The sequence below is a fragment of the Myotis nattereri genome (genome assembly GCF_964212035.1).
Source record: "Myotis nattereri genome assembly, chromosome: 14".
Lineage (NCBI taxonomy): Eukaryota > Metazoa > Chordata > Mammalia > Chiroptera > Vespertilionidae > Myotis > Myotis nattereri.
The window spans coordinates 36,781,727-36,925,905 of NC_138089.1; the positions used below are offsets into that span (position 1 = coordinate 36,781,727).

Sequence of the window (144,179 nt, forward strand, 5' to 3'; positions counted from 1 at the left end):
GGAGAAATTTCAAATTGTATAAGAGAAACCAAGCCAAAAGACATATATGTGACTCTCATAGGTTTTAGCAAGAATTTTTTCTTCTTTATATGGCCACATCTTAATGATTCAGTTCATGCACTATCTCATCATTAAATATTTATTGAGCACACAATCTATGACAAGCATTATCCTGAAGGTAGGGGCAAGGGGCAATTTGAGGGAGGGAGGCAGTAGAAATATAAAGATATGAATACAAAAAGAAACAGCATTCCTTTGAATTCAGGAGACAAGAAAAGACATGTAAACAATTTATTGCTGCTTGTATGAGATAAAGAAGTGGATACAATGAGTTCTGTAGATGAAACCAAGTTCTGTCAAGCTTTCCATTGCTTTTTAATAGTCCTGTGGATCCAGGCTTGTCTGAATTTGAACCCTAGCTCTAACTAGCAGCATGATCTTGGATTTCACTTCCCAAGGCATTTCCCCACTGGAATAATAATCTCTCCCTAAAACGATTTAAAAAGATAGCATATATCTAGCAGTCAAACATAGGAGTCACCTAGTTCATGATCTTTTCAAAGGAGACAGAATACTGGAGGAGGGGAGGGGCGGAAATCCTGGGGCCATTTCATTCCTTGGTATCAAATCTAGCAAAAAGTAAAGAAGAAGTTGCAAACTAATGACTGGAATGAACTCTGAGGATGATTCCTTGATTTTAATTATCCAAGCTATTGCCTATCACTACAGATAATCAAGAAGCATGAGTCAGCACCTGGCATAGCCACATCCCGGATGAGGTGATGCAGGTTCATGTTTTTCTTCCTCATTAGATGATAAATAAAGCAACTTCTTTTCTTTATTTCAGTGACAAAATGTTCCCAGCCTTTGGATTTGGTGCCAGGATACCCCCAGAGTACACGGTGAGTGAGTAGAGATGCTTTGCTGTCACCAAAGGATAATTTGAGTTTCCTTCCCAGGAGTCTCTGTCCTTTGGCCCTTGATGTAATTATGTAACTAGGGCCCAAAGACTCAGAAATGGTCTTCAGAACCCATAAGATTAGGTCCTCAGACCCTGTCTTTTGATAAAACCCAATCTCCTGGTATTCTGATTGTTCTTCTCAGCGATCCAAGTAAAAGTATTTATTGCTTCGCTTCCTACAGATATGGAGAAAACACTCAGGACATTGATCTTCAGTGGCTCAAAACATATCTATTCAGCTATCCTCTAGGGCAGTGGTTCTCAACATTCCTAATGCCCCGACCCTTTAATGCAGTTCCTCATGTTGTGGTGACCCCCAAATTCATTGTTACAAATTGAACATAATTAAAGCATAGTGATTAATCACAAAAACAATATATAATTATATATGTGTTTTCTGATGGTCTTAGGCGACCCCTGTGAAAGGGTCGCGACCCACAGGTTGAGAACCGCTACTCGAGAGGAAGATCCTATTGATAATACCAACTGAGGCAGTCCATGACACTGAAGTCCACAGACCCCCTCATCCCAGCTCTCTGAGCACCAGTCTGTGTGAGAGACACAGAAAAGTCCTAAGATAGAACCACTCTGGCTTAGAAAATTGAGAAACTAAAAGCTTCCTATGAGGGCATTGGAATCCTATTTGGTTTTGTTGTTGTTTTTAGGATATGTTTTCTTTTGTTTTCCTCTTTATTTTATTTTTTCCCATCACCATTTATCCCCCCTATACCCTCTTCCACCCCCAACCCTAACCCCCACAATCATCAAACTGATTTGGTTTTAATACTTATTTCCATGACTCAGAGAAGGCAAAGATTGTGCAACGAGAGATGTGCACCCTACTGTGGTATACTAGATGCTCCTGTGGGACATTGCCAGAGAACTCACGCCCCAGGTGGGAGGGCCTTGGAGGGGCAGCAGGGTTCCTACCCCAGCCTCATCCAGGCCTCTGAGGTCCAAGTTAAGTGCAGGCAACACTGTCCAATCATCAACGTCTCTTTTACTGGCTGTATCTGAGTTGCATGGCAGGAGTCAGATGGCAACATTTACTCCCACACCAGAGCTGTCAGACCAAGGCCCTTCCCCTTCTGTGCCCTTTTTGAAAGAGAGAATCCCTCTCCCTGTGACTGCTGAGAGAACAATAGATGGAATGGCGTGTCCCCTGACCTGTCCTCCTTGTCTGCCTTGTATTCCCCCCTGGCCTCCCTGCTGGGCATGCCTACAGAATTCTAGAAGCATTTGTTGAAAATAGAGCACATGGGGAGGAAGAATACAGAATAGGAGTTGTCGACTGGTGGCCTGTAGACATTATTTGGGCCACAAATGTATGATAGTTGACAAACAAATTTTTTTTTTTAATTTTTAAATCTTTATTGTTGAAAGTATTACATATGTCCCCGTTTTTCCTCTATTGACTCCTTCTAGCCCACCTCTGCCCCCTACACCCAGCCCCAGGCCTTTACCACCCTATTTTTCGTGTTCATGGGTTATGCATATCTATCTATCTATCTATCTATCTATCTATCTATCTATCTATATAAAAGCCTAAGCGACCTTTACGACTGAATGACTAGAACGACCAGTCAACCAGTAACTATAACCCTCACTGACCACCAGGGGGCAGACACTCAATGCAGTAGCTGCCTCCTGGTGGTCAGTGCACTCCCACAGCCAACCTCCCGTGGCCGGCCGTGTCAGCATCCAGTGTCCGTTCCTTCCATGCCCAGCCGGTGACCATTGCCTCCTCTTCTGACCCCACCAGGGCCTTTGGGCTCCTGGCTGGGATGGGGAACTGGAAGTGGGTGGCAGTGGGTCCCAGGGGTCCAGGGCCAGCTCTCTCCTCAGGGTCTTGGCCAACCTCCTGCTCCCTGTTTCTTCCCCTGGCCAGCAGGCCCCAATTGGCCCAGCTCTGATTTGCCAGGCCTAGGGACCGCACCCATGCACGAATTCGTGCACCGGGCCTCTAGTATGTATATATGCATACAAGTTTTTGACACACAAATGTTTTTTAAGATTTAGGCAATTTCATATAAAATGTCAGAATTTCTGGTTTCTTTGGAAACATTAAAAGGCCTGGGAAGACTAAGATTAAGAGATTATACAACCACAATTGGGGGGGGGGGGAGGAGGGGAGGAAGGAGACTTATGTAATACTTTAAACAATAAAGAATTTAAATTTTAAAAAAGAGAGAGAGAGAGAGAGATTATACAACCAGAATTAGGCAGAGCTGAGGAGCTACAGTCCCCTTCAGGTCGGATATCAGCTCCGGAATGTAGTCAGGTGGGTGTTGAACTGTTGCACCTCGAGACTGGAATGCACGTCAACAACCACCAGTCCTACTACGAAGAGATGCTGGAGCATCCCCCACCGCATCCCACCTGGTAGTCTTCTGGTCTCAGGTGGCCCGTAGGGCTGAGAACACCTTGTTCCAGGCCTTCCTTTTCTCATCCATGACATCTGCCTGGTCCCGCTCCTGGTGTAACTTATCCTTTTTGATGTTTCTTGAAGTTCTTATGCTCACCATGCCTTCGGCCAACTTATTCCTCCTGCTGTCCTAACAGGCTTCCCTCACATCTCCTCACTCTGCTCCAGGCCTAATTTTCCCTCTGCCCCAGACAGGCACTGATGGCCTCAGCAGCTGGTTGCCCCCAGCAAGTTTATAAGGTCACTGAGATTTGCTTCTTTGGGAAAAACCTCAGAGCTTGCCTATACTCTCCCTAGAATAGACCTTGAGACAGGAGAATTTGGATGCAATTATTTGAGAGGTGGAGGAAACCTCAATAGAGAATGAAAAAATGGACATAGGGCATCCTAACAAGTCAGTTAGCTCTGTGGGCAGTGGAGCTGAATCTTGCTGGGGACCCTGAAGACACTGTGGAGCACACACAGACCCCAAGGATAAGTGGGCTGGGTACTGATACACCATGTCCTGTCAGCCGCTAAGGAAGGGCTGCTCATGAGCGACATTAATTCCCAACACCTTTAGTCTGCCAAAAGCAGGCTCTGGAGCCCAGCTGGTGTGGCTCAGTGGTTGAGTGTCTGTCTACCTATGAACCAGGAGGTTGCGGTTCAATTCCCGGTCAGAGCACATGCCTGGGTTTCAGGCTTGATCTCCAGTGGGAGGTGTGCAGGAGGCAGCCAATCAATGATTCTCTCTCATCATTGATGTTCCTAGCTCCCTCTTCCTCTCCCTTCCTCTCTGAAATCAATAAAAATATATTAAATTTTTAAAAAGCAGGCTCTGGAGACCCGAGAAAACTTAAGGTAAATAAAGCCAGTAAAATGGATGGGAGTCAGCTGACTTGCCTGGGAGAGCCAAGGACAGGGGAATGTGGGCCGGGCACCAACAGCATGGGCTCTGACCTCCCACAAAGAGAAGAGGGGTCTTTTAACACAATAACTAATGACCATTTTCTAGCCCCCAAGCGAGCCAGGGCTTGGAAATAACATTTGAAATGCGAGTCTCTGTAAAATCCCAAATGATCCCATAATGTCTAGGTGCCAGGACAGCCCTCCTGTTTTACCAGATTTTAGAAAGAAAGCAGTAAACATGTCACCTTGTGATAGGTCCTGGCAGGTAGAGGAATCTGTGTTGGAATATTACAAGATATCATGATTTTATCACTTTTCCAAAAGTAGAGTCTCTTTTACCTGCATATATGGGCAAATCCTCCTGTCCTATAGCTCTGCATAGTATGTTAGAATGAGTTTTAAATGTCAACAGCTTAGCGGGAGCTATTATAACCATCACCACTTTGAGCAAACGGGGTGACAAGTTACCTTTTTTTTAAATCACTGGGTCCAAGCAGAGCTCAGCCCAATCTAAGCCTCCAGTCTATGGCCAGTTGTTTCTGGGATTACATTTTTTTTCTGAACTCTTATCTTGGCATTTTTTATATACATTATTCTCCCCTCCTGCCAGCATTTATCTGATTCTAGAAAAATTTCCTGTCACCTCAGCTCCACGGGGAGCTTAGAATTCACCCTCCATCTCAGACTGACTCTGTGAAGCCTTAAAATGGTTCCTGCGGCTTGACACCTAATGAATGGAATGAGCATTTGTTTGCAGACTCTTCCTCCCAGTGCCTCCTTCCTGGATTAAAGTTGTAATTCTCCTTCCTTCCTTTTTATAATTTTAATTGGTGTCTAGGTCTCTCATGACTTCGCAATCAACTTTAATGAAGACAACCCAGAATGTGCAGGTAAGTTACCAGGTGAAAGAAAGCCAGTGTCTCACAGCCCTTTTGTTTGCACATTTCCCATGTTAGTTTCTCTCCTCCGATGCAGTCTGTCAGTGATCATTGGCCACAGCAGAGGAGTAGGCTTTCTGGATCCAAATAGAACACGCTACTCTAAAGGCAACAGAGTGCCATAATGAGAGCAGAAAACTAAGAGCTGGAAAAGACAGGATGAAGAAGCGGTCTTGAGTTTACAGTAACAATGTTGATCCCCATTCTGGATTCCTCTGGCCAAAAAACACGGGGGGAAATTCATTTGATGGGCAGTGATGATACTCCCTCTCTCTGCTCTCCAACTTTTCCTCAAGTATTTCTTTCCCACAACTTCCTCTCTGTGTGGGTCTAAGTAGAGGGTCAGGGGAGGACATGAAAATCATTTGACACCTTCAGCATGTTGGTAAAGGATATGGCCTCAGTGACTTCCAACAAGTAGCTTCATGGTTTTGTGCCAGAAATAGCCTTCTCAAAGGCTTTGGTCCATGTTCCAGCTAGAATTTCTCCAACACAATTCTTCAAAGTAATGATGATGAAATGATGGTGACAACTATTATGATAAATTTTATCCTAAAATTATTTTTCCTGCTTCCTAAATAACAAATAGAGATAAGTTCACCAGTTGCTATGAAACTTTAAGATATTTTTTATAGTGAAATGGGTAGAAATGTCCATATCTCTCTCCTTCTTGTCATGGAGGAAGGGGACTGAACCAGGGTTCATTCAGATCCAGTGAGGTGTGTGGAGCATCCAGCAATTTCTTTCACCAATTTGGCACTTCCTGTCCAAGAATATGACATCAATGTCATTGGGTGTGCACATAGTAACCCCTGAGACCCAGTCTCCATTCTGCCATTATTCCCTCTCGTGATCCTTCACCCTAAATTTATTATGGTTTAGAGTCCACTCATCCCTAACTGCCCCCATTCTTAAACTATAAGAATGGTTTTTCACCAAAGCGGAACAAAATACATGCCCAGCATTCGCCTGTTTCATACTCTCAGAATTTATCTGCCTGTTACTTTTTAAAGAGAAATCCAACGTGCTTATCTTGGGCAAAAACTCAAGAGTCAAAATAGATAAAGAGTGTCTGTTGAGTGTCACCTGACTTCACAGCCAAGCTGCAAAATGATATGACGTTTGTCTTTAGAAGGACAGGCTTTGGGGCAGGGCAGGAGGATGCAGCATTTTCAGTGGGTTGGAAGCATGGGTCTAAGGGCAGAACACAGAACTTGCTCACCCAGAACACCCCAGATCTGGTTTGCATGCATGGTGGATGTGGAACTCCATTTCAGGAGGGGCTTCTGTGGATCCCTCTGGCCAGAAACAGGGCCAGTGTGCTGTTTCAGGATAGAAAGGGATATGGGCAAGAGCTAAGACAGGCGCAGACACCAAGAAGAGCCATTTGAATACAATTCATTAGTAATGGGACTCTTGTGGGATTGTGGGCATAACATTAAATGTTCAGGCAAGTCTCCTAAAATGCTAGGAGAAGCTACACTATCAGGGCTGTTCCTTCCAGCAGAGTCTCACCCTTTACTATTTCCTTGGGTCACGTGGGCTCAGGATGGAAACCCCCTTTAAGTGAGAGGTTGGCCATAATGATGAATGTCACTCATCTGTACTACAGTCCCCAGCAGACAATTGTGTCAGCCGTTTTGCTCATTCATCACACACTTGCTCTGCTGACCTGCCTCAAGATCTTTGAGGGAGTGAGTCATAATACCTGCCCACAAGGACTTTAATATCTAGAATGATGGTCACATGTGACTCCTATAAATGGAATAGGATGATATACACTACGGCAGAGTCAAGAAGGTAGTGTAAAAACTAGAGAGGCCTTAAAGCTGACCTGCCCAATGGCCCTCAGAGCCAGGCAGACTTGGGTTTCAATCCTGAGTCTGTAATTCATTTGCTGTGTGACCTGGGATAGATCATCTAATCTCTCTAAGCCTCAGTTTCTTCACCTGTAAAATGGGCATAACATCTATTTCATTACACTATGAGAATCTAATAAAATGTTATGTGTAAAGTAGGATATTAGGGAAAGATTGATGGAAAGGATTGCTTTTTAATTAAGCTGTTAAAGAGAATTATTTCAGTGGGAATGGAGGCAACACTGTGGTATTTTTTTATCTTAAGAACATAAATGTGATGTTAGGAGGACATTTGGCGAATTTAATGCTTTATCTATGTGTGTGCTTGATTACAAATTTATTTGAGGAGAGTCCTGAACTATTGATCTTTGCCAACTTCACCTTAGGAATTCAAGGAGTTGTGGAAGCCTATCAGAGCTGCCTTCCGAAGCTCCAACTCTATGGTCCCACCAACATCGCCCCCATCATTCAGAAGGTCGCCAAGTCAGCATCAGAAGAGACGAACACCAAGGAGGCATCGGTAAGGAGAGAGGCAGTTTGCCTGCTAATGGGAGATTGCCCTTCCTCACCTGGATATTGACCATAGCACCCATCCCATTCTGACAATACATTACAGCAGCAGTTCTCAACCTGTGGGTCACGACCCCTTGGGGGGGTCAAACGACCCTTTCACAGGGGTCGCCTAAGACCATCAGAAAACACATATATAATTACATATTGTTTTTGTGATTAATCACTATGCTTTAATTATGTTCAATTTGTAACAATGAAAATACATCCTGCATATCAGATATTTACATGACGATTCATAACAGTAGCAAAATTACAGTTATGAAGTAGCCACGAAAATAATTTTATGGTTGGGGGTCACCACAACATGAGGAACTGTATTAAAGGGTCGCAGCATTAGGAAGGTTGAGAACCACTGCATTACAGCATGTGTGAGTTTGGGCAAGTGACTTCACCTTCTCCTATCCTCAGTCTCCTCATCTGAAAACTGGGGATAACCATACCCATCTCTGCTGGGTTATTGTAAGGCTTAGAGATGGCGCATCTCCCATGTCTGCAACATTAGCTGGACAGAGGGGACTCTCAAGAGTGGAATTTACTTTATTCACTGGAGTATCAGGCATACCCACATTGTGTTCTTAGGGAGATAACAAGAACTGTCCAAAATAAACTTGCTTCCCAGTGTACCCATAGTATAGATGAAACTGAAGCAAAATAATAGATACTTCTGTCCCCTGGTGGTTAAGTACAACACAAAACCTCATAGCAAAGATTTGTTTTGTATGCTATTTGTGGTTTTCTTAAGAAAAATGCAGACCAAAGGTTTTTCGCACTCAGAGCTATAAAGCCACTTTTTCCCAGCCCTGTATATTACCATAATAACTTTTCTATGTATCATTTTAATGACATCAATATATTTCTTTTTTAACTTTGTGACTTCTTTCAGATTTAGCAGAACATTGCTGATGTCTGACATTTTCTTTGTGATTTTATCCTGGATTCCAAGATATTGCATTTGCAAAAAGAAAGTGATATACTACTCTCTCAGCTTCTTACATCAACTCCGCTAACCTATTTGTGCTGCATCATGTTCTCAGCCTTCCCTTATGGTAGAATGGATGGAGGACCATGCTCATATCTAACCCAGCCTCTTCTTTTGCATACTGGAGCCATGTCCTCTGACTCATCCAAGGACATTGACCTACCAACTTTCACACCTGTCTCTCACCTATTTTTTCCCCTTTCTACTGAAGACTTATGTTCATTAGCAAATAACGCATCCTATAATATCTTTTGTTTAAGTTAAAATCTTTCCCTTGACACCACTTTAGCTACTACCCCTTATTTTACCTCCCTTTAGAGCAAAATTCATTTAAAAATTTGCCTATACTCACTGTCTTCATCTCCCCTCCACTTGGTTCCTCTACATTTATTAGTCAGACTTTCCTCCCCAGCATCCCTCTGAAACTACACTTGTCAATCAACAGTATCTCCATTTTTGCCAAACCCACTAAGGCCTTGGAGCAAATTTGAATCCTCATAGACACAAGATTTGGGGATAAGTGCTGGATAGCATCAGTATTTCATTTTATGTTTTAACATTTTTTTCCTCATCAGAACTTCAAATTCAAATTCTTCAAGTGATATGTTACTCAGAAACCCAACATATACCAGTAAAATAGATTTTTGGAAAACAGATTGTTCTTGGTAAATCTGGACTAAGAGATGGGGTGCAAACTTTTGTCCTTCTCCCCGTTAATCCCCAAGAGCATCCAAGGTGTCCCCAGGGCACCCCAGAGCCCATATTGAAAGCACAAATCATCTCGCCCCTCTGGGGTACCAGGAACTAGAAGAGAAAAAAGAGAACAGGGCTGACATAGGTCTGGACTTAGGCCGGGTATAAGCCAGCATGAGTTCTGCCCATCACTCACTCCCCCAGGGACAGGTAGTCTGCTCTGTGAGAACAGGTCAGGAAATGGTGCAAGAATGTCTAATCCACAGATCCCCAAACAACTGACCCTTATGGTCCAGGAACAATGGTTCTTTGCCCCAGCTGTTTCTCCTGTTCTTTAAACAATGTGTGGTCCTGCACCCCTTGTTATCACTGATAGCTAAGGGGCTTAAATTTGAACCTTATAGGCAAGTTGTGTCAGGGTCTGGATGTAGGATTTTCTCCTCGACTTTGTGGAACTCTTCCAGAAATTTTAAAAAACAAAAAATACCCTCCATATCTGAACAGGACCTCATATACATTCAAAGACGACTAGAGCATTTCCCTGGCCTGGCTTTGGAAGCAACTGGCACAGTAGCTTTATTGGAAATTTGCATCAGGCCTTTGATCCGACAGTCTGCAGCCTAGTACCTCTGGCTAGATTAACTCTGGATCAGATTCTAGAATCCTGATAATCCCTTCAGATCAAGTGTTCTTAACCTTTTCTGTTCCATGGGCCCCATTAGCAGCTGATGAAGCCCATGGGCCCCCTTCTCAGAAGTATTTTTAAATACACAAAATAATCGCATTTTAACATGCATATAAAAAATGATTAATAAAATATTTTACACTCTTTTTTTGCACTATGTCTTCAAAATCCAGGGTGTACTTTACACTTACAGCATCTTAATTTGGATGCTAAATTAGCATCACAAATACTTGATCTTTGTTAAAAGAAATTAAAATGTAAAATTCAGTTCCTCCATTGCTCTAGTCACATTTCAAGGGCTCAGCGGTCACATGGAGCTCATGGCTATTGTCTTGGGCAGTGCACCTTTAGACTTAAATATCTCCAAGCGGAAGAGGCAATTACAAGCAATCTAGTCCCAACCCTCATCTGAGAGATGAAGCTGAAACCCAGAGGAGTGAAGGGATTTTCCCAGGATCTCAGAAAATGAGGCTTTGACGCCCGTCCTCCTTGCTGCTCGGTCAACCACACTGCTTCATAACAGTCACTAAGGTGATTATTAGAATTAACCTACAACTACTGTGCCTGCCTTTCAGTCCCTTTCATCGTACCCTTAAGTTTTCAGGACTGTCTACACACAGGCACTCAAAAGAATCTGTTGTCGCTGTTGCTGTAGCCAGTATACACTGAAGGCACCTGATCTTGTCCTTGTCTCCCCACCTCTCGGTTCCCGTTGCCTGGCGTCTGATCCATCGCAGCAATACTTCATCCTGCTGATTCTGACCGACGGCGTCATCACAGACATGGCAGACACCCGGGAGGCCATCGTCCACGCCTCCCACCTCCCCATGTCGGTCATCATCGTGGGAGTGGGCAACGCTGACTTCAGTGACATGCAGATGCTGGACGGCGACGACGGGATCCTGAGGTCACCCAAGGGAGAGCCTGTCCTTCGAGACATCGTTCAGTTCGTGCCCTTCAGGAACTTCAAACACGTAGGCATATCTCGGGGCTTCCCATGGGAGGGCAGGACCAAAACAAACTCACTCCTTACGTGTTTCCACCAGTTGGTAGGGAAGCAACGCCACTATCCCTGCCTGTCTAGGCCAGGCCATCTCCCCCACAGGAGATGGAGAGCTTGGCTCTTTGGAGGTAAAAGTGTAACTTGAATTAGAGATGAGAAGTCTTGCCAGCTATAGCAGCCAACATTTCACCGGCACTTGTCCCATCCATATAGCTTAGGACCTCGGTCAGGGGTGCCATGTACAGGTGGGCAGTGTTCCCTGTGCAAGGGTCTGGCTAGAGAAGCAAGGGGCAGCTTCAGTTCGGCCTGAGTTCTGCCTGTCGAGCCCTGTGCCCTGGCAGAGGCCCGTGTTTGCCTTGGCAAAGCATATTTTAAAGTTGATAGAGACCTAAATCCTCTATAAGTATGGTAAGCAGCACCAAGGAATTTAGTTAACTCCTTAAGGATGGAGCCAGTGAGATGACAAAGATAGTTCAAAGGAGGATATAACATAGTTGACTATGGTCAGTGGGGAAAGGCTGGAGTCCGTTTGCTAGGGCAGGCCAAAACTAGGGAATGGCCAAAGGGGTTAAAAATAAATAAATAGATTTTGGATTACCTTCTCCACTGGACAGAAATCTTCCCAGTTTTCCACAAGTTGACATCGAGCTTTACAGTCTTGAGCTATAATCAATAATAAATAATGTCAAGCAGCATTACCTCCCCCTGATGACCCGAAACAGACGCAGTGGACAGTGCTCTAGTATGACATCGAAAAGGGCTTAATAACAATGTTTTGGCATTTCAACTGTTGGATCATTGTTAACTCAGTGGAAGGAGGGGCACCTTTAAAATTCCAATAGCAGCCTACACCTGTGGGGCTGAATTACCCAGGACGCTTCTAATTCAAGCAAAGGCTCCCTCCAGCCTGGGGGTGGCCCTGAAGAACCCTTCAGAGCCTCCCCAGCTGTGTCTGGGAGCCCTTGGGGGTCATGTGCGCTGTCACAGACAGTCCTCTGTGACCTTCTGTTCCTTGCCCCAGGGAAAGTCACTCAAGAGCAGAGCATCCCCGCCCCCATATCCCCTGTAGCTTTGCCCTCTCCCAGTGGGTGGCAACTGAACTTGAGCTGCCCCACAAGAGGGAATCTCCAGAATGCTCAGTGCCCTGAAGCAACTCCACAGTCCCCTTAGAAACTGTGGGAATCCCCTCCTGTCCCTGCTGCTGTGACCCCTCTGTCACCTGGGCCGTCACTGCAGTGAAGTCTGATCCCTACATCTCAAGGGTCCCTGCTGGAAACATCTGTAGCTTCCACTGCAGCTCCTCAATCCTCAGGGCTGAGGTCAGTAATCTAGGGACCCAGAGAGGAAGGGACAGGCTCCACGCCATCCACTCTAAGCTTTCCTTCCTAATGCTTTTTTGAAAAAGCCTTTCTACTCCAGCCAAAACCCCTCATTCAAAGGGGTTTATCAGATACGTCCAGGCACCTGTGAATCCCACTTGGAGCCCACGCTGCGACCCCAGCTACACTGGGCAAGGTAACTATAGGGGGTGAAGGATGGATGGACAGTTGTTTACGTAGACAAGTCCCAGTGCCAGCGTCAGAGCCTTTGGCCTGTGCTTTGCAGAAATTGCCTGGTGTTCTGCTGCCGTCTTGGGACAGGAGTTAAAGCCAGCGTCAGGTATATGACAAGCCCAGTGGCCTTCACTGAACCCCAGATCTCAGGAATTGCCAGCTCCATGTAGGGAGGTCACCGCTCACTCCAGGGCTCCTTGGACAATGAGGTATAGCTTAGACACTGAGCGCCACACAATTCTAATGCCCCTCTTAAGGAGGGCTACGGTGTAATTAGAATCATTAAAGGAGCAAAAGATCAATCCTTGACTACAGAGTTGAGTGCAGAGGGGGTTCCAAGTAACAGCCCCAACAGGCTCACAGGCAGGGAGCATGGTGAGGGGTGACCGTTCCACTGTAGCCCGTCTTCCTCCTGCCCGAGGAGGAGGTTTCCAAACGAAACCGCTCGTCAGATGAAGAGGCTCCCCGTGTCCTCGGTTGTCTGCACGTGGACAGCAAGAAGTGCTGTCCTTTTCTAGGAAGGATGTGCTGGGGCCGGCTGAATGCACTGCTGCTGTGTTCATCACGAAGCGACTTACAGTACCTGCCTGATGCCCATGGTGGGGAGAGGGCTGTTCTTCCAGGTTGGGATGTCCTGCTCCATCTGGTCAGCAGGACAGAGTAGCCATATCACTGACCACCACCTATAACTGCCTGAGTGAAGGGCCAAAGAACTTACTCCCTGGGAGAGTCATGCACTGCCCCAAACCACCTTCCCTCTGCCACACACACACACACACACACACACACACACACACACACGTGTGCCAAAACAATGCAGCTGAGCCAGGCTAGGTTCTAGCCTCTACCCCAAGCCTCCTCCCCTCATGGAGTGCCTACTGTGTGCAAGGCATGTGCTAGCACTGGGGCCACAGCAAGGTGAGAAAGTTGTGGGTCCAGGCTGCTAGGAATGAACTGGGGGGTTGAACATAGGGGCCAGCAGTAATATCTGTGGATGACTGAAAGGGGTTAAAATGTTGCTACGGGACTTCGGAGCAGAGAGAAGTCGCCGTGAGGAAATCCCTGCAGCTCGAGCTGGGTGTATGAGGAAGGACAGAGCCTTGGTAAGCCGGGAGTGGAGGGGCATCGGCCAAGGGACCTGCCCTGATTGGGCGAGGAAGTGGCACGCTCGCTGTGTGTGCCGCACAGTCTCCAGCTGCTCAGAATGCCAGGAGCATATCATCCACCTTATCTTCATGGATTTCAAATTAGATTTTGAAAACCATTTCATTACCCAGACGACACTGAATTCAATAAGCCATAAATAAAATGAACAGTGAGGAACTGATACACTTCATATTAGCCCGAAGCCCAGGAGCCGTCTCTCTTCTCCCGCTCTGCACGGTAACTCAGGGCTTTGAAGTGGACAGGGCACTGGCTCCGAGCTGTGTGATTCTGGGCAAGTCATTTACCCCCTCTGTGCCACAGATTTTCATCAGTACAATGGGCCAAATGACACGCACATTGGAGGATTAAAGGTGGAGTCTTCACAAAGCTTAGCACAGTGCCTGCTCTGAGTAGGTGATTAATAAATACAGCTGTTAATACCAGCTGCTTTCACATTTTTGGCCTTTTCCTAACCAACTAAAGCCCCCCAGCCCCTATTTGCTCACCAGACCCACCAGCACACGTGGGAGAATCACTTAATCTCTGTGCTGTCCCATGCAGTAGCAAATAGCCACATGTGGGCATTGACATTTAAATCATTACAATTAAATAACATTTTAAAATGACCTCTTCAGTTGCACGAGCCACGTTTCAAGGGTTTATTAATTGCGTGTATCTAGTGACTACCATATTGGACTTTCCAGCATGGTAACAAGTTCTATTTGACAGCACTATTTAGAAAAGTTTTTGTCTCCAAATAACAGCAAATCCATCTTACAGTGGATTACATGAATGGTTCTTAACCAAGGGTGACTCATTCCCCGGGGGACACTTGGCAATATCTGGAGACATTTTTAATGGTGACAGTGTGGAGTGCCTAATTCACATCTAGTGGGTAGAGGCCAGGGGTGATGGTAAACATCCTACGATGCATAGGACAGTGCCCCAAAGAATTATCTGGCCCAAAACAGCAGTAGAGCTAAAGCTGGGAACCCTGGATTAATTAAGTACAAACATATTTATCTCATGTAGCTCTAAGTTAGGGAGTGGGGGCTGCTGACATCTGTTTCTTTCAGTGATGCGATAGTGTCAGGGCCAGCACTTGGCAATTCCCTTGGTGATAAAAGGGTTGCCATAGCTCCAGGAATCACATTCCTGCTCAAGGCAAAGAGGAAGAGGAAAGGGACACAGAGCCAACCATGTCTGTCCCCTTTTACCAAGAAGAAAAGCTTTCCAGCATCCCCCAGGAAAGCAGTTTCTGTCTCAAAGATGAAGTTGGGTCACATGGACCTCCCTAGACGGAAGGGAGGCTAGGAAATCATGTATTTGGCTTTGTAGCTTTTCTACGAGAGGTGGCCAGAGAGAAGGGGTAGAAATGACTTTTTATAACCCCAGTATACACATGGATCATGAGCAACACACAACCCTGCGCAGTTATTTATAAAATAAAAGAGCATTCATGGATGTCAAATGTCCAACAGGCTATAACATCTCCAAGATGTAAAGAATCATCTTATTATTTTTAAATATGATTTTATTGATTTTAGAGAGAAAGGAAGAGTGAGAGAGAGAGAGAGACCGTAATGTGAGAGAGAAACATTGGCTGTCTCCTGCATGTACCCTACTGGAGATTTAGTGGGCAACAGGGCATGTGCCCTGACTGGGAATCGAACCCAGGAACTTCTGGTGCATGGGACAACACTCAACCAACTGAGCCACACAGCCAGGCATGAAGAATCCTTCTAGAAAAACTCCTCACAGTGTTTTCAGATTGTTGTTAAGATATGTCTCTTATTTCGAGCCTCCTAAAAACTCTGTGAGATAGAATCAATGCTTATTCTTTCCTATTTTGTCTCTGAGAACAACAGGGCTCAGCAAAGCTGAATGGCTGAGTGACAAGCCACATAGGAAGGAAAGAGCTAGCAACCAGGCCATCGGGCATTAGTTCACTCCGTTCCCTTCGGGATCTTTCCTGAGGCACCTCAAACACTTGTTAACTGGTCACTCTGCTTCACATTTTCAATCTCTTCAGTACTTATGATGGGGTTTGAGCAATTTTTCTTGCCCACAGGCTGAGTAGTTAGCACTGAATACCAAGAGCCCATGCAGAATATCAACCTCCACCTCCATCTGCCTCAAAACATACAGTGGAGCCATCATGCTGATAGAATAATGGCTACATTAATTAGCATGGGGGTACTCAATACGCTCCGTCACCAATACACTCCATCACCTGGCTTCAAGCTTATTTTCCAGCTGAATGCCCCACCCACCAATTCTGCATTTGCAACACACACACACACACACTTCAGTACCATCAGATGACTCACTGTCCCTAAAATAATTAAATGCCAATCCCTTCTCTATATTTTAAAACATACCCAACTTAAATGCCACCTCCTCTTGGAAGCCTGCTCTGATTTCCTCCAAGATGACTTAGTCTCTTTGTTTTCCGCGCTCTGCTCACACAGTGCTTGTGACTCTGGAGCAGTGCTTCTCACATTCCATATGCACAGGAATCATGGGCATCAAATTAAAATGCAGATTCTGATTCAGTAGCTCAGGAATGGGTCTAAGATTCTATGTTCCTAATAAGCGCCCATGTGATGTGATGTTGTTGGTTTGTAGCATGTGTCATCTTTTACCTTAAAGTAGGGTTAATTTTGGCTCCTCTCACATGATGTTAACTTCCCTAATAGTAAGAATAATAAACCCACCCTAACTGGTTTGGCTCAGTGGATAGAGCATTGGCCTGTGGACTGAAGGGTCCCAGGTTCGATTCCGGTCAAGGGCATGTACCTTGGTTGCAGGCACATCCCCAGTGGGCCGTGTGCAGGAGGCAGCTGATCGATGTCTCTCTCTCTCATCGATGTTTCTGACTCTTTATCCCTCTCCCTTCCTCTCTGTTAAAAAAAAATCAATAAATATATATATTTTTAAAAAAGAATAATAAACCCTAGCACAGTGCCTGGAACATAAGTGTCTAGAATTGAATATAAATAGAAACAAAAGTACAAGACAGTTCATTCTGCCACCTGATTTTCACCCATATTTCAGATGTGAATAGTTTGATATTTTGAGACAGGCATGCAAAAATAAAATTACGGAATTCATGGCTCAGGTTCCAACAATCTGACAACTCTTGCTTGGAGGCCCTTGTCAAATGCTGAATGAATGAATGAATGAATGAATGAGAGAGAGACTAGCTGCTCAGAACAGGACTCAAGCCTTTGAGGCTGATTCTCAGCTTCCTCTGGCCAGCTGCCAAAGTCATGGTGATTTCCTCTTCCCTGCAGGCATCTCCGGCTGCCCTGGCAAAGAGCGTGTTGGCTGAAGTCCCAAACCAAGTCGTGGACTATTACAACGGCAAAGGGATTAAGCCAAAATGTTCATCAGAAATGTATGAGTCTTCCAGGACACTAGCACCATGAACTCCACGCACTTTTACAGAGTTCCGAAATACTACTCCTGCTACTATTTACTACTTCTACTGCTCCTGTACTTTAAAAAGCCACACATTTAAAAAAAAAACTAGCACGTTTTGGTGATTTTTAACTAACTGGCCATTTTTTTTTTCTTTTTTGCATGTGTAGCCCTAAGGCCTGGATCTGGTAAGCCCTTGTATTGTTAAAGACTTTTTACAAAGACACACAAATTATTCCAACTTACTCTTTACATTACAGCATGTCGACTTGAAATAAAATGGTATCTGTATCTGTTTTTTATACAGGTTTGTTGAAATTTTGCTAAATTTCTTATTATCTTTACACTGTAAAGCATTTTGAAACAACTACTGAACGTTGATAGCCAAAACGTATTTGGTTTTATCTGCTACAGGATGAGAGACTTTTCAAAATGGTAGATGCATGGACTGTATTTTGCATGTTTAAAAAACAAAATAAAACAAAACACAACGCCCACACTGTTTTTGCAGTTGTTATCTATAATTCATCCCTGCTGAGAATGGTCTCTCTGCTGATGAAGAGGCGTAGTCACCTAGGAGTAGTCTTCTTGATGGGGGTCTGGGAACTTAGCCCAGCACCTCTCACACTTTGCTGGAGATCTTGCCAAAATTGGGACCATGATGCCATAGGTATGCATAGGCCCAAGATTCTGCCGCTCTGACAAGGTCCCAGGGCAAGCATGTCAAACTCAAAGGCTAACACGGGCTAAATAAACGAGGCATGCGGCCCACAGGCCGCGAGTTTGACATGCTTGTCTCAGGGCATGCCAGTGCAGTCCTCATATCGCACTGAGTGTACTGAGGTTCTAGACTTTAGGGTGTGATTGTAGAGACCATCTGAACCAGGGCGGACCCTAGTCTGCTTGAGAATGGCACCTCTTCCCCATCAGTAGCACAAAGGTTGCCTGTCTCTGAGGAGGGAGTAGAAAGTAGTGAGACTGATTCCAGAAGCTGCACACCCCACATCAGCCTCACTGCTTTGTAGTCCCACCTCGTCCTTAAACAGATGAGGGAGTATTCCCGCTGGCCGGCTCCTACCCTCTTAAAGGAGGCCTCTCTCTCCTTGCATGAATGATGCCATGTTTACATCAACCCCAAAGAATGACCTCGAAAAGTCTTCAGTAGAACCGTGACAATGGAGACTTGGCCATGGCCAAGGGCTGTGCGGTGTCGCTCCCCAGAAATGTGGGCCACCGAGTTGATTTTCAAGCTGAGAGTGGGGCTTCTTTTTGCCTCTTTTTAATCACTCCTGAGAGCAAACTTTATCAGCAGAAATGCCTAGGATGATTGTTTTAGGTGGTGGTGTTTTGTTTTGATATAAAATGGCCAGTTTTGAACCAGAAGAATGAATGTTTCACTTATATAATCTTCTCACAGGGAAATGAACAGATGTTTTGCAGCATAAAAGGCACAAGACGGTCAGCGAGATAGAGAAGTAAATCGCAAGGAGAAATAGATCTGTATGTTGTTTGTTGAGGGGGGGACATATTAACAAGCAAATCAAATAGACTTTGTATAATTTCCAGTGTTATAATTATAGATTCTAACCTTGCAAATACATGTCAGCCAAATGCACAACATTTTGGGAATGATGGGGAAAATGTATGACTGAAAAAAAATCATAAATATTTAAACTGTATTGTTTTATGAATAAATTGGGTACTTAACAGAATTTTTTTTAAGAGTTATGGTCTTGTTTCTCTTTTCAAGGCATTTTTTTTTTTACCAGTGATTTATTTCATGTAGGGGGCATGGATTAGGAAAAGCTCTTTCAAGGTCCATAAAAACATGGATCATTGTTCTTAATAGACAATATTTAGGTTCTGTCCTACAGAAATATCTGGCAGTTCTAGCCCCAAACCAGGACAGGAGTTTCTTTGTCTGTGTGCCTGGAACAAAGTAAGCACTCAATAGCTATTTAATGAATAAAGAGATGACTAATCAAATGAATGAATGCATGAATGAATGAATGAATGAATGAATGAACTTATTAATATGCCTCATGAGCAATCACAGTTTTAACAAGTAGATTGAGTGACTGTGGCTGTCAATCAAAATGATGTACCATGCCATCCTCAAATATCTGTTGAGATCTGTTACATTCATGTCAGGACTTTCTGGGATCTGTGAGATGGAGTGACAGAGACAGAGTTCAGTTTGCCTAGCAGAACCTTATGAGAGTTGACTACCTTTTTCATAGCCAGACTGAACCCCAGCTCAAAAGAATAATAAAAATAAGGACTTACTGTATGCCACCCACTGTTTTAAATGCTTGTCACATACTATCTCATTTAATCCTCCCAACAGCCTTAAAAGGTAAGTAGTAGTTGTAGCCTCATTTTGCAGATAAGGAAACTAAGACACAGAGAGGTTGGGTAACTAACCTTAGGTCACACAGCTATCAAAAGGGATAGACACTCTGGCTCCTGAGCTCAAACTCATTTTGTATATAGTTGATGGTACTATATCCATCCATTGCGGTATCAAGCAGCAGATTCTTAAGAGATTTGAGAGAATGTGACTTAAAATATGACCTTTGCCTTTATTTCAGAAATTTCTTCTCGTCTGGTGATATCAGCTTTTTGTTGTGGGTCTTGGCATCTTGTGATGTACAGCGTCCCCCTGGGAGTTGTAGAAGAGTCTCAGGATACAACTAGGTCTTCCCAACTTCTTGCCACCAAAGAGGGCATGTAGATCGGACATCCCCAATAGAGATGCTCCCAGGAGCTGAGCAAGCCATGTGAACAACCGAGGAGGAACAGGTTCGAACAAAGGGACACGAAGAGTAGAGTGTGGTGAGGAGGGAGGGAAACTGGAAAGCGTGTGCCCAGAAGAGGGCAGCTTCCACCCAGCTCCAGGGGTCATGCACGAATGTGGGCCCAATGCAGCCAGTTCATCCTATTTTTCAAGAGAATTGAATAATCTGATATTTGTCACAAAACCCACCAATTTGTAAATATGGAAAACTCATTCAAAATTAAATAATTTGTAGACACTACAAATGTTGTAGACACTGCAAATGTTGTAGACACTACAAAATGAAAAATATCTCTGGAGTACAAATTTGGAACCACTGACTTACTATATCCATGGCCTGCCCACCACTAGGCTTCATACCATAGACTAAATTCTTGAGGATAACACAGATTTTGTCTGTGGTATATGTCTATTGATACTTGTATTAGAAACTGAAACTGCAAATGTAATATATTACCAATTTATTTAAATAACAATGATAAACCCATAATCTGTTAACATAAATAAAATATTTTTTTATTTTAAAAAACTATATTTTTCCACCTGAAAACTATATGATCCTATTAACCCATGTCACCTCAATAAGTTTAATTAAAAAATAAAAATAGCTTTTTAAATCTATATGTTCAAAACCAAAAAAATACTGAGATCGAGAAGGTTAGTGTGTCTTGCTTAAGAAAAGACAGCTGGATTCTCATAGCTGCCTCTGCATTCAACCTATTGTGAAATGGTGTTTTGGTTGAAGTACAATGAAAACAATCTATCCTCACGTGGCACCATAGTTGATAAGAGGAGGAGTATTTTCAGCTTTCTTAGATAACTGTGCTTCTTCTTCTTTTTTACCACACCAAAAGTTAAGAAGGGGTAGTTTCTTAAAGCTTAGCTTTAGAAATAAGCAATCATATCAGTAAACCTTTCCTGGCATTTTCAATGGTTCTTTTGCCATGCATGACTCCATAATATTATGCACTGGTCATTTGGAAAATGTTGATCCACTCAGTTATTCAGATATTCTAAATGCTCACACACTTGTCTTAAATATAAGAAACATCTCATTCTTGCTGTTTAATATCACTGCCAACCTCACCACACAGTCTTGAAGTATTGAGAATCTGTCGCATGAAGGTGGCAGATTCAGGTTTTCCAAACTTCTCATGTTTGCTAGAAAGCTCAAGTGTTATCCTTGGCAACAAACACTATCAGTCACAGGCTTGACTTCATTTTCAAGAAAATATCTCCTAAATACACGTCTGAATAACTTGTATATCTGTCTTTTTGTCAAGTAGAAATGGGGTTGGGGCGGGGGGGGGGGGGAGAACCAGCTAGCTTGGGCACATGGACGTTTCCTGGAGGCCACCATCTCAGTTCCAGAGGCACTTTGTGGGTGCTTTGCACCTTGTCACCCAGCCTCTGAAAAAGGCATGAGAGCCAAGATTTAACAACATGTATAATTGTTCTGCTCTACCAAGAACACCCTTAGGTGACACTGGGTGTCCTTTCCTGCGAGGGTGTGACAGTGAGAAATAAATGACCACTGGTGCCACCTTCTGAAAGGCAGTGAAGACTCCAGCAGTCTGACCCACCACTGCTTTTGCACCATTAGTGCAAACGTCAGCCCAGTGACACAGGCAGGTGACAGCTTTGTGTTTTTACCTCATAGACTCCTTGAAAGTTTCAGGGACCTTTGGGAACCATGCTTAGAACTGCTTGCTCTAGACCACCCGGCAGAGGGTGCACGGGTTCACTGTCTCTGCGTCACAAATCCCCACAAGCTCCGTGGCTTCAGACCACACTTTATCATCACAGTTTTGCTGTCAGTCACAAGTCCAGGGAGACTCAGCTGGGTCCTTTCAGCCTCCTGAGGGTGGAATCGTGACATCAGCCGGACAGCCTTCCTTACCCGATGCCCCGCAAAGAATCTGCTTCCCGGCTCCCTCAGGCTGTTGGTTGAAACTAGAGCTGAGGTCCCATCTCCTCCCTGGCTGTCAGCTGGGAAGGTGGTGGGGGCAGTCTTTACTCTTAGAGACTTTGCACATTTCTTCTCGTGCTTTCCCTATGGCCCCCTTCAGCACTTGTGCGTCAAGTGCTCCTCAGATATTGAATCCCTCTGACTTCTCCCGCATCTCTGACTCTAGCCAGAAGTTCTCTGCTTGTGCGGGTTCATGTGGTTAGATGGGACCATCCAGATAACCCCGGATTCACTATCCTAAGTTGTATCACCTTAATTACATCTGCAAAGTCCCAGGTGTCATGTGACATAGCATGCTTATAGGTTCCAGGGATAAGGGCACGGACTTGTTGGAGGAGCGCTCTGTCTACCACGGTGGGAACGCAGGATATTGCCAGATGGTTCGAAAGGAAATGTGGGGTGTTCCAGTACTGTAAGAGGGCTGCCCATGGAGACAGAAGGGGGTCAAGGAGGGGTGCAGTGTAACAGACTAATTCAAGCGAGGGGGTGTCTGTTAAAGCCAAAAGTCTGTTATATAACAAAGTAGGTTTTCCAAATGCATGTGTTAAAAAATTGATAAATTAGTTTACCTGTAGACATGTCTGTGCAATTAAAATCAAGTATGTATGAAGTTTAATTTCACAGGAAAATTTTCTATATGTATTACCATGATTTTATACTGAATGGGTCTAGTAAATGCGTGAATTCATCAGTTACCTCCAGTAAACAACTGCACACGGCTGGGGCATGTTTAGCTTAGTGCACGTGTGAACATCGGCTGACCAGCACGTGTTAAGACTCCTGCAGAAAGTCAGCCACGTGACAAAAGAACCAATTACCAAGTGCACGCTGCGGTGTGATCACGTGCTAAACAGTTGCTGAACATTGTTTACCAGCGGTGACTCTTGGATTTAAATACTTAGAATAGTTGTGGCTATGTAATATTTATTTATGTTGGTGAAATTACTACAGTGTTTCCTCCAACATATGGCCTATTTGCTAAAATTTGTTTAAAATAACAGTGAATTAATAACAAAGAATAACCTGTTAATTTCGTTATAAGCAAATCTTGGTTAAAAGTATTTTTAAATTAACAGGATATTCACTTTCACAAATGACATATGGACCAGAAATTTTGCCTGTTAAATCTAAAGTCCATTAAATCGAGGTCCGCAAAGTCGAGGGTGTTACTGTAGTAAAAAGCCACCTGCTGATTTCAAACCGCTGCCCAGGAAAGCTTCACCTCAGGCTGTTTGGATATCTGCCTTTTTCGGTCTTCCCAGCACTTGGTAAGTACCAACCCTGCACCAGGCAGAGGGGTGGGGAGGGTGGTGTGGGCGTTAGGAATGAAGGAGGCAGAAGGGAAAATACATGGTCTCTGCTCTCAGAGGCGCTCACAGCCTAGAGCTGCCCTTTGATACTAGGACTCTGTAATCCTCTTAGACAGTGATTTTCAACCAGTGTGCTGTGAGAATTTTTAAAACATGCAATACCAAAAAACCAAAAACAAAAAAACATGCAATACCTGACTTTTTAGTCAGGGGCACTGACCCCTTTCCCTTAGATTGTCAAATTTAAAAAATAACAGTCTACACAACAGTAGCCGTTCAATGTCAATGAATCACAATTATACCTTTTGTTGTTGTTGTTGGATCAGCAAAAAATTTTTTTGGTGTGCTGCAGAATCTTAGCCATAGTTTATGTGTGCCGTGCGATGAAAACGGTTGAAAATCACTGTTCGACACATCTTCCATGCCTTAACGTTTAAGATATACGCGAAGAACTTCCTCATGCAAATGTTCTTAAATACTGGAAAGCAGAAGCGCGGTGGCCCTTCCCAGGACCCCAGGTCTCTTCCAGAAAGCAGAGCCCTGCCTCACCTCGGTACGCCGGGGCCCTGTTTTGGGCGCTCAGTACGTGATGAGAGCTTGCAGGAAAGGACGGGTACGAGGAGGTGCCCTTCTGCTGGGAAGGAGCCAGGGCTGTGATGGAACCTCCCTGAAGTCTTCTGAGAACTGCGTCTGCTCAGTGCAAATCAGATTCTGGTGCGTTAACCTCCATTGCACGGAAATTCTCAATTTAACACCATTAAGTACAACAAACTTTTCACACAAGAGAATGCGGCCAGTGTCTTAGGGTTTATATAATACAGTTACATAATCCAGATACCTCCCCAAATTCTCCAGCCTCTCATTAGAAACCCCAAGAGAATAGAGTTGATGCAATGTTTTGGAACGAGATAGAGATGGTGGTTCACCACGTTGTGCGTGTATGGACTGTCACTGAATTGTCCACTTTAAAGTGATGAATTGTATGTTATTTTGCATGAATTTCCCCGCAATTTTAAAAAACCCAAAATGTTCAGAGACCCAGTTTATGTGATTAGCAGGCAATCCAGCCGCTCACAGGGACCCCTCCCATCCTCACTTCTCACTTTGGACTTGGCTGCAGGTGCTTCTGCTAATCACCTCCTCCCTCTCCTCTCTTAGTAACACACTTCTGGACTGCTGCCTTTTTCTTTAAAATTTAAAGTTTAAATTATATGCCAGCCCCCAGTCCCTACAGGCACCATGGACACAGCTCCCATGCTTCATTCTCCAAAGTACAGACAGGAACAGACAATAGTGCTTAACAAAGATTTCCTGAACGTTTGAACTGACAAAGGAAATTTTAATGCGAGAGAACTACACTTAATATTAGATACCTTGTTTAACAAAATGTGAGTCCTATGGCAATGACTTATTTTCTATTTGTTGTTTTTCTTTCTCTCCTAATACACACAAACGTGGAAGGATCCAATGTAGGACTAGTGATTGCTCACAGCTCCTTAAATATTCTACAAAATTTAATTGACATAGAATCTAAGATGCCATTGATTTTAAGATGCACCATTGTTTTATGTACTCCTTATAAAGAAAGAAAAGAAACACGCAATTACACTATTACACAGTCAGTTGTGAGCTTCATCATGATTTAAACAATGCTAAAATGTAGAAAAATATGCATCTTAGAATCAATAAAATAGGATAATCTCTTTCTGTGTCAACACATCACACTTACACACACACATCTACGAACTCGCACAAGTGGGATTGCGAATGAGATCTGCTCTCCATTAGGCAGAAGCTGGAGGGTGCCATCGCTGGGGAAGGTGGTTGCTGTAGAGATGTTTTTAGCAGGTAGCAAGCTTAGCAGTTGGCTAGGTTCCAACTCTGCAAAATAGATTATTTTATGCTGAGCTTATACCGTTGGGGATCCTCCTGAAGCTACTTCTAGTCTCATGTTTTATTTACTTCATGGTGAGTTGGAAAACAAAAATAACAAAGAAATATTTTAAAATGCTTGAATGTTGAATAAAAAAACAAACACTAGATACCTTGCTTGCTCTAAGAAGTTCTGAGTTATAAGATATATCATTAATGTAAGAACTCCTAGGAGGAGGAAAAAAAAAAAACACGATTAAATGCTTACAAAAATTTCACGTTTGTCACCAATAGCACACATTTATCCCCACAATCCCATCCTCCTTTCTCATTCAGTGTCAAAACGCACCTTAGCCTTCCTCAGATGGTGACGTTATTATTTTACTAAAACAATTTTTAATGTTGGCATGATTGCAGGCAGATAAAGAAGGTGAAGGAAAGAGCTAACGAACATATGTGCTGACTGTGACTTTAAGATTCTTCTGCCATTGCAGTTAAGCAGAGCACAGCAGAGAAATATTGTGACTTGTACGTGTGCCTGGGACTCTGACCTTTTTGGGTGTTTAGAGTGGATAATATAATTCTGAAGTTTACCCAGGAACACTGAGATTTTCTATGCAGTTCCTGTCTGATTAAACTTGCAGTGGTTTCTAATTGTGAAAGCCCAGCGTGGCCCTAGCTGCTTTGGCTCAGTGGATAGAGCGTCGACCTTCGGACTGAAGAGTCCTGGGTTCAATTCTGATCAAGGCCATGTACCTCGGTTGCAGACTCAATCCCCAGCCCTGGTCAGGGCACGTGCAGGAGGCAACCAATCGATGTGTCTCTCTCACATCAATGCCTCTCTCTTTCTCTGTCTCTCTCCTTTCCTTCCACTCTCTCTAAAAATCAATGGAAAAATATCCTCAGGTGAGGGTTAACAACAATAACAAAAAGAAATTTTAAAAAAAAGGCCCATATGGATTCATGAAGGGACACACACAGGCTGCCGTTCCATTCCTGTCTGTGTTTCTGAGTCCTGAGAGCATCAGAGAATCCTGAAACTGCAGCCTTGTTAACAGGACAAAAAATGCTTTTCCCCAGAAAGTAAATACAGTGTCACGTTCTCTAGTCTTACCCAGGAATTTCTAGAAATGAAAGAAAAAAATGATTCATACATTGGTTTCTTCTGGTCTGTGGAAGCCCTTTTCTTTCGTGCACATATGTACCTACATGCACACATATACTTTCGTAAAATTGAAAACGGAACCCAAGTGTGGCAGGGGTCACTCTAAGATGGACAAACACCATTTCCCCTGTTAGGGCTCCCATCCTGATGGCCATGGTAAGATTTCTAAGGAAGGAGATTCTTTCACAGATCATCAAACCCGTAGAGTAGATTTCACAAGGAAGATCTCTCTTCCCTCTTGCATATTGAAGAATTTTTCCAAGTAACATACAAATGCTAAATAAGGCCCTCCTGAAGTCATTAACAGCCCAAAGGGAAGTCCTTGACAACCTGCTGGGGTCCCTAGGATTGCAATCCCTGCATTATGGAAAGCCATCAGAGAGCCAAATGTCAAACCCAGGGGGACTGGAGTGTGGGGTATTAAAAATACTTATACTCAGAGGGATGGATTAGGCTGGGAAGGTAATTTTCCAACCTAAACTAATTCATTTAGCGCTTAATATGAGTCAAATGAATTGAAAGTGACTAAAAATATCATCAAGTACAGCCACGGCTGGGAAATTACCATCACATCTGGCCATGTCTCCTTATTTCATATCCTCGGGATCAGAATGCGCTGAGCTGAGCTGCCGTTCTGCAGACCTCAGTTCATTTGGGAATGTGCATTGATCCATTCCAGCACAGATAGTTGGCCAGCTGGTCTGGCCCTCCCAAAGAAAGCAGGATCGTGATGGTGATGGGCAAGAATTTTGGCAGCAGGCAGAAATATGTTTCCCTAAAAAATATAAATTTAGTTACCTTCTCTGACCCTCAGATTCCTCACATATAAAGCGAAAACAATACCATCTACCTCTTTAAGTCCTCGTGTGGACTTAAGGAGATAATATCTTTAAAATGTTGAGCTCAATGTCTGGCATACTAAGGGGTCTCTATAAGTCATTGTTTTTAGCATGACGGGTAAGTTGTGTCATCTAGAAGACAACAGCATGACTAAACAAATAATGAGCCCAGCCAGGATGGCTCAGCAGTGAGTATGGACCCAGGAACCAAGAGGTCACTGGTTTGATTCCTGGTCAGGGCTCATGCCTGGGTTGTGGGCTCAATCCTCAGTAGGGGGTGTGCAGGAGACAATCGGTGATGTTTCTCTCTCATTGATGCTTTTGTCTCTCTATCCCTCTCATGACCTCTCTCTCTAAAAAATAAATGAAACACATAAAAATTAACTAAGATAAGCTGGAAAATGCAAAAACCTTTAGCATTTGATGGTGCTTGCCACAGACTGACTGTGGGATAAACAACTGACTCTGGGATAAGCAATGGTTTGGGCCAGGCCAAATAACCCAGACCCAGGACTTTTGTTGGCGCTCTCAGGAGAGTGTAACTTTCCTTTGATGTTGCTACGCTGTGAGGACATAAGTCTGTGTGAGCAGGAAGTCATCCTGCCACCTCACAGGAATGAAGACAAAACAGAGGAAAGACAACTAAGAGGTTAAAAAAAAAAAAAGGAAAATGAACGAGATAGCATGTTGATGACCTCAATCAGGCTCTGGATCCAGCCTTGCCTGAAGCTTGGTCTACTACTGGAATTTTCAGCTACCAACCCAGTTGACGTTTACCCAATGGAGTATCCAAATTAATATGATATGATTTATCTATTATTTTATTGTAAGTACTCTGCCTTAGGACCGTGGAAAACAGGTTTATTTTTAATTCCCCTGTAGGATTTAGCACATATAGAGCACATGGGATTTGAAATATAGAAGGTGCTTGGATATTTGTTGAATGAAACAAGCATGTTGCCCATTCACTGACCTCTACTTCACTTTCTAACATGAAATGGAAAAGAAATAGAGGAGATATAAACTGTTTCTAGACTGGATAAAGTCATGCGAGGAGCCACGGCAGGAAAAGAGCAGAAGGGCAGGCAATTGGAGTGCCCTCCTCTCCTCCACCTAAGAGCCCACTGTGTTCCTTCCTCACAGTCTGCATCCACCACTTCCATTGCCCTTCCTGCCCGTTAAATGATGTCCCTCTGCAGTTTTCATTTCAGGATTTGGAATCAGAATTCAGCTATCTATGCATGAAACAACGGAGAGATGAAGATCCAATCTCTTTCAGATTTTTGGAAGCAGGAGGGAAATCTTGATTAAGTTGTTCTTTACAGAAGATTGGGGTTGGGGGTACTGAGGAAAGTTTGAGGGAGAACAGTTCCTTAAACCACAGGCTGGCCTCTCTGTCCTCCTCAGAAAAAGCCATTGTGCTTGAGAGTCCACGAAAGCATCCATTATAACCAGCACCTTCTACTGCCTGAGGCCTCCCAGCTGCCCAGTGCTGGGACGGTCCCCTGCGCTCATGGGAGAAAGTGCTAAGTTCAGGTAACAAAGTCCATTTCCCTAAGAATCAATTTCTGATATATTTTATTTTGTCGAATGACCAACTCCCAACCTCCCTTTTGCAGAAGGACTTGCCCACTCAGCATGACATTTTACATTCAGACACTTCCAATCCAGTTGATATTTCACTTTAAAGATCATTGTTCCCCTTTCCTGCTGGCCATAGCTTAGGCAAGGAGACATTTTATATATAACTTCTGCTTTCAGTCATCCAAACCAGCAAACCTAAAGGCTCAGCATCATGTAGAGTGGAAAAAATAGGGGTGGGAATTAGGAGACCTGGGTTCTAACCCAGACTGTACCAGGCATATGGCTTTATTAGGGGTGTTTACTAGATAGGCAATTTACTCAACCCCCCTGGCCATTGTACATTCCTCATAGATTGTTTTGAGGATTAAATGAAATAATATTTGCAAAACAGTTAACATTGTAGCAGACACTATATAAATGGCTCACAAAGTAAATTTACTATGAGCATTCTCATTGCTCCAATGACTAATGTTATGGTCTAGCAACAATTTCTTTTCCAGAGAACGCATGCTCTCTTGAACAAATTACTGTTCCCATCATGACTGACTCACTCAGAGGTAACTGTTTTCCTTTAAGGCAAAGATTGCAGAACACACTAGGTACTGCCTTCAATGCTCCTGGGTTGAGGGTTGTGAATTTCAAGGAGAAATGAAGAGATGGAAGGAAGAGAGGGGAGTGGGCTTAGCTTACTACACCTTGTCTAGAAAATAGCCCTGGCTCTCTCTTGGGTATCCATGGTGTTGAAGATGATGATGGAGGTGATGTTTTTTAAACAATGAAAACACTACTCTTGTTTATGTTGTGCTTCTTTAGTATTAAAAGCAGATCAGCAAACGTGGACATAAAAGACACAAGAGGCCAACAGAAAGACAAAAAGATCTCCTAATAGTTCATTAGGAATCTTGCATGATTGCATCCAGAAGAAAAGTGTATATCAAGATTTTTCATAATTACTATAATATCTAACAGTAAGTCTATATAAATATTAATAATAGTAGCCAGCATGTTTTAGTTCTTACTATGTGCTAAGAACAGTGTAAAGCACTTTATATATCTACTAGAGGGCCGATGCATGAAATTCATGCAAAGGGCTCAGCCCCCGCCACCCTCAGTCCCCACCCACTGCAGCAGCCACCTCTGCCTCAGCCCTCACAGCCCCAGCTTCGTCTGGAAGGTCATCTGGAAGGACATCTGGTCTAATTGGCATATTACACTTTTATTATATAGGATTTCTATATCTATATAATTTCATTTAATCTGTGCTGTTGCCTTGTGAAGGAGGTTTTTAAAAAATCATATCTTACAGCCCTAACCAGTTTGGCTCAGTGGATAGAGTGTTGGCCCAGGGATTGAAGGGTCCTGAGTTTGATTCTGATCAAGGGCACATGCCTGGGTTGTGGGCTCGATCCCCAATAAGGGGCATGCAGAAGGCAGCCAATCAATGATTCTCTCTCATCATTGATATTTATATCTCCCTCTCCCTTCCTCTCTGAAATCAATAAAAATATATTTTAAAAAATAAAAATAATAAAATTATATCTTACAGATGAGGAAACTTAGAAAAATGAAGTGATACACCCAGGTGCATAGAAATAGGAGCAGAGACAGGATCTGAATCCAGACCTTCCCACTTCTAAAACAGACTCCTCCTAGCCAATCACATGGGAGTATGGAGTCCTCAGCTTCTCCTGATGTTGGTGGAGGAGGAGGCAGAAGGAGCCAGTCAGTGAGTAAGGCAAAACCCTTTCCTTCTGTTAGACATTTGGTAACGTAAATGCAGAAGCTTTCAGACAACTTTTGGTGCTGGGGTTGCCCATTCTGTTCGTGTGGTCATTCTGGCTACTCTCGGTATTTCACATCAGATTTCCATTTACCTTTGACACCATAAAATTTTTCTTTCAAAATGTCTACTTTAGTGATTTGTAGTATATTTAAAAGTTGTGCAACTATAACTGCTAAAATGTCCAAGTATTTCTGAAGTTCGTAGAAATGTAGGGCTTCCAGGAGGGCTGAAGGAATCTATTATACTGGATTGCCCCACCTTTAAAGAGTTTGCAGTCTTGTCCAGAAGGTATGGTTTATACACCTGAGGCTTCTCGCTACTTATAATAAACAAGAATAATACCCTGTGAGAACATATATTCATATGGTAAGTGCTAAGAAAGGAGAGGAATTAACAGCCAGGGCGATGATGAGGGATCCTCATAGAGGAGGCAGCCTTGGAGATGAGGGAAAATTGGCGAAGTGCTGTGAGCAGGGATGGTGTCAGATGCAAGGATCTCTCTGGCTCAATGGCCCAAGTGTTAAACTCTTTCCAAGCAAAACTATTTTCCCTACTGAGAGCCTGGCTGTGGGGGGAGGAGAGGGTGGAGGAGAGACTCAAGAGGAAATAGAAAAGAGATTAGATGAAGCCAAGTGATTTCAGCCAGAGATCGCCTGGTTTATTTGAAGGTAATTTATATAATAGTGACCAGCAGCTCCACTCAGTCATCTGTTTCAGCGGGATGTGTGCTTTGCCGAGCGAAGACAGCATTTGGCCCTTGGTTGGAAATTCCTGCTTTAAAAAACCATTTTGTTCCATTTTGAAATAAAGTGGGAGTGAAAGCCATGCCCCATGATGCTTCATGGTTAATAAAACTGCGAAGACATTTCTGCCTGGGCATAAAAGATTATTTTAAGCACCATCTCCCGGGCTCTTTGGTTACTAAGGGAATCCTGTGTCAGCTCGGCAGCGCAGACAGACGAGTTGCCATGACGATCCTGCTAAGCTGGCTGGAGTCTAAATGCCACAGATGGAGGAACCACTGTCAATACCTGACTGCTGAGCAGTCTGGCAGTGCCCTCCCTGCCCCTTGCAGTTTGCCCCTCACTCCTCCTTCTAAACCTACCTTGGCTGCCCACTCCTTTGCCACTAAGACTGCACAAGCCCAGCTGGAAGGGCACCCAAGGTCACTGGCTCATCTGGCTTGATGGTCAGTCTCCTGGCCCAGAATAGGTTGCTCATGCTGGAATGTATTCAAGTCTTTGGGGGCATGTAGAGTCCTTCATGTCTGGCCTTTGTCTCTTTAAATAAAAGAAATACTAGTTATTTACCAAGAAGCTGTTCTAGGAAGCAGAAAAAATCTGGAATATTTTCTTTCCTGTAAACCAACCAGACATAATCTGAAACAGTTTTACAGGGTAGGTTTGTCATGGTGGCCAGCAATTGGTCACCCCCTGCAGCTCCCTGGACGCAATTCCATTGTTTCACATGGACAGACACGTGGTGTTTCTGGCAAACTACATTGTCTAAAGATGGCTGAAACCATCCCAGGTGCTCATCTTTCAATGTGACTTTGCCATGTTCACCTTGAGAGGTAGGTTTATGTTCCTTCTCCTTGAATCTGGGCCAGCTTGTGTCTTAAGTGAAGTAATCCCATGTGATTTGTGAGCTAGGTCATAAAAGGTAACCTAGCTTTTCCCCGGTTCTCTTAAGGTGCGTTTTCTTAGAACCCAACCACCATGTTGTAGGGAAGCCCAAGCAGCCACATGGAGAGACTACATCCAGGTGCTCCAGCAAACAGTCTAGTTGAGGTCCTGGCTGGTAGCTATCATCATCCTCCGGGTATAGAGCCAATGAGCCTTCAAATGATTTCAGCACCCCCGGCTGACATCACCTGGTCTTTGAGTCATCCCAGGTGAGGCCCAAACAGAACCAAACCATCCCCTCTGTGCCCTTTCTAATTTCCTAACCAACAGAAGCCATACAAATAATAAAATAGTGGTTTTTCTAAGCCCCAAAGTTTGGGGTGGTCTGCTCGCCAGCAGTACCTACAGAATCCTCAGTTTATTAGAAATGTAAACTCTCAGGCCTCGCCTCGTATCTACCAAATCAGACTGCATTTTATTAAAATCCCCAGGTAATGTTTATGTGCACTTAAGTTTAAGAGGCTCTGACGTAGGACATCACAGAGCCTCCTGTTTCTTTATTGACAAGAAGGTCGTTCATGATTGAATGAGGGAATATCTTAAGCAGTTGGGCCTCCTTGCTCTCTCTTGAGCCCAACTGATTCTGATCCAGACCGATTAGATCTCTGAAGATGCAGACTTAGCACTACCCAGTCTTGGCTTACCTGGGGGAACGCCTGGAGGCCAAGCTGAGAGTTCCAATATGGTGTTATGCAGCTTCCTTTTCCTGGAAAAAGAGGCAGGACAATAGAGCACAGAAGCGCTTGGACTCCGGAGTCCGCCTGCTTGGGCTCAGCTCCTGGCTCCACCACTTAAGGTTTGTGAATTTGGATAAGTGGCTTATCTTCTCTATGCCTCAGTTTCCCATACATAAAGATGAGAACAATAGTGGCTACTTCATAGTTGAGGAGTGAATGCGTTAACATATGTAAACCACTTAAAATATGCCACTTAGCAAGAGCAATGTGTTAGTTTTTCCTCATTCTTCTGGGACCCCTTCCATGTATAATCAAAATCCTAAATCAAATTGGTTTCTAGGAATTTCTCAAGACTGTGTATATTCTGGGATCAGAGGGGACACCCTGACCATGGTTCCAAGTGACAAGCATATTCACTGGTCTAGTGTCATATTCCAGCATTCAGAACAGACTGGCATCAGAAGGGAGACCAGGGAGAAGGGGCTGTCCTTGGCTGAAAGCGTTGGATCCCCTGACATGTGATTCTTCATTGTCTGTCACTAACATTTTTGTTCAGTCATCACAGAACTTTAAAGAAATGCACATAAGTTTAAATACATCAAGGTTCAGAACCATTCTGAATACAACACAAGGGGCCGATGCCGAGAAACTCTAAACCCCATCACAACATAGCCACACTGCTTTTATTTTTTAAGGCTTTCTTCAAACCAAATGTGTTTCCATTCTGATCCTCCCTGGGAGCCCTAATGTCTGTGGGCTGACTTAGAAATTTATAAACAAATATTGTGCTTTTAAAATCCTTATATTGAAGTTGAAAATTGTAATTTGGTCTTGATGGGAGACATTGAAGCAGAATTCATCTTCTCACTGAATGAGCATCTGTGGAGTTTGCAATATGGCCTTTTACGTTTTCTATACTAGCCAGCAATTAAGTCTCAAAGTTCAAAATTTCTTAAAGTTCATTTTATTTATTCCCTCATCCAATTTTAAAATATGCTAAATTATCTTTAGAAAAGTGGAAGGAAGCCAAGGATAATTTGATGAAAAGCCTAAACTCACTTTAAAATGATTTTTAATTTCAAATATAATGCATGTTATGAACTAAGAGATGGCATAAATGAATATAAAATGCAAATTAACCAACAATGAAAAATGTATTATTCTGCAGTAAACCAACCATTCAAAACATGTCACAAACATTACAAAAACTAACCGAAGAGCCTAAAGGCAAGAACACATAGAAAAAATATTTCCAATAAACCCTTGGTTTGAAACATACTCCTTCAAAAATAAAACTATTCCTAATATTTTACTTTATAAGAAGAACATTTATTATATTACCTTTTGGTTTGAATTAGAGAAGCAAGAATCATGGAACTGCAGTACAGTAAGCCCTCACTTAATGTCAGCAATAGGTTCTGCGATTTTAAGGGAAATGACATATAACAAAACCAATTCTACAGTAAGCTAACTGATATAAACAAGAGTTACATTCCTACAGCATCTCATCAATGTTACAACAAATGAATGAAAGGACATTATTTGAGGACCTGCTGTAGTAGAAAAGTGACTATGGATGTTACCTTTCTTCCAATGAGAAACTGAAGTCCCACAGAGACAAAGTGATATCAGGGTCCCAGAGTCTAAGTCAGTCTCTGAAGGATGATATCAGAAATAATGGGAGACTCGAGGTCATACCTGAGGATATAAAAATAGCCTTGGCTGGGTCCCTCAAGAATTGGGCCTGGTCTTTGTCAATTAGCAGCACACTGCAGTGACAAAATTGACTATAATGATACTTCCCAATCCCATCTGGCATTCAGGAAACATGTGCTGTATAACAGATGATGCACATTTTGCTTTGATTCAGCTCAGCAGTGGTGCCTGATGAGGGTTTCATTGACTCAAGGTCCCCATTATGGACCAAGGGAGATTTAGCACTAGGGGCAAATGTTAGACTGAATGGTTGCTTCCTCCATCCTCATTGACCACTATGTGTCATATGTTTGCCAGTTTTCTTCTTTAACCATAAAGAAATTCTAATGCAAGGACAGTAACAGATTTTTCATAGAGAGCCAAAGAAACAAAATGGTTAACAGTGCAAGCTCTCTGCTCACATGGCTGAGATTTAAATCTCAGCTCTACCACTTACTAGCAGCGTGATCTTATTTAAGTTATGTAATATCTCTGTACTTATTTTCTCGATTGTAAAATTAAGATAAGTATAGTATATCACATGGGGTTATTTAGTGGAAAAGTATACTACAAGAGTAAACATTAATCCTGTTAGTAATCAGACTGCAGGGTAATTTATAATGGAGTGTCAACATACTATTTCTAACAGATCATACCCAACCCACACCACTGGTACAAAATGACGAACAGTTCCTTCTTCTGAATGATTTCTGCTTTCCTACCAACATCATCCCCAGTCTTATTTTGTCCTTCTTTCCTCTAGAACACAATTATCGAGATGCCCAATTGCTGAACTGTTCTTGCTTTTTGATAGCCTTTATTTCAAAACAAGTCCCTGCTTCACGTATGCCCACCTTAAAATCACCCAGAACAAGTCCAAATCTTATAACAAGTCCCTCCTTTAGATGTAGGCACGTCTTGCTGCAACAAGCTAATTAAACTTAACCTTGTTTGAGTTCAGGTGTGCTTCTGGCAGTCTTTCAGTGTTGAGCTGCCATAATACTGAGCACATACTATAGTGCACTATGTGCATAAGAAATGCTGACTATTGGCAATAGTAGGCAAGTACTTTTTTACCCCAGCTTCTTCATATAGCACACCTCAAGACATTTTTGTTCAATGAAGGGCAATTTTTATGTAACTGGGAAACCAGTTAGCATGGCTAGAATGAAGAGATATGATTTTTTTTTCTCCAAGTTTCAAAGTGTTATTTAAAAGTCCCTGGGGTGACTGCAACAGCAATAGGTGAAATGGAAGAGCAAGCAAGGCAAAGGTTTTGAGCCTACTGAAGTCCAAGTAGTAGCCCCGAATTAACCATATTCTGGACCTTTTAAGCCAGGCTAGCCAGATAGCTGTAAAAAAGGGGGGGGGTGTTAAAATAGCTAAAATTTTCAGTTCTTATTTCCAAATGTCTACAAATACCCATTTGACAAATTTGGAAACAGACTTTGGAGTGGAATGAATGCCTACGGCACACACAGGGTGATTAGGCTGGGTCTGGAAACAAAGACAGAACTTTGTACAGAAGGCCTATTAGCTACTTATTGTTGTTACAAATTACCCTACAACTTAGTGACTCAAACAAAATAAGAGTAATCACTTATTCTCTTTGGCAGCAACTTCTGTCAGGTACCCTTAAGTTCCTTGCCTGGGTAGTTCAGGCTCAAGCTCCTTCATGAGTTGCAGTCTAGGAGGGGTTGCTGGGGCTGGAGGATCCACTTGCTAGACAGCTCACTCCTGGCTAGAAAGTTGGTCGCTCGTCACATGGGCCTCTCTACAGGGCTGCTGGAGTGTCTGCAGGACGTAACCGCTGGCTTTCCCCATAGGTAACAATCCACTGGACAAAGACAGAAGTAGCAATACCTTTTATGACCCAGCCCTGGAAGTCACACACCATCACCTTGGCCATATTCTATTGCTAACACATGCCAGCCCTGTTTCAGGGCCGGCTCTATCCACCTGCCCGATGTGCTATCTGGGACCAGCACCAAATTCCGAGTCTGCATTCCTTCATGCATCATATAAAAATAACAACTTCGTTTTAGCCTGTTTTGAACATAAACCAGTATAAGAAAATCAAGCTCTGCTTAATACAATAATTACTAAGACGGCATTATTTAGAAGTGATTTCACTTTCTTAAGCATCCTGCACCTAATCCGCCTCCCTCATTCTTCTAAAGCTTAAACTCCGAACATACTTTCCCCCCAACCCCCTGGAGAGAAAATCAGTGCCTGGCCTCCCTACACCAACTCCTATCCAAAGTAGGACTATTCCGGAGGCAGAACTTTCGTTCCAGGGGCTGACCCTGGTGCCCGGAGCGTATTTCAGGACGGACCGGAAGGGGGCTCCTGCGGCAATTTCCGTCCCGGAGGGCAAAGGCAGGCAGCCGGCGCGGGACGGCTCCGGGAGGATTGCGGTGCACGCGCGAAAGCAGCGTGGGGACTCCCTGAAAGCAGAGCGGAGGGGCCCCCGAAAGTGTAGCGACCCGAGCCCTGTCCGGCTCCTCCATGCTTGGCTGGAGGCCGCTGGCTCTGGCCGGCTCCCAGGCGCTGCGCCTCGGCGCCGGGGGCCTGGATGCTGCCGGGCGCTTCGGGGACAGGTGAGTGCGGGCGAGAGACAGGGCGTGTGTGTGCGTGTGTGTGTGGGGGGGTGGGGGGGTAGGGGAGGGTGGTGGTGCGGGGGAGGCGAGGGGGTGATCCCTGCAAAACTACGACTTTGAACAATGACAAGGCCGGGCACAGAGGGTTCTGCCCTGGGAGGGAGAGGAAGGGGCTGTGTCCAGACCTGAAATACAGAAGAGTAAGGAGCGTTTCTCCAAGGAAGCCCGTGAAAGGACCCAAGGGGTGGTTTTGGTTTTTGTGCGTTTTTAATGCGTATGAGCGACTGGCCACGAGCATTACCAACAGCAGTAATAGATAATCTGCCAGTTGGTGGGCGTTTTCTGTGTCCGCGATGCTCTGTTAAGTGTATGAGGCGCCCAGGCCGCACGTGAGCTCCACCAGCCTCTTCTACAGAAGCTGTCATTCCGTTTTGCAGGTCAGACGGAGGCTTGCACAGGAGCAGGACCTTGTCCCTGGCCATTCAATTAATAAGTGCAAATTGGGATTCTAACCTGAATAATCTTACCAGGCTACAGGAGGAGGATAGACTACAGAGAGCTTTGCTTTTCTGACACTCCGTGCAGGACGTACACACCTGCTTACAGACCCAGTCCCGGAGGGCTTTCCTGGTGTGTGCAGCGGACCCGAGGCCATGTCTCCACACACCCAGCTTCAGGTTCTGAGCCTGGGCCATGTCCTTGCAGGGAAGAGAGGAGCTGATCAGAGAAAGGTCGGCGTCCCGTATTCTGCCACTTCCGCTGGGTGTGAAATACTAAGGTTCGCGTGCAGATGGCTTCTCCTGTGTCTAGGCAGCACCGCCTGGTTAGAAAGCTATTTACCCCAGGAGAGAAGACGGAGAACTTCTCCTCCAGGGTAACTCTTCACAGTTAAGATGGGAGCCCCATTGTTACCATCAGGAATGTCAGGAGAAAGAGGCGCCCAGAATCCAAGCCCTTCCCGAAGGCCCCGATGACACTCTCCAAGGCATGTAACCTCCCTTCGCTGTGTTAACTAGAGAAACTTCTGAGTTGTGGTTTGTTCTCTCAATTTTTGTTTTTACAGGACAGACCTCTGGCTTTTAGTTAGAAGTCTCCATGGCAAGAGTAGTACTTGGTGGGATGAGCACCTTTCTGAAGAAAACGTTTCGTTCGTTAAGCAGTTGGCCTCCGATGACAATAAAGCCCAGTTAGCGAGTAAACTGTGTCCTCTGAAAGATGAACCGTGGCCTATACATCCTTGGGAACCAGGTGGGTATTGTGTATACGATGAGTTCTCCTCATTCCTTGGTGGCTGGCACATTCAAAATTACAGTGACTGCTTGATAGACTTATCATCTCTTCAACTTATTGTTCATGTCTTAGGTGTGTCTGTTTCATTGTGGCTTGGTGTGCATGTTTATTACCAGCATCCTTTTCTGCTGTCAGTGAATGTCTGGTAATAATCAAGACTTACTAAAAAAAGCTGTTTTGTATGTGAAATGAGACTCATTCTGCATACATTTTCTTGTTTTCTTCAGATTTAAAAAAAAAAGACTATAAAGATAAATCAGGGGAGAAAAATCTGGAAGAGTATGATCTAAGTTGTGTTACACAGATGTCTCCAGTTGGGATGCTCCAGCATTCCAGGCTTGCCACGGGCAATGCCAGCGTCAGCTGTGTGAGCCTGGCAGCGTGCTAAACCCACCTGTGGACAGGTCAGGACGAATAAGGCCTTCCTGTTGAGACAGCGATCTCTGGGTGGGTTTATTATAAACAGTTGAATTGTACAGTGGAGCAACTTTATCAATTTATGCAACAAATCTAAGTGTTACGGGGAAGGCCAACGTATTTTAGCAATATGACCACTTGTGTCATCCTTATGAACCCTGCTAACTTTTTGGAATTAGATGTTTCCTAATTACTGAGGTTTGATGTTTATACTAGGAAAGCAAAGCATAATAAGGGATTTATCCTGCCCTCTATTAATACCACAATTTTAAAACCAGAATTAGCCCACCCGGTGTGTTCAGTGGTTGAGTGTTGACCAATGAACCAGGAAGTTGCCAGTTTGATTCCCAGTCAGGGCACATGCCTGGGTTTTGGGTTGTTCCCCAGTAGGGGGCATGCTGGAGGCAGCCCATAGATGTTTCCCTCTCTCCCTAAAACCAGTAAAAACTTACTTTAAAAAAAACCCCATCATATATCCATTTAACTGTTTTCTTTTTTGTGTGTCGTTTCTTATATTTGTTCAGTATATGGAAATTTATTGAGTACCAATGTCTTATGTTAGGCATGGTTGAAGACGCTTACATCTATAAGGAACATTTGTGTTTTATTCTGTGAATATGTTAGCATGCTTATTTTCCCGCTCCTTATTTTGAAACCATGATTTAGGAAATACTGTTGCATCACATTGGCAAAGTTGAAAAAGCTGTGTTAACCTTCATTTGTTTTGAATTGCCAGGTTCCTCTCGAGTAGGCCTTGTCGCGGTGAAGCTGGGCATGATGCCTTTCTGGACCAAAGATGGTCAAAAGCATGTGGCCACATTACTTCAGGTAAGAAACAGCAGTGACAGTAGATCTGTATGTGTGCCAGGATCTACTTGTGCCAACCTAAATGGGCAACATTTGTGTCCTGAACTATTTAACTGTGTGATGAAGAATAGGTTAATGTTTAGTATAAATAAATGCTATTAAAGAACTTTACATCTGATGGTTTTGGTGAATGTTCTCACTCTGGCCTGAGTGGTGGCCGCCTTAGTAATGGCATAGGGTAACTGGGACAGTGAACAAAATGAGATTGTAACCTCGCTTCTCACAGATCTAGTTTAATTTATAATCAGAAAAAGTCTCAGTTCCATCTTGTTTTCATTATGAAGTTCTTTCAGCTCCACAATAATTTTTATCTCTTTGCTAACTCAGAATGTTAAACACTTGTTAGGGGAAGCAGCGTTTTGTTCTCTGAGATAAAGTAAACCCCTCTACTGTTTAATAATGTGGGCCCTGGAACCAGAATATCTGAATTCAGGTCTTGGTTCTGCCACTTCTTAACCGTGTTCTTTGAAGCACTGTGTCTCATCAAAAAATATTATATACTACTTTTTAAATGAAATAATTATGACCTACCTGAAAAGGTTATTGTGAGGATTACACGAGATATTAATGTTAAGCACTTAAAATGTAAAACAGTATTAAATGTCCAGTAAATGTTGGCTGCTGTTGTCTTTCTCATTACAGTGGGGCCTTGACTTACGAGTTTAATTCGTTCCGAGACCGAGCTCGCTAAGGAGCTCGTTAACCTAAATTACTCTATCAACTCAATGCAGAAAATCGGCTGAGAGACAGCTGGTATCTCAAAAAACTGGTTAGTCGGGACCCTCGTAAGTCAAGGCCCCACTGTATTATTATAAAAAGATCACAGGAAGTTAGGAGACCATCCTCCCCAAATCACTTGGATAACTCAGTTTATCTTTGGGGCCCAGCCTTAGACAACTGATTAGGCAGATGGTGGTAATCAAATAAGAGCTCATTCACCTAAGTCAGTGGTTCTCAAGCTCGGCTGCACATTAACCCTAATTAAGTTAATAACAGTGTACCTACCTATAAAGTTTAAGTTTAAAAAATTTGGCTCTCAGAAGAAATTTCAATCGTTGCACTGTTGATATTTGGCTCTGTTGACTAATGAGTTTGCCGACCACTGTTCTAAACCATGTCGACAGGTGCAACTAGGGCAGTGGTCTCAACCTTGGCTGCACATTAGAATCACCTGGGAATCTTTTTAAAATCCTGATTTCTGGGCCTCATCCTCTGGAAATTGTTTTTTTGCTACTAATGTTGTGGCCCTACCCCATAACAAAGAAACAGAATTTCCGGAGGATGAGGCCCAGAAATCAGGATTTTAAAAAGATTCCCAGGTGATTCTAATGTGCAGCCAAGGTTGAGAACCACTGGACTAAATGATCAAGGATAAGATTATAGTTTCTAGAACTCTAAGGAACTTTGGGAGCTTTTAGTAATGACTGGTGGATTGTAAATCGGGATGACCACTTCAGAAAATAATTTAGCCTTATGTAGTAAAGCTGAGATAAGTAAACCTTGTAATCTGTTCCATTTGTGAGGGTTACTAGAAGATTTAAACAAGTATGCACCAAGAAAACTGTACAACAGCGTTAATAGCAGTATTGCTCTTAATACTCCAAAACTAGAAATAACCCAAATGTCCATCAGCAGTAGAATGGGTAAATCATGGTGTATTTACATGATGCAATGCTGGATAGCAGTGAGCTACATCCAACAACGTGGAGGAACCTTACAAATGTAATCTTGAGTGAAAGAAGCAAGACATGGGAGACTACATTCAGTCTGATTCCATTTATATAAAGTTTAAAGCAGACAGCACTGAGCAACAGCATTATTATGTAGTACTTTCAAAGGTAGTAATGGTAAAGAAAAGCCAGTAAAGGATTACCATAAATGCCAAGGGTAGTGGTTATTTCCTGGGCAGCGCATCTCAGTGTGACAGAATCGCCTGGACTGTAGGTCCTGGAGGGCTTTTAAATCGGCGGTTGGCGACCGCTGGTTTAAGGAAACCTTTGGAGCAGCGGTCACCGACTGGTGGTCCACAGGGTATGAAAGGCGGGCGACCGCTGTTCTGAATCACAGAGGTTCTGATTTAGCAGGTCTGTGCTGAGGCCTGAGCCTGCGTTTCCACTAGGTTCTCGGGGTGCTGATGCTGCTTGTCTGGACCACACGTTGAGAGCCACTGCTCTAGAAGTTTGGAAAAGAAAAAAAGGGTGGGAGTTGATTGGGAAGAGACACACAGGTTTTAGGGATTCTGCTTCTTGTCATTGGTAGTGGTTATGTTCAGGCACCTCTCACCAACACCAGAGAGGTGTTACCCGACAGCCCCCTGAGCCAGTGGGCGAGGGCTGTCCCCAGCCTCGATCCTTGTTTCCTCACATAAATGAATTTATACGAGACACCTTGACTGCTTTGTGAAAAGCCAATTCATTAAAGCATGCGCCGTTATTGAAAAAGCAAAGCAAACAAGCAAACCTCTACATCTGGCTTAGCGCAAATGAGCTCTCAGCTAATCTGAAGAGCAAATTGGGTGGGGATCCAAGGCTTTATATACCCTCCTGTCTGTGGGCTTCAAAATTCCTCTGCTGACTATTTTGGTATAGATTAATTCTCAAGGGCCCTTTTTTTACTTTATTGTGTCCTTCCCAGAATTTATGAAAGGCTTTTGGCAACTTTTATCTTGCCAAGCCTTGAGACTGCTGGCTTCTCTGTTAGAGAGTAAAACTGCCATTTTTTCCTTTCTGCATTCTCTCATTAGGGAGGTGTTTTTTGTTTTGTTTTGATTTGGTTTAATCATTTGCTCTTTGTTCTTGGCTGGGGAAAATAATGGTTTGTTAGTTACAAGCTGGCTGCAATTTGCCCACACTGTTTGGCCTTGTTTTAACTTTCCTGTCTCAGTTTCCCTATTCCTCCTGCCCTGGAATCCTATAACAGTTATGTGCATATTTTCTTTAAAAATACTTATTTTGTTATATATTTGTGTTTTATGCACTTTCTTAAGGGTGTTGTATTTGACACTTTTTTCAAAGGTTATCTGTATTTTAAGATTGTGATTGATGTTAGAGGAATAATGAAATAAGTAACTTTAATGACTGGTGTATAATGTTGAAATGTATCTTGGCACAGACTTAGCCTTTTTTTTTATGTTTGTGTTTTTAGGTACAAGACTGTCATGTCCTACGATATACTCCAAAGGAAAACAATGATGGAAAAATGGCAGCCCTCACTGTAGGAGGAAAAACCGTATCCCGTTTTTATGTAAGGATGTATTTTCATTCCTAGAATAGTACATTTTTTAGTTTTAGACCTGAATCTTTAAGTTTTGAGCATATTCCATTGCCACAAACTTGTTTTGTCCATGAGATAAATGGTGGGTGGGGGAGAGTCAGTCTAGTAGAGCCATTGAGCCCAGGAGTCTGAGATTGAGTTTGTTCCAGTATCTCTCCTCACTGTTTGGAACAAGTAACTACCCTGTAAGCTGCAGTATTTGCCCATCTGTAAAATGGGGATGATAATACTGCTGACATAAGAGGTTTGTTATCAGGATTACATGAGAATTTTCAAATGTGCCTGGCATGTAACAGACAATAATCCTTTTTTGTTATTTTGTTGTTGTTTTTTAATGGTTTTCTTTCTAAATTGTTTCACCAACAGCATGTAAAAGTTAGTTTTGTATATGTTATTATTTTTTTAATCCTGACCCGAGATATGTTTTTATTGATTTGAGAGAGAAAGAGTGTGAAAGAGAGAGGGGTAGAGAGAGAGAAACATTTATGTGAAAGAAATATCGATTGGTTGCCTCCTGTACACACCTGACCCACAACCTGGGTGTGTGCCATGACTAGGAATCGAACCCTGGAACTTTCAGTGTACAGGACAATGCTTCAACCAACTGAGCCACCCTGGCCAGGGCAATTTTCTATAGAATGAGCTTTCAATATTTGGGGAAAAGTTGTATACAAACCCACATCAGAATTTTTCAAGTGAAGCATCTTTTCCAAAAAGAATACTAATAGAATGCTGAGTATGTCGCTTAAATTTGAAAAGTCTGCACAATTAGTATCCTTAATTGGATGACTAAAAGCAGAGAATACCTTTCTAGAAATAGTGATGGTTTTTACTAGTGAATACTGAAACTCCTTTAGGTTTACTGAAACATTGCTTATCTTAAGATAAACATTTTTCCATTGTAAATTGTTTATGAAATGAACGTGGATGGAAATTAGGATACAACCTATACCATGCAACTATCAAAACCCGCAAGTGCTTGTTGTGTGCCTCCTGTTTCATTGTCATAGGTAACGTCTAATAAGCACTTACTACATGCCAGGTACATAAGCATTAAGCCTTTACACTTATTAAGGGATCTTTTCAGCTTCTGAGGCTAACGAGAGTTAGTAATTCATTCAGGGCTACCCACTGGTAAGAGGTAGAGTGACAAGCAAACTCCAGAGCCTTACTTTCTTAACTGGGACTTGATGTTCACCCTCTGGGAGCACATAAGTGAATGGGGAAGATGGACACATAAGTCTGCCATCTCAGTATAGTATTATAAATGCAACAAGCACAGAATGTGGATGGCCACTTCTGGTTGACAGATCCTCTGAGGTTTCACAACTAGGAGACCAGAAAGGAGGATGTGTTAAAGGCACACCAGAGGGAATGGCCTCTGTAGAATGTGGAAGTGTGTGTGTGCTTGGAAAGAGAAGTGTGGTGTGTCTCAATCTCAGTGTGTGGGTATGGGGCCAGTGGGTGCAGCTGTCAGGGTAGAAGGCTAAGGAGTTCAGACTTCATCCTGTAGACTTCAAGGAGCGCTCCTAATTCTTTAATCAGGGTAGATTCGTATCATTTATTTAACAAGATAACAATTTGATAAGAATCTTTATGGAGGGAGGACATTTAGGAGGTTGGTTTAAGCACTAGGGGAGAGTTGATAGAGGCTTTTGAAGCAGGGCAGTTGGAACTGGGATATGTGAAAGACTGGGTGAGTGAGAATGTGTGGTTAGAGGGCCAGGCACAGAGCAGTTTCTAACTGAGCAACTAGGTCAGTGCTTATGTTGTAACCTGGACCAGGGACAAAGAAAGGGAAACAAGAGGAGAGAGATGTTTGAAGTGTTGAGAGAAAACCTAAGTGGAGTTGTCTCATAAGGATTAGAGAAGTTGGCTATTTTTTGCATATTGTGGTAGTATTGTCTATTTTTCATTAAAGCTTTAGAACTATTAATTCTTGACAGTTTATTGACTAATAATGTCAGGGTTCAAATAATTCCACAGTAATTAAAAGCACAATGAGGTATTTATTGAAACTTCTTTTTAAATGTTTGAATTTTTAGCTGTGACATGTCAGCCTTCATGTCAATCATGTGATAATTATTGGGTTTAACAGATTCCACTGTTTTCTAATTGATTGTATTGCTGTAATGACTAGCACCATCATCTTTATTTTTAGTACCAATTATTGTAAATTCACATCTTTAAGAGCTTTATATTTGTAAATCAAGCTTCATGTTGGGATAATCCATTCTGCTTCAACAAATCTGTGGACATTACTTCCTCACAACTACAAAATAGTGGAAAAATGAGTGAACATAGGATCAGAAGAACCAGTTCTAATCCTGATCTCTGCCATTAGCTCTTTCTCTCCACCTTTTTTGAACATTCTTTTTCTTAACATCCATTTTCTTATCCATGAAAACAGGATATTAGCCTTGATGGTCTCTAAATTCTCTCCCAGTTCTAAAAGTCTCACAGTGGTTTTCTAATAGTTTAGTTTTCAAGAAAAAAACAAAAGTTCTAAAATAAGAAAAGTACTTGCCAGCTCAGTTTACTGTTTTACTTGGTGATGATGTCTTACAAATACAATTTTGTAATGTAATACTAATAACTAAAATATTACAGAAATTGCTTGTATTCCACAATACAAACTTTTAAAATAACTTACTTCTCTAGTATAGAGAGTGCTACAGAGGCCCTTCTTATTCTTCAAGATATAAATTTTCTAGATCTAGGGGACATGTATTAGTATATTAAGGAAAAAACTTTGTCTTTGAACAACCTTTCTTCAGAATGGTATGTGAAAGAAAAGTTTTAGAATTCTTGATAAGTAAAGCATTTTGATTCAGAAAGGGAAAAAAATTGTAAACTAAAAGTATATAAACTTCTTGAATATTATAACCCTTAGGGAAATTGCAAGTAGATTGATTATAGGTTTTTAAAGAGAGAGAAAGACCTATGAATATAAAGTATCTAATAGTTAAGCATTCTAAAATAAATTGATTGAATCAGTTTGTTTATAATACGGCTAAAGCTGTTGTTTTTTTTAAGCTGTAATAGATTTATGCCTCCAAGAACTTCGAGTCACTTTGCTTTTGTTATTTTTGTGTCTTAATATACATAAAAGCTGATGTGATCCGTAGTATTTTTGAATAAGGAAGTTAAGTAGCCTCAGAGTTGATTAAACCAATTCATCTCGGGAGCAGAGAAGCATTTTCATTGTGAGAGGATAATTGCAGAAAACTTTGAAGTGGGGGTGGAAATGCAGTTTCATAGATGGGATTATCCAAGTGTGACACTGCTGTCAGTCTTTTAAATTGCCTTTGAACTTATTTATTTGGAAGTTTAAAAAAAAATACACCTCTGTTCCACTGCTGCTGGTTTCAACTCAACTTGAGCATTTGGTTTTTCTCATGGCTGACACCTAACTAGTTTTATGATATTTTGATGTTTAAAAGAAAAAAATTGAAGTATTCAATTTTAGTGAATTAGGAAGATAATCAAGAAGAACATATTACATTTATTCTTTTTATGTTGGAGTCTACAGTTATTTAGATAAAAATGTTTATCTTGTCTATTTTGTATTACTGGAAAAAGGACAGAATTTTTCTCAGAAGCCACCTGGCATACTTAAAAACTGATATTGATAAAATAGTATGCTTTCTAAATTGCCAGGTGGAATATGTGAACATTAAAAATAAAACTAAAGTCTGTTTTAAAATTTGATATATCTGAATCTGATTCATCAGGAAAATAATTTCAAGGAGCCACATTTTTAAATGAAAGCCCTTGTGTTTGCTTTTGTTATGGAACAAGTGAATGTGATTAAGATGAAAAGCCAGGCCTTGGGAACAGTGTTGCCGCATATTACTCTTAGGTTTCCGTGAGTGGGAAGTGAAAGCATAAAGAATGACTGGATGAGTTTATGTTATCACTCTTTTGGAGAAAAGGGTGGCTTCTTAAGGAAACTGTGGGGCACAAAACAACCTTTCGTGGACATTGAAGCAGAGCTGCTCAGCATGTATTGCATGGTCCCACCTGAGGGCCCCAGGGAGATTCCCAGGAGTGTGGACTGATCCAAAAATTAAAGTTCTATGCTTACAGGCCAGTGCCACCCAATTGCATGTCCACGAAAGTCAACCCACTCAATAAGTTATAAAGGAGTACTAACAGTGCACATTTTAAATTGAAATAGTATGTACCTGAAGTTTGCTACATAATCAGGTAAGTCTGGCTATGCATATCTTCATTGCATTTGAGGGAAATGATGCTTTGTTTCAGTACATCGTCAGTGTCATCTTGCTGGATAGAGTTTGTCAATTGCTGCTATTCTTGGTTTGGTTTTTTGTTTGTTTTATTACAAATTACTGTTGATTTGGTTTTAAAGTAGCTAAGTTTCTGATAGATCCTCAGAGTAAGTCATGATGTTTATTTTAGACTTGTAAGTTTTTAGTAACTAGAAATGGAGATAGAAGCCACACACTGTCAGGCCACAAACACAGTAATGTTGTTTGCCAAGAATTAATGCAGCAGCAGGAAGAGGGAAAGGTAGGGTGTTTTGGAGAGACAAATCAGGATTTCACACCTAGACCAATGCTTGTCCTCTATCTTCTGAGTCTTTTTTTAAAAATATATTTTATTGATTTTTTACAGAGAGGAAGGGAGAGGGATAGAGAATTAGAAACATCGATAAGAAACATCGATCAGCTGCCTCCTGCACACCCCCTACTGGGGATGTGCCCACATCCAAGGTACATGCCCTTGACCGGAATCGAACCTGGGACCTTTCAGTCCGCAGGCCGACGCTCTATCCACTGAGCCAAACCGGTTAGGGCATGTCTTCTGAGTCTTTTCACCATTCATTTCGCTCACTTTGCAGTGTCTAGTAGACAGCTTCTGTCTAAAGTTACACACAAAAGTGAATAAAACAGCCCCTACCATCCAGGGACTCACAGACTAGCAGGCAGACAGATATGTAAGTTAAATAAATGGAGGGTCTAGAGATGGCAGAGATGAAAGAGCAGTCTGCTCTGACAAGGCTGCCAGGAAGGGATCCAGACAGGAAATGTCCCGCAGCTGGGACTAAACATATATGTAACAGGTTTTTAATGAGATTTGGAGGTACAAGGTGGGGAGGAAATTATAGAACCAGAGACTGGCATAGGCAGACACAGGTAAGCATACATAGAATATTGTGGCCCATTGAGGGCCTGCTGGTGCTTCATTTATAATTAGAGGGGAAGTTGAGGGAACAGAAACAGCAGGAAGATGGATATACCTGTGTTAGCTATATTCTCATGAAAGAGGCACTCTTTATATCAGGAATATAAAGTGGTACAATTTTTTTGGGAAGTCTTACAGAAATCTATATCAACAGTTTTAATTTAAAAAAGACCCAGGACATTGTGATAAGGAAGTAAGATGTCCATAAAGTTATTTATTCAGGAATATTTAAAATAGCAGAAGAACAAAGGCAGGGATGGAGGGGAAAGCAGCCAGCAGGAGCTGCAGACATAGCAACTAAAGTCTCTGCTCTTAAGAAGCTTACATTTTGATGGGATTGGGGGTAAGATAGGGAGGCTGTTGCATAGAAGATAAAAAAACAAAACAAAACAAAAAAAACCCTGTAAATCATGACAGATGGAGAGAAGTGCTTTGAGGACTAATAAAGTCTGGAGGGGTTGTGAGTGACAGAAAGTGGTGCTATTTTAGATAGGGAAGGTAAGTTGATGTTTGGATAGAGACCTGAATAAAGTGAGGGGACAAGTCATGCAAAAATCTGGCAGAAAAGCATTCCAGGCAGGGGGAACAGTATGTGCAAAAAGGACCTGAGGCCATTGTTTAATGTGTTCTTGGATTAGTAAGGAATGATGCAGGGTGAGCCAAGAGAAGAGCAGTAGATGAAGTCAGATTGTAGAGAACCTTGTAAACCATGGTAAGTAAGGACTTGGGACTTGATTCTGCATGAGATGGAAGCCGTTGCAGAAACATGAAATAGCTTGTGTTTTGAAAGGAACATGCCAGCCTGTGAATGGAGAACAGACCAGGGGTCAGGAGTGTGGGATTTTGGAGACTAGTTTAAGTGTCTATTGAAATAACCCAAGCAAAAGATGGTTGGGTGGAGTGGGGGTAAGAAGTAGTTGATGTAGGCTATATTTTTAAATAAAGTCTACAGGAATCGCTGATGTAATTTATTGACATGGGATGTGAGAAGGAAAAGAGTCAAAAGTGACCACGAGATGTTTGGCCCAACAACAGAAGTACTGAGATTTGGAAGACAAGAGGAAAGCAGACTTGTTGAGGAAGGGGGAATCAAGTTCAATTTTAGGCCGGTTAAAATTGATGTTACTATATGGCATCAAAGTGAGACATTGAGTTGGCAGTTAGACATTGGAATTTGTAGGTCAGAGTAGAATTTGAGATTGAAGTTATAAATGTAGGGTCAGTAGGATATGAAGGAACCAAGAGAGTAGTGCCTGGAAGTCGAGTGAAAGTCTTTCAAGGAGAGATGTGACAGGGTCACCTGTGTCAAGCATTACTGCTGGCGCCAATAAAATGAGTATTGACCAGTGTATTTGACCCCATGGAGACATTGGTGATCTTGACACTTTCCATTGAGTAGTAGGAGATGAAAGCACCTGATTAAAGTCTGTGTCAGAGAAAATAGACTGAGCAAGTCTTTCAGGGGTATGGTTATAAGGGGGAACAGAATGATTACCTAAAGGAGACTGGCTAAGGAAAAGTTTTGTTTTAACATATAAGTTATTATAATATTTTTGTATACCAGTAGGAACATTTCAGTAGCAAGGGGAAAATTAGTGTTTCAGAAGACGATGGGGACAGTTTCAGGAGTAAAGCTATTGAATAGATGGGAGAGGTTAGGAGTGAGTACACAGTGAAGGATATGGCTTTCAATAAGAGCATGGACAGTTCATCTGTCATTGTGATTCCCAGCCTTTTCCCATCACAATCATGTGGAGTGCTTTTAAAAAAAAAAAAAATACACACACACACACACACACACACACACACACTCTCTGATGCTTGGAATCCACATTAGACCCATGAGGCTGTAGTCTCCAAGCTGAAGCCCTGGGCATCGGCATTTTGTAAATGCTCCCCACATGCATCTTGGGCAACCTGGAGTGAGGTGGCAGAAGGACAGTATATAATGGCTGGTGTAGACACATACGGACTAGGCGATAAGTGTGAGGAAGTGCTCTTGATTCTTCTGTATTTTTTCAGTGAATCAAGAAGCAAGATCAGCTCAAAGGTGAGAGGAAGAGGGAACAGTGCTGGAGGATTTAAAAGGAGATGTGGCATAGTTGCCCTGAAGAGTGTGAGGATATAACTGGGGCAGGGGGGTGGGGGGGAATGCAGGTTGGCCTGGCCACATTTAGGATTGACTTTGAAGTTTGTGGTCATACAGTTGAATGTGACCTACCATGTTTTCTTGTAGCTGCTTGGAAACAGATACAGAGTAGACACAGTCCAATTTCCCAGGATGGGAGTTCTTGATACATAGAGTCTCCAGTGAAAATTCAAATATGAACACAACTCTGTTTCTTTCCCTACAGAACAAAGGTCTTTCCCCATGTACTGTATATGAGCTACACTCTGCACATGGTTGGATCCCACGTGTAATGGATTATAGAAGAAAAATCTCACCTCCCCTCAGTGAGGGGATAGGGTGCTCTTTGTTCATTAGGGGAACAAGAGTGCTCTTTGGCTTGTTTTCTGGTGTGTTAATAACTTGGTTTTGACTTCTACATTAAACCCCACCTTTAGTATTTACCGTGTTATTTATATGTGCTGCTTTTCCTCTAGAAATCTGCATCCAGATTGGAATTTTACCAAGAACTTGGATTGCCACCAAAACAGAAAATTAAAATCTTTCGTGTAACAGATAATGCTGTAATTAAGCCAGGTAATCTGAAGTTGGGGGAGGGGGAGTAAAAATACCCAAATCTGTGATTTGTTTAATGTCAGCCTTTTTAATAAAGCTGAATCCACAGTACAAAGTCCCAAACACTTATTTTTAAATATAAAAATGTATCTAATTTAATCACTAGGGATAAACAAATCTTTTTTTTTTTTCTTTTCAGTGAAAAGAACTTTAGAGAACTCTTTGTTTTCCATGAAAGAGGGAGGAATGCTTTTGTTTTTAATGTACAGAGAGTTTCACATTTGGAAAATTCTCAAGAAATGCATTCACTCTTAAAATGTGAAACTTACTGTTTGTAGGCTGGCATTTTATTAAGTGGAGAATAGCTATACTTGCTGAGGTAGAAGATTTTGAAAAAAATGTAGCCTAGCTTGAAATTGGACAGTGACCAATTCATGGATTCCCCAATATTTCAAGTACCCCCCTGCTACCATAACACTTTGACGTACAGAATATTATTTTAAAATTTCAAAATATTTTACCCTATTCATGGAATGTCAAAAAGTGAGATTTGGCCCTGACCGGTTTAGCTCAGTGGATAGAGCGCCGGCCTGCAGACTGAAGGGTCCCAGGTTCGATTCCGGTCAAGGGCATGTACTTGATTGCGGGCACATCCCCAGTAGGGGGTGTGCAGGAGGCAGCTGATTGATGTTTCCCTCTCATCGATGTTTCTAATTCTCTATTCCTCTCCCTTCCTCTCTTTAAAAAAATCAGTAAAATATATATTTTAAAAAAATATGATTATATTGGTTCATGTAATTAATAGAATTTGATGTCTTTAAACTTCAGAAGAGCTCTTTGATCTCTTGAACTTGAGTTCTAACAAGCATACAGTAAAAGGATGTTTTAAGATTTTTTTATTTTAATTTGTGACCTGAATTTTTTGAAGTAAAGTACAGTTGCAATGGACAATATTAATTGGAGTGACAGAAGGGCAGCCTTGATATAAATTAGAATTAAAAGATGTTTTGAAGTGCAAGGTTTGCAATTAAATGGAATTAAGCTAACAAGTGTAAAAATTAAGTCCACATTAACTTTTGCTGTAGCTCAGACCATGTGGAATTCTTGGTTTTATGGATGAAAAATAGTCAAATCTGGGCAGTTCAGGTCTCTTAACCTCATAGAAATTCAGTAATTTTTAATCTCCCTTCTTTTTTCTTTTTTTAAATTTTATTTTGCAATTATAGTTTATATTCAGTATTATTTTATATTAGTTTCAGGTGTACAACATAGTGGTTATAGACAATCATATACTTACTTTAAAATTTCAAAGTATTTTACCCTATTCATGGATTCCCCAGTATTTCAAGTACCCCCCGGTACCATACATAGTTACAATATTTTTTACTATATTCCCTATGTATTTTACATCCCCATGCCTGTTTTGTGACCACCAATTTGTACTTCCTAATCCCTTCACCTTTTTCACCTAGACCCCCAACCCCCCTTCCCTCTAGCAGCCATCATTCTGCTTTCTGCAACTATGAGTCTGTTTCTATTTTGTTTATTTAGATTCTATTTTGTTCTTTAGATTCCACATATAAGTGAAATCATTTGGTATTTGTCTTTCTCTGTCTGACTTATTTCATTTCACATAGCACCCTCTAGGTCCATCCATGCTATTGCAAATTCCCCTATTTTTTCTTAATTCAAGGATTTTCCCTGCTTGTCCAAATCCAGCCTAGGCACTGCCTTAAAGGATACTACCCTCTGGAATCCTACAGCACTTTACTCCCTGTTTTAAACAAGCAAACAAAAATTATCTTCCCATACATTCATTCTCTACTACATTGGTTCCAGCTTTTTAAAATTACTTAACTAAATTTTTTTTTAATTTACCTATATACTATATTAGTTTCAGGTGTACAATATAGTGATTCAATATTTTTATACCTTACAATGTGATTACCCCACTAATTCTAGTAATCATCTGTTACTGTTCAAACTTAACACAATGTTATTGACTATATTTCCTTTCACCTTTTTCACACAGCTCTCCACCCCCTTCTTTCTCATAGTCATCCCTGTGGTCTGTTTCTATGAGTCTGTTTTTGTTTTATTTGTTCATTTGTTTCTTTTATAGCTTCCACATGTAAACGAAACCATACAATATTTGTCTTTCTCTGCCTGACTTACTTCACTTGGCATAATACCTTCTAGACCAGGGGTGGGTAACCTTATTTCTGCCAAGGGCCATTTGGATATTTATAGCATCATTCATGGGCCATACAGAATTATCCACTTAAAAATTAGCCTGCTATATTTAGTCAAATTTAACTCACCTCTAATGCCTTGGCAGTGCCAGACCAAATGATTTCACAGGCCTTATATGGCATTCGGGCCAAATGTTCCCCACCCCTGCTCTAGACTCATTCATGTTGGTGCAAATGGCTGGATAATATTCTATTGTGTATATACACCAGGTGTGTGTGTGTGTGTGTGTGTGTGTGTCCTTTATTCATCTATTGATGGACACCTAGGCTGCTTTCATATCTTGGCTATTGTAAATAATGCTGGAATGAACATAGGGATGCATATACCTTTTTGAATTTGTGTTTTTATTTTCTTTTGATAACTATCCAGAAGTGGAATTGCTGGGTGGTATGGCATATCTATTTTTAGTTTTTTGCATCTGTTTTCCATAGTGTCTCGACCAATTTGCAGTCCCACCAACAGTGCACAGGGTTCCTTTTTCACCACATCCTCACCAACACTTGTTATTTGTTGACTTTGGTAATAATAGGCATCCTGACTGGTGTGAGGTGGTATCTTACTATGGTTTTGATATACATGTCTTTGATGTACGAATGTTGAGCATATTTTCATGTCTGTTGGCCAGCTGTTTATCTTCTTTGGAGAAGTATCTTTTCATGTCCTCTTATTTGATGATGTAATGTTGATTCATCACCTAGATAATACATTCTTTATAAAATTTAATTTATTGGGGTAACACTGGTTAACAAAATTATACAGTTATCAGGCACACAATTGTACAACACATCATCAGTACACTGTATCGTGTGTTCCCCATCCCAAGTCAAGTCTCCATCCATAACCATTTAACCTCCCACCATATGCTCCTCCACCTCTCTCAATCCCTACTTAGATAATAAATTCCTGAGGTCAGGAGCCATGTCTTATACTTTTGTATTTCTTACTTTGCATATTGTAAGTGCCCTATAAATATTTGGAGATAAAAGTGTTAATTCCAAATTTATATAAATAAAATATTGTGAAGGGCTTGGAGCTACAAGATTCCATAAAATAACACATTTCCCAAGTGCTTTTAAAGTAAGATTTTATTTAAATACAACTAGTTTTGGAAATATGAGTATATAAAATTAGTATTATCTTTAATAGCGGTTTTTTGCTATTCCTGATATCTGGCATATGCAAGAATATCTGTTTTATTGGAATAATGACCAGTCTACCGAGAATCTGATATATATGGGCTTTATAGGGATATTATACATACATACCATAAATATTACCCAGAGACCAATGGATCTGTGTTCAAATAATTCAAGTTTCTATTCTGGATCATTTATCTCTAGTGTGTAAAAAATGATTTGTCTAGCCCCAGCATTTTTTATCATTCTCTTTGTATATTTTTTTCTGTGAAATAGATACTATACCTTAATTTAGTATATTGTTACCAAAATGACCAAGAATCATTCCTGTATTTGCCAGCAGGAAACACTGTGTTGTACAGGAATTGCCCACTTCAGGAAGGCACACTGTCAGCCAGTGTTGTCTATTGGCTCGCTCTAGCACCACATCCTATGTAGTCAGTGTTGAATAGTTTTATTATCTTATAATTGGTGTTTCTGCAATAATTATAATTGCAGAAGAGAATCTCCTGCCATTTTTGAAATATGTTATCTACAAGGCTTCCTGGATGTAGTTTATGTTTAGTGAAGTTATTTCTGAGCAGACAGACTTCATGTTGATTTTTTGTCTTTTCATAAAGGCACTCCTCTTTATGCTGCTCACTTTCGCCCAGGACAGTATGTGGACGTCACAGCCAAAACGTAAGTGCACATAATGGGTTCTCTTTTCCTTTTGTTTTCCTCATCTATTAAAAAATAACAGAGCCCTAGCCGGTTTGGCTCAGTGAATAGAGTGTCGGCCTGTGGACTGAAGGGTCCCGGGTTCGATTCCGGCCAAGGGCACATGCCCAGGTTGTGGGCTCGATCCCCAGTAGGGGGAGTGCAAGAGGCAGCCGATCAATGATTCTCTCCCATCATTGATATTTCTCTCTCTCTCCCTCTCCCTTCCTCTCTGAAATCAATAAAGAAATATATTTATTATTCTCATTCATAATGCTAATCTTTCAATGTTACTGACTGTACCGGTTTTTAAATTTCATTGAATTAGTTGTATGTGAAGAGTTCACATCAGGTTACAGCTTTTAAACTCAGATGTATGCTTCCTGAAATGGGTCTAAGTGAAAGGTCACATTCCTTGGGTTCTTTGTGGGCTGGGCCTACTTCTGTTTTGAATACCAAAGGTTATGTGCAGTTTGATGGCGAAATATCCATGAGTGGTGCTATGGAGTTCTTTTGTATAGTCTAGTAATTGATGCTTCTTTCCAATTCTAGGAAATAGTTAAATTGGAAACATATTATATATCATCTGTGATACTGGTGTTGTGCTTAAGGTTCCCCTTAAATAACTCTAAAACATTTTGTAACTGTGTTAAAAAACCTATTAGAATGTCTCTCAGTAGTAGATAAGTGAAACTTCTTCCATAAAAGCAAAAATTTTAATATACTTAAACAAGGGTTTGTTTAATTTGGTACAAATCAACACTGCATTGTCATCCTAACAGAAATGCTGACTTTGGGGCTGGGCAGTGGTATTTTTGGCACTGTAGTTTTTTTCTGTTTTACCAGCTATCAGATGGCTTAAGATAAGTCCAGTATTGGCTAGATGATCTCCAGGAAACATTGAAATTTTATAGAAGTAATTTTTCAAAAATTAGTTGAGGTTACCTCACTATAGAATGAAATAATTGGGTTTATGTAGAAATTGTTCACTATAGGTTATTAGACTCTACATGGCTAACAAAACTCAAATATCAGCTCTTGTCCATTCCTGTTTCTTATTCTAATTTCATTTCATGTACCTCAGTTTCCTTTTTATCATTTGATAAAGTCTGCAGCCTGTGTTCCAGGAATATTCTGACTAGGAACCCTTTATTTATTTGTTGTTGACAGTATTACAGATACTGTCACCCCCCTGTAACCCCTTCACCCAGCCCCCCTCCCCCCAGGCCGGCACTGCACTATTGTCATGCTAACTAGGAGCTCTTTAAAAGTGAACAGTGGTCCACAGTGCTCTGAGATAGTGTTAAGGTCACAGTGACCGGGCCAAAGTGGCTTTTATCAAAGGAAATCTGATGAGTGTCAGCATCAGCTTCCTTAACATAGTCAGATTCATCTTTCTTTTCACACTATTATTGCCTACTTTCAAATGTGAGCCATTGCAAGCAGCTGCAAGGTGCCTTTACCTTGGATGAGCCGTTGAGAAATGGAGTGGTCTATATTGGCGGTAGAGTGAGCCCTCTTTTTTGAGATTGTGAACCTCTCCCTATTTTTCCCTGCTCCTTTATTGTTGTGGACTTAGACCTACTTACTGGGGCCTCTAAAAATCACTGGTTACTTGGTAACTTTGTTTATTCTGCCTTTTGTCAAGAACTCAAATATTGGAACTGTAAAGCTTTGGTTTGGTCAGTTGAGAGATGTGTTTTTCTGAATTAGATTATTCTACTTTTTTCATTTCTGAATTTATTATTACATATAAAGTACCTCACAGTGATTCTCTAAATATAAACACAGTTAATAGTGTGTGAATTCCATTATGTATTTTATAGTGTATATGGGATGTTTGAGAAGCCCTGTGAAATCAGAGACCTTTGTTAGCAGATGCCTTATGACAGGATTTGTGACTAGCATGGATGAGAGCCTAGCTTTTCAGGTGCCTCTGTTCAGTAAGTGCTTTCCTTTCATATGCTACTGTTGGGTTTCCTTGCCTTCTTAAAAGGTATTTTAAAAACTTCAGTCTTCTCGTGAGTGTAAAGTGAAAGAGGAAGTTTGTTTTGTTTTGTGTTTTAAGACCATATACCTAGTCCAGCCAGTGTGGTCAGTGGTTGAGTGTTGACCCAGGCACCAAGAGGTCATCAGTTTGATTCCCAGTCAGGGCACATGCTCATGTTGTGGGCTAGAAACCCAGCATGGGGCGTGCAGGAGGCAGCTGATTGATGTTGATGCATTAATTTTTCTATCTCTCTCTCCCTTTCCCTTCTTCTCTCTCTCAAATCAATAAACATTTTTCAAAAAGATCCTATACCTTGTAAACAAGATTATGTAAAGCCTTTTGCCAGCCTCAGAACTAGAAAGCTGATAAGAGCCGGAAGGATAACTAGCTCTGGGATCGATTAATTGATTGACTTTTAAATATATTTTTATTGATTTCAGAGAGGAAGGGAGAGGGAGAGAGAGGTGGAAGCATCAGTGATGAGAGAGACTCATTGACTGGCTGCCTCCTGCACGCTCTACACAGGAGATCAAGCCCACAACCCAGGCATGTGCCCTTGACCGGAATCGAATCTGGGGCCCTTCAGTCTGCAGGCCAGTGCTCTAGCCACTGAACCAAACCGGCTGGGGCATAGCCCTGGGATTTAAAGTAGTTGACATTTAACTCTGGAGAAGGGAAGACCTTCATTTCAGCAGATCCTCACAATTGTATGGGCAGCAATACAGTATTCTGTTTGACTTTCACGTGTAACAGTTGGGAGGAGGGTTACTCCCACATATGTGTGCACTGCACTCTGGTGTGCATAGCTTTATGTGTGATACTGCTTGACATTAGAATGAAATGCACTTTATTTGACCTTTTGCTGAGTGTTTTTGATGACTAGAGCTCTTGTAGCTGGCATGTTATTACAGTCTCAAGATGCTTGTGAGTGCTTGTAAGTTTGTAGGACTCTGTCCTACTTAGGTGGAGCTGTTTTGAATTCCTTCTGGGTATATACAATCCTAGGTGCTGCTGCCTCTTCTCTTTTCCTCTGACTTCACTGGGTTGTGGGATGGGTGTAGGTGTATATGCATTTGCTTGCTTTTATTTTTTCTTTAGAAATTCTTCTATCCTTTCCCTGATGCAACTCATTTTTTGGACAGTTTTCTTGGCTTGGAGTTTAAGTCCTTCACAGACAATGAGAATTTTTTTCTTGTTGACTGTAAATGGGACCATCATCTTTTGGGAGGAGGCTCTGGGTCCTCAGTCCATTACTGTGGCTCACTACTGGCAGAGATTAACTACCTCGTCCTCCCTTTCCAGCCCCTGTTTTAAAATTTTGTAGCTTCTGGACTCCAGCTTCTTAATTATTAACCTGTTATAGTTAAAGAAACCAGAGAAAACATGTGTGCAGTGACATGGTTAGGTAAGAAGGTGAAGGACATGGATTTACCGACTGGAGCATTGGTTCTCACACTTGAGGGCCTCAGAATCTCCAGGAGGGCTTGTTGAACACAGATTATAGATTCTAGTAGATCTCGGTAGTACCTAAGAATATGCATTTCTAATAAGTTTCCAGGTTATGGGAATGCTGCTAGTCCAGGGACCACTCTTTTGCAAATCACTAGACTGTAGAATAGTTAAGGGTTCACCAGGTATTGAGCCCCTAACCCAGCACAGAATCCTAGTACCTCCCTTTCCTTAACACTACTCAAATTAACTCAATATAAACATGTTTTAAAGCAAAAAAGTTTAATCAATCCAGTTGCAAATAACATTGTCAATAAAACGTTGCCTCTTTATTACATTTTAATTAACATGAAACGATAAATTGGTCTCTTTAGTAATTGGCTTCATTATCTCCTTTCCATTAGAAAAGAGAAAAACTTCAAATCTTCAAATTAATCTCTAATTGAATTCATTTTTCTCATGTTATAATGATTATATTTAATTGTAAAATTTACATCTATATTTTGAGTATTTCAAGTCCTTTTTACTTTAATTTTAATTGCTGGATTAAACATATTTTAGAAATAACTAAGAAAATTTAAAACAAAATAATACTAATTTAAGAAAATAGTGTTAATAGAATCCATCTACTTCAAGAATGAAATTTCCTGCAAACATAGCAGCCTCTTCTTGAAGACTTCCTTAAAATTTTAAATGTTCCTCTTAATATTTATCTAAAAGGTCTAAGAATACAAATTCAATTTAGGTTATATGAGAAAGATTTTTTTCATCTAATATATATATAATTTGCATTCTAGCAAATTCACAATCTTATTATACTAATAGATAATTAAGCCCAGTCTTTGCAATATAGGAGTTTTCTGTAATTCATTCAAAATAAACCTTTAAGAGAGAGAGCATAATGATGCGTTTCCTACACCACCACCACCAGTAACCTCCCCTCTGCCGCCCCTCACTGCCCCCCCCCCCCCGCCCCCGTACCCATTTAAAGTTTATATTCTTCTGTAATGGTGATAACATTGCAGTTTAACTTCTGATAGATGTTGGTTTGGGATCTAATGTTCTCTCTTGTTCTCTCTCAATATTGAGGAAGAAATAGCTATAGATAATATGTAAATAGTGGGTGAAATGAGGTATGACTGATGATTCTATCCTCAACATAGAATGCTTATTAGCCTGTGGTTTTCTGTTGAATCCTAGAGGTGCTCATAATTTGTAGGTGTGTGTTTTCTTTTTAAAGAAATAAATCAGGAAAGAATGAAAAAGTAAACAAAAGGAAAACTAAAAATGCATTCTGCGTTGTTTTAAGGCAATATATTAGGTCTTTGTCTCAAAAGACTTGAAGGACACAGACAGTGATGAATTGCATCCATAACAGTGGCCAAGGGGGCACTTTCCTGTTAGTTGTCTCATTGAGCTTTGAATCTATGACAGTGGTATTGTTGAAATTATTTCTTTTCTGGTTTTCTGGAATTTATTTAAATTTTTGAAGTCAGAAAACATCTTATTCGGCTACTTAAAAGATTTTACTTTCTAAATGAAAGATAACCTAAAAATCTTGTCTATAAGTCTGGACTAATTAAAACAATCCATATCTTTTCAAGTCTAATCTTAGTACTTTAATAGCAATTTCTGGTATAATCTTAACACTGTAAAGGCATCAATGTCCTTTAAATTATCATTGCCCTTTGGCTTCAAAATATAAAAATAGGTGCTTACCTTGATAATATCATCCCTGGTAGAAAGAAGAAAAGTGGGGAGATTGGATGATTGATAGATAGCACTTTCACACATTTACTGAGATACAAATAGTTTTTGAATCTTTCATTAAGATATCAAAATATGTACTGAAATATTATTGCTCATCAAAGTCTTAAGGTGATTAAAAAGCCAGGTGACTGGTGTGACTTTCTGGTTAGAGCACCGGCCCACGCAGTGAAAGGTCACAAGTTGACTCTGGTCTAGGGCATGTACCTGGGTTGCAGGTTTGATCCCCGGTCCCCCGATCTGGGCGTGTGCGGAAGACAACCAATCGATGGTGTGTGTAGTGTCTCTCTTCCTCCCTCTAAAAATCAATGGGAAAAATATCCTCGTGTGAGGATTAACAAACAAATAAAAAAGCCAGGTGGGATTTTAAAAGAGTAGATTCTTTAGGCTCAGTGCCCAGTCCACACTGTGGGGAGACTTCCCCTCTGGTTTACTCTTCTGGCTGGTGAAGGGGAAAGCCAGGTATGTGCTGCTTCGAGATATAATTCCTGTCCAGCCCTGGACATTGCAGTTCTATTTCATTTTATAGTAAGTTACTTTGTTTACTACTTATTCAAAGCAGTAAATTTTTAAGCACATTAGTGAAATAATTTTCAAAATGAGTGATTAAATCATAGAGGGCAGTAATCTCAAAAAAAAAAAAAATCATCCCTCTTAAATCAGTTAAAGTGATTGACTGTTTCAAGATAAAGGCTAGAACCATGGCCATGGTTCTCAGTGGTTAGAGCTCTGACCTATACACCAAAGGGTCTTGGGTTCGATTCCCAGTCAAGGCCACATACCTGGGTTGCAGATTCGATCCCCAGACCTGGTCAGGGCTCATGTGGGAGGCAACCAATCGATGTCTCTCTCTCACATAGATGTTTCTCTTTCTCCCCCCACCCCTTCCACTCTTTCTAAAAACCAATGGAAAAAATATCCTTGGGTAAGGATTAAAAATTATTATTATTATTATTTTTTTAGATAAAGGCTAGAGTTTGGAGAGTGGTGTTTTAGGGTTATATTTTGTTGTTTGTTGCTTTAAAAAAATGTATAGTAGGCATCTATAATTCCCTCACTTTTAACTCTACAAAGAAGCTTTTTTTTTTTTACTCAAAGTCATTAAAATTAAGGCCTAATGCTGGAAATCTAGAAAGGGGCTAAAGGCATGGGCTCTGCTTCTCTACAGAGACAGCTTGTCTCTGGGCAGCTGTGGCCTAGACAGCTTTCTTAACCTCTGTTGTCTTTTTTTAAAATTTCTTTTTTGAATTCTTTATTGTTTAAAGTATTACATGTCTCCTTTTTTCCCCATTGACCTCTCCCCGGCCATTCCTACCTCCCCAGCACATGCCCTCACTCCTCTACTGTCTGTATCCATGGGTTATGCTTATATGCACGCATACATGTCCTTTGGTTGATCTCTTGACCCCCTCCCTCCCCTGCCTTCCCTCTGAGGTTGGACAGTATGTTCAGTGTTACCTTGTCTCTGGATCTATTTCTGTTCATCAGTTTATGTTGTTCATTATATTCCACAAATGAGATCATGTGATATTTATCTTTCTTTTTTATTATTATTAAATATATTTTATTGATTTTTTACAGAGAGGAAGGGAGAGATATAGAGAGTTAGAAACATCGATCAGCCGCCTCCCACACACCCCCTACTGGGGATGTGCCTGCAACCAAGGGACATGCCCTTGACCGGAATTGAACCTGGGACCTTTCAGTCCGCAGCCCAACGCTCTATCCACTGAGCCAGACCAGTTAGGGCTATATTTATCTTTCTCTGACTGGCTTATTTCACTTAGCATAATGCTCTCCAAGTCCATCCATGCTGTTGCAAATGGTAAGAATTCCTTCTTTTTTACAGCAGTGTAGCATTCCATTGTGTAGATGGAATTTTTTAATCCATTCACCTGCTGATGGGCACTTAGGCTGTTTCCAAATCTTAGCTATTATAAATTGTGCTGTTATGAACATAAGGGTGCATATATCCTTTCTGATTGGTGTTTCTGATTTCTTGGGATGTATTCCTAGAAGTGGGATCACTGGGTCAAATGGGAGTTCTGAGAAAACTCCATACTGTTTTCCACAGTGGCTACACCAGTCTTCATTCCCACCAACAGTGCATGAGGGTTCCTTTTTCTCCACATCCTCGCCAGCACTTGTCATTTGTTGATGATAGACATTCTGACAGGTGTGAGATGGTACCCCAATTGTCGTTTTGATTTGCATCTCTCTGGTGATCAGTGACTTGGTGCATGTTTTCATATTATGTCTCTTGGCCTTCTGTATATCTTCTTTCGAAAAGTGTCTATGTTGTCTCATCTTTAACCTGTTTCATAGCCATGTTGTAAAGACTAACTGAGATAATAAACAGAAAGCTGTTAACTCAAGGCCTGGCACATAATAAATGCTTAGGAGAATTGTTGGCTCCTGCCACTATTATTGACATTACTAGTTTTTCATTTGTTTCAGATTTTAAATGAAAAAATAAGTGTTTTCAATAGGAAATTTTTTAAATGATTAAATAACATTGAGTCATTAGGAATTAAATCGTGGTATTTTAAGGTTACGCACCGCTTGCTCCATCTAGAATTTATAGAATAATGATGATGCCCTTGAAATAGCTTCATGCCTCTCTGATTTGCTAGACAGTTTTATATTTTTGCTCTAATCTATTTCTCAACAGTTAGTAAGGGTATGAGACTTAGCGGTTTCTAAGGTTCCTTTCAATTCTAAAAATCTGCTTCCGAAAAATAATCCCTCAGTTTTCCAAGAGGCCTAATTCATTCTTATCTATATTAATGAAAAAAATAATACATAACCACAGATTCACAGCACATGGCAATATGGTTTTCTGGCCTACTGAAGAAAAGATATGTCTGAAGGCCTTCAGAAGACTGTTTAAGTCCTGTCATAACATTGCAGAATTGGTTATTTGAGTTTTCTCTTTTAAAAAGAGCTTGCTGAACTCAGGACAACAAATGTGCTCTGGATTTATTTAGGACAGCCAGAAAATGCTCCCTTTCATATGAGGACTCAAAGGAGTCACTGCACATTTGGCCCTTTGTACTACTGAATGAGCTAGATTTCATGTCAAAAAGCTATAAACCATGAAACAGTGCACTTTTAGCAGTTCCTTGTTGATAAAAATGTTCCCAGCTTTTGCTGGCAGTGTTACGGTTTTTAGGCAGAAACAGAATACCTGCATTTCAGATCTTGCTGTCACAAACTCATCTAAAGAGTAACAGCTATACAGATACTTCATGCCAGCTTTTAACTATGTGTGGTGGACACAAAGCAATTGGAAAAGTCCGCCGTGACTTACTCATGGGCTCAGGACCTATACATCACTGATCAAATAGGCTTAGACAGCAACATTGAAGTGAGTAGAAGTCGACTCCCATAGTTTACAGGGATTCCACGGAGATGCTTTACCCATTAAGTGTGTGGAGATGAAAGTAGATGGGTAATATCTGGGTGAGTTGTTCAAATGCAGAGGCACTATAATTACAGATTAAAATGTGTATGTCATATTAGTTCATCATAAATTAAAAGCCAATCCTGATGGATATAGGGAATTAGCTAATAGGGACTTTTATATACATGTAATTTATTTGACTAAAAATTGTCCTTTTGTGTTAACTGGAATTTTTTATCATTAAAAGCTTCTTGGGTGGTTTGAACAATGTGTTAGGTTATAGGCTACAAGGTATTCTTTAGGTTGTAGGTTTGGACATTATGCTTATACATTCAATACTACTTTTACACAATTAAAGATTTCATCTTACTCCAATCAGTGGTTCAGTTTTATAAAGAAGCCCAGTCTTGATTTTGACTAAGAACTGACATGAGTCGCTATTTTCCTGTGTTCAAATGTAGTGTTTAACCAAAGAAGCTGGTATTAACCTTCACACCCTCATCTCCATTTTTATTTATTATATACTAGAGGCCCGGTGCATGAAATCGTGCATGGGTGGGGTCCACTGGCGGTTGGCCGGCCTGCCCTGCCCCCTGGTTGAACTCCCAGTTGAGGGGACAATTTGCATATTAGCCTTTTATTATATAGGATAACAATTAAACCTGATCTTGGGGCATCCTTAGAGAAGTCAAGAGTCTTTCTTCCATTAAGTACTCAGTTATGGGTTTTCTGATAAATTATGTACAAGTCAACGTTTTTACAGCATAAATCAGCTGAAGAGAAAAAGTGCAAGCTTAAATTGGAAATAAAAACATTTGCAGTGTGGATTTTGATTTTTTTTAAATGAAGAGATGAAGTATTTTACAGCTAATACAGCACGAAAAACACTTTGTTCTTTTTCATGGTAACATTGGAAAGATAGATATTGCAGCAGGAAGGGTGTTTGAGGTAGAGGGAACAGAATGAGCAAAGACATATAAGAGAGTGGCATATTTAGGGATTCACAGAGGAATCTGCTGTGACTAGATCTGTAATGCGCAGTGTTTGAAAAGGTAGGCTGGACCCAGTTATAAAAGACCTTATATGCCCCAAGCTAAAGAAATTGCTAGGAAACATTTATGGTTGTTTAGTGTTATTCTATGTGTTTTTTTAGAGCAGGGAACAGCTTGGAATTTCACTCTGGTAGTCAGGAGGAGGGTATCTTGAAAAGAGGGTGATGTTCATTTCTGTTTCTGAAACATTGTAATTGAATGGCTGAGCTACTTCTGTTTAGCTACAGTCCAAACATCTATAGAATGGGCTGGTAGCAGAATTCTTGCCAGAGGACAAGGTTTGTGGAACTCCAGTTTATTAGTAATAGCTTCAGGGGTCAGCAGATTTTTTCTCAAGGGGCCAGATAGTAAATGTAGGCTTGCGAACATTATGGTCTCTGTTGCAGCTTCTCAGCTCTGTTGTTATAGCTCAGTGATGGTGAACCTATGACACGTGAACTCATTTTTTTGGTTGATTTTTCTTTGTTAAACAGCATTTAAATATATAAAATAAATATCAAAAATATAAGTCTTTGTTTTACTATGGTTACAAATATCAAAAAATTTCTATATGTGACACAGAGTTAAGTTAGGGTTTTTCAAAATGCTGACACGCCAAGCTCAAAAGGTTCGCCATCACTGTTCTTATCATAGGTAATAAGTAGAAAAATATACGTGGCTGTGTTATAATAAAACTTTCATTTACAAAAACAAGTTGCCAACCCCTGGTTATAACCATAGTGAGAAGAGGGTCAGAGGCAAGACTCTAAGGAGTCTTTTTATGTGCCTGTAAGGAGAAAGGCGTGTCTCAAAGAGCATTAGGGAAGCAGGAGAATAGGGAGGAAATGATGATTGGAGTGGTGGTGGGAGAGGGTGGTAAGGAGTGATAGAAGACAGTTCTTCTATTTTAAAAGAGGCCATAGAAATGTGAATACTGACTAGATATTTGATATTAAGGAATGGCTAATTTTTTTACATTGTGATGATGATAATGTGGTTTTGTTCTTTAAAAGGATCCTTATCTTTTAGAGACCCATATTTGAAATATTTATGGGCGGAATGATATATCTGGAATTTATTTTAAAACTAGAGGCCCAGCCCTAACCGGTTTGGCTCAGTGGATAGAGCGTCAGCCTGTGGACTGAAAGGTCCCAGGTTCGATTCCGGTCAAGGGCATATACTTTGGTTGCGGGCACATCCCCAGTAGGGGGTGTGCAGGAGGCAGCTGATCGATGTTTCTCTCTCATCGATGTTTCTAACTCTCTATCCTTCTCCCTTTCTCTCTGTAAAAAAAAAATCAATAAAGTATATTAAAAAAACAAAACTAGAAGCCCAGTGCATGAAATTTGTGCATGGGTAGGGTCCCTAGGCCTGGCTGGTGATCAGGGCTGATCAGGTTCCCTGCCGCCTCCTTCCCTCGCTCCCTCAGGGCCTCGCTGCCGCCCCTTGGTGGTCAGCACATGTCGTAGTGAGTGAGCGAACTCCCAAGGGGACAATTTGCATATTAGCTTTTTATTATATAAAGGATAATCCATTGGAATTGTAGAGGAGGGAAATAGTTGAGACAAAATAGTCCTTGAGTTAAAAATTCTTTGTACTAGTCTTTCTGCTTTTGATTACGTTTTAAAACTTCCATAATAAAAAGTTATTTTAATAAAAGGCTTTGTGTTTAAGGATTAAGGGATTAACCTCAGAGTGAGTTCCAGAGAACACTTGGAGAGAAAAGGATTGCAGGTGATGGATGAGAGAGGGAGAAGCAGTTTGCTTCCTAAGAAAGAGGAGAAAGGAATACAGTGGAGAGAGAAGATAGAAGAAGCCAGTGGCAGGGAAAGACTCAGTGATGAGAATTTTGGAGGAAGTTCTCAGAGGACTCAGAATGGATGGACTTGAGAGCACTCCTCATCTCATAGTCATTTTGTTTTATCTCTATATATAACTGTATCCTGAACCATGAAATCGAAGTCATTTTCCCACAAACAGGAAATACTGGTGGGTTTTTATTAAAACCTCTATCTATGGTAGACATTTAGGCATTTGCCACAATATGGCATGGGAATGAAATTCACCTGGTAGTAATTTCTAGCGATTTATAGAATGCAGTTAGAAACATTAAATTATGCATTCTCTTCTGCAAGATTCTTAGTCATACCTTTAAGTTCCTTTTCTCCTTTCTTAACACCATCTACTTATTAGTAAACTTTTATGAAAGGTATGCCCATTATACAACATTTTTAAACTGAAGGGCAAAATAAAAAACTAATCATCTTTTTTCCTAAGACACAGCTATTGCCAGTAACAACAGAATTACTGACTTCTCTAGGTTGGGCACTAGGACGTATGCTAAGGAAATAGGCCAAGAACAGAGCAATCAAGTCTAAATTTAAATTGTTTCTGAGTGTTTTTTTTTTTATGATTTCTTGGTTTAACAAGTATAAATGCTCTAAAAAAAATTTTTTGTTTTTCTATTTTTCATGTTTCACTAAATTTGGAACTTTTAACGTGTTCTTTTTTATTTGAATTTTCCTTGATTTTTCTGCTGTCATTAAAGATTGTGTAAGAAAAGGTGTGGGAGTGAAGCATGTGTGTGCTTTGTGTTGTGTATCATTTGTGGTAAAATGGTTTATTTTATTTGACCTGTGAAAACCTTATATTTGAAATGTGTGTGGGTATGCTAAGTATAGATAAGTTCATTTCATTTGTTTTGTTCTCAAGTTGGGTGACAACTGAGAGAAACAAAAGAATAGGTACCTGTACCACCCATGGATCAACAGGTGCACTCTATTCTCCATCATCTGAATTAAGCCAATAATTTGTCATGTCATTGTGTTTTGTCCTTTTGTTTAAAAGTTATTTATTGAAGAGGTTCCCATTGTACACAGTATAACAACATGGTGTACTCTAGAGCTAGATTAAAAACAATCTGTAATTAGCTGACAGATAATTAGCACTTTCAGTATACCATTTTCATCTTATTTACTCTCAAATTGAGCTAAATATCTTATGTAATTTACCTAGCATGTGTGTTATTGGGCACGGTCATGCTCTCTTTTTAACTAAGAGATGAATCAGTTTGAGAACTCAGAAGGCACCAGCAAACTTTCTACCAAGAATGGTTAGTGTTAGAATGTGGTATTTTTAAAACATGTTCATTTTAGATTTTGTGTTGCCACTCCACTCCCGTTTTTTCTTTGCCAAACAATAGGATAGATTCAAATGACTCTTTAGGTATTTTTTATTTTTCAATATGTTCTAAAATCTAGTGTTAAATGGAAATACTTGTTAAGTTTCTGAGGCAGAATTTCAGTAAAATAATTCATTATCATAGCTTTTCTTCTTAAATGTTAATCTTTTAATTTTTAAATCTATATGAAACTTCCATTTTAGCTTTTGTATCAGGAATAAGAATTATTTTGAGTTTTTGAGGCAGAAAAGAATTATGTATACACAAGTGATGTGTCCAGTTGATTATGAAGAAAGTGGTGTAAGTGCAGTTAAATTATTCATATACAAATAACTTTGGACCTGGTAATGTTCAGCTGTTAAGTTCTGTACATAGTTCTTATGTTGAATTCTTGATTTATCTATAACAAACTATTATACGGGCTTACTTCAGTTCATTACTCTCTGATAATTCTTTGTTAAATACACAGCAAAGTGCTTGTGGATATAAGGTGGTTTTCATAACCTTTTGCTTTTTTGTAAATGGCCTGAACTATTCACTGTCTATTTAATAACAGCTAGCTTTGTTAGGGTTAGGATACACGACTTTAAAATATGTTGACATATTATCTAATGAAAGCTGGAAAAAATGTTCATCTTAACAGTCTATAAAAATATGTCCACTACAGCTTACAATTTATTCAGGCCCTTTTATTTTATGATTTGTACTGATAGAAACGGACATCATAATGCTTTGAATCATAGTGTTGTTCGCTTTCCACCTGCATGGCAGAATGTTTCTCTGGTTATGGACTTTGAAAGTAGAATAGTTTTGTTTAAAAAAGTGAAATATTACACTTTAAGAAATTGTAACTGATTTTGTCATTAGCTTCCTATTTAAACCTTGAAACCAATATCCTTCTGGTATCTTCTAATAGTAAAACATTCAACTTTTAGGGTATTTTTGTTTTATTTAATGTTCTGTTGTATTAGTTTCCTTTTGCTGCATAACACATTGCCCTAAATCATAACAGTTTAAAACAACAAATACTTATACTTCACAGCTTGTGGTCAGGAATCCCAGTAAACTTAGCTGAATTCCTCTGGCTGAGGGCGTCTCCCAGGGTGCAGTCATCTCAGTGTTCGACTTGGGGAGAATTGCCGCCAAGCCTTCGGGCCACAATTGTTGGCTAGACATCCTTGCCTCTCGACTCTGTAAAATAGCTTACAGCGTGGCAGTGTGCTTCCTTCAGAGCCTGTCAAGCAAGAGATAACCTAATGTCAGAGGTGGCATCTCATCAATTTTGCCATCGTTTATTCCTTAGAAGTGAGTTGCTAGGTCCACCCAGACTCAAGAAGAGGTGAGAACTTGAGGGTTTGGGTACCAGGAAGTGTGTGGATCTTAATGGTTGTCTGCCATGTCTCTTTTGAGTACTTTGGAACTTCTAGAAATATACCACTCTTACTATGTTGTTTCATAGGCTTATGATGATAAAACTCCCTGTTCAGATTGAACTCCCTTTGCTTAGCTTGCTCTTGTCTCACGATCTTGAATTAATCATGTTATATAAAATTTCAGGAAGGGATTCAAACCAGGTCAGACATAAAAGAATTTTCATTTGCGGTTTTGCTTGTATAGCCTTTTCTAGTTATTTAGATAAGAAGTTTTGTTAAAACTCTAAGGTACTATCAAGAAAGTGTACAGTTGGGTGCAGTATGCTCTCTGTTCATTGTGCAAATTCTGATGTTTATTTTGTTCAGCATTGGTAAAGGTTTTCAAGGCGTCATGAAACGATGGGGATTTAAAGGCCAGCCTGCTACTCATGGTCAAACGAAAACTCACAGGAGGCCTGGAGCTATTTCAACTGGTGTAAGTATAACTTAGTGGTCTTCTTTTTCATGCTACGATAGTGCATGTAATGCTCTAGTCTGACTTTGGGAATCAATCTTACTCAAGGTGGGTCCTGGTCTTACTTACTTTCCAGAGGCCGACTTGAATTATTTAGTTGTTCCCTACATCCCTACAGTCAGTATTCTAAATATTTTCCTGCCTACTTTCTCATTCCCATCTCTGACTCCCCTCCTACACTCTGAAGTCAGTTGCAAGAAATTAGGGATTAGAATGCCTTTTCATCTGGTTCCTTCAGAGACTTATTTTTCCTTAAATGGCAGTTTAAGGATTGTCAAGGATAATATAATGGTGTAAGAGAAGAAATGGTGAAGGACTTTGTATTGCTAATTCAGTTCTACTCTCCCAGAGATACAGCATAAAGTGCTGGGGGGGAATGAGGGGCATAATTTATTAGAGCGTCATAATAATGCAAGTTTAATTTCTAAAGCTTGATATATATGTATATCAGTATTAAATGGAAGTATTTCTACTTCTTTCATAAGAGGAACACAGATTAAAACCACTCTTGAGTTACTAAATTCTTATGTGGCTTTGATTTTTGCCAATGTGTTAGTAAGAATATAGGGCAGTGATGGCGAACCTGTGACACGCGAACTCATTTTTTTGGTTGATTTTTCTTTGTTAAATGGCATTTAAATATATAACATAAATATCAAAAATATAAGTCTGTGTTTTACTATGGTTGCAAATATCAAAAAATTTCTATATGTGACACAGAGTTAAGTTAGGGTTTTTCAAAATGCTGGCACGCCGAGCTCAAAAGGTTCATCATCGCTGATATAGGGGAACAGGTTTTTATGCATTGCTGGTGGGGATACAAACTAGTGCATCTTTTGTTGGGGATAAAATATAGTACAATGTGGCAATATCGAATAGAACTACACAGCAATACTACTTCTAGGTAGTATTTACCCTAAAGATACTCATTTTTATAAAATTAGTTATTGCAACATTATAACTACAAGCATAAATTTCCATACCTGGGAGTTGGGATGAATAAAGTATGGTACATCTGCTCAATAGAATACTATGCAGCTGAAAAAAAGAATGAGGTGAATTCCAGGATATAAGAAAATGCGTGTTACCTGGTTATTTTTGCAAAAAGGAAGGACCTAAAAGATAACCCAGAAACTAAGACTGGTTACCTACAAGAGATGGGTGGGAAAAGTATGGAAGGGCTCAAAAGTGGTAAGAGAGAGACTTCCACGGATATACTTTTTTGTTAAATTTTTATAGTTGAAACCATGTTAATGTTTTATGTATTCAAAATAAAATACAAAGAAAGGGGGATCCATAATGGAATATAATTAGAAGATGAACCTAACTGTTTGAAATGAGTAACATAACCTCACCAAACAGGTGGGGAGAGTAACTCAAATAACTTTTGAACACAGTATTTGGCTATATGTCCTGACTCTAAATTAAAAAGGTACTGTGCATAGGTTTTGAATTCTAATTATGTTTATTTGCAATGGTAGTAGGTAGCTATTCTGAAATAATTTTCTGTGAATTGTAAGGTTGAGTAGATAGGTAAATATATTGGTAATGGGAGCCACGTTTCTCACTGTTAGAAAAGGGTATTAAGTTATGAAAAGGAAGGAAATTAAAACAACTCTATAGTGTTGAATTCCAGCTGTAGGTATCAGTATACACTGAGTAGCCAGATTATTATGACCACCCCATCAGTACAATGAAGTGAATTAGTTATGCAAATAATAAAACCTTGAGAGTATTTGCTTAGGAAGTTTTCAATATTCAGTATTTTTGGAAGTGTCAATGAAGTACTGATGGGGTGGTCATAATAATCTGGCCATTTTAGTAAATCTGTATATTTACTATATGTTCATGTAAACAAAGGAATTGGTATAAATATACGTACATTTTAGCTACTGAAAGGGCCTAAAAGCAAAGATATTCCATAGCAATGAACACAACTAGAGCCTAGATCTTGGTTTCTAAACACCAGCTTGTTCAAGGAAGTGCTTTTAAAATGGTACTTGAAAGGACCCAGGATCCAGCTACAATTAGCTCCCCCTTGCAAAAAAATGGGACAGTTTGATTTGAAAACTTAAAAAAAATGAAAAACTTAGGATCAATGAGTTCACACTGATACAAATAGATTAATAAATGGGAGAAAAGGGACTGCTCTTCCTTACACTATAATCTCAGCTAATAAGTGTGGAAGGGATGTTAGAGTTAGAATTTCACTTTGATGGCCATTAGAGGAATTAGCAATGGAGGCTAAAACAAGTGGTAAAAGCTTGATGGACTTTAGATGCTAACATAGTCCCACAACAAGTTGCCTATTAATTACAAAGGGGAAAATAATATCCGTAGAGTGAATTAACTGAGTGAACACATCCTTAACTAACTGATCAATGTTATACATCACCAGTAATTGAACAAACCAACACAATATGCCTCCTGAACGGATTCCAGGAAAAGAACACATCATCACTTCCGTGGTGATTCCCATTGAAAATGCATCACCCGAATCTAATCGCAGGGAAACATTAGACAAACCCCAAGTGAGTGATATTCCACAAAATGATTGGTTTGTAGCCTTCAAAAATGTCAAGGTAATGAAAGACAAGGAAAGGCTGAGGAGCTGCTCCAGATTTAAGGAGACTAAAGAAACATGACAATTGTGTGTAATTCTGAAGTGGATCTGGACTTGGGGGGAAATAGCAGTAAAGAACATTATTGGGGCAGTTGACAAAATTAGGTAATGTATTAAATTTTGAGTTTCATAATTGTATTGTGGTTATGTAACAGAATTAGGAAGTAGACACTGAAATACTTACAGGCAAAGGAGCATCATGTCTGCCACCAAATTACATATGACATAGGAGATGTGCATACATATAGAGTGGGTGGTAAAGCAAGTGGGCAACCTGTAAACAGTGGGTAAATTTAAGACCTTAAAAATCTATAAAAAAAAAAAAAAAAGGAGTAAGTCTTCATGATCTTGGGTTTGGCAAAGCCTTATATCTGACACCAAAAGTACAAGTAACCGAAGATATAAATTAGATTTCATCAAAAGTTCAAACTTTGGGCTGCATACAGCTCCATCAAGAAAACGAAAAGACAACTCACAGAATGGAAGAAAGTATTTGCAAATCATATCTGCTACGACTTGTATCCAGAATATATAAAGAACTCTTACAACTCAATAGTAAAAAAAAATAACCCAATTAAATGTAGGCAAAGGACTTGGATAGACATTCTCCCAAAGGAGATACACAAATGGGCAGTAAGCACATGAAGAGATGCTTAACATCCTTGGCTAGACATTCTCCCAAAGGAGATATACAAATGGGCAGTAAGCACATGAAGAGATGCTTAACATCCTTGGCTATTACATTAATGTAAATAAATCCAAACCACAGTGAGATATTACTTAACACTCACTGGAATTACTATAATTCAAAAGGCAGATAACAAATGTTGGCAAGGATGTGGATAAATTGGGACCCTTATACATTGTCAATAGGAATGTAAAAATGTTGCGGCAGTTGCTAAAAATGTTAAGTGTAAAATAAGACCCAGCAATTCCACTCTTTGGTATATATACCTCAAAAGAAATGAAAAAATGCACACAAAAACCTGTGCATGAATAGTCATAGCAACATTATGCATAATAGCCAAAAAATAGAAACAACCCAGAGGGTCATCAGTTGGTGAATGGATAATTAAAGAGTGGTTATTCACACAGTATTATTTAGCAGTAAAATGGAAAGAAGTTTTGATATATGCTATAACACGGCGGAGCCTTAAAAACGTTATGCTAAGTGAAAGAAGCCAAGCACAGTAGACTGTAAATTGCATGATTCCATTTATGTGAAACGTCCATCCTAGGCAAATCTGCAGAGATGAAAGTAGATTAGAGGTTTGTACAGGGCTGGGGGAGTGACCACTAATGGGTATGAAGTTTTAGTTTGGGATTTATGAAAATGTCCTAAGATTGGTTGTAGCAATACGCAACTCTGAATGTACTAAAAATATTAAACTGCCCTTTAAAAGGGTGAAATGTGTGGTATGAGTTATAGTAAAGCTCTTTTAAAAATTAGGCATGTAGAAGACTATTCTTATAGCTCAACTTAATTTTTTGTCATGAACTATGCTGTTCTGTGTTTGTAAATACTTTCATTAAGGATTAGCTAGCGACTGCCTTTATAATCTTAAGAGTTAGGGTATACTTCTGAGGAGAGTAAATTTAATTGGGGAGGGCAGATTTTTTTTAGTAATGTAATATTAAGCAAGGTGCTTATCACTGAGTGTATTTATAGAATAAATATGGAATAAATAAGAGTGATACTTAGTCTATAATATTCAGAATTGTCTTTTAATCTGTGTTATCTCTTAATGAGTTACTTCCCCTGGACTTCTGTTATGAGAGTAGTGATGCAAAAGTTTTTCTATTTCAAGAATTCATGTGTCCTGAGAACCTTTCCCATTTTAGATGGAATTCAGATTTGCTTCTTTAGATGTAAAATTATTATCCATTATTATCAGACCAAAATAGAGATTGTGGGAAGCTGTTTGATTTATGTGAATCTGAGATAACCAGGGCTGGACAAGCAAACTCAATATTCCGATAACGAACTGTCCTTTAATCATTCTGGTGAAGGAAGGTAACATCGAAAGCAAGGGAGGGGGAGTGGGACCATTCCAGCAGCAGTGGTGCGGATGGAGTGCATTACATGGGCTAATCCAGATTCATGAAAGCGGGCCGGCACTTACTTGTTCCTTTGGTGGTGTGACGTGTTTGTATGTCCAAAACAAACACGTCACACCACCAAAGGACCACATTTTCTTTCTAAATTCTCAAGCAGTGCTAGCGCAGCGACTACTCTCTTGTTACTGAGTTTTTCTCCTAACTCTGTTCTTAGTCTGTATGTATTTTGTCCCTCTGATCTAATTTAGACTGGATTACCCCTCTTGAGGTAGATGTGTCTAAATCCATATTTAGTTCTTTACTGGGGCCTAACAGAATGGGGGAGGGGATTAAACATTTTAATAATTCCTATCTTAGTTTACATTTTGTTTTAATCAGAACTGTTTTAAATTGAGAATATTTAGAAGTGCTAATTTTGGTTCTCTCATTTAGGATATCGGCAGAGTCTGGCCTGGAACTAAAATGCCTGGGAAAATGGGAAACAGAGATAGGACAGAATTTGGACTCAAAGTGAGTTTCTGAAGTGGCTCTTTTTAGGAATGGTTAAATTAATGCAAAGGCACCAGAGTATGGACTTAATGTGTGTCTGTTTAATTGTTGTTTGTTCAGTTTGATTGTTCTAATAGGTTTTACATTTATGGAGGGGTGGAGGATACGTGAACTGTGTGTGTTACAAATTCTCAAAGTATGATTTCATTTATGGCTTTAGGTGTGGAGAATAAATACAAAGCACAATATAATCTATGTAAATGGCTCTGTACCTGGACATAAAAATTGCTTAGTAAAGGTATGTATAGCTGTCTTTATTTTCCATTGTTCATTTATATGAATATGAAAAACAGCCCCTAATTTTCAAGCTACATGAGTTCTCTGTTGAATTTTTTTATTTTTGGTTTTTAGTAGCAACTGGGTGCAAAAATTGCAGAGAACAACCTATAGTGTATGTCTGTGAGAAGGGTAGGACCATGAAGCAGAGGCTCTTTAGAAATATGTAAAGGAGACTAGGATACTCTTGCCAAAATGTGAATGTACCTGTCCTTCCCAAATTTAAGAGTACTTTGACACCGGAACCAGAAATACTGGAGGTGGAAATTAAATGAGAGAGCCCAGAAGAAAGGTGATTAAAGGTAGACATTTTAAAGAGAGATTCTGTTGTTATTATTACTAGCATTGCTCTGATTGTACTTTTATTTTCCCTGAAAATATGCATGCTCATTTTTATATTCAACATATGAAGGAAAATAAACATGTTGTACAGGATAGATTTGAAGAAAAACTCAGACTCTCAGAGACTTATTTTCATAAATAAAATACAAATTAAATATTCTGCCTGGAATTGTAAGCCATGGTAATACAAAGTGATAAATCACTTGAATTTTGAACCTCCCATTCTGAAAATAAATTTGTAATAGAAGTTATATCAGCTATTCCTAGAAATATAGTTTTCATTAATTTTCCAACAACAAAAATAGGTTGAAACTTAAACCTCAGATTTTTCATATTGGGTCTCTGTGTGTGCTTTTTAAAATAGGTTCCGTTACTAGAATAAGGTACAATATTTGTTTTAATCTTAGAGTAATTAAAATTCCCTTCCTGGCACTCTTCACTTTTTGACTGGATTATTCTCTTGTTTCTTTTGTAAGATTGCAGGTGCTTAGGCTTAAGTAGGTTTCCAAACCCAAGTGATCTATTCTCCAAGTGACTACAGTGATAAGTGGTTGAAGCCAGCAAGTTGTCATTGTATTTCTCATAACATTTTGGCTTCATAATTCAATGTATCCCTACCTCTGCAATCCAGATTTATTACGTTATGCATATCACAACCCAATAAAAGAGAGGAAAGTGATTATTTTCCATAATAAAGTTACACTGGATAGCAGGTGGATTTTTTAATGTTGCCAACTCCTTATATCCCCATTTGCTGCATACACGATTCTAGGCTGGCTTTCCAGCTGAACCCTACTACTGCTGCTGTGACTTCTAAGGTACCCTCTCAGCATCTTCTTAGATGCTTCTTAGTAACTATTGGGGATGAATAGGTCAACTGTCTTGAAAAACCATAATCTATGTAGTAATTTTCTGATCTGGTTGTTATAAACAGCAACATTTATTACTCAGACTTTTCATCCACTTGATAAAAAATTGCATTCAAAAATTCAGTCAGCTCTCTAATGGATGGTGGCCTGCTGTCACTGAAGACAGACAGACAGAAGGTCCACCAAAGGCAATTTTCTTTTTCTTTTTAATATATTTTATTGATTTTTACAGAGAGGAAGGGAGAGGGACAGAGAGTCAGAAACATCCATCAGCTGCCTCCTGCACACTCCCCACTGGGGATGTGCCCGCAACCAAGGGTATATGCCCTTGACCGGAATCGAACCTGGGAACTTTGAGTCCACAGGCCGACGCTCTATCCGCTGAACCAAACCGGTTAAGGCCCAAAGGCAATTTCTAAAGAGGAGTCCAAATATATTTTGAGAAACTTACAGCAGCAGAGAAATGTCTAGTCCACTTTGAACTGCTAACACACTAGAGAATGCATTTTTCACAGACATGTTTTGATTTTAAAAAGAACTCATCTTGAAAAAATAAAGTCTTTGCATTGTGGTACCAAAACAGCTTTTGTAATGTAAAATGTGTGCTTCAAACATTAAGGTGTAAGTTTGAAGGAGTATTTTGTGGGCTTGTGTTTAAATGTCCAGAAGTTTGGTACATCTTTTAAAAACATTCAGCCCACTTTTTCTGTTCTCCCAGGTGATTGCATAGCAGGTAAGTTCTTGCCTGTGGAGAATGAGCGCTCCTGGCTGGACAGGCAGCCTCACGAACATCCACTCCCTCCATGGGAGCTTTTGCTCTCAGAGTACAGGGCTGCCAATATCTTTAATTCTAAAATTAGTAAAGATAGTCGTTGGAATGACCAACCTGTTTCATTAATGTAAGCACAAAATTCATATGAGTCTTGTACCTTTGGACTGTAAACTTCCAGCCCTCAATTTTAAAGCTGCTGTCATTTTTTATGTTTCAAATCAATGAATTACATATAGTACTGTAGCTTTTACAGTTAGAATATTTAAGCAGTGCTTTTTTTGTCTGAAATTTTCCTCAGCTATAACAGATTTACAAAAATGTAAAAGTAACAAGAACTCACTCTGTTACGGGCAAGAGGCTTACCTGTTATGCATTCACCTGGGAGAATAAAAAAAGTGGGCTGAATATTTTCAAAAGATGTACTCTTTGTAATACTTTAAGCAATAAAACAAAATTTTTTAAAAAAAGATGTACCAAACTGCTGACATTTAAACACAAGCCCAAAAAATACTCCTTGAAACCTTTAAATCATCTGTTAGTAAATGTTTGCATTTATCAAATTAGCACAGAAAGTTTTATTGTTGGTTTTACTGTCTACTTACTCAGGTTTTATTTCCAATTCTAAATTCTGAAACAGATTAAATTGGTAAGAATATGACCTCTTTTTAGTCCAAGTTAAAGTTCCGGGGGGGCGGGGGGGCGGGCGGGTAAAGTGAGTTTATTTTCTTCTGGGTGCCTTACTGATAATTTTTTACAACAGTTTTAATGAGAGATTAAAATAGATGTTTTTCTGTACTTAGCTGTTCCTAGCAGGTGTGTACTTATTTCAACCAAATTATTCATTCTTTTTTTTTTTTTTTACAGTTTGGCATTTAAATATATTTTTATTGATTTTGGAGAGAAAGAAAGAAGGGGGTGGGGAGAGAAACATCAATGATGAGAGAGAACCATTGATTGGTTATGTCCTGCATGCCCCCTCCCCAGGGTCAAGCCTGTAACCCGGGCATGTGCCCTGAGCAGAAATCGAACCATGACCTCCTGGTTCATAGGTCTATGCTCAACCACTAAGCCACTCCTGCCAGGCCAAATTATTCATTTCTTATTGCCAAAATTATTATGGCTTACTTTACTCTGTGTGTATAATTATATGTAATTTTTTTATTCCTCTCTGAATGAAGGCTGTAGAAGTCAGAAGCTTTAAAGAACCCAGTGATGTTTTCCAAAAATAAAACCCATCATTTTAGATTATGTCAACATATGTAGTATTCCTTAGTTTGTGAATTCACAGATTAGAATATTTTTAGAACATAAAGAGTTAATAGCAATATTATAAAGACTTATGAATTTATTATTGTTTTTTGCTAAATACTATTCTGTTCTTAGCTTCCAAATGAGAATGCTACTTGTTAAGTGTAAGCTGATTTCCTTAAAACTTGATAGTTTTATTATGTGTTCTAGAATTAAGACTAATAAAAATACTAGGTAAATTATTTTTAATCTGAGCTCAAAAAATCTGTTGTCTATTTTTAGATGAAATCATTAAGAAGTTGATAGTAATACCTTTTAGGTATATAGTCTATATCAATCCTTATATTTGAAATATCCATTTGGATATAACTGATATTTAATATAATTTATCCTGTTGGGCAGTTCTAGAAATTTTTCTTCTTATGGAAGATTATATCATTGGATTAATTAAACTTATTCAAATAAAACAAATACATTGATTTCCTTTTACTTCATATAGATACAATAACAGTTGCATTATTCACATTAGAAAATATAGGAACATATTCTTTGATTATGAATAATAAAACAGGCTAACTTAATTGGTAGCGCTCATTAATAAAATCTTTGTTTCCTCCCTCCAGATCAAAGATTCTAAACTACCTGCATATAAGGATTTCTGCAAAAATCTACCATTCCCTACATATTTTCCTGATGGAGATGACGAGGAACTACCAGAAAATTTATATGATGAAAATGTGTGTCTGCCCAGTGCACCTTCTATTACATTTGCCTAACCCCTTTGGGCATGGCAGAACCTCACCCTCACATATTTTATTAGCTTTGATAAGCCAGAACAATAACATAGCCAGGAATTATATTTTGCTTTCTTAGTCAAAACAATATCACACTTGTCACCTTTGTCAAGGGCAATAATATGTCATTCATCCCCCAGTGGAATTTTTTAAAATTAACACATTAAATAAATCAATTAAGTAGATTGACTATGCCAAATTTAGATGGACTGGCAGTGTGCATATTAAAATCTTTGTAATTTGTGGATTTCATTTTTTTTCTCTGTATATTTTTCAAGTTATCTTAAGATGTTCATAAATTTAACTTTTATTAAAGATGTGTTTTTGTGAAATCATGGTTATGGATAACAGTGGCAAAGCATAGGGGACTATGGTATAACCTATTTAGATAATAAAATCCATTTCCTAAAATTTATTTTTATCAACCTTTTATATTTTAGAGTCCTGAAGAGGGAAAGCAAGTGAGGCTTTTATTTAAATTACAGAAATATACATGTTATACTTAAAGGCCTGTCGAAGACAATCGTCAATTATGGGACTTATTTACACTGGAGAGCAATAGTTATTTTTTAGTTTGGTCACTCAGCTATAAAATAAGTATAACCACTTTTCCTTGATGCCTTTTTAAAAGGATTTGAAATGGCCTGGGATTGTACGTTCAACAAACATTTATTAACAGATTTCGTACCGCTCAGGAGTTTTCTCGTGTTTCGCGCGCCATCTGTTAAGGACCGCTCACGAGTGTTCTCGTTTTTCACGTCCATGGAAAAAGGAGCGAATCTAGATACTTATGTAAATTTTGTTTGGTCCCTCTTCATAGAGGAAAATGTTTTACGCAGTACCATACGTTAAAAAAGTACTAGGAACTTTAATTGTTTTTGTAAATAAAAATGTTATAATTATTGAAAAACACCTAAAGTGCATTATGATGATTTAAATAACGTGTAGTTTGCCCAAAAACATGCGGTCCCTGGCGTATGTCTTAGAGATTTCTATGCGGTACGCAATGTGTTAAGCACCTATTACTGAAAATGTTAGTGGCCCCTGGGTTTCACTTCATTTTATGAAATTAAAATGTGCTTTCTAATGGCTACTTCCGACAAATAAGCTTAACAATGTAAGGATTAGCAGGCCTCATTTAACTACTAAATTTACTCTGGACCAGGTTACTGAGGCCCCACAACATTCATTTTAACTCCAGATGTTTTCTGAGACTTGATTCATATGGCAACCCAAGAGACTTATTAGCCACAGTGTTAGGTCTCCACATGATTTCCTGATAACTGATGGATTTATTAAAAGTTCCCACAGTATTTTTCTACCCTACTAAATTTCTCTCGTTATTTTAAATCCAAATGTAACCACGTCTTTTCTAAAGTTTTTATTTGCACTAATGTCATTCTATTTAAGATTTGTGGAAATTGATAGGAAATCCAAGCAATAAAATAGTAAGGGGGAAGTATCTAGGAAGATGTAAATCAAAATAGGTGGAGGGTTGGGAAGGAATGATGCCAAGACAATATAGATGAGCAGGCCATAGTATGCAGTTGTTATGCTTGGTTTGGCTCTGAGCTACCTGGTACCAAAGTAAAACAACATTGAACTGTTACATATTTAGCTTTAATCGTAAGTTCTTCAAGAGGAATCATTTTAAACTGGAGTAAGTCTTGTTTTCCATACCATTTTTTTAAAAAAAACCTAAATAACTTATCAACCTAGAAATTCCTGAACTTGTTAAAAGATATCTCAAGCAAACATCATACTCAAAGGTAAAATGTAAAACACATTCTTCTCAAAGATCAAACAAGGATACCCTTCACTAGTTCTACTCAATGATGTTCTTGGAGGTCCTAGCCAATGTGTAAGACACAAAAACACAATGTAAATATTGGAAAATGAGAACAGATCTTACTATTTGTAAAGAACATGATCTACCTAGAAGATCAAGGACAATTAACTGATCAGCTACCAGAACCAATGAAGAAAGTTCAAAAAAGTGTCTGAGTACAAGCTTAATATACAGATCTATAATAGCAATATGTAATTGGGAAATTTTATGGGAGGAAAATTTTTTAAAAAGTTACCTGGAAAAAAGCCCAAGTTTGCCAGCGTCAATGGAGAGCAATATTATGGTTGTGGATGAGAAGACAATAGTGCAAAGAATTCAGTCCTGTTTTTAAAATCTCAACAGACCTACCATAGAATTGTTCAAACTGATTCTAAAATTTATGTAAATTTAAAAGTGTCCAAAACTTAAAATTAGGTGTGACCCAAATGCTTAGGGACTTAGGCTTACTTAACTTAGAAATTCAGAATATTGCATGCCTTAATTCTTTAGTTAGCTACATTTGATCAAAAGATTTTAGTGAACTTGTAGATGTGTCAAGTTTGCTGAGAAAGTGATGGGAAGCAGCTGTTGTCTTAGTAACACAAAGTTATTACTGGGAAAACATAATCTTGGCATTACAGCATTTGAATATAGCCCAATGGCAGAATAAGAGTGAGGATAATTCAGCAGCCATTTGCCCAGGGCATGGGTTTTGAAGGCAGCGCTTCTCAACCTGCGGGTCTCGACCCCTTTGGTGGTCGAACAACCCTTTCACAGGGGGCGCCTAAGACCATCCTGCATATCAGATATTTACATTACGATTCATAACAGTAGCAACATTACAGTTATAAGGTAGCAACGAAAATAATTTTATGGTTGGGTCACAACATGAGGAACTGTATTGAAAGGGCCAGAAGGTTGAGAACCACTGTTCTAGAGAGCCTGCCCCCAACCCACCACCATCTGTCTATCTCTAGAGTCTGCAAGTGGAGTGTAGATGTACATTTGGGTTTTAAAGAAAAAAACCATCACCTTTTAGGATTATGAGAGTGAGTGCTGGCTTCCAGGGCCAGACTGCAAAGCATCTACTCCCACACCCCACCATCAACACCCCCCCCCACACACACACACACACACACCGTCCCTGCCAGCACCTGCTTTTGCAAACTTTTCAGTGGCCCAGAAGAAGTGTTCCACTGAGCCAGTGAAAGGAGGATGCTTCTCTGTAGCAATGGAATACATAGCCATGTGCCTGGTCCAACACCAAGCAAAACACACGTGCTCTGCTAAGAACCTTGTTCACTATTTCTGGCTACAGCACCTGTCATTAAATGTTCAACTCGGGAAAAATGGAACTCTGCCTACGATGGATAGAGGAGCACGTGGTCTGGACAGTGGCTCGCTCACCTGTTTGGAGCCCATGCAATACTAGGGACCGACTCCTGAGCAGTGTTGGTCCCTGGGCAGATGAGGCAATTCAGTTCTCAGCCAAGGAGCCCACTTAGGTCCTGGTATGGGCTTGAACGTGACTTATTACTTTAGATTTTGTCTTGAAATGGGAAACCTTTTTGTAACTAAACTTCATTCAAATTAGGTATTTTTTTCCAGCCTTAGTTTATACCAGCTTTTGGTTATAAAATAGATAAATATGGGGCCTTCCATGAATTCTGTAGGCCTCAGGAAGGACAACTGGCCGAGGCATGCCTGCTTTAGGAGTTACTGAGTCTTGCTTGTCCTTCCTTCACAGGGCCCTTCGCTTACTTACTGGGGTGGCCGAAGCTGAAAGGCTGGTGTTGGTCAGTGGGCCCTGACCCAGTGGGTGAATCGGGGTGATGCCAAGCTGTCACAAACACTAACATTTCAAAACATGTCTCGCACATAGAAGGATGCAGTTTGCAAGCAGATTAAATATTGCAGAGTCAGCCGGTAGTGCTTTCTGTAATGCTGAGATACAGGCCTACTTTGCAGCCTTTCCCTCGGGGTGTAATACAGGGAGGACTTTACAGCTTATTTCCAAACGTGAATTTGTGGATGGACCGTGACCATGTCCCCGGATGTATGAGGAACTGTGTCTGTATGTAAAGGGTGTTATGATGCACAAGTTAAAGTAGTAGTTCAGGGGTCCTGCTATTGCAGGATAAATCGCACCAGTCTGTGGAAACACTTGTTCCACATTAAGAAACCTGTCCGTTGTTAGTTATCAAAGAACCCTCCTTTGAGAGAAGGACCTCGGTCCCAAGTCACTGCCCACAGACCATTGCAGCGTCAGTGAAACCCGCTGGCGGGAGGAGCACGCAGCCTGCTGACACTGGACCTGCTGCTGAACCTCTGGGGTGAACGCCCTCGTGAACGCCCTCAAACACCTGCCCGGTTCCTCGTTCTCGTAGAAAAAAATGCCATGGCATGCTTAGCTGGCATGGCTCAGTGGTGGAGCATCGACCTATGAACCAAGAGGTCATGGTTAGATTCCCGGTCAGGGCATATGCTGGGGTTGCAGGCTCGATCCCCAGTGTGGGGTGTGCAGGAGGCAGCCGATCAATGATTCTCATCGTTGATGTTTCTCCCTTTCTCAAATCAATAAAAATATATTAAAAATAAAAAAAAAGAATGCCAGGCTGCATGTGGCATGAGCCTTTCGAGGCGGTCTACCTGCAGTAGGACGTCCTGGCTGCTGTGTTTGCTTTCCCACAGCTGAGTTTCTTGCAGTTATGATTCTAAAAATGCTTGTTGCTGCCTGTTTTGCCCTAAGGTCTCTGCTTTGGAGGCTCTCCCCACTCCTGCAGGAAGTGTGGCAGGAGAATGAACTTGTCCTGCTGTCTTGTTTCCATGGTTTTAGAGTCGAGCACTTCAGTGACAGGGAGGGCATGGTGCCCATACCAACCAGTGTTTGTGAACTGCTTACTCAGAGAACATTTCAATGCAGACAGAAGCAGGTCCCGCACTGTGAGGCCCCCTGAGGCAAACGACCTAAGGCAGTAGTTGGCAAACTTATTAGTCCACAGAGCCAAATATCAGCAGTACAACGATTGAAATTTCTTTTGAGAGCCAAATTTTTTAAACTTAAACTGTATAGGTAGGTACATTGTTACTAACTTAATTAGGGTGCTCCTAAGGCTTAGGAAGAGCCACACTCAAGGGGCCAAAGAGCCGCATGTGGCTCGCGAGCCGCAGTTTGCCGACCACGGACCTACGGAGCTTTATAGTCACTTTGGAGCTACCTGGTTTCTATACAGGAAGTAGTTCTTCACGCGAGTTTACTTGACTAATGATGGATAACGTTTCTGCTGCTTTCAGGAGTTTTCTATGAGGCTGACTTTACTGGAGCAACAGATATTCTTCAATTTCCAGTTTTACTGCTCTATTTGCTATAAAGCCTCATCTGCCAGCTTCCAGTAATAATTCCTGCCAGACCAGGTGGGAACTTGGCCCCAGAAATAACAGCGTTGTCTCAGAGCATGCCTAACAAGACAAATGACGTCTGCCACCCACATTCTGCCTCCAGCCATTGCCCAAGAGTCCCTGAAATTAGAGGACCCAATTAAAGTGCCATGGTGCCCCCGGAAAACAGCCAGAACCCTGAGCGAGCAGGCTGCCAGCCTCCATCTCATCTGCTTTTCTGCTTTTAAATGTTTCCAAAGAACTTACAGCAGTCCCTGTCACACACTGGTTTTCAATGTTTTTTAGATTAATGAAGTGGCCTATTCAAGTTAGATGAGCCAAATTAATCTCAATGAATGCAGCCCGACACCATAAAAGCAAATAAATGATTTTAACTCAGCCGGCCAAAGAATCTTTTTGGCATGGGAGGTGAATAATTGTTTCTTTCTGGCGTCTGGAAGAGTGAAAGTAACGGTGTGATCTTGATTCTCCTCAAAGCAGACTGTCTGAGCATCGAGTATGTGTCAGGGTATTTGGAAAGCGTGTTGTTGTTCTTAAAGATAAGATATCCATCAAGTTCCTACACTGCACTGAGGTTGCCTTATTTGAGGAGGAACGAACTAAACACTCCATCACAAAAGCCCTGACAAAGACGCATGGACAGCTGTGTAATGGGACTGGATCAGAATGCACAAGTGGGCATCCAAGATAAATGTTCTTAACTAAAACTGCGTTTATATGATGAAGCGAAGATGGCAGCGGATGCTGGCGGACTGTCCATTTTTTCTGCTGACTGCAGACACTGCAGCAACACTGCGATGCTCCTCACGGAGGAGCACTGGCCTTTTAAGGAGGGTGCTCATCTCCTCCCCAGTTTTCCCATCTGCTAATAACCACCAGCCTGCTGCGGGATGTCATTGTAAACGACGAGCCAAGGTGACTGTCCACAGTGCAAACGGGTATTTGGAAAAAGGAATCAAAGCAGAGGAAGCAAAGAATGAAAACTGATAAAACAGAAAGTGCATAAGGAAAGACCTATGAAACTTAGACTTTCCTACCTATCAAATGAGGACAGGCAGGACCTCTTCCTGCCTCGCATGGCTCATGTCTCTCGCCAGTAACAGATGGTGACGCATCTGCCCCAGGAAGAAGTTGTGATTTAATGATCCAGTGCAAGAGGCAGCCAATCAGTGATTCTCTCTCATCGCTGGTTAGACACACTTCCCATAAAAAGAGAGGCTGGGCGCTCCGTGGCCTGGGAGCCACTGATACTCATGTTTATGATGAGGCCCACCCGACCAGGGGACGCAGGAAGGACCCTGTCAGGCACAGGCAGTTCTCACAGTGGTTCACTTAGGCACGTCCGACCTTCACCTAACACAGGGCTTCTCAACCTTGGCTGCACTTTGGAACCGCACGGGTAGCTTTCAAAGTCCTAGTTCAGACTGATGGATGCCAGAGGGCAGGATGACTTTCCTACATCCCTCAGCACAACAACCTGGGGTTCATGGTTATCTTTGAGGAGCAACATAAAGTATGGACATATTTTTTTTCCTCTATTACAATAGGACTGGGATTTAACCTCATATACAAATATATATCAAATTGTCTTAGGTTGCTTTAGAAATATGTTGCTCTAGGCCAGTGATGGCGAACCTTTTGAGCTCAGCGTGTCAGCATTTTGAAAAGCCCTAACTTAACTCTGGTGCCGTCTCACATATAGAAATTTTTTGATATTTGCAACCATAGTAAAACAAAGACTTATATTTTTGATATTTATTTTATATATTTAAATGCCATTTAACAAAGAAAAATCAACCAAAAAAATGAGTTCGCGTGTCACCTCTGACACGCGTGTCATAGATTTGCCATCACTGCCCTAGGCCCTCAGCTCAATGCTAAAAATCACGAGAAACAAGCTGTTGATTTTAGCTTGTCTGAAGTTTTCAGGGTTTGATGTTGTCAGAATTTACTATTGTGTTTATTTCTCTAGTCCTGCACCCGCAGCAAGAATCAAAGGTTTAGGGAAAGCCCAGTTGGCATGACTCAGTAGTTGAGTGTCGACCTATGAACCAGGAGGTCACGTTCAATTCTTGGTCAGGGAATATGCTCAGGTTGCAGGCTCAATCACCAGGGTGGGGTGTGCAAGAGGCAGCCAATCAGTGATTCTCTCTCATCATTGATATTTCTATCACTCTCTCCCTCTCCCTCTCTGAAATCAATAAAAATAAAAATTTTAAAACAGGTTTAGGGAAAATTACTGAGATAAAAAATGGAAACATTCTTAGTTTTTTATGCAAATTGGGATAGATCAAGACTGTGTTCTTGTGGCTGCATGCTTTAGAACAACGCTAGAGAAGCTGGCGTGGAAAGAGAGGGTCTGAGGTGCAGGGTGAAGTCGCACCAGCAGGTTCCTGAGGGTTAACTTATAATCAGGAAACCCTTTCTGTCAGGCCTCACCAGGGCCCTTCTCCCTTATGAAGGCAACAACTACACAGCATCTATTGGACGCCACTAAGCGTCAGATGTTTTACACGGTCACCCATCTAACCGCCACTCACCCTTCCAGGTACTTGTTAGCATCTCCTTACAGATGAGGAAATGGGGACTCAGAGATTATGTCACATTTCCTAGGTTAATATCTATCTGAGCTGGGCCAAGAACTGAAGGTTGCCTCTGGACTCTATGCTGAATTCTGGCAGAACCCCAGCATCCAGTCACCCAAGTTTCCTAACCATGTGATGGGCACCACTGAAGAAGCCCTCTCTTCAGCTGTGGGGAGATAGGGCTCCCTTTTTCCCTAGCTCAGTGGTTCTCAACCTTGGCTGCACATTAGAATCACCTGGGAACCTTTTTAAAATCCTGATTTCTGGGCCTCATCCTCCGGAAATTCTGTTTCTTTATTATGGGGTGGGGCCACAACATTAGTAACAAAGAAACAGAATTTCTGGAGGATGAGGCCCAGAAATCAGGATTTTAAAAAGATTCCCAGGGGATTCTAATGTGCAGCCAAGGTTGAGAACCACTGCCCTAGCTGCACCTGTTGACATGGTTTAGACCAGTGGTCGGCGAACTCATTAGTCAACAGAGCCAAATATCAACAGTGCAACGATTGAAATTTCTTTTGAGAGCCAAATTTTTAAAACTTAAACTATATAGATAGGTACATTGTTACTAACTTAATTAAGATACTTCTAAGGATTAGGAAGAGCCACCCTCAAGGGGCCAAGAAGCCGCATGTGGCTCGCGAGCCACAGTTTGCCGACCACGGGTTTAGACAAAAGAATAGGTGTGTATTGCATGCCTTAAGTTCTCCACTTCTCATCTCTTCTCTCATCACCTAAGATGGGAAGACTGGTTTGCCTGAGCGAGGCCTGGTGAGAATGGGTAGGAGTGAGTATGAGAGGAAGAGCTGCTCTTGAGTATGGGGTCTTTTATCAGTGGACAGGAACTTTGGTTGATGCCACTTCTATTTACATGAGAGCAAAATTGCTCTATTATCAGGGATAGCTTCACCATCCTCAAAGAAGAAGAGGATTGAGTATGTATTTGAAGGGTTTGGGTGCTGATGAAGGTGAATCTAAAGTAAGAATGTCAAACTATTCCAAAAACTCCAAGAAGAAGGAACACTTCCAAGCTATTTTTATGAGACCCGCATTATCCAAATTCCAACACCATATAAAAACATTACAAAGAGAACTACAGTCCAATTATCTCTGAGAATACAGATGGTAAAATCCTCAACAAAATATTAGCAAATCAGATCTAGCAATATATTAAGCAGATGATACATCATGACCAAGTGGGATTTATTCCAGGGATGCAAGGCTGGTACAATATTTGCAAATCAATAAAGGTGATAAACAAATTGAAAGACAAAAACCACATGATCATATCAATAGACACAGAAAAAGCACTTGACAAAATCCAACACCCATTTTTGATAAAAACTCTCAGCAAAGTGGGAATAGAGGGAGCATATCTCAACATAATAAAGGCCATACATGACAAGCCTCCAGTGAACATCATACTCAATGGACAAAAACAAAAACCAATTCCTCTAAGAACAGGAATTATTTTCAGATGACATGATACTATACATAGAAAGCCCTAAAGACTCCACCAAAAAACTACTAGAATTAATAAATGACTTTGGCAATGTAGCAGGATACAAAACCAACACCCAAAAATCAATGGCTTTTTATACACCAATAATGAATTCTCACAAAGAGAAACTAAACAAACAATCCCATTTACCATTGCAACAACAACAATAAAAAAATAAGATACTTAGGAGTAAACTTAACCAAGGAATAAACTTGTACTCAGAAAACTACAGGATGTTGAAAAAAAGAGATAAAGATATAAATGTGTTCATAGATTGGTAGAATTAACATGATTAAAATGTCCACACTACCCATGGCAATCTACAGATTCAATGCAATCCCTATTAAAATACCAACAGCATATTTCACAGATCTAGAATCCTTCAAAAAGTTATATGGAGCCAAAAAAAAAAAAAAAAAAAAAAAACCAAATAGCCACAGTGATCTTGAGAAAGAAGATCAAAGTTAGAGAAATCGCAATACCAGATATCAAGTTATACTACAAAGCCACCATAATCAAAACAGCCTGGTATTGGCACAAGAACAGACATATAGATCAATGGAACAGAACAAAGACCCAGGAAATCGACCCAAGCCATTATGCTCAATTAATATTTGACAAAGGTGGCAAAAACATATAATGGAGTCAAAAGTCTCTTCAATAAATGGTGTTGGGAAAATTGGACAGATACATGCAAAAAAATGAAACTAGACCACCAACTTATACCATACACAAGAATAAATGCAAAATAGATAAAAGACGTAAATGTAAGTTGGGAAACCATAAAAATCCTAGAAGAAACCATAGACAGCAAAATCTCAGACATCTCTCATAGCAATATGTTTACAGATACATCTCCCAGGGCAAAGGAAACTGAGGAGAAAATAAGCAAAGCGGACTACATGAAAATAACAAGCTTCTGCCCAGCAAAAGAAACCATCCACAAAACGAAAAGGGAGCCCACTATAAGGGAGCACATATTTGGCAATGATACATCTGATAAAGGGTTAATATCCAAGATATATAAAGAACTTATACAGCTTAACTAAAGAAAGACAAACAATCCAATTTAAAAATGGGCAAAGGACCTAAATAGACACTTCTCCAAAGAGGGCATTCAGATGGCCAAGAGACATATGAAAATATGCTCTGAGTCACTGATCATCAGAGAGATGCAAATTAAAATGACAATGAGGTATCACCTCACACTAGTCAGAAAGGCTACCATCTACAAATCAACAAATGACCAGTGCTGGCAAGAATGTGGAGAAAAGGGAACCCTCGTGCACTGCTGGTGGGAATGCAGACTGGTGCAGCCACTGTGGAAAACAGTATGGAGTTTCCTTAAAAAAATTAAATATGGAACTGCCATTTGACCCAGTGATCCCACTTCTGGGAATATATCCTAAGAAACCCAAAACACCAATCAGAAAGAATGTATGCACCCCTATGTTCATAGCAGTGCAATTTATAATAGCTAAGATCTGGAAACAGCCCAGGTGCCCATCAGTAGATGAGTGGATAAAAAAAGCTGTGGTACATTTGTACCATGGTACACTATGGAGCAGCAAAGAATGTCACTCATATGTGGAATCTAATGAACAAAAACTGATGAACAAAATAGATCCAGAGGCATAGAACCATGGAACAGACTGCAGAACCTCAAAAGGAAGGCAGAGAAGGGTAGGTGAGTGGGAAGTGATCAACCAAAGAACTTGTATGCATATGTGCATAACCCATGAACAGACAATAGGATGGTGGAGGCCTGGGGTGGGGGAGGGCTAGGAGGAGCCAATGGGGGAAGAAGGGAGACATATATAATACTTTGAATAAAGATTTTTAAAAAAAACTAAAATGATAATAATAATTAAAAATTAAAGTAAGGATGGAAGCTTCTGCCCTTTCATTCCAGGTTGCAAGTCAAGACAGTCATATTACCCTCTCAGCCAACTCCAAAACATTGTTTTGATCCGAGCATAGGTCTTAAACCTAACTAATAAATATTGATTAGACCTACAAATAATGTCAGGCAGTAAAACAGTATGAGATTAAAAAAAAAAATCCTGAGGTTCCAAAATATCAAGGAGGTCATACCAGTTAACACGGCTGAACTAACTTTTTTAAAAAAATAAGCATTGATTCAAAATTTAATTGACTAGAGAACTTGCAACTTTTTCAGGCCAATGTTCCAATTTTCTCTTCATCTAAGGATATGGTAAGGAGCCTTGGACAGTCCAGACAGGCACTCTGGGCCTCTGAGTGCTCCCTAATAGATGGGAGGCCCATGAAGAATGTCTATGGATTAGGCATGTCTCCTATTTATTTGATAAGTTAGATTGCTCTAATTCAGCGGTTCTCAACCTGTAGGTCGCGACCATTGGAAAACACATATAGCATATCAGATATTTACATTATGATTCATAAAAGTAGCAAAATTACAGTTATGAAGTAGCAACGAAAATAATTTTATGGTTGGGGGTCACCACAACATGAGGAACTGTATTAAAGGGTCGCGGCATTAGGAAGGTTGAGAACCACTGCTCTAATTTATCAAACACAGAAGGTCAATTAGCAGGCCAACGTTAAGACATCTTCTAGAGATTCTAGAAGAATTAGCCAGAAAAGTGTCTGAGCTTTTGGGAATCTGGATACCCCCAAGGCATGGAGATTCATAATTTCTTATCTGCTGGTCTCTGTGTGGAATTATTTGCCTGGCCAGTATAGGGGCCCTTTTTGTTATCTCCTGAGCTCTTTGCTGATGCTATGCTGAACCAGAGCTAGTTTCCTGTTCTCACTGAAAGAATAGATGCATTCAGAAAACCTGCTAAATGAGTAAATAAAAATTAGGAAAAAATCTTTATGGATCAATCATTCAGTTTGATTTTAAGAGGACACCAAAGAAAAGGAGTCATGGATTTTTAAAACTTAAACAAGATGTTATTTTGTATTATAAAAGTAATATTTGTGTATCAATTTATAAAAAGAAAGAGCAAAATGCTTCATGACCCCACCTTGCAGTTACTAAGACTGTTGCCATGTATACCAGGACCTGTATAATAAAAGGCATTTACTGCACATGCTATTTCAGAGGCTTTTCCCCCCATTGATAACATATCTTTTGGGGTCCTAAAGTTTGGGTTTGGGTGTGTGTTTATGTTGTTGCTTTGCAATTGGAAACAATCCTATGATGAACGTTTTTATAGCTAAATCTTTGTGGATGTCATTAATTATCTTCTTCAGTAAATTACTGGCAGTGAAATGACTGGATCAGAGGATATATAATACTAAATGGACCCGCAGGAAGGCTGTACCAAGTTAAATGTGTTTAAAATCTCCTCGATGAAGATAAGCCATCTGGTCCCCTCCTCCCTGACGGGGGGTGTGCATGGGCTTCTGCCTCAAGAAGTCACCCACTGACCAGCAGTTTCTCCCCTGATTCCAACCAGGGATGTTGTTCTTATCCTTTCCTTTCCAAGTTCCAGAGGGGGCAATGCCTACCCTTCCTTATTTCCCTTTTCTCCCTCCCTTCCTGAGACTGGATTCATCATCCCAGTGAGCCAAGCAAGGCCCCTTCCCACAATCTAGGAATTTTCAGAATCTCTGCGAAGAACAAAAGCCATGAGTAAAGCTATTAGGCCACCGCGTGGAAAGCAGGAAGGAATGCAGGAGCACATACCACTCCAGCTCGAGGGTATCGGGCGTGTCCAAGTATCCCCATCAGGCGATGTCCAGAACCCTAGGAGGAGCGTGCCATGGCCTGGCAAGGGAGGAAGGACGCCGGCTTCACCTGGCCTGCTGGTGGAGTGGTGTTTGAGCTGGCAGCATCGGACTGGTTTTAATACTCGGCAGCCATAGCTGTGTGTGTCTCCCCTAAAACATCTCTGCGAGGACAAAAGAGGGCAGGTGTTGTCACAACCCCTGCTGCTGAGCACATTGCCCACATTCCTTATTCAGGGGACTGCAATGTGAGGAAGATCTGTGTCTTTCCTGTCAAAAGAGTATAATTCCTTGCCTGGCTGGCATGGCTCAGTGGTTGAGCGTCAACCTATGAACCAGGAGGTCACGGTTCAATTCCCAGTCAGGGCACATGCCCAGGTTGTGGGCTGGATCCCCAGTGGGGGGCATGCAGGAGGCAATCAATGATTTGCTCTTATCATTGATGTTTCTATCTTTCTCTCCATCTCCCTTCCTCTCTGAAATCAATAAAAAATATTTTTTTAAAAAAAGAGTATAATTCTTTGAATCGGTAAAGGAAGGTATGTAATCATTAATGTGTCTCTACCTTGACTCCTCAAAAACAGAAGAAAAGCAAACCAACTACTCTTAGCCTGGTTTCTGGAATAATTACCTCTTCTCAATCCATCTTTCCATGTTGCATGGCAATTAAGAGTTAGGTCTCTATTTTCAAGTGCACACAGTCTTACTGTGTATGTGCCTTTTATTATAAGGATGCCACCTTGTAAAGAGAAGGAAAGAAGGCTGGGAGGAAGGAAGGGAAGGGGATCAACGGGAAGATGTCGTGAGTGGCTAACTTGAAACTGAACTGTGAATCTTAGGTTTCATTTTCATTTATTTAAATATTGGAAAGAATTTATTCCCTTCCATTTGTCCAGAACAAGATGGACAATAAATATAGATTAAATTCTTGTTTCTGAACACTTAAGCTCAGGAGTTAAAAGAACACTCAGGGTCGTGTGTCCCAGATACTGTGGGAGGAGTGGGAGGAGGGGGTGGAAGGAAGGAAAGAGGAGGACAAGTAAGTGATGGCCTGGGAACATCTCTGTAAAGCACAGAGACAGCCCACGTGACTAGGTCACCGCTGAGCGTGACACGGGCCCCTTTACCCCCCAAGGTGGGTAGTGCTGGCTTTGGCGGCTCCGGCCTAATCTGACATAGCAGCAAGTGATCTGGGCCACATCCCGGGAGCTGACTGCCTCCTGAAAGGTGCTGAGAGGCTGATAAAAGCTAAAGCTCTTCTCAGACCCATTCATTGTCATCAACAGTGGTGCCCAATGATCGCAATTGCCTCCTGCAGAGCCCAGCAAGCCGAGATCTGAATCCCTTCAAGTGAGGCCATCGGAAGCGCCTGTCCTTCCCAGGCAGTTCTGTCCTTTGGGGCAGATGTAGAGAGTGAGGCTCTCAGGAGAGGTTTCCAGATTTTAAACTGTATTTTTCTCAAGAAAAAAATATTTTTTTAATGGTGAAATAAACTCTCTTTTTTCTGCCTCATGTGCTCTTAGTTAGCAGTACCTTCCGGGCTGTACGTTTAACATATGAGCGAATCCTGTAACATTTTATTGAAGCTCGCCCTTGAGCTATTAAGAATTTTTCAGCCCTAACCCGTTTGGATCAGTGGATAAGAGCATCGGCCTGCGGACTAAAGGGTCCTGGGTTCGATTCCGGTCAAGGGCATGTACCTTGGTTGCGGGCACATCCCCAGTAGGGGGTGTGCAGGAGGCAGCTGATCGATGTTCCTGTCTCAATGTTTCTAACTCTCTGTCCCTCTCCCTTCCTCTCTGTAAAAAATCAATAAAATATATTTTTTTTAAAAAAGAATTTTTCAGCCAATGCCATGCTGTATTATTAAGCAGGGCTGCCAATCTCTACCCTAAAACCACTTACTTCAAACTCTAATGGGCTGCACCATGGTCAAGACTTTTGAAATCTGATAGACAAGTTTATGATTATTCCATCCCACTTTATTAGACTTGAACCCTATAACCCTTCATTTTCTATGAACTCCCAGGGGCAGGGCCTTTGGTTTATTCATTTCCGTGTCCCTGTGGCTGGCAGGGCTTTGCAGGTGACATGGGAAGGCCTCCAAAGGGAATATACAACACGGGAATGGAATGAGCATATTGAAGATTTGATTTATATTTCCTTCTACCCATTTAATTTTCTACTTTTCTCTGATCTGGCTTCTCCTCTGTGTTTCCATGACACATTGAATCTCCAGAAGGTTATTTGGTAAGGGAATGAAATGAACATATTGAAGAATCTTTTTTTTTTTTTTTTTTTTTGGCTTTCCATTTCCTTGGTTATTTGATTTGCTTTCCACTTGGTTGATGCCAGCACAATAGTGACATTCTTATAAAGGTTTAAAATCATCCAAGAATCCCACAGAGCAACAGCACATCTGTGTACCCTATGCCTCTTATATATACTCATTATAAATATTGCTGATCAAATTAACACTGGAATGGAGAGCATACTTGTTCCTGATGAAAAGACTTCATATCATAAAGTTGCCGCCCTCCAACTTCTTTTCCAGTCACCACCTTCAGAACCATCTCAGCCATCCTTGGCCTGAGATCAGCCAACACCGGTTTTGGAGGTTAACTCATTGCTGAGGAACCCTGAACTCTCAAATTCATCAGACTTATTCCACGGCAGTTCCATCACAATGCCACCAGAGTCAAGGGAAAACAGAGAGGAGAAAAGGCATGGGGAATACAATTGTATAAAAATGGTTCTAACATTCATCCAGAATTACAAACTGCAGGAAAGCCCAAAAGAAACTCTAAAGATAATGAGTAATGGGGCAAAGACTTATCTTTCCAGACTCTAAGCCAGAGACACGGCTTTAAGAATGAACAAAGCCCAAGGGGTACTCACACAAGAATAAGTAGATTAAAAATAGAACAAATGCAAAAAGATTGGCTTACAAGTCAGTTGATTCATGTTAAACCACTTGAAAACACAGGAATCTCTGAGTCCGTACAATAATAAGTATAAACGAGTGAGAGAGAAGGGAGGACCACTGCTTGCAATAGAATTTTGAATGCCAACTGATAAATGTGGAAGCCGAGCTAGAGTTAGAAAACCATCATTTGTAACCATCACGCTGGAGCAGCCGTGGGCAAACTACGGCCCGGATCCGGCCCGTTTGAAATGAATAAAACTAAAAAAAAAAAGACCGTACCCTTTTATGCAATGATGTTTACTTTGAATGTATATCAGTTCACACAAACCCTCCATCCATGCTTCTGTTCCGGCCTCCGGTACAGTGTAAGAACCCATGTGGCCCTCGAGTCAGAACGTTTGCCCAGCCCTGCACCAGATTGTTTTCAGACGAGAATCACCCCCTGGGTCCTGGAGCAGCCTATTCACCTGGTCTTAAAGCGCTTCCCTGCTTATTAGTTGAAAGGGGAAAATACCAACTCTACAGTGATTCCCAGGTGATCAAAATTACCACCACCAATGAGGGACAGATGAGCATCATACTGAGGACTTACATAACAGCCCCGCTGGAATGCATAACCTGAGTCCAACCAGGAATGTTCAGCAATGACCCCCCTCCAAATCAGTCCCCCTCCAAAAAAGGAACCAGTTCTTCAAAATATATCACATGCATATGAGACAAAAAATACCTGAGTGTATGTACCAGAATAAAAGCAATTAAAGAAACACGACAACTAACTATAGTGCCTGATCCTAGCCTGGGCCATGTGTTGAAGGGGAAAATGTCAGAGAGGCCATTACTGGGATCATTGGTAAAACTGGAATGTGCACTTGAAAGTATCGTGTCAATGTTAAATTTACTTAAATTGATAACCCCACTGTGATCTATGGAAGAGAAATTCTCCTTCTCGTAATGCACATCCAAGTATCCAGAGGGAAAGAGCCACGGGGAATTCACCTTGTTCTCAAATGTTCAGGAGAAAGTATTTATATGGAAGAGAGAGAGAAAGAGAGGGAGGGGAGAGGAGAGGAGAGGAGAGGAGAGGGGAGGGGAGGAGAGGGAAGGGGAGGGGAGGGGAGAGAGATGATAGATAGATGATAGATGGATAGATAGACAGACAGAGAGATAGAAATGATAGGTTAAGTAGATAGATTAAAAATGGGGACAAATGTTAGCAATAGATGAATCTGGGTAAAAGGTATATGGATGTTCTTATATTATTATTGCAATTTCTCTGTAAATTTAAAATTATTCCCAAATGAAAAGAATACACACAGTTATGTTCCGTTTATATAAAGTTCAAGAATAAACAAAAACTACTGTATGACCAGAATAGAAACGCAGGTCTCCCCACAGAGCGGGGAGGGGACACTGACCGGCAGGAGCCAGCTGAGGCACTGGAAACGCCGCACGTCTTGATCTAGGTAATGGCTACGTGAGTGTGTTTGTATGTAAACATTCATCAACTCGGTCACTTAAAATTTGTGCACTTACAGAATTATACCTCAACGATCAATTCCATTTTTTTCATTAATTGTGAGTTGAGAGCAATTTGTGTATGAAAGGGAGGGAATGGGAAGGGAGGGACGTGACGAGGGGGTAATAAAATGGTACCAAGAGAAACACGTCAAAATTTGCCCCAGCATTTTCACAAATAAAACAGCTAAACTCTTCTACATTACCATAGAACTATGCGCCAAACAGAATGATACAACTTACCCATGGCTGCTGATATATATGCTCCTAACCATAACTTCAAAACATGAAAAGCAGGACAAAGAGAATGGCGCGGGAAGACCACGAACCCATGGCAGTGGCCTCGCGGTCCCCTGGATCTGTCTCTTGCTTCGACAGTGTTTGGACCGAACAGACCCAGGGATGCCCCTTCTTCCAGCCTCCGCCCCCGCCCCCCCCCCCCATCCCCTTTTCCAGTGACCACCTTCAGAACCTTCTCTGCCATCCTCGGCCTGAGACCAGCCAATACCGTTTGGGGAGCTTAATTCCTTATTGACGAGCTCCCCAATTCGCCAGAATTACTCCACCGAGGTGGAGGCTGCTGTCTTCACTTGGCCAGCCTGCGTCTGTGGCCTCCCGCACCTACCTCTCTGGGCGGCTGCTTCCACCAGGACAACGTGGCTCTGCAGGGCGTCGGCCACTTCTTCCGAGGGCTGGCGGGGCTGAGCGTCTCTTGAATGTACAAAACCAGCAAGGCGGCTGCACCGTTTTCCGGATGTGCAGAAGCCTCCCCGAAGGAGTGGAGTGAACTCAGGACACCGGGGAGCTGCCAGGCCTTGGAGAGGAGCCTGAGCCAGGCCCTTTTAGATCTGCGCATCCTGGGCTCTGCCCGCACTGACTTCCTGAAAAACCATTTCCTGGCTGAGCAGGTGAAACTCATCAAGAAGATGGGGGGCACCTGACTCACCTCCACAGGCTGGCGGGTCCCAGGCTCGGCTGGGCAAGGATCTCTTCGAAAGGCTCACCCTCAAGCACAAGCAGCTTTGGATCCCAGAGGCCTTTGCGAGCCCCTCTGCATCCCTCTGATGTCTGGCTGCTCCCTGAGCCTCTCCCTGAAACCACCGGCCCCCCTCCCAGGCCTTAGAGCAAATGAAAACAATAAAGCTTTCTGCAGCCAAAAAAAAAAAAAAAAAAAGAAAGAAAAAAAAATCACAAATCCATGATTCTAGTAGGAAATTTTTAACATATCACTACCAGGTATATTAAACTGCTAGATGAAGCAGACAGAAACCAATGAGGCCCTAGAAGATTTGAGGAAGACAATTAGAAAGTGTAATCTAATGTATATTTAAAGAGCCATTACTTCCTGCCAGCACAAAACTCCCTCTGGACTCTTCCAGGCGTTAATTAATATTTTACTCTTTCTGGAACATTCATTCCAGCCTTACCCTAGATGAGGCTCCAATCATTTCTGCCTTTATTGCATCAGTGACAATAATAATAGCTAAGATTTATTGAGCCAAGAGCTAATTACTTTAGGCCGAGGGCTAATGAGTTTAACTGTCACTTAATTTTACCTTCACAATAACTCTCTAAGGTGGTACTTTCCCAAATAGGAGCCACTGGCCGCGTGCGACTCTCGAACCTTTGAAATGTGGCTGGTCGGAACGGCGCGGTGGCGTGGAGGTAAAATACACGCTCGAGTTCTAAGTGCCAAGCACTAGATTGATGACATGCTGACAGACAATTTCATACGCCACCAGCAGCGCACAAGCCTCAAGCCTCCTCTGTGACCCTTATGGAGCAAGACAAAAGCAGGATCACTCCGAAAGTGTATCTGAGCACAAGCAAAACAAGAACACGATCCAAACCATGAAACGACCAAATGCCGACCAGCTGATACCGGTGACTGCTTCTTCATCAATTACAGCTTTTGTCAATTACAGCTTTGCTCCTCTCGCTCCTGAGGGATACAAATTGTTACGGTAAAACTGAATCGCTTCTGCATCAGGCAACACCCAATGCAGACCAAAACCACACGTCTTTGAATTCTCTCCCAAATCACCTAACACAAGCTCAAATCCTGCTACGGCACCCTCTCTCTGGATCGCCTCATGGCTCCTTGTGAAGTGCTCTTTCCTAAGCTGCAGCAAGTGACTAAATCAACTCTGTTCAACTACTATGTATTCCTGATGGTCTTTGGCTAGAGCAGTGGTTCTCAACCTTGGCGGCACATTAGAATCACCTGGGAATCTTTTTAAAATCCTGATTTCTGGGCCTCATCCTCCAGAAATTCTGTTTCTTTGTTATGGGGTGGGGCCACAACATTAGTAACAAAGAAACAGAATTTCCAGAGGATGAGGCCCAGAAATCAGGATTTTAAAAAGATTCCCAGGTGATTCTAATGTGCAGCCAAGGTTGAGAACCACTGGGCTAGAGGGCATTGAGAAGCCCATTTAACAGATAAGAAGACAGAGGCACAGAAAGGCAAAGTAACTCACTTAAGGTCACACAGGATACTGGGCTACAATCTGTGATCTGCAACCTGACCACATATCAGATTCTCTGGAGATGGGACCCAATTATTCATATGTAATAAAAGCTTCCCACAACCTAGATGGTATGATACTGAGTGAAATAACTCAAGACAGAGAAAGACATAGACCAGCCGTGGGCAAACTACGGCCCGCGGGCCGGATCTGGCCAGTTTGAAATGAATAAAAACTAAAAAAAAAAAAAAAAAAAGACCGTACCCTTTTATGTAATGATGTTTACTTTGAATTTATATTAGTTCACACAAACACTCCATCCATGCTTTTGTTCCGGCCCTCCGGTCCAGTTTAAGAACCCATTGTGGCCCTCGAGTCAAAAAGTTTGCCTACCCCTGACATAGACCATATGATTTCACTTATACATGGAATCTACTGTAAAGAGCCAAATCAACAAACAAAACAGAAGCAAACTCATAAACATAACAAACTGTGGTTGCCAGATGGGAGGGAGTGGTTTGAGGGACTCGGTGAAAAAGGTAAAAGGATTTAGAAGTACAAATTGGTAGTTATAGAATAGTCACAGGGACATATATACAACACAGGAATATAGTCAATAACATTGTAATGACTATGTACGGTGCTGGGTGGGTACCAGAATTATTGGGGGAATCTCTTTGTAAATTATTTAAATGTCTAACCACTGTACACCTGGAATTAATATAAAATAATATTGAGTGTCAACTGTAATTAAAAATTTAAAAAACAAAAAAGCTTCCCATCATGATAGCCAGCCGGGGTTGAGGGCCATTGGCCAGGTGACGATGCCTGCTGACCACCTGGGGATCTTGCTCACCTGCGGCGTCTGAGTCAGCGCTCTGGGTGGAGCCCACGGCTCTCCATTTCGAACAGGATCCCAGGCGATGCTGATGCTGCTGGTCCACAGATCATTGTGTGAATAACAGAGTGGCAAGTTCCTCACAATTCCAAAACGCTGGCTTTCCAGAAATGTGCTTTGCTTCTCTATTTATAAAACAAACAAACAAACAAAAAAACCCAAAAATGTAATTTAGTTACTGAGCACCTCTAATTCACCAAGCACCGCGGGAGGCACTGGGAATCCAGCAGGAAACAGACAGAGAATGTTTCTGCCCTCCAGAGCCCGCTCTCTAGGGACTGAGGGGAGTGTCAGGTCAGGCTCAAGCTGGGAGTCCAGGGACCCTGGACCAGCGCTTTGTGCTTCCACACCAGCCTGGTGACCTTGGTGATGGTTGGGGCCCTGGCATCTTCCTTTGAGCATCAACACTGTATTATTTTCCTCCTAAAGAGTATGAATTTGGGAACCATATATTTATTTCAGATACATTCATTTGCTAAAACAACTGTAATGTGTTGGGCAACCTCATATATTCAAGGTTTTGAAAACAGAAAATGTGAGTTGTTAGTTTTAAAATTCACAGCAACTGTAATACAATTTAAAAGTAAACTGTTCAGCATCCATGATAATCCCCCCTCAAAGATGATCACAGTTGTAAAGTAGGTCAGTTTCTGGGACTGTGTCTCTAGACTGTATCTATAATAAGTGAAGTGCAAATGTTTCCATTGCTCTTGCATTTAAATGGTTTTGACATGAAAGTTTAATTAGTTTTCAAAAGGCATCCTCTGTCTGCTGCTGGGAGCCTGGGGAATCTGTAAGCCCAGCCTTTTTTTTTTTTCCCCTCTCCAGAATGTCAGAGCAGCAGAGCTAGTTTACTGAAAGCTAGAATTCTCTTTCTCTTCATGCCTGGTCAGTGGTGGAGGGTGATGAAGAGAAATGCAGTCCCTGACACCCAGAAGCTGGCGTGGTACGTGTCCCCCTGGGGAAGGTAACACTGGCACAGAACTCTGTGACCTTGGTAGATGAAGAAAAGATAAGAACACCCTGCATCCAAGTCTGAATACGGACAAAACATTGTCCAGACCACAGAAGTGACCAAACACCCATTACCCTGGCTCAGATGAGTGACTGCTGGTTCTCTGTCCTCAGCTGACGCTTCCTTCTTTCTTAATAGAGGTATTAAGGCACTCAATCATAGAATTATCCTGGCACTCAAGATGGAGTTGTTGACTAGAACTCCAAATTCTTTTTTTTGTTACTCCTCGCCTGAGGTTATTTTTCCATTGGTTTTTAGAGAGAGTGGAAGAGAGAGGGAAAGACAGAGAGAAACATCAATGTGAGAGAAACACATCGATTGGTTGCCTCCTGCATGAACTCCAACCAGGGCCGAGGCCAGGGAGGAGCCTGCAACCAAGGTACGTGCTCTTGATCGGAATCGAACCCGGGACCCTTTGGTCTGCAGGCCAACAGTCTACCCACTGAGCCCAACCAGCTAGGGCCTTGATTTCACACACCATCTTCTCCAACCACTATTTTCTCTTCTTCTGGTTCATATGCTTCATCTCAGATGCCTTGATTTTGCTGAAGCAAACCTGGGCTTTTCATTTTCTCCAGGCCTGGCCTCGGCAGCTGAATGTTGCTGGTGAAAATCACAGTCAGGCTGACTGCTTCACTTCAAGTTCATGAGCAGGAGTGATGGTAGACTGCTCACGTGTTCAGGCTGGGGGACAGATCCTGGTGGTGACATTCAACAGCATTAAGATCCAGGGACAGATGCCCTATCCGGTTTGGCTCAGTGGATAGAGTGTTGGCCTGCAGACTGAAGGGTACCTGGTTTGATTCTGGTCAGTGCATGTACCTTGGTTAGCAGCTCAATTCTCAGCCTGGGTTGGGGCATGTGCAGGAGGCAACCAATCAATGTGTCTCTCTCACATCGATGTTTCTCTCTCTGTGTCTCTCTCCCTCCCTCCCACTCTCTTTAGAAATCAATGGAAAAATATCCTTGGATGAGGATTAAAGAAATCTAGGGAAGGAAAGAAGAGTTTGAAAAAGAACTAAGAGGACTAAGGGAGAAAACAAGGAGCTAAGAAGAGTCAGCTGCAGGGGCGGGAGGTCATCTTCAGAATTGGCTTCCAGTGGGATAAAGTGGCATTTTAAATGCCCGGGATAGAAAGGAACAAATTCCTTTGGGGTCATGATCCTTTACTCCCCATCCCCCAAGATCTGAGTTATCCTATTCATAAGCCCTTTTATAATATTTTAGAAAAAGGTTTATTTAACTAAAAAGCACTACAGATTAGCTTGGTTCTGCCATTTGCATGAAGAGGTAGAGAACCCCATAATGACCTAGTGTCTGAATAATCCGCCATCGTTACCACCACACACCAAGCTAGAACCACGCGGCCAAGTTGCTCCCAAATTCTCATCCCACAGAAACTGAGAGATATAAATTATTACTATTGTTTTAAGCCACTAAGCTTTCGGGTGATTTGTTATACAACAATAGAAAACCAATACATTGTTTTCTATAGCAGAATTCTTAAGTAAAATTTCATTTGGAGAACTCTTGCTTAAAACAAAACAATGCAAATAAAAAAATTTTTATAATCATCGAGTCCAACTTTCTTCATTCATTGATGAGAAACAGAAGCAAGAGACGTCAAGACAGTGATATAACCAAGTCACGGCAGAGCCCAAACCAGCACACAACTGAGTGCTATTTCCTCCCATATCATCCAAGGGCTCAGCCACTCAGGGGAGAAAGTATTCAAAGTTTGGTTGAGAGAGAAGACTGGCTTATCCAACCCGGTTATTAAAGCAGGCACCAAAACATTTGTGAGTGAAGATTAGATAAATATGGACTTCAGTTTTGACAAGAGTTTGTCATTATCCTGAATAAGAGAAATAATGAGTTGGATCTTTAAGGGCTTAAAAAAAATTTATAAACAAGTTTAAAACTCATCAATCCATTGACTAAAAGCTTTGCTGCCCCAAACATGGCAATTTCCCAAAACACCAAGTGATTTGCAACATAAATAAAGCAATCAGAGTGATGCAAACAGAAGGCTTCCAGCAAAACCCACTTCTGACAGCTGCTGCCAAAGAGAAAAGGAAAAGCTTTTCAAGCTAAAATTTTCACTGAAAATGATCACCTCTCTCTCAAACCCAGGGGTTAGTCATGCTGCTTCCCAGCAAGGTGGGATGCAGCTGTGATAAAAGAAATGCATATACATTCGGAGAAAATTCAAACCACAATTCCTTTGATGGTATATCATTTATTTTATTTTATTTTTTCTAATGCCGTCCAGGTGGTAAATATTATGCTGACTTCATTCAGTAGTGTTGGTGAAATTGCTAGAAAATAGCTGAAGAACTTTGCCGTCTCTTCAAATGACCAGCCCTCAGATCTTTTGGCGTCAACATTCCCTTTTCTTTGCTGTTTGTGTTCCTGTGGGGGTTCAGAGCTGGTCACCCCAGGATGTGGTATGCAGACTGTTTTGAGCCAAAGGCAATTTTAGCTTCAGGCTCAAGAGAAGCTTCTGTCTCCCCCTTTGGTTACCTAGAGGAACTTGAATTAGGGGTCTTGCCCATAATAAGAGGTTATCAGCCATAATCTCTTTTTGAACCAGCTATACCATAGGGCAAGCTTTTATTTACTAAACATCTGCTCCTATCATCCTGTAATGACCTTTGAAGCCCCGCCCCCAGGTGCATTACCTCATCCCCAGCTACAAATGTCTTCATACCTCAATTCCCCTTTCTCCCTCTGAACCTCTCCTGCATGTGGGGTCTCTGACTCTTATGTGTGCAGGGTTCCCATACATATGTATGTATTAAATTTGGTTATTTATTTCTTACTGATGTTGGGCTTTGGGCTTTTGAGGAATCAGATACATGAACTTCTGTTCAATAACATGCCAAGGTGCCATATTTAGGGGTAGTGTCCCGACCCCCATCATCAGTCTCTTCTCTTCTCTAACATGTTTGACTGAAATGTATTATTATCACCCTAGATGGTTTGACTCAGTGGATAGAGCGTCAGCCTGTGAACTGAAGGGTCCCAGGTTCGATTCTGGTCAAGGGCACATGCCCGGGGTTGTGGGCTCCATCCAGTGTGGGGTGTACAGAAGGCAGCTGATCAATGATTCTCTCTCATCATTGATGTTTCTGTCTCTCGCTCTTCCTTCCTCTCTGAAATCAATAGAAAAAAAAATGTATTATTATCATTTACAACTTTTTAAAAAGGTTTATTTTATCATTATTGCTCATTAATAGTAAAGTTATGTAAGTTTTTGGAGTTATTGTCAAATTAGGAAATTATCCAGTTTCTTTCACGTATTCATTGGAATACTGTGAGGCATGTCAGGTTTTCCTGAGTACTGAGCAATCAAAGAATGATCACATCAGTGTACCCAGAAGTAATTTCTATTCTCGGCCACGTACACAAACCCTGCACTAAGGGTTTTACTTTATATATGAACCAATGTCTGCAAAGCTCTCCTAGGAAAACTGGCCTACAACCTGGACAACACGGTCCCAGCCTCCTGGGTGGTAAGGAAGGTCACTTCCAGGCCAGGAAGCCTAGAAAAAGGAGGGGACCTTAAGAAGCGAGGAATTTACCCAATTTACAGGTTCCCTCGGTTAAATCTGGTGGACAGAGTTTCTGGGGCTTAATTCCCAAGCCTCCAGATAGGAAAGGAATTATAGTAGTTCTTCCATTTGTCCATGGTTTCACTTTCCACGGTTCCAGTTACCTTCAGTCAACCATGGTACCAATATAGTAAATGGAAAATTCCGGAAGTAAATAATTCATAATTTTTAAATTGTACGCTGTTCTGAGGATCGTGATGAAATCTTAATCCTGCCCAAACCATGAATCATCCCTTTGTCCAGTGATCCACACCGTACAGGTTCCCCACTTGTGACTCACTTAGAAGCCATCTCCATTATGTGGAATCACAGGGCTTGTGTTCAAGTAGCCCTTAGTCTACTTGTAATGGCTCCATATTGCAAGAGTAGTGATGCCGACAACTAAGATATGCCAAAGAGAAGCTGTGAAGTGCTCCCTCTAAGTGAAAGGTGAGTATAGTACATTAAGATATTTTGAGAGACACACATTCACATAACTTTTCTTACAATATGTTGTTATAATTGTTATATTTTATTATTATTTTTGTTAATCTCTTACTGTGACTACTTTATAAACTAAACTTCATCATAGGTATTATGTACAGGAAAAAAACATAGTACTAGTATATATAGGGCTCAGTACTACCCATGGTTTCAGGCATCTATTTGGGGTCTTAGATAATATCCCCCACAGGTAAGGGGAGGCATTACTGTAATACAGACTTTTCAAAGTCCGATTTGAGATTCAAACTCAATATAGTTGGCAAATACTGTATGGCTTTAGATTTGTAAAGCAAACTCAAGTAAGCCTATATGGTTTTGTTTTGTTTTTAGAGTATATTTTATTGATTTTAGAGAGGAAGGGAGAGAGAGAGAGAGAGAGATAAAAACATCAATGATGAGAGAGAATCATTGATTGGCTGTCTCCTGCACGCCTTCCACTGGGAATCCAGCCAACAACCCTAGCATGTGCCCTGACCGGGAATCGAACTGTGACCTCCTGGTTCATAGGTTGACACTCAACCACTGAGCCACACCAGTTGGGTGAGCCTATGTGGTTATTTAACACTCACTTTGTACAGGCCAAACCTAATGAGAATAGCCTTTTCTATGATTATTTTTTATCACAAAGAGGGAGACTGTCAAGAAAAATTACCCTAAACTTGAAAATAGGCAAGAGATTATTGGGATTCTTTCAAGAGTAATGTTGGGAATGCACCTTTGATTGGCTTTCTATTGACCAATCTATTTTACAACTGTGGGCGCAGAGGCGAACTTGTAGAAAACGGAAAACAATGAAAATGATTTTCTCCTGAAAGCAAAGCAAATGATGCCTGACGAATGGAAATCCTGCCTAGAAATTATAACGCCCAAAGTTACCCTTCATTGTTTGCAGGGTATAACCCAATCTCACATTTATGAACAAACTCATTTTAACCTTTTTTTTTTTTTTTTTTTGTCTAACTGTTGTAAAGCTCTGTTCTGCAAATTCTCATTTGAATTAATTTTAACATTTTATTGGTTCCTTAATGAGTGGAATAAAATCCCTGACATGCCTATTTTATATTTATGGGAAGGTCATGTATGTAACCTATTGACAAGCATTCTTTAGCACATGCACTAAAAGTATGCCAGCACTTTTGTAAAGTGCCTCGTTGGCCATTCTTACCCACCAGTTCATACTATGGAGCCAGATTCCGTGTCCCAGTGTCCAGCTCTGACTGTACCACTCCCTTGCTCAAAACTCTTCATGAGCTCCCTCCTCTTTATACAAAACTATTCAAATGCACTAGAATGGTATTCCTGGCCTCGTAGGGTCATCCCCAACCTCCCTAGACCTACATTGGTTCCAGGTAGACAGAACTCCTTCCACCTCCTGAAAATTACTCTTATTGTTTGCTCAGCTTAGAATGACCTCTTTTTTATAAATTCTTTTTTATTTTTAATCCGCACCTGAGGACATGGTTAGAGAGAGGAGAGAGAGGGAAATATCTATCAGTTGCCTTCCATATGCTCCCTGACTTGGGATCAAACCCATAACCCAGATATGTGTCCTGACAGAAAATGGAACCAGCAAACTTTTAGTGTAAGGGACAATGCTCAACCAACTGAGCCACTCTGAGCAGGCCAGCATAAATTCTTTCTTTTTCCTCATACTCTTAATAAACCTTTGATTTGACTATCCTTTAAATCACATTTCATTTTGGGTTGAGGTATTTATGGATCTTAGAGTCAAAACTAGATTTAAACTCTATGAAGACAGTATTATGGTTCAGTATTATGCATACAGTAGGTATCCAATTAATGCTTGGTAATAAATGGATAGATGACTCATTAATATCACTTACCTGAATGTAATAGTTTGCCTTTTATTCTTTAGAAAGAATAGAAGCTGCCTCCTTCCCTTATTGGGCATCCCACCTGAAATATTTTCTTATCTTCATCTTAGTTTGGCCACCCCCAGAAGCGGACCCTAAAACAAGGATTCAAAGACAAGTAGCTTAGTTGAGTGGTGATTCAAGAAAACACAAGCAGAGGAGTAAGAAAATGAGCTGGGTCCTAGCTAGGTTTGCTCAGTGGATAGAGCATTGGCCTGTGGACAGAAGGGTCCCAGGTCCGATTCCAGTCAGGGGCACATGCCTGGTTGCAGATTCAATCCCCAGTAGGGGGTGTGCAGTAGGCAGCCGATCAGTGATTCTCTCATCACTGATGTTTCTATCTCTCTCTCCCTCTCCCTTCCACTTTGAAATTAATAAAAATATTTTTTTTAAATGAGCTGGGAAGAGAAAGAAGGTGATAAAGGGGAGTTCCCACAGTGGGTTACCAGGGTGCAGTTCTCTTAGGGTGCTCGGACGGGGTGCAGGACTGCCTCAGAGCTGGCCCCACCAAGAGGTGCTGACACCAGCGGTATTTATCTACTATTTCTTCATCTGTCGTTGGTTGAGTGTTGCTTCTGGGACACTATCTCCTGACATTTGAGCTTCTCTGTGCACGGGTCAACATGCTCTTTCCACAAGACAAAACACGCTCCAGCAGAGTCAAAGGGCTTACGGTGGGCAGCCTGCAGGCACCACTGCTAGGGCCACATTACTGGGGAAGCTCCCAGGCAAGGAACCCAATGCATTTCCTTCAGCTCATGAGGCCAGACAAGCGCCTCTCTCCCACCACCTCTCTGTGTCAGAAGCTCAATTCCCTCCTGACTACATTCTAGCACCACTGAGTTCCATGGCAGTCCTAGATTTAGGCGCTGGGCTTTGAAGTATATGAAAGGGTCGCAGGAGTCTAAATGCATTCATGTTTAGCCATAAAAAAAAAAAACTAGATGTCTGCAGATTTTTTTTATTAAAATTGGGTAATGTGTCAATTACAAGCAAGATGAGGTTGGTTGGGCCTCCTGCTTGCCTTTGTGTTATTACTTCTCTGTGCATTTAATGGGCTCCCTCTGGGCTGTTTAGCATGCAGGTTACAGTGTGGGGAAGCAGAAGGGAGGGGGGCAGGCCAACGGCTGGAAATCTGAATCATCCTTGTTAGAAGTTATTCTACATGCAAATGAGGGGAGAAAGGCAGAGGGCTCACAGCTCTCTGCAGGAGGTGCCTGAAAGGCAGTCACAGGAAGCTGTCTGATTACCTCTGGAATGGAGGCTGGAAACACAATCTTGGGGATTGAAATTGCAATGGTGACATAATATAACCCCTCCTGTGCAGTGATACAGTAGGATAAGGCTGACTCCCAGTTCGGGCTGGATGATTACACTGGGAGAAATGCTCTGATCCATGAATTTACACACCGAGTTGCCGGTCCTATCACCTCCCTCTGCCTCGCCTCTCCATGTCCAGCAGGCTCCGTATTTCCCTGGGTTCTGGTGGCAAATTGTCAGTAATGCTTGTGCGTAGTGGTTCTCAAACTTGAGCTGCATCAAAGTCACCTGGAAGGTTTGTTAAAACAGATTGCTGGGTCCAGTTTCTGATTCAGGAGGTCTGAGGTGAATTTACAGTTCTAATACATTCCCAGGTGATGCTGATACCACTGGTCCAAAGATCCCAGTTTTCGAACTAGTGCGCCCCCAGATCTGCTGCTGGTTCAGAGTCCCCATTAGGGAAAATCTCCAGGTGACCCACGTGCTCACTGAAGTATGAGCACAGTATACTCCATTCTCCCAAGGGTGGTGCTATTCTAGGTGCATAGGAAAGAAGTTAATTCATCATATACAGTGGAAGCTGTAGGCATTAAGATTTGATTTCCCCCTGAGGTTGGAAAAGGCTGAATTGCCTAGAAAAAGAGCTCTCATTTTTTTTCAAGAGTAGAATCCCTTTATAAGGTCCAATATTTTAGCTGTGCCCCGCTCACGTAAGTACCTACTCAAAAGGAAAATAACTGACCCTTAAAAACCCAAGAACTTCATCCTGTCTGGGTAGCTCAGTTGGTGAGAGCATTGACCCAATACACTAAGGTGGCGGTTTCAATCCCTGGTCAGGGCACATATAAGAATCCACCAATGAATGCATAAATAGTAAGACAGCCTTGGTCAGTGTTGCTCAGTGGGTCTTGGGTTCGATTCCCGGTCAAGGGCATGATGTACCTGAGTTGCAGGTTCTATCCCCTGGGCTCAGGTAAGTCCCAGGTGGGAGGCAACTTATTGATGCATCTCTCTCACATTGATGTTTCTCTCTGTCTCTCCCTTCCTCTCTCTAAAGTCAATTTAAAAAATTAATGTAACAGATTGATGTTTCTCTCTCTCTTCCTCTCTCTCTAAAAATCAATAATTATAATAATAAACTCCAGCACCCCAATCCACAGCTTGGAACTCCTGACCAGACTCAGCAGTTAGAGGCCCAGTGGGCCACAGTCAGACAAGCCACAGGGACAGTGAGAGAAAGTGACTAAGCCAGGATGAGCAAGGCAAGGCAAGCAGGCAGGAGCCAGGAAATAAGCATTCCTAGAGCTGGAATACACACAAAGGTTAAGAGAGCCATGGCGAAGCCACAGCATAGGCAAGAGATTTGGAAACAGGGAGACGTGGCCACCTTGCTTCAGCCAGGAAGTCTTGTTTATGTTTGTGATTACGGCACGTCTGCTGCTGTTGGGACTTGGCACCCCCGCGTCCAGGACTCAAAGCACAGCCAGTGCATCAGCCTCTACACTTCACCGAGTCCAAGAGCGTGGGCCTGGGCAAGAGAGGGTGGGAAGCAGCACAGCCCTCAGGAGGAATTCTGGAGCCAGATCGCCTTGGTTCAAGCTCTGTCCCTACCACTTGCTAGCTGTGTGTCCTCCTCAGGTCTGCCCCGAGGGTGTGCTGGCGTTGGGCTCATCTGGCTCCCGAGAGCCCACTGTGCACATCCTGCCCACTCCTGCTCGGTGATGTCCCCTCACCCATCCCATGGAATCAGCTGTGGTGGGCGTGTCTGCACCATGGGAATGGGCTCATGCTACAAATCAGGCTTCCCCCATGCAACCTCACCCCATTCCCCAGAGTTGGTGTTCAACAGCTATCAGCACACTCCCCTGCTCACCATGAACATTTATGGGGATCCAAATAAGAGTGTAAATGTACGTGCATATAACATGTCTAAATGTTGAAAAGTTATAATCATGCCAACACACTGTCATATAGAATAGTTCTATCCTCCAGCCTTGGCAAACAGACCTTCCTAGTGACCGAAGTGCCGTGTTCATACTTAGAATTCTAATGTCTTCAGAGCTAGGTGCCACTACCTGCCTTCTCCTCCCACTCTGTCCCAGGTCTGTCCTGCTCATGTGAGCACCCCAGCCTGCACATTCAAGCCCTCTCCCTCCCCCTGCACCAGCCACAAACGGCTGCTCTTCAACAGTCCCTCCTGGCCTAAGGGTGCACATGGGCAGAGGTGGTGGGGTGGGGTGGGCTGGGGCGGTCCACTCTCAGGAGGGCGGCCCTGGGAAAAATGCCCACATGGCACCTAAACATTGTCAGGCCGGTTTGGGCAGGGGATTCTGGGTTCCGTGTACCTGGCTATGGTCAGGAAGGCAGGACAGAGCCTCCAGTTAGACAGCACCTTGGCCCCATGGGTTCCTCGTCCTGCAGGGAAGGCAGAGGCGGCCAGTGTGGGGGTCTCTAAAGCAGTGCCTAGTTGGCTCTTTTCACTGTAAAATGAAAATAAAAATAGCACTTACCCCCTAGGGCAGCGGTTCTCAACCTGTGGGTCGCGACCCCTTTGGCAGTCGAACGACCCTTTCACAGGGGTCGCCTAAGACCATCGAAAAACACATATATAATTACATATTGTTTTTATGACTAATCACTATGCTTTAATTATGTTCAATTTGTAACAATGAAAATACATCCTGCATATCAGAAATTTACATTACAATTCATAACAGTAGCAAAATTACAGTTATGAAGTAGCAACGAAAATAATTTTATGGTTGGGGGCCACCACAACATGAGGAACTGTATTAAAGGATCAAGGCATTAGGAAGGTTGAGAACCACTGGTGTAGCACTTAGTACTGGCCTATAAGTGGTTTATAAGGTTTGTATAAATTAAATAAGCATTTGTGCCTTGAATTGACGATCCTGCGTGCTAGGGGAAGAACATGTGCAAAGGTCCTGTGGAAGGAGGGAACTTGTTATGAAGGACAGACAAGAGGCTGTTTGGATTATGAACCAAGAGATGGAGCAACAACCTCAGGGGAGCATCCAGATCACGCAGGACCTCACAGGCCATGGAAACATAGTTTGGCTTATTTCCTAGAGGCAATGGGAAGCCATTGGAGGGTCTGAAGTGTGGGGAGTGCAGGACCAGGTTGCTTTGTAATATATGTCCCCAGAACCACCCTAGAGATCCTGATTTAAGAGACTTGGGTGAGATCTGGGTTATCTGCAATTCCAGCAAGCACCCCAGGGGATGCTATCACATGCAGATAGTCCTGGAATCCCCATTTAAAGAAGCACTGGACGTCCCATTCTTCAAAGAGTTACTAGCATCCAGGGACAAAAAACAAGATCTGGGTATTGCCTCAAAAAAAAGGACCCCAGAGGGTTTTATCAAGGCCAGGTGGCCTGTGATTGAAATAATCCAGAGGACACGTGCTATCTGGCAGGGCAGCAGGCAGGGGACTCCATCAGTCTGCTGTGTAGTACGCTCCCGAGACAGCCAGCCTTGCACAGTTCTCTCCTGGGTTTGGGGGTTACCCCAGAATGGCTTTTCAAACTGCAAGTTCCTGATTCCCTGCTCAGCTTGGGACCCCAACTGCCAGCAAGACTTGTGTTCTGAGAGCATCAGCTCCAAACTTTGGGGAATCCCTGCTCAAGCTCCTCTCCCAACTCTCCTGGATGCTGGAACAAATCTCTGAGAAACCAGGGCCTGCAATATTTTGCCTTCAGCTTGCTAATTTGCATACAGCTATCCCTGTAGCTCAGCCTAACCCCCAGTCTTCCACACAATGATTTGTCTTGAATTTCGGAACTGAGAAATAACCAACAGAGACAATGGTCACCATTGTGGCTCTCTCTGCTCCTGCCATGTCAGGAGACAACCACAGGTCAGAGATCTGCACGCCAAGCAGCAGAGGGCCCTCAGCAGAGCTCAACCAGGCTGGCACCCACACCCCAACCCCCAGCCTTCAGAACCGTGTGACTCCCGAATATAACAGAGTGCTGGATTTTGCTTCGTTAGCAGATCTGAACACTGCTCTTTAAATAGCTTTCAGCCAGCACAGTAGAGTAAGCACGAGAAATAAAAGGATTCCAAATCGGAAAGGAAGCCATTTTACTTGCATAAAACATGATCGTTTTTTGTAGAATACCCTATGGAACCTTCAATAAAGCTACTACAATCACTGATGCATTTGGCTCCCCCTGTGCAAGAGAAAGCGGCCACACTCCCACCGAGTGTTTTTGACTCAGCAGCTGACAGTGACAGCTTGAGTTATAGAAACTCGGTGGAGACACATTTGGAGAAATAGAAGTCATTTTTCTAGAAGTTAGAGTATGTAAACTAAGAAACAGAAGTCTGCAAAGCCTAAAGATGCAAACTTTACAGGAGAGGTAAGCAGGAACTCTTGACTGAGTGAGAAATGTAAAAGGTAAAGAATGAACACATCATCGGATCACTGTTCTTTGCTCTCTCTAGGTCATTTCCTAGTTTCCAGAGAGAAAGGAAAAATGTATTAGAAAGTAAGCAAAACAACAGCAACAAGTAAAAAAACCACCAACACCAAAAATATAAAATACAATTAAAAAATTCCAGATTTGAAAACTTATGGAGAAAAGTACTCCAGAGGGAGGGCGGAAATGAAGTCAATCAATAAATATAAATTAAGAAATCATTTTGTAAAATGCTATGATATTTATTGAATTAGTAAATTATTTTTAGGGGGAATGGGTTCTTCTCCCAGAAGGAAAATACCAAAGACTTATCATTCAAATTTAAAAAATAACAGCTGTTTTTTGTTGTTTTCTAAAAAGATGCTATCTATAATAACAAATTGTTAAAAGCCCCCCCAACTTTGTGACTGTAATACCTCTAAAATGTGAAGGGTTTATTTAAAAAAAAAAACACTATTCAAAGGAAATACAGACATAAGGTATCTTTGTGACTCCAGAAAAGAAATGGTGGCTTGACTAGGGTTCCGAGAGTGGCAATGAAAAGAAATAGACCGAAATAGTTTAGAGGTAAAAGCAACTACAAGTCCACCACTAGTCCCTTGTCAGGATTGCAAAAAATGTTTACTGGTATTTTTCAGGGTCAGAGAGTGACAGGATTAGGAAGGTCTTCTCCTAAATCCCCTTAGAATGTAAATCTCCCTAAGAAAGATAGCATCGCTTCAATCCTTATCGAGCTTTATCACCTCCACAGGCTGACTCTGCACAGTGGAATGGTATTAACGCCCAGGGCAGGACAGCCCAGAGGCCAAAGCGAGTGAGTGAGTGAAGTCACAGCTGTGAGAGGAGAAACTGCAGGCCACGCTGTTGCCAGGCAACAAGGAGAGTGCTAAGCACATCTGGAGGCCTCTGAGGGGCAGCAGTTCCTCCTGCTCAGCCCTTTGCTGGACAAGACAAGGTGGACGCAATATTGCTGGAGCTTTTGGTTTTTTAGAAGATGCCAGAAAGGTGGATTTTCTTAAAGTGTGAGAACTCTCCACTTTAAGCATTGGAACAAATTCAAACTTTAAAAAAATACCCTCAAGGGGGCAGGAGAGAGAGAAGAAAAATACGGTCAGTAACTGAAACGTCTCCCTAATATGTGTTTAGACAGGAACTCCTTTGATTCTTACATTGATCCTGTGAAGTTAGGATGATTGTTCCTGTCCTGCTGATGAGGAAACCGAGGCTCAGAGGGCATGGAGCTCGCTTCAAATTCAGCTGAGACCTTGGGCCTGAGTTTCTGTACCTGTAAAATGGGGCAGGGGGAGGTTCTGAGACCCCTGAAGTTGGGTGCCAAGGTCTACACAAATGAAAACATGTATTTTCCTTGGAAAAACCATCTGAAGGCTTTATCATATTCTCAAAGGGACCCCTGATACAAACAAGATTGAATAGCACCATCCCAGAGAGGATACAGGTGGGGATTTCTAGAAGAAGGTAGTAAAATGCTCACCTTCTCTGCTGTCGGGTCAATGCAAGGGAAAGAAATGGGCCAGGGCTGGTGGAAGTGGGCAACGTGGGGGGTGCGGGGGTGGGAAATGGGGACATCTATAATAGTGTCAACAACAAAAATAAAGCCCGGCCTGGTGGCTCAGTGGTTGAGTGTTGACCTATGAACCAGGAGGTCATGGTTTGATTCCTGGTCAGGGCACCTGCCCAGGTTGCAGGCGAGATCCCAACCCAGTAGGAGGCATGCAGGAGGCAGCCAATCAATGATTCTCTTTCATCATTGACGTTTCTCTCCCTCTCCCTTCCTCTTTGAAATCAATAAACATATGTTTAAAAAAATAAAGTAAAAAGGAAGAAAGAAATAAAAAGAAAGGAGTGAGCTGATCTCAAAAATTAAGCCATGCTTGTCCAAGTAAGTGCACTGCAGTGGTGCAGTGGGACTTGCAGTGGCTCAATCAGTTACGGCTCCTTTGGTCTTGGTTGTCTCCTACTTGAAAACTGGTCATTCTACAGCTATTCCATGCGACAAGTGCCCGGTGGCCTCACAATTTCTGTGCACCAACCTTCACAGAACAACTATAAGCTCAGTGTATCAGGATATTGAGGGCCAATTCTAGCTGTTTGGAAACACTTTTGTGTCTTTTTAATCATTTTATAACATCTTACACTCCTCTCTACTGCTAAAGGATTTTCAGTAATAATCAAGAAATGAAACTAATGATAATAATGATCAGAAAGGAAATGCAGGCAGTAAATATTTCTATTATTGAATTGTGTAGGTATAATTATGCCAGTGAAATAAATTTTAAAATTAAATAAATATTGCACTACAACTAAAAGAAAAATAATGATTGATAGTTTAAAATTATATTAATGCAATTTTCAAAAAAATTACGTACTCCATCTCAGTAATGAAATATCATTATAACTTGTTTATGAGCTTTGACTTCTGCAAATGTCAATGATTTGGTTAAAATTTGCATATTCATGTGAAATAGAATAGCTAGGTTTGTCTACCTTTCTTTACTTATACCTTATGTAAGACAGTTTTTATTAATTTTAACTTTGAAAAATTTCTTTCACTTCAATTAACAGACAAGTCCTTAGGAAACATCTTAAACACAAAGACAGCCTAGCCAGTGTAGCTCAGTGGTTGAGCATCAACCCATTCACCAAGAGGTCCCTGGTTCAATTCCTGGTCAGGGCACATGCCCAGTTTGTGGGCTCGATCACCAGAGTGGGGCATGAAGGAGGCAGCCAATCAATGTTTCTGCGCAACTATCTCTGTCCCTTCCTCTCTTTCTCAAATTAAAAAAAACAATCCATATTTTTTAAAAAGTGTAAACATACATTTGACAGATTCATGAAAATTCCACTTGGCAATAAATTCCAGAAATTGCAACATCTTCCACATCTTTGTGTCTTCGGGATTGATCTCAGTCATTTTTAAATGTCTCTGCAGTTGACACATCCCCACTGAAATATTTTCGCAAGAAAATCCATCATACATTTCTATTACATTTAGCAAAATCTCCAAAGCTTTTCTGCTTCTACCGGATTTAGAGAAAACAATTGGATAATGAACACTGACGTTATTTGATCCAATGCTTTAGAATGACTATCGAGTTTTTAGTGAAAATCATCAAGTCAAAGATTGCTCTTTTGATTTCTTCTGGCAATATGAGCGGCACCTTCGGTCACTTCTCACAGCATTCTTCTTCAAAATTGCACTCCATTTTCTATGGAATTGTCTATTTCCTCACTTTTTTCTCATTGTTGCAGTTTTCATGGCCCACAATTTCTATGCACCAACCCTCAAGGAACAATTTTGAAAGCTTGGTGTTTCAGACTGCATGATTCAAGGCCAATTTTGTTTGAAAAGATTTTTGTATCTTTTTCATCCCCGAAAAGAAAAATTGCATCCAGCTACCCTGCTTCATTTGGACTCTCCTGTGTAAGCACAGGCCTTGGAGACACAGCTGCATTGGAAATGAGCCAGAATTATTAAAACCATTATCAAATTTTAAAAATTTTATTGATTTTAGAGAGAGAGAGAGAGAGAGAGAGAGAGAGAGAGAGAGAGGAACGGGGAAAGAGGGAGAGAGATTGACTTTTTTGCTGTTGTTGTTCTACTTATTTATACATTCTTTGGTTGATTATCTTATGTGCCCTGACCAGAGCTCAAACCTGCAACCATGGCATTTCAGGATGATGCTCTAACCAACTGAGCTGCCCAGCCAGGGTCTAAATTTACCTTTGAAATAAATAGGCGTAGCTGAGTCGTGTGTGTTTGAGGCCAATTGTGCAACTGGGATGTGAAACTTACACATCTTATTAAAACTCAACAGCAACCACAGAAATGGCTTCGAATTTAGGTCAACAAAACATTTTTGAAGGGAGGAGTATGTTATCTCTAACATCTTTAGAACGGCCTATGTGTGGGGATCATGCAAGCGAACTGACTTTCTGGCAAACTTTTATTGCTTATACTTCGTGTAACTAGCTGGTCCTCTGTGCTCTCTGGCAGGGACAGGTGGCCGTAAAAGGGAGAGAAAGAGGTGCCATGAGGTGGCACAAGGAGCAAGAGCAACAGAAAGGCAGACCTGCGCTGTAAAGGCCTTCCCAACCCGCCGGCTGCTCCATTTCAGCCACACGCAGAGGTCAGTGGGAGGGAGCCCTGTCTGCTTCTCCCGTTTCCCCCATGAAAGTCGCTAGGGCTCTGTCAGCCCTTCCTGGTCAGGACAATTTTGGGATTATTCCTGTTGCACCTGAAACTTTCCCTCCGAATGCACAGTGTGTATGCACATGTCTGTCTACATGTTGCTGAAGTCTTAGTGTGATTTTATGACATCTCAGTTTCATTTCTGCTAGGGATGTCTCTCTCTCTCTCTTTGTAAAAAGTCTAAGTCAGGGCTTCCCAAAGGCTTTCACATCATGGCACTCATCACATGATATTTGTATGATACATGAGATTACTGCAGACGCTGAGGTGACTGCCTGGGGGACTCCAGCCTTCAGCCAGCTGAGGACTGAGGGCATGGAGGCCACCCTCTGCTTCCCATTCACGGCTCAGCAGCGTGCAAAGCACTCTTCCAGAAGCTCTGGGCTAAGCTGTGGGCAAGTTGGGTTTGACATACCAAAATGCTTTAAAAAAATGGTTTTCTTGATTTCAGAGAGAGGAAGGGAGAAGGAGAGAAAGATAGAAACATCACTGATGAGAAAGAATCTTTGATCGGCTGCTTCCTGCACACCCCACATTGGGGATCCAGCCCACAACCCAGGTATGTGCCCAGCCTGACCGGGAATTGAACTGTGACCTCCTGGTTCATAGGTCTACGCTCAACCACTGAGCCAGGCTGGCCAGGCGATGGTAATGTTCTTTATCATGATAGGGGTTTGGGCTACGTGAGTGTTTTCATTTGCCACTTAAGAAGAGTGTATTTCACAGTGTGTAAGCTTTATCTTTCACAAAACATAAGTAAATGTTGAATTTGTAGTTAGCATCATGTATGCTGAAATGTTTAGGGTTAAGTATCTGGAATTTATTTTGAATTACATTTTTAAAAAATGTTTTCTTGATTTCGGAGACAGGAAAGGAGAGGGAGAGAGAGAGAAAGAGAATCATTGATCAGCTGCCTTCTGCATGCCCCCCACTGGGGACTGAGCCACATCCCAGGCATGTGCCCTGACTGAGAATCAAACCGGTGACCTTTTGATTCATGGGGTCGATGCTCAACCACTGAGCAACTCTGGCTGGGCTCCAGTGACTTCTTTTAACAGATGAGGAAACTGAGGCTCAGAGAGTAGGCACTTGCCCTAGGTCACACGACTAGTTGTGAGCTGAAAACCCTCTCATTTCTATCATTCAGAAAAGGTTTTGGCTTCAAACTGAAACATTGCTCTCAAATACATTTTAGAATTTTGCAGATTTATTTCTATCTAATAATATACTTTTTCGAATGATAATCTTTGGTATCTACCCAAGCAATTAGTTCAAACACTATCTTTTAATGTTTGTAGACACTGGGGGTAAAAAAGAATAAGAGGATATTTTATTTTAAGCATCTTAATAAAAGTCTTTAACTACTTATCTATTTATTGCTTTATTCTAAAGTGTTTTTGCTACGCCCAACTTCTTTGACAGAGCATCGAGAAATACAATTATTAATTACTATTATTATAACCACTCCACAAAGCAGTAAGTACTTAGACCTTCACCCATACTTCCTAGGAGCAGAAGTTTCACATCAACCTTCCTCAAAGACTTTCATGTGAATCACCAAGAGCTATTATTAAACCCTGTTCAGAGTTTCTGAGTCATTAACTAGAAGAAAATTTAACTTGAGGAGAAAATGAAGGACTAAAATTTAATATTTTTCTTCTCCCTTATAAAGGACTGGTCCTTGGCCATGTTTTCTTGAACTTCCTGGCCTCCTGCTCATTCCTCTTAAGAGAGAAGTGATACTCAGAGTCTCACTGACTCCGCTGTAAAGCCAGAACTGTGCGAGTGGGGATTGTGCTCAGGCCTCTATCCATTTCTGTCAAGGTGTTGTACTCAGAAGGGCTGCTGGCTCCTTCCCCACAAACCCTAGAAAAGCTATGGAAGCAGATGCAAGCATAGATCTGAGCAAAGGAGCAACCGCACCCCCAATCTGTGGGAGCCCCTGGGGAGACGGAGGTCACACGGAGCTGGCATGTGGAGGTGGGTGGCCGCAGCCTGGCACAGACACGGAAGGATAGTAGACAGAGGGTGGGCTGAGGAAGGACTGAACCCTCCTCTTACCCCTCCACTCCTGCCTTCACAGGATCACAGCTCACCTTTTGGCCACAGAAAGCCGCAGCATCGGGGTCTGTAAAACTACAGCAAAGCCCTGCTCAGGTGAGAAGCTGATGGAAACGGGACTGGGCAGCTGATACATCCTTCACTCCTTCACCTCTCCCCCCTCAAGCTCCCGGATGGTAGATTTTAATGGAGGAGGCCACTGCTCCCAGGAGTGGCACCCAGGGAATGGCCTGTGGGATTCTGTGGTAACTGCAGCAACCTGCCCTGGGGCACATCTCCTCCCCTCGCCTTAAACCAGGGGTGGGGAAACTTTTTTCTGCCAAGGGCTATTGGGATATTTATAACATCATTTGCGGGCCATACAAAATTATCAACTTAAAAATCAGCCTGCTCTATTTGATCAAACATTTAATTAACTCACCCCTAGTGTCTTGGCAGGGCCAGAACAAATGATTTCTCGGGCCTTACACGGCCCATGGGCCTGATGTTCTCCACCCCTGCCTCAAACTCACATGGAGGCAATTCAGCTCTTCCTCAAAACACATTACCCACAGAGGTGGCTTAAACAGGAACATCAATTCCCAGGGCTAAATAACTGTCCACCTAAAGACAACACATGGAAGGATGACTGTTGATTAGAACTTACGGAGAAGGAGCTTAAATATACTCTATAGGGCCTGGAGGTGGGTAAATGGGAGAACCTTTGTCAAAGGCTCCAAACTTCCGATTGTAAGATGAGTAATTCTGGGATGTAATATACAGCCTGTAGGTAACAATACTGCACTGTATACTTGAGAGTTGCTATGAGATTAGAATTTAAATGTTCTCATTGAAACAACGAGGGTGATTATGTGAGGTCAAGGAGAACAGAGCTGGGAGAGCAAGAAAAACTCAGCCCTCATCAGGTCCTTTGAGCATCATTAACTCAACCAGCCACTCCTGAACTTGCCGCTGGCACGAGCCGATACACTCTTGATTGGACGGGCACATGTGCACACGTGCTCAAACAGCACGAGATGGCTTTCTGTCTCTTGCAAGAGAGGGGATCAGATATCACTAAGCTTGCTTTTAGCTCTTGACACTTTATGACGCTTTGAACAGAGCATGTGCAAAGTGTTGCCCCTTTCCAAGGGAGCCAATTACTTTAGCAAACAATTCACAAACTAAAGTCCTCTTCTCCATTTGTGACTTGGCAGTCTTCATGAGCTTGCTAAATATTATGTATATGTGTACTCTTTAGAATACATGTACAGTATGATGGCATTTCTATGAAGCTCTAGAAAATACAAAACCAACCTCCACTGAGAGAAAGGTCAGGGGTTGCTTGGGGACAGGGATGGAGCAGAGAAAAAGGGTTAAAAGAGGGGCAGGGAAAACATTTAGGGGTGATGAATATGTTTGCTCTCTTGATAGTGTTTATGGTTTCAGCAATATGTAGTATGTGAAAACTTATCAAAATGTATATTTTAAATTCCTATAGTTTTTGGTATGTCAATTATACATCAATAAAACTGTTGGAAAAAAAGAAAATAAAAGCTTATTGACAAAATAAAAAGCAAACCTGATGGTCTCCCTAGTTAACATCCTTCAGTGGTTTCCCAGTTCTCAGAGACTGCAAAAGCCAGTCTCTCTAATGTGACTTGGAGAGTTTGCATGATCTAGCCCAAGATCAGTGCAGCCCTTACCATGTCCAACCTCTCAAATAGAGGCCCCAGACATCCTGAATTTCTTCGAATTCTTGGGTCCACTCCAAGCATTTGCATCCTTTTGCTTCTTAGAACATTCTCCCTTGCTTCACGGCCACACGCACAAACACGTTTACCTGGATAATTGCTTTAGGCCTCTGCTTAGATGTCCCCTCCATGAAGCTGTCACTGACCTCCTATGTGCACCTGTAGTACACAGGGCTTCCCACATCTCAGCACGTATCACTCTGCCTCATAAGTGCCCATTTACCTCTCTGAAGCCCTTCACCATCCTGTGGGAAATTATAAGGGCAATAAATGTGTCTGCTTGTGTATCATAGGCCCAGAGCCTTGGGCAGTGTCCAGAATATGATATGTTTGCTGAATGATTTGATAAATCAATGGGGAAATGGATGATCCAAGAATATCTCTCAACCACTGAACTTAAAGGAGACTCAGGCCAACTCTGTAAACAAGGGGGAGGCGGGGTAGGACAGTGGTAAGAGCTCAGGTTGCAATGGCAGGTAGATTTGGATTCGGGTGTAAGCTCTGTCACTTAATAGTTTAACCATATGGAAGTTCCAGAACCGCATTGGGCCTCACTATCCGCCTCTGTTAAATGGAGACAACAGTGATACCCATCTCTTTGGGTTGTTTTGAGGATTAAATGAGATCATCTGTGTAGCTGGAGGTCCAATGCCCAGTTCAGCCCAATATATGTTAACTACGACAAAATGAAATAATACCACAGTCTGTAAGGGCAAAAGGAACCAAGCAATAATAGAAGTCAGTCACACACATGTTTCTGGCATCCCCCAAATCTGGAAGCCAGTTTAGAGTAAGCAGCTTTCTTCATCAGCGACGGCTCAAACTCACCGCTTTGACTTGGAGGGTTTCGTCCAATTGGGTGGGTCTCAGGGTGCCGAGCCATTCTGAGTTTTTGCAAAACTCTGCTGAAGTAACATCTGGAGGTGAGGAGTCCAAAGGAAGAGTCCATCAGGGAGAAGATGTCTCTCTCAACTCACATGTGGAGGCTGTGGTGTGCTCCCCAGACCCACAACTCCAGGACCAAAGCCCTCATCCCCCAACTTCCAGGAGTTGGTAGCCAGCACTCAGCCAGGCTCCACGTGGGAACTGGCGAGAGCCTCCTTACCCAAGTCATGCTCTCTTCCCGGGGCAGCTGCATCCAATCACTATTGGACGTGAGGTACAAACCCCACCCTAATTAGAGAGGACTCCATCTGGAACTCCCTGTAGAACTGACCTCTGTTAGGGCTGTGTAGCAGTTCACCATCCCTCCACCCAACTGTGCCCCAGAGCACTTCTTGCCTGCAGTTCTCTGGCTCAGACCCTGCTCCCCTGGGAACTGGACCTGCAGTGCCCTTTATGCCCAAACAACATCTCTTGATCCACTGGACACCCCCATGCCATATACCCACGTGCCACTGGCCAGGCAGCCATTTCAGGGCCCTGATGCCTTCTCTGAAAGCAAAAACAAAAACAAAAACAAAAACGGGGCAGCAAAGAGTGCCTTGCATCAGAAGATTAAAAGCAATTTCCCATTGCCCTTATGGATTTGACATGTTGAGTTACATTTCAGGGCAAGTAGCATTTGGGAAAGAGGCCCTGAGTTTACTGAATGTTTGAAAAGGATATTTTGGGTGGAAATCTGGGAGATCAGGACAGAAATAACTGAACCATTCTTACCGAAATGTAAGCTCCTGAGGACAGAAATGCTTATCCATTTCGTTCACTGCTGCGTCTCTAGCAACTAAAACAGGGTCTGGCAGATAGGAGGTGCTCGATAAATACTGAGTCAATGACTGTAGACTTCAGCAGAGTTGAGGTGGACAGGGACGGAGGACAAGCTGAAAGCAAAATGAAAAATGTAAATTACTCCAAGTTCAGAGCGGCAGTGAGGCAGTGAAGCGTGGGGGGTCAGACCCTGAGCTGTGACCACAGGCAGACCCAAGTTCAGCTCAGGCTTTGCTACTTAGAGCACTGACAGCAGGAAAATCATTTAACCTCTTCAAGCCCGCTTCCTTACCTGTACAATGGGACTCATTTAATAAGGTGACTCTGCACATTAAATAACATGATTTAGATTAACTACCTGGTACATAGAACAATTCTCTGTTCATAAATAAGGACATACAGTGTACACACACACACACACACACACACACACACACACACACTCCTGTAATCTCAGGGAGTCTAGCGTGGTAGTGCTTAAAATGTACCTCCAGATCCTCAGGAGGAAAGGGCATGCATGGTGCGTTGTCAGCTGTAAAAGTCTCAAAAACACCTTGGCTTTAAGGATGTCAAAAACGATGCAAAATGTTCTGGCCAAGTAGAACCTTCGAAATAAACTTGCAAGGCTACCCCAGCCCATTAATGTGAGTCCCAACAATATTACTAATTTTATAGTCACTCGAGCAAATAAATGTTTGGAAACACCCTTTGGAGAGCCGCCTAATGTGTAAGTAATTGTTTTAATTGGCCATTTGAGATATTGCTGCTGAGGCTTGAATATTCAGTGTTGACTTCGAGGACCACAGTGGTGCCAGGCAGATTCTTTTATCTCTGTGTAAGCATTCTAACCAGAAGCCGAGGACACTCGATTAGCTACATCTAATTACCATGGCACACGTACCACATCCACCACCGACTTCAGTCTCTGAGTGAGGACGGGGTGGAAGTGGGGAAGCTGCCAAGGACAGCCAATGGCTTCACACAAACCCGTCAATCACAGGGAGCTGTCTGCAATCAGGCAGAAAGACACAAGTTTCCTTTGTGCCCTCTTTACACTGTGACAAAAAATAATCACGTCTTAATTCAGAGGTGATGTTCTGATTCCCTGGCACTGCAGTTGCTGGTTTGGACTTTGTGGTTTTCTTCCCTCCTTCATTGAATAGCAGCCATGAACCTGAATAGAACTGACCCTCACCATCCTGTTCCTCTTGGCACAGTCACTTACTTGGGTCTCCCAGGCCTAAGCCAACCAGCTCATGGCCTTCCTTTCACCACAGCGATCGGTCAGGTCTGGCCCAGTCATGGCAAAGCTAAGATTGGCCAGTGTGGCTCAGTGATTGGAGTGTCAGCCCACAATCAGCGGGTCTCCAGCACAATTCCCAGCCCTGGATGGGGCCCTGTGGGAGGCAGACAATTGATGTGCGTTCTCTCTCTGATCTGTTTCTCCTCTCTCTCTCTCTCTCTCTCTCTCTCTCTCTCTCTCTCTCTCTCCTCTTTCTTCTTTCCTCCTTCCCTTCCTCACTCCACTCTCTCTAGGGAGCAATAGAAAAAGTATCCTCAGGTGAAGATTAAAAAAAAATAACTCTTCCCTTGGATACAAATAAGAGGACAGGCCTCGATGGAGCCCTCACTATACCTCGTACAGTGCAGTGAGAGCATAAAACTGTCATTAAGCCTTTGGATCAAATATTCCTGAAATGTACATATTTCTCAGATTTCCAGGTATATAAGTTAAAAAAAATGTTTAAGTTGGATTTTCTGTTATTTACAGCCTCAAACTTCATAAATAATATATGCCCATCAGAAAAATCAAATCATATTTGACTTCCTTATATTTTGCGCCAGGGGCTCGGCCCACAATTCCCTGAAGTGGCATGCACAATAAAGGTAGGTGATCTTAAGTAAAATGATTTTCCTTCACAACTGAGGTAGAGTCCTGAATCTGCGATTTGTTTGTACACGCGCACTGCACATTCTTTTTTTCTCCCAGTTTTGAGGTATAATTAACATGTACCACTGTGTAAGTTTAAGGTATGCAGCCTGAGGGTCTGTTTGTCATATACTGGGAAGTGATGATAGCAATAGGTTCAACTAACGCCCATCAACTCATATGGTACCAAATGAAGAAAAGAAAGGGAAAAAAATCGTTCTTGTGAGGAGAACTTTTAGGGGAAGCGCTTCTTTGCATTAGACATCCAAAGAGGGAACTTTGAGACAATTCATGCAATCACTTCATTCATGTCACAGATTGATTTATTCTAATGTTTATTGAGCACATACTATGTGCCAGGCACTGTGCTAAATAATGAAAGATACAGGGCACCCTTGAGATATCTATATGAGAAGGGGAGGCCAACACCCTGCGTGCGAGGTGAGGGAAGCTGCCCAGTCATACGGCCTCAGGACATTGTAAAAGAGACTTGACTCCCAGTTCAGTGCTATTTGCCACAATAGGGAAAAACTTGCTGGAAAAGAAATAATATTCAACATGAGCCTGTGCAGGTTTAACTTCCATCAGAGAAAAGACTTTTCAAGAGGCAGCAGCCAATCGGTTCAGCGAGTCTGCTTCATTAGCAACATGCTCAGTCTGGGGAAATAAAGCTGTGTGCCAGCAGGGCCAAAAACAAAGGACCGACTCCTGGCCAGAGGGATGGTGCCGTTGTGGAGGCACGCTCAGGCTGCCATGGCAGCCAGGAGGAGGAGGGCAAAGCTGCCCTCCAGGGGTGATGAGCTTTGAAGGGCACGTAGGCATTAGAGAGGCGGGGGGCGAGTGGCCTGTCCAGGAATGGACGGCACTTACTGTAATTAATGTCGCTAAGAAGAGGACTGGCGTTTTCCCAGCAGTTTCTGACAGTGGGTACCTGACACCTGGGAGATGTGTCCAGTTTCAAACACTGAGCTCCTCTGTCTCCCCAAATTGCAGCCACTTTGAGGACCACAGATCCTATTTCAGGACATGGGATAATGAAGCCAATATTGGAACAGATCTTAAAGCACAAAATGCTGGAGTCGCTATGCGTGGTTCACGTGGCTGCATTATTTTACCTGAAACGTTTGTTCCAATCACACACCCAAACGCAGTTTTAACTTTTCCCATAAGCAACAGATCCGTGATGTTGTGATCCCACTGGTGCCGTCTCAGCTAGGCAGCTTGTGCCACACCGTCAGCCCCATGTCCACTCCCATCTCCTCGGGCGTGGCTGGGCCCTTCTCGTCCTTTCATAGGACACCTGAGGCTGGTCTGGCCATCAGTGGCAGGGCAGGCAGAAGGCACTCACTCTCCCAAGAGGGCAGCTCAGAACCTCCTCCTCCTGTCCCTGCTGTGGGGGAGGGGAAGCCACCCAGCATCATGCCTCCCCTGGCCCAACGCAGCTTCCAGCCACATGTTTGGTGCCTACGACCTCACCTGTTTCCACGCAGGGCTGCCCGGTCCTGGTTTCTGCCCGGTGCCCCAGGAACAGACGAGCCAGAGCAGCCATGATGTTGGCATTTCTGACTCCTTGTCTCTCGTCCTCCTGAACTGCACACGTTCTTAAAAGTTACTTATGACACCAGACTCCTCCGGAGTAAAAAAAATGAAGTTTCCCCCTCCTGCATTTCAGCTGCTCTAAGACATTATGGATGGCAGCATGCATTATGATTTTATGTTCCTCTAAGAAAGAAAAATGCTGCCGTTAAGTCGTAACACAATGCTTTATCACTTAGAAGTTTGTAAGGAAAAAAATTCTATATATTGAAAAAGGTTGGACTTGTGTAGACATGGGTTTTATCACAGATCACTCCTGTGAACACACGGAAAGAAAACACAAGCAAAATAAATTGGTTTAGATGTCCCGAAAACTTCTGCACAGCGTCCGGCTCTTTTGAATCATGTTTCAACTAGGAGTCATAGGTCTGTTTTTTCACAAAACATTAACTTCTGTGCCATAAGAGCCATGGTGTTGCGACATTTCTTCAGTTCTCTGGGATTCCCTCCAAGCTGCCGACAGACATTCATCCTCAAAGTTTTCAGCCCTGGGCAGCAAAAGATCCATCATCAATTGCAAGACCCATCTGATGTTGAGATTTTAAAAATGTGCATCTCAGAAACAAGGAAAAAAAATGGTCAGACCCGATGTGTCTCAGCACATTCCTACTGCTTTAGAACTTACCAGAAAAAAGTGCAGGATCCCGAAATTTCCCTCAGTCCTTTACATGGCAAAACCCAGGGTCCGTCTCCAGATGTCTGTGGTTTGACTTTTCCTGGCGGCAGGCCCACTTCAGGTAGGGGGATGACAGCTTCAGAGCCGGCCCCACAGCAGAACCTGTTGTCAAGGACTAATTTCAATTCTGCCAAACGAACGCTTGGATCCCTGGGAAGATCTGGGGGTCTCTGGGGGGTCCCCACCTGGAGCTGCGTGCAGGATCCCTGCGTGCAACAGGGTTCTTAAGCCCAAACCCCTTTTTTTTTATATATATAACATTTTGAGACTTCTGGAGGCAGGAGGAATTTCAGAATGTCTATCCCTGCCATTTATTTCTAAGTTCATTACATATTGTGGTTGCGTTTGGGTGTGTGATTGGAACAAATGTTTCAGGTAAAATGTGATAGTACTTCATCATTTCGGAGAGGGTGGTACACGGCTGGAGAAAATTTCCTGAGGCTTTCTAAGACCCAATATATGACTAATTCGGTAAATGTTCCCTGGGTCCTTAAAGGTATTTCCTTTGCTTCAAGCTATATTCCAAATTTGTTTTAAGTAAAGTATATTATTTTGTTGGCCTTTGTGCCTAAGGTTTTTGATTTGGAGTATGGAAATAAGCGTATGTCTCTCTCTTATGGATGTTTTGACTAAGTATGTTAATACATGAAAAGAGGTTAGAATAGTGCCTGTCACACAGAAAATACTAAAAAAAGAAAAATGTTAATTGTTGCCATCACTTTGTTAATATTTATATCCTAGATTCTATACTTTAACCTAGACATTTTATCTGCCAAGGACTGAGGAAATGTGTGATCCCCCAATATTGTTGATTTCTTCTTACGTTTCCAATAGATTTTGCTGGATATAATCTGAAATTCATGTGATCGCTATGGATAATCTCTTGATCAATTCAAGAATTCTTAGTTTCACCTAATGCTTCTAGTTTGGCTCTAATTCTGATGCCATTCACTAATCTCATCACAGATAAAATGTTTCCTTCTCTATTTAAAAGGAAAATTAATTTGTCTGAGTGGGGTAGAGAGCTTGGGGGGGTGGGGTGGGGAATCTGATTTCTGTGCAATAAGCTGAAACTCACGGAAAGCATCCCTCCCACTTGTCCACCGTTGCTCGGGTCTGTCTCCTTAGCAGTTTCTGAAGGTGTCGAGTAACTGAGGAAGGTGACAGCCACTCTTTCCTCAAATGTCTCTGCCTAAAAGCCGCAGCTCTGCTGCACACTGGATAGCAGAGGGAGCCGGTGGCTCAGACAGCACGGGGCCCAGAAGTGTTAACGCAGCAGCAGCAGCCATTACTCCAGGCAAAGGCACAGAACTGGGAGGGGAGACCATCTTGCTGACTAAGCAGGAATGTGTGTTTGCGGGGAGGCAGCCTAGGCCACTCACCTTGCCAGCAACAAAATGTGCTAACAAGCAGGAGCGAGGGGGGGCGGCTTAGGTGCTGCAGCTGTGCTGGGTGCGGCTCTGCAAAGCTGCGTGCGTCCCAGGTGCTGCCTCGGTTAACCCTCATCACAGGAACCTCAAACCGGTGTTTCAGATACGGAAGAGGAGGTCAAGTTCTGGCTGAGAGTCACCGCAGCCCCTAGTGCGGGTCCAGGATTGCCAGGGAACTTCCCGTTTTCGCTCTACCCCTGGTGACTGGGTTGAACAAGGCCAAGGGAATGAATCCTACATGGGCAACCAAGCCGGTTTCCTTATCCCGCAGCAGGATGGGGGTTGGGGGGGGGGGGGCAAGGGGGTGCGTGAAATGGACCAGGCCACATATGAACGCTGAGGACGCTCACTGACACGTGGCCTAGTGACGGGGTGTGTGTGTGTGTGTGTGTGGGGGGGGGGTGACATAGGAGAGTCATGGCCTCACCCTCCCAATAGTCAACAGAGACCTGAAAAATAAGAACATTTGGTCTAAATAAATAAGCGATGACAGCTGCCGGGGGACACGGTGCTGAGACACTCGTACTATAGACACTGGGAACGGTGTACGAGGCCGGAGCCGACACATCTCGACATGAGCGCCTTGCAGATGTGCCCGGGTGGGATCCTGAGGGAAGGGGCCTAACCCGCACTGCGGTCATGGCCCAGTTGCTCCGTCTCCCTGGGCCTCAGGGCCTCCCCTTCCCTGCAGAGATGAGCTGGAGGCTGAGATATAAATCACAGGCGGGCAGGGATCCCAGAGGCACCCGAGTGTCCGTTTCCTCCGGGCGGCCCTCGCTGAGGGCTTCATCTGGCGTTTACAAAAGGCTCAGGGCTAGGTTAGGAAAAAGGCAGAGTCTTAACTTCTCTGGGTGTCTACCCACCTGACCTCTGCAGCTGCTCCCCTACCCCACCTTCAAAGGCGGAGAAGGGTTCCTGGGCCCACGCGGCTCTCTGTTGCCCTTCCAGACCGCTACTCACCCCTCCTTTCTTCAAAAGCCTCCTCCTCGCAGGTTCCTTCTGTCCAGCTGTGCCCGCTTTCCCCTCCTGCCGCTGTCACTGGCCTTTTGATCACTTCCCCTGTTCCAAGAGGAAGCTGGCTATGAGTTCACACTCCCTTCTCCAACAGGTCAGTTTCTTGCTTCGTTACCCACCTGGACCTTGACTTTACCTGTGACTGTTCGGCCCTCTTCTAGCTCAATGACACCTCCCCACCCCACCCCATGTTGGGGTTCTACCTCATTGAAACCACCAATTTACTACCACCTCTGAAGTTACCTCCTGTGTTCATGAACCTCGTACCCAGCAGCCCATCATCACTTCTCCTGTAATCCTACTGCCTCTCTCCCCTTCCTATACTCTTCTGGCAAAACCCCAAGTCTTCATCAAGTGTCTTCAGGCCCGCTGACCACCCATGTGGGGGACAACATGTGCACGGGTGCACACACCCTGACACATCTGAGAGCCTCAATTCCTACTCTAAACTGACCGCCTCACAGGTCAGCCCTGCCCTGCCTTTATACTGTTTCTCTAATTGACTCGCTTTTCAATAGCAAGATGAATGACCACCTCATACCTTCTGAGAACATCTTCCAGCCACATCCAGCTGACAGCCACACTTCATTTCACCAAGAGATTCAACCTCCATTATCTCACCATTAGTTTAGCCCTTATCATCCTCCACTCTTTCCCGTTCTCTACCTCTTGAGCCCAGGATACCTCGCCTATTAGGCTGCAGAACTGTCCCTCCTTTCTCGTGGGCTGTGCCCTTCAGTGACCCCTCCGCCCCTCCTCCATTCCCACACCATCCCTCTCCACTCTCCACAGTAATTGTTCCATCCACATCCACACGCTCTACCTCACTCTGCAAACACTCCCCTGCCCCCACAGTTCTCGTTATCACACCATTTCTCCACATCCCTTTAGGACCAACTTCTCACTCTGTCCCTCCCCCACGCTCCATTCACTCAACCAACTCCAGTCTGCCTTCCACTCCCACTCCGTCCTGAAATTGCTCCCATCAAAGTTATCCAAAGCTTCATACTACTAATGCCAGTAGACAGTTCTGCCCTCATTTTACCCAAACTCTGACCGGCACTTGGCACAGCCCACTTTCTTAAAGCAGCTTCCTCTCAACTTCTGACCCTCTGTAACATGTCCTCTCCTCCCCCAAACTCTCAGGGTTGGGCTTCCTTGGGCTTCTCTTTTCTCCCCCTGGATGACCTCATCCAGCCTGACAAATTGCTCTATCTTTATGCAGATGCCCCACAGATTTGTATCTCAACATGCCCACAATGACCAGGATTCTACCCCTTCCAAAAGCTTGCTATTCCCTCAATTTTCCCTTCATCTACAATTTGAATAACCTAAGACACAAACTGAAAGCCACCCTTGAACCCTCTTTTCCCTCACCGCACCCCAACCAGTCCATCAGAGGGCCGGTCAATGCCACCACCGTCTCCCTCAAATGCATGCACTTCTCTCCACCTCTACTGCCACGCTGGCCCGGATCACCACCATCTCCCATGTGAGCTGCTGTGGCAGCCTCCCATCTCACTTTTTCTCTCCCCTTTGAGTCCACTCTCCACACACTACGCCCCTCACCATGGCCTCTTGCCTGCCTCTCTAGCTTCATCTCTCCTTGCTCATCCCTATAGTCTAATTACACTGGCCTTCTTCCATTTCTAGCCCATGCTCTGGTAAATTAAAGACGGCCACAAATTCCTGCCCTCCCGATGGAGAGATGGAGTCTAATTCCCCTACCCTTGTTTTGGGATAATTTGCCAATTCTTCCTCAGGGCCTTCCTCCCTGGAAAACCTTAGAATATTCTTCCCACACTCCTACCTGGCTACTTCCTTCTCACCTTTCAGCTAAAATACTCTTCGGAGAAGGCCCTTCCAGACCACCTCAAGTAAAAAATATCAAGGTAGGACCTGCATCAATCCATTATTTCCTTCTTAACACTGACAAAAACAATAGGCATCATAATTAAAATTATTAATCTTATCTTTCTCTCTAGAGCAGGGGTTGGCAATCTATGACCCACAGGCTGGCCACCTCCTTTTAAAAATAGTCTTGCCTGGCCAGCTTGGCTCAGTGGTTGAATGTCGATCTATGAACCAGGAGGTCAGGGCACATGCCCGGGTTGCAGGCTCGATCCCCAGTGTGGGGTGTGAAAGAGGCAGCTGATCAATGATTCTCATCATTGATATTTTTCTCTCTCTCCTTCTTCCTTCCTATCTGAAATAAATAAAAATATACTTAAAAATAAAGAATTTTATTGGAACACAGCCACACCTATTTATTTATGTATTGTCCATTAATACTTTTGACATGGCAGAGTGGAACAGTTGCTACAAAGACCATGTGGCCCAACAAAGCCTAAAATATTTACCATTTAGCCCCCCCCCGAAAGCTTCCCAGCCCCGAGGGGAGCAAGTCCTATGGCTCTGGTCTTTAGATCTCCAACTCCTCATACATATTGTCGAAAGAACAAGAGGGCCGGGAAGCCACTATAAACCCTTTACTGGGAAGCTCTTTTTATCAGAGCAGGGCTAGCTCAGGGCTGTGTCAGTTCCCTTCTGATGTCCCCAGAGTCTAAAGGGTCCCCAAAGATGAAAACCCTGAAGGAGATGCACCAGGACTCAGACGTGTCAAGTTCAAGGTCATTCCAAGGAGACCAAACCATTTCCTCACATCTTTCTGCTCAGTTTCAGAAGACAGCAGGGGGTTGGTTAGGACCCTTTAACCTCCTTTCAGGGGATGTACTGCTCTGGCCAATTCCCAGGCAAGGATGTGACCCCTTTCAGAGGGAAAAGGGGGTCCTCTGCTTCTCTGTCCTCAACAATCGTGGGCTGGGCTAGACCCTGGAGGGCAGCCATGTATGTGTGTGGGAAGAGGCTGTGTAGGAGAGTGGTTCAGAAGCTCCTCCTCGGCAAGAGGATGGGATGGTGACAGCTGAGGCCCACGCATCCCACTGCCCAGTTAAACTAAACTTTGGGGGTCAGGGAGGCATCAGCTTGTGTGTGGGTGCAGACTTTACATTCAAATGTCTGGGGGCTGCCAGGCTGTGTGTGTGTGTGTGTGTGCAAATGTACAGGGAGGAGACAGGCACTGAGATTCGCCAGGGCCCCTGGGATGAGAGGCAGCTTTTTGCCTCTGATGCCATGAGTTGCTGGGGGCCCTATGCTCAGAACATATTGCACGTACTTCTCCTTTTAATCTGTCCCCTCTCAGGCTCAGGCCCAGGGCAAGAAAACATTCCTTTCTCCTCCCTCTCTCACAAGCACAGAGGTTCCTGTTGGCAGAGCTGAGGCCTTACGGCCTGAGGACAGAGCCAGATTCCAGCAGTCCCAAGTCCTGGAGGGCTTCCAGCAGCTGCTCCCGTGCAGTTCCAATAAAGGTATTCTCCAGGAAGGCAGGCAGGCCGCCCACACCATCCTGCAGGGTGTACAGGGGCACCCGCACCAGGCCCAGCACCTGGGAAAGGAAAAGGACAGGTGACATTGGGCACCCAGGCAGCTCATCCTGGCCCGTTGTTCTGGATCAGACACCTCACCCCGTATCTGTCCAGCACAACCAGGCCTGGGGACTCACATCTCAATAAAGCCGGGTGGGCCTAGCTCTCTGCAGACAGGTGACCCGAGTCATGCTTTCCAGCTCCAGAACCGTTAGTGGCTGCTGCCTCCAGGAGGCCTGCTTGGTCCTACACCAGTAGTTCTCAAAATGTGGCACCCAGACCAGCCATAGCAGCAGCAGTTAGGAACTTCGGAAAAATACAGATTCTCAGGTCTTCCCCTCCTGCCTCCACTGAACCAGCAATTCCGGGAGGGGGGCCAGTAAGTACTGTTTTAATAGGCCTCCCAGGTGATTCTGATAACTACCAAAGTGTGAGAACCATCCCCATGTACCATCTGTCCCCCAATCCCCTAGCCTCAGTGCCAAGGTTTCCCCACAAAGTATCGGGCCACATCTCCTATCCAGGCTTAACAGGGGCCCAGAGGGCAATGCCTGGCCATTAGAAAAGGGGAGCAGAAGAGAGGCTGGTTTGGGTGCATTCTAGAAAGTTGGCTGCAGAGGCCTGTAAAGGGGGAGTGATGGAGAAACTTCACGGGGGTGGGGGTAGCTGGGTCAGCCATCCAGATGAAAGCTAACCAAGGCTTCAACTAGGAAACCCGGGGCGAGGCTTTGGGTGGAGGAGGGAGGCCGTGGGATGCGGGTGTCCAGGCTGGCCCCACCTCCAGCCCGTGGTCCTGGGCCAGCGGGGCGCCTCTCTCCACGGCGGTCAGCTGCTCCAGCGTCAGGCGCTTGGCATAGAAGTGGGCCACGACGCGCGGGCCGGACGACGCGTACGAGTTGCGGTAGTCGGCGCGCTCCACGCGGAAGGCGGCCACGGCCTCGCCCAGCTCCTCCCTGAGCTCGCGGTTCAGCCCGTCCTCCAGGCTGCCATCCGAAAGATTCACGAAGCCGCCCGGGAAGCCCAAACGCCCATCAAAGCGCATCTGCATCTGCAGGACAGGGAAGCGGGGGTTGGCCGGGGCGCCAGAGGCCGGCCTCCGGGGAGGGAGGAGAGCGGGGAAGGGGTCGGGCGCGCCCCCTCCTCACCAGGACCGCGTAACGCAGCGGGATGCGGCGAAAGAGCAGCCCGGGGTCCGGGGCGTAGAGCAGCGCGTGGCATGCGTGCCGCCAGGGAGTCCTCAGCTCCAGGGCCTCCTCCAGCTCCACCCTGCGGACCCCCGCCGGGGCCGGACGCTCCCCCCAGGGCCGACGCTCCCAGGTGCCGGGACGCTCCCCCATGGCCGGACCTCCCCCACCCGCTGTTCAGGAGGCCCACGTGCGCAGGCTGGTGGCTCTCAGCCTGGACCAATCCGAGCCTGGGCCCGGCGGTAAGGACCAATCCATGGGGCTCAGGCCCAGGTGGCAGCCAATCAGGGTGGGGCTTGGGTGAAGTTTTGGGCGGTGGGACACTAGGATACTGAAACCTTCTTCTGGATTGGGCCGCAGGGCGTCCTGACTGCGGAGGGGGCGGGTAAATGATGTTCATAATCCCGGTCTGTAGTTCTTCCCGCGGGGCCTGGATAGTGGGACGCACGGAAGGGATTGTAGCCTGAGCCGGCTTCGCTTAGGGACGAATCCTGGGAGCTAGGGGAGCACAAGGAGCGATCGAGGAACTGCATCTGGTTTGGTCTGGATGGCACATGAAGCACTGGGCTGGGTGAGGGTTAGAAAGGAAATGAGGCCCCCAGCTGGCCTGGCTCAGTGGTTGAGGGTGGACCTATGAACCAGGAGGTCACGGTGTGAATCCTGGTCAGGGCACATGCCCGGTAGGGCTCTATTCCCAGGAGGGGGGTGCAGGAGGCAGTCGATGAATGATTCTTAGTTTCTCTCTCTCCTCCCCTCTCCCTTCCTCTCTGAAATCAATCATATATATGTAATGAGGTGGAGCTGGCCTTCCTGGGGCAATGGAGATGGAGAGGAGGCATGGTGTAGCTCTCTTGAGTTGTGGAATTGTGAGGACTCCTTGGCTGATTGAATGTTGGGAGAGAATTGTACTGGGATAAGGTCAGAGTTAATGGTCTGGGTGGATGGTGGTGTCTTTTTTATCCTCACCCTAGGATGTTTTTTATTGGAGAGAGAGAGAGAGAGAGAGAGAGAGAGAGAGAGAGAGAGAGAGAGAGAGCCATTGCCTCCCATACGCTCTCTGACCTTGGATTGAACCAGCAACCTGGGTATGTGCCCTGACCCTTCAGTGTACTGATGGATGCTCTAACCACTTAGCAATACTGGCCAAGGCTAAGGTGGTGTCATTTTTTTGAGATGGGGATTTAGGAGGGGTAGTCAATGAGAACTGTCGTTCTAGTCAAGAATTGGGGTGGCAATAGGCAGTGGGTAGGACAGGCAGTTAGACAAGAGCAGTGCAAGGATGACGGGCTGGGTACAGAAGGTCACCAGAGCAGAAAGTCCCCTAGCATATCCTTGGTCATGCATTTAGACCCATTGACCTTTTCTCCCCTGGCATGTTGCTAGTCATGCAGGTTAGACCCCCTTAGAGGGGGAATAAACAAGGGGACCTGAGACTAGCCCTTAAGCATTAAGTCCCCAGGACAGTGAGGTTCTGATCCATCTCAAATACATCTAGGCCGCAGTTGTGTTTCAGCTCCTGGCCCAGAAAAGCAGCAAAAACGGACAAGGAAAGCCATACCTGGCATCAGGACCAGCTGCGATAACTAATGGCTCTGGTGCCACAACCCTCAAAGGACTCACCTGGAAAACTGATGAATATTCTAATGAGATCCACCCCTGGGACCCTCCCTGAAATCCCCATCCTTAGAAGAAAGCCCTTAGGAAGGCTTGGGGAGCACCCTGGTACCTTTCCTGGCACAATGCCTTTCTCTTTCTCTTTCTCCTAAACTCCAAGGACCCTTCTGTTGCCTCTGGAATTTGTTTCCTGAATCCATATCTTCTATGGCTCACTTCTAACTTGGTGACTTTCTAAGTAAACTTTCTCTCATAGTTTGAGTCTTGGCTCTGAATTTTTTTTTTTTTTAATCCTCACCAAATGATGTTGTTATTGATTTCAGAGAGAGAGAGAGAGAAAGAGGAGGGAAAGGGAGGGGAGAGGAGAGAGAAAAACATCAATGTGAGAGAGATACATCTACTGGTTGCCTCAAACCAGGGATTGAACCCACTAGCTAGACATGTGCCCTGACTGGGAATCAAACCCACAACCTTTTGGTGCACCGACAACACTCAACCAACTGAGCCACTCGGCCAAGGTACAGTACAATGAATTTTAATGTTTCCCCCTTTGAGGGAGGGTCTGAATTCTTCCTGAGCCAGAACTCAAGTTCTGAGGTTGCTAAACCAAGGTCAGTGGTAACATTCTGGTGCTGTTTTCACCTCTGCCAACAAAATTTTCCAAGGAAGGGGTGGGTGAGACCCTGTGGGCACAGGAAGGAAAGTGAGGAAGGTTTAGCGGTAGAAGTGCTTAAGGCTTTCTAGACTTACCCTCACACACTCTCAGACCACCTAGCTGTGAAGGAAGGTGGGGGGCTACTCAGGACCTGATGCGGAGGGACAAGGATTCAGGATCTCTCGCCCAGCCCCGGCCTTCCCCACTGTTTCTGAGGCTTTGCACTCTATGCAGATTACCTCTACATCAATAGTCAACATTAATTACACAGAGGGAAGGATGAGGCAGCTCCTTGAGAGGGCCTGGGCTTAAAGTCACAGCCTGTAAGTGACAGCACGGGACAGGGAAGAGCCCAAGAAGCCACCCAGACGCAGGCCTGTCACCTTAGCATCATTTAACTGCCAGATCCCCACGTGCTCACCTGTTAAATGGAGATACCAACCTACTAGGACTATTGAGAGGTTTAAAGCATCCAGAACAGTGCCGGCACCAAGTAGATGTAGCGTCCGTGGGGTTGAGGGTGGGCAGATTGTGGTCTTATGTTAAAGACCTGTTGGTTGGAAGTCAGCCACAATCATCAGGCCTCAGCATGCCTAGGGGAGAACGAGATGTCCCGGGCCTCATCTTTGCTAGCTTATAGTCTTCTGAATAGCCTGGCAGGTAGAGCATCTACTAACATCAGGCACTGGGTCACGGTGACGAGACTGTGCCTGACACAACTCATTACCCCATCAGAGTTCTAGAGCACTTGGAAATGGCCCTGGGTAAACATTAGAGTCACCTGGCAAAAGCTCACAAAAACCGCCAGCAGTATTGGGTTACAACTCAAGTCAGAAACAGATACCTGCATGTTCATTCTGATATGGATAATGCACAAGTAAATCCATGACGAGAAGAGAAATCTCTCATGCAGAAGAATCTGGAATAATGTACATACTCCCCCTCAAGGGCCACAAGTGCCCACTCCGTAAATGTGAGTTCTGAATAGTGACTCCCTTCCAAAGAGGACAGTATGCAAAGAGGTGTATGTGTTGGGGGAGAAACCTGACAAACATTAGCCAGGTGTTCAAGGTCAACATCAACAGTGTTAAGTCATGCTGATAGCATGTCCCCTTGACAATATGACGTGATGAATATGGTACTTCATGTCAATGGTCTTCCTCCCAAAATGTCATAACCCCCATCTAACCATGAGAAAAGCATTAAACAAACGCCAGCAGAGGGACATTCTACAAAACACCTGACCAGCATGCCTTACAACTGTGAAGGTCATCATCAAACAAGGAGAGTCTGAGAAACCGTCACAACAAAGAGGACCCTAAGGATGCACGACGACAAATGACGGGATCCTGGGCCAGCAAAGGGCATTAGATAAAAGCGAAGGAAGTCTGAATAAAGTATGGACTTTGGTTAACCGTAATGTATCCCTACCGGTTCATTACTGTAACAAATATTAATGTCAGATGTTAATAATAGGGGAAACTGGGTGAACTATGTGGGAACTCTCTACTTTCCTCGCAGTTTTTCTGTAAATCTAAAACTTCTAAAAAATAAAGCTTATTTGTAAAACATTTAGGAGGCTGCAATCAGCAAAATCTAAACTGAAGGAAACTTTACAAGTAAACGATCTGGTTTCTTCATTAAGTGAATTACAGGGGAAAAAGAGATGGAGGCAGAATCTATACATTAAAAGGGATTGAAAAGACGTATCATTTTAAGTGATTGGGTTTTATTTGGATCCTAATTTGAAGAAACAAACTTAAGGAGCCCTAGTTAGTTTGACTCAGTGGATAGAGTGTTGGCCCACAGACTGAAGGATCCCAGGTTTGATTCTGGTCAAGGGCATGTACTTCAGTTGCAGGCTCGATCCCTGGCCCTGGTCAGGGAATGTGTGAGAGGCAACCAATCGATGTGATGTCTCTCTCTCACATCTTGTTTCTCTCTCTGTCTCTCCCCCTCCTGTCCATTCTCTCTAAAAATCAATGGAAAAATATCCTCAGACGATGATTAACAACAACAAAAAAGAAACAAACTTAAGGAAAAAGTAAAATAGTGGCAGAAATAAGCAAAACTGACTGGGTATTTGATATACAGGAATTATTGATCTTTTTTTTAAAGTGTAATAATGGTATTGTGACTTAAAAAGTGTATTTAAAATAAATACTAAAATATAAATATTTTCTTGCTACTTTAACATCTCAATATGGATTAAATACCTTTATAATTGAGTTTTGTGGTTTAAATTTTAAGCACATGGAAGAATGAAAATCTTATGATTCAACAAAGGAAAAGATTCTTTATCTTTTAGAGATATGTGCTGAAATATTTATGAATGATATAAAAATAATCCAGTGGGGGGAGTGGGTGAGAGCATAAATAAAATAAGGTTGGCCATGAATCGATCATTTTTGAAGGTGAGTGGTGGTTTCATAACAAGGGCTTATTACATTATTCTCTTTACTTTTATGTAGTTTGATGTTTTCCATAGTAAAATGTTAAAAAGATCTTCTCTTGAAGTTAAAGGGAAAGGTTATAATTTACATTTGAATAAAGGTTTGCATTTCACAAAACTTTTCTTACAGGCACAATCCCTTTTGGACCAGGAGAGGGAGAGGGTAGGGTCTAGTCTAGTCTCACTTTTTAGGCAGAAAGAAGACTGTAACCAACATCTACCACCTGCCAGGAAATTTCAAATCCTTTCACTTAATCCTCCTAAAAATGTCCAGGTCTTTCAAATGCAAAGCTAAAGTTGAAAAAAAAGGCTTATTTTGAAGTGGAGAGGTGTCACCAGCAAAGAGCTGCCAGTTAGAGACAGTTGGGCAGCATCCAAAAGGATTTACTGAAAGGGTTAGATCAGTGGTTCTCAACCTTCCTCAACCCTTTAATACAGTTCCTCATGTTGTGGCGACCCCCAACCATAAAATTATTTTCGTTGCTACTTCATAACTGTAATTTTGCTACTGTTATGAACCGTAATGTAAATATCTGATATGCAGGATGTATTTTCATTGTTACAAATTGAACATAAAGCATAGTGATTAATCACAAAAACAATATGTAATTATTTATTAATTATTTTTATGTAATTATTTATGTTTTCTGATGGTCTTAGGCGACCTCTGTGAAAGGGTCTTTCGAACCCCACAGGGGTCTCGACCCACAGGTTGAGAACCGCTGGTCTAGATGCTTAATGTTTTTTAGACATCCACATACCTGAAGTCACAATCAGCAACCTAAAAGGAGGTGGCATCTATAGAAACCAGCCCTGTTCTTGGTTCTTTGCAGGTCCAGCATCAACAGCATCCTCTGCTGTGTGGTCTGGAGCTCATTAGGTGGGTCTATTTCACTGTAAGGACAGAACTTTTCAGACACTTCCAGCTTCATGCCTGGACCTCTTCACCCGAATACCCTATCAGCACCTCAGATCCAACACACCCAGGAATGAACTTAGTATTTCTCCAGCCCCCACCCCACCATCTGCATCTCCTCCGGTCCCCCCAGCTCTGTGCACGGCCCACCATCAGCCCAGGCGCCCATGCTGAAAACCGCGCAGGCCCCACAGACAGTTCGTCCACCCCAAGCCAGTCCGTCTCTGCCGCACTCTCAGTGCCCTGACTTCATCAGATGGTCAGGTCTTCATCTTTTCTCACCTGGACCACACCACTCAGCGCCCTCCCTATCCTGCCTACAGTCTCACCCTGCGCTCCACACAGTTCCATGATCCAGCTAAAAGCCACTCTCTGTCCATACTTCAGGGGCTGCCCTTTTCTACAGAATACAGCAGAGCAAACTCAACCACCCGGATCCCAGCTTTGCCTCCTGCTTTAGTGATCTACTGCTGAGACATATTGTAAAATGGAGCGACTTAACAATGGTGGTCTGAGAAACTGAGAAATGGTGTGGCTGGATGCTTCTGGCTCGGGGTTTCCTATGAGGTTTTCGTCCAGATGTCATTTGGGGCTGCAGTCAGAGGAAGGCTTGAAGGCTGGAGAATTTGCTTCCCAGGAGGGTCACTGACTGACGTGGCTGGAAGTTGGTGCTGGCTGTTGGCAAAAGCCCCAGGTTCACACCAGAGAGATGTCTCCATAGGGTTGCTTGAGTGTCCGCATGACATTGTGGCCAGCTTCCTGTGGAGTGAAAGACCTAAGAGAAAACAAGGTGGATCCATGTCTTTTATGGTTTTGTCTCGGAAGTCATACTTCTACCGCATCCTGCTGGTCACACCGGCCACCCCTGATGCAGTGTGAGTGGAATCAGGAGTACCAGAAGTGAGGATCATTGGGGGCCACCATACCTTCCTTTCAAACTTGACTCACACTTTAGGAACCACCAACACACAGAGAGTTCAAGTTCCCAGACCCCAACGCTGTGTCCTGTGTCTCCCACCTGTGTTCTCCATGCTTGCAAGATCTTTTCCTCCTTATTTGCCTGGTGATTTTTTTCGCCCAGCTTTTACTGAGATATAATTGAAAAAAATTATATATTTTTAAGGTCTACAACATGATGTTTTGACGTACACTATTGTGCAATGGTTGTCACAAGCTAATTAACATCTCTCACCTCACAGTTACCATTTTGTATGTGTGGTAAGAATACTTAAGATTTACTTTCTTGGCAAATTTCAAATATATAATGATACAGTATTATTAACTATAGTCACTGTTCTGTACATTAGATCTCCAGAACTCATTCCTCCTACATAACTGTAACTTTATACCCTTTGGCCAGCATCTCCCCATTTTCCCCACACTCCCAACCACTGACAATCACCATTCTTTTCTGTTCTTCTGAGTTCAACTTTTAAAGATTCCACATATATGTGAGATCATGCAGTGTTTGTCTTCCTCTGTCTCATTTATTTCACTTTGCATAACATCCTCCAAGTTCGTCCATGTTGTTACAAATGGCAGGATTTGTTTCTTTTCTGAAGGCTAAATAATAATCGGTTGTGTATATATGTCACATTTCCTTTACCCATTCATCAGTGGAGACACTTAGGTTGTTGGCAGTGCCTGCTGAATCCTTATCATCCATGAGCCTACACTAATGCTTGGCACAGAATGTGAACTCAGTACACGTTGAGCTAAAATCCAAGGACGAATTAGACCACGTCTGCGGAGGAGATGGTCTTGGTCGGCCCCGTGCTCCTAGGCAGCACAGCCTGGAAACCTGCCCAAAGCCAGGAGAGACCGTCCATGGTTCACCTGAGCCACTCTGACAAAGGGCAGCCACGTTTTATTCTGAGAAGCCACAGAATTGTTTAATTAGAAGTACATTTCCCCCTAAAGTAGTAAAAATCAATGCCAAAAAGTATGAAGCTCAAGGATTTGATAAAAGGTGTTAAGAGAAGGAACAGAGAGAGTGATGTCTGGAGAAGGAAGGAATAGTGGTTAACTTATTGCCATAATAATACCTAGTAAACAACCACAAAACCCTGAGGAGCACACAGCAACAAGCCTTTGCTTTGGGCTCAGGAGTTTGCAGATCGCCTGAAGCTGCTCTGCCTCATTCCTTGGCTGGGCAGCTCTGCCCACAGCGTTCATCCTCTCCCATGATTGGCAGATGAGCTGGCGAGGCAGAGGCACAAGAGAACTTAACAACTGCACCTGCAGTGTCTTGCTCCTGAGGGGCCCCTCAGCCAAACAGGTTCCGTGGCCAACTGTGGAGTCTTTACGGGGTGGGGGGGGGAGGGGGGGGGAAGGTGGGGGCGGGGGGGAGGAAGTTACAAGGGAAGAGTTAGGGGTCCAGGGAGGGGTGAATTGGAACCCAAAGTCCAATCTTTCAGAGCAGGAAAAAGCCACAATACTTTGGAAAGAACAATTTCTAGCTGTTGAAAGATTGTCAAACGAACCCTACAAATGTACTATGGAAAATACTCCTGCTGGAGTCAAGCCTTCAGTTCTGCATGCATGTTAATGGCTCTGCTGCTCCTAATGAATATTTACGATAGGTTATTTTATAATGTATATTTGTTGGACCAAATTTCTGAATATCCTTCTGAAGTTAGGAAGAACTGAGTATCCTCAGGGTCTTGGTGATGCTGCTAATTTAGGGGTCGCACCGCCTTCTCAGCTGCACTCTCGGCCCTCTCAGCTCTTAGCTGACTGCCAGCGATTTTTAATCAAGTGCTGGCTGAAAATGGCTAAAAGTGTATACTTTTGGGGTGTGTTTGCACGGCAGTAGTAGAAACGAAGAAGCCTAAAGAAACCTTCCGAGAGGACTCTCCAATGATGGGAGATCAGGCGGCCTGATCATAAAACTAAGGATAATTTCTCCTCCAAAGCGGAGGCCATTGTACAGCATTTAAAGCATTTCCCACATGACGGCGCACCCCCTGGCAATGTCGTGCGATTCAACCTATTATATATATTACCTTACTTGTTCGCTACACAATCTTCAGACAGAGGCAGGAAACTAAGACTCAGAGGAATGACCTGCCCCGGATCACACAAAAATGGCAAGAGTGGGTCGAATCCACATCATCTGGTATTAAGTTCATTTCTTCCCTACATAGGCTGTGGCAGATGATTTAAAAACATTCCTTACTGTGTGTCCACCCCCCCCCCCCCGCCCCCCACAGTCCGTTCCCCATCTAGCTGTTTCCGTCTGTCTCTTTCTTACACACACACACTTCTCTTTGCCTCATTTTTCAGTTTTGCTCCTGGCCCCATTCTCTTCTGACACATGAGCGAGCGATCCCACCATCCTGAAAGAGGAGTGGGGTATGTCCTCCCCTTGAGCAACTGTTTAGTTTGCCAGCCTCCTTTATCCCGGGGCCCCCTGCGGTGGCTGGATTCTTTTATAATAGACCTAGAGCTTCCAAATACATTAAATAATTAACTTCCATCACGCTCCTTTGTGTGTCTTATCTCTGCATCACCCAAAATAGCTGGTGGCATTTCCTTTGCATAAATAGAAAGCAGAAAGGTCAATTGGCATTTGTGAAATAGATGTATTTTTTACAAAGCAGCAAGCTAGCAGGGCCCCTTGATCCCCTCATACCTGTGACTGTTTCCTAACAAGCGCCTTCCTAGCTCCCTAATTCCTCAGCCAGTTTCCACCCATCATCTTGCAGTTGGTTAGTGATGAATACCCACGCTGGTGTGTGTGTGTGTGTGTTACATGCTGTTGAGCTGGCTCTCACTCCAGGTGACCCCTATGAATGAGGGATGGCCACAATGCCCTGTCCTCAACAGCCCTGCCCAGCTCCTGGAGACTCATGCCTATGGCTTCTTTTAAGGAGTCAACCCATCTCATATTTCGTCTTCCTCTTCCCACTGTTTTCTCTCGTTCTCAGCATTATTTTTTTTCCCCAAAGAACCCTGCAACCTCATGATGTGCCTGAAGTAGAAACTTTGGTTTTGTCATTTTTTTTTTAATTAAATCTTTATTGTTCAGATTACATTTGTTCCTCTTTTTTCCCCCCCATAACTCCCCTCCTCCCAGTTCCCGCCCCACCCTCCGCCCTCACTCCCCACCCACTGTCCTCATCCATAGGTGCACGATTTTTGTCCAGTCTCTTCCCGCATCTCCCACACCCCTTTCCCCCCCAAGAATAGTCAGTCCATTCCCTTTCTATGTCCCTGATTCTATTATAATCAATAGTTCATTCTGTTCATCAGATTATTTATTCACTTGTTGATAGATACATATTTGTTGTTCATAATTTGTATCTTTACCTTTTTCTTCCTCTTCCTCTTCTTAAAGGATACCTTTCAGCATTTCATATAATCCTGGTTTGGTGGTGATGAACTCCTTTAGCTTTTCCTTATCTGTGAAGCACTTTATCTGACCTTCAATTCTGAATGATAGCTTTGCTGGATAAAGTAATCTTGGTTGTAGGTTCTTGGCATTCATCACTTTGAATATTTCTTGCCACTCCCTTCTGGCCTGCATGGTTTCTGTTGAGAAATCAGCTGACAGTCGTATGGGTATTCCCTTGTAGGTAACTGAGTTTCTTTCTCTTGCTGTTTTTAAGATTCTCTCTTTATCTTTTGCTCTTGGCATTTTAATTATGATGTGTCTTGGTGTGGTCCTCTTTGGATTCCTTTTGTTTGGGGTTCTCCGCGCTTCTTGGACCTGTAAGTCCATTTCTTTCACCAGGTGGGGGAAGTTTTCTGTCATTATTTCTTCAAATAGGTTTTCAATATCTTGCTCTCTCTCATCTTCTGGCACCCCTATAATTCTGATGTTGGTACGCTTGAAGCTGTCCCAGAGGCTCCTTACACTATCTTCATTTTTTTGGATTC

The 144,179-nt window shown here is 42.4% G+C and overlaps 3 protein-coding genes across 6 annotated transcripts in view; 2 read left to right on the top strand and 1 right to left on the bottom strand.

Annotated features, from left to right (window-relative positions):
* The window catches only part of CPNE4 (copine 4), a 348,425-nt gene extending 329,587 nt beyond the window's left edge, over positions 1-18,838 (top strand). For all 4 annotated transcript variants that reach the window (XM_081106181.1, XM_081106179.1, XM_081106178.1 and 1 more), the window contains 5 exons: positions 848-902; positions 5,113-5,164; positions 7,458-7,591; positions 10,739-10,975; positions 17,000-18,838. In XM_081106181.1, coding sequence (XP_080962307.1) covers positions 848-902; positions 5,113-5,164; positions 7,458-7,591; positions 10,739-10,975; positions 17,000-17,134 — 613 coding nt within the window. In that variant the 3' untranslated portion in view covers positions 17,135-18,838. The remainder of the gene's footprint in view (positions 1-847; positions 903-5,112; positions 5,165-7,457; positions 7,592-10,738; positions 10,976-16,999) is intronic.
* Positions 18,839-36,829: 17,991 nt separating this feature from the next.
* MRPL3 (mitochondrial ribosomal protein L3) lies at positions 36,830-79,499 on the top strand. Its single transcript, XM_081106197.1, has 10 exons — positions 36,830-37,102; positions 38,166-38,350; positions 39,546-39,637; positions 42,821-42,919; positions 50,762-50,861; positions 54,850-54,910; positions 69,489-69,597; positions 74,750-74,827; positions 75,027-75,104; positions 78,997-79,499. The coding sequence occupies exons 1-10, from the start codon at positions 37,011-37,013 to the stop codon at positions 79,147-79,149; spliced, it is 1,047 nt and encodes a 348-aa protein (XP_080962323.1). The 5' UTR covers positions 36,830-37,010; the 3' UTR covers positions 79,150-79,499.
* Positions 79,500-131,279: 51,780 nt separating this feature from the next.
* On the bottom strand, positions 131,280-133,834 carry NUDT16 (nudix hydrolase 16). The gene is made up of 3 exons (XM_081106363.1): positions 133,623-133,834; positions 133,256-133,525; positions 131,280-132,497 (listed from the first exon to the last, which is right to left on the bottom strand). The coding sequence occupies exons 1-3, from the start codon at positions 133,812-133,814 to the stop codon at positions 132,336-132,338; spliced, it is 624 nt and encodes a 207-aa protein (XP_080962489.1). The 5' UTR covers positions 133,815-133,834; the 3' UTR covers positions 131,280-132,335.
* Positions 133,835-144,179: the final 10,345 nt, after the last annotated feature.

Coding starts and splice junctions, on each gene's coding strand:
- NUDT16 (XM_081106363.1), bottom strand. CDS start 133,814: ATGGGGGAGCGTCCCGGCACCTGGGAGCGTCGGCCCTGGGGGGAGCGT. Junction 133,526..133,622: donor CGCTGCGTTACGCGGTCCTG/GTGAGGAGGGGG, acceptor CCTGTCCTGCAG/ATGCAGATGCGCTTTGATGG. Junction 132,498..133,255: donor CCCAGGACCACGGGCTGGAG/GTGGGGCCAGCC, acceptor TTCCTTTCCCAG/GTGCTGGGCCTGGTGCGGGT.
- MRPL3 (XM_081106197.1), top strand. CDS start 37,011: ATGCTTGGCTGGAGGCCGCTGGCTCTGGCCGGCTCCCAGGCGCTGCGC. Junction 39,638..42,820: donor ATGTGGCCACATTACTTCAG/GTAAGAAACAGC, acceptor TTGTGTTTTTAG/GTACAAGACTGTCATGTCCT. Junction 75,105..78,996: donor ATAAAAATTGCTTAGTAAAG/GTATGTATAGCT, acceptor TCCTCCCTCCAG/ATCAAAGATTCTAAACTACC.